Genomic DNA, 102,597 nt, shown 5'->3' with positions numbered 1-102,597 from the left:
ATACCAAGACAATGGTTTTACAGGTATAGAAACCCTTCATCAATATTAATACTGTTATTACTAATGCTGTGTATGATAATAGTTATTTGCTCTATCATTAATAAGGGGTCCTCTAATGTATTATGTATAATGACATTCCCGATCCTCTAATGTATTATGTATAATGACATTCCCGAAAAATATCGAATTTTCTTCCAAAAGGAAATCATGTCTAGATATTCCAAACAATAAAGTCACACACAACAAATAAATTATTATACTTTTCCAACTTCGTCTCTTATCGTGAACCTATGATGCTAACATTCAACATGTAAAAGTTCGTCTTGGAGTAAGTTTAATGTTTCATTCAATAGTACCAGTTGTTAAGGATAGGGTATATATATTTCATTAATATATCATATGAATCTGTTAATGCATTCTAAAGAAAGGTCTTCACAGAAAAGTTATATCAGTCATGAAAGCGATGTCGCTACAATTGACCCATTGGAAACGCTGTATATCAACATCAGATTTTGCTTCGATAAATGTTAATGGCGGTGTTCTCGTAAGTCTAGCTTGACAGTCTTTGAATGTGGAAAAGTACTTGGCATTTGAGAAATTGATCTATTTCAAAATACGGAAGCATTTTATGCTACCTCTTATAATTTATAACTAATTTGTTTTTAACTTTTATTTCTAATTTCTTATAACTATTTTGTTCTAGCATTTTTTTTTTTTTTTTTTACAAAACTTGGAACATGTAACGACGCTGAAATATCTTGTTTTCAGATTTGTTAATGACTTCTGTACCCACTACGGACATGAGCTATTATTTAAATTCTACTTCAGGTAAACGAGGTTCCCTTACTACATGTACTAGAAATACAATTTGTCTATACTGAACTTTGACCTCTTTCTGACCGATGGAATGCTTTGACAGGTATGACCTACTTAAGGATAGTACAAACGTCAGGTAGGATTATCTGCTGAAGCACTTAAAATTTACCCACACTTTAAATATTTTGCGTACCTAGTAAATCCTTTCGTTTATCTTCGACAAGGTCAACAGAGATTGACAACAACAACAACTATATTACAATTCTTATTGTATGTTTTTTCTTGATTTTCTTGGAATTCAATCCCATTGCCTACTTTTTTGTCAACAAAACAGTTTGCAATAGAACACGGAGAATATTTTCAGGTGAATTTACCTAACATGGATATGCATTGTATTAATATGACGACAACTTAATATTTTCCGGTAATACGGAAAGTTCTAATCGCGTGCCGCAGGCGTCATCTAAACAGAAAATATGTTTCCGTTAATGTAGGAGTTGCTTCCCCTACACTAAGGTAATGGTAATGAAGACGAAGAAATTATTAATTCTATAGCTGCATTATTTCCCGTCGGGTATACAATCAGTTACAACTAAATGAGTTGCTTTACAAAATATCAAAACTTCAAAATGTATTAATACCAAAACGTCATCTTATACGTTCAACATAATCATCTGAATACAACTGATATCAACATAGGCCGTGATTTAAAACCTGCTTCCTGTATCTCAGAATTTCCAGAAATGATGGGTGACATAGGGACTTCATAAAGTACTAACCCTTCCGAATCACAGTCTCGCAAAGCATTTTTCAGCAGTTTCGTAACGTATCATCTGTTTTTTCCCTTGCTAGTCTTTTGGAAATGCTTTGAGTTTGGACTTATAGTCTTTGTTTACAGGAATGTCATGTTTTCATATAATTGTTGACAGTGATGGTGATTTGCGTGCAAAAATTCGGTCGTTTATGTTGCTAAATGATGCATTGAGACTCGCACCATAGACGGACAACATAGTACTACATGAAATTGATAAGATACAGATGTTTTACATTTGTCTTATAATAATTAACCTAACACAGAATAAACTTTTTGGCCTTGATGATATGCTATGTCTAAGTGAAGTAATTTGGTGATAGGATTGTAACAGCACTGTGTAGTAATCTAGCTGAATGATTCAAAATACTTTTATACATTTGATAGTGTTACTTTGATCTTTAACGCGGATACTTCACTACTTAATTAAGTTCACAACTGAATTATCCTTCAATGTTTGTGAATGCCCATAGTAATTTTGTTGAATATTCATTATGTGACCTTGACATTAGTCCTTCGCTTCTTATGTCGAGACGGGCAGCTAGAGCAGAGCACGGTCAGTGACCACTAGGAGAATAATTGTACCTAGTTTGACCGTTCGGACATGCCTTTTGCCGGTTATCTGACGTCAGAGATTCACCAGAGGGCGCCACTATAGCCAACGATAAGTGAGGGGTTTTCAGCTGCCGGATCAGTCATTGCACCTCCGAGGATGCGTGTTCTCTACCCAACACGGACTGGAATAAGAGTCTATATATATGCATTTATTTCTGAAACGGAGTGGCACTTGATCGATGGTCACAATGGTCACTGAAGCGGTCAAGAGTTTGGAGAGGACAATAGAAGACATGGATATGCACATGTAATCAAAAGAAGCAATCTAGATGTCCCACATAATCCGCTCTTGTATGTGGAGGTCGATACGTGTCCAGGGCAATGATTGATTACATTAGATTAATTAAGAGTTGGTAGTCTCTTAAACGTATCAACGAGTCTCGATTCCACTTATATTTCGTAACTAGAAACCGGGTTTACTAGCCATAGTAATGCTTTCTTTTCCATTGATAGAATATGCTTTGGTTTCCATATTATGATGGCTAATTACGGCCGTCTCGTGTTGTTGTGGTGTCGACTTATCATGTTGTTGTCGTGGTCTTGTCGCTTTGTCGCGTTCAGAAACTACGACAACCCGAGATTTAATAGATAAAATGCCGTCTTTTTTTTCAAACCGCAAAAAGACGATAACATAAAATTTTACTGCGACAACCCGAGATTCCGTACGCGCTAATTAGCGTGCTCAAAATGTCGTGTTGTTGCCTTGTCGCGAGTTCAAAACGTAACAATACATTTTATCCACTAATTTTAGGGTTGTCGCTAAAAAGCAACCAGGCGCCAACAAGACAAGTCGAAAACAAGACAACACGAGATGGCCTTAATCAGTCACTATGCCATAACTATCGTATCGTATCGAATAAACTAGGCATAACTTGTTAAAGTGCATTGTGACAAGGAGGCAATAATGTATGCGTGTATGTACACTACGTGACAAGGATAATGGTGAACGTGTATATTGTACGTGTGTACACTGTCCACGTGTCAGTGCACATATCTGTAGCAACGTTAGTTCTTATAGATAATTTTATAGAAAAAAAGATCTGTTAATATGTGATATCAAAAATTAATATTCATTAAAAATTCAATGTCAAACAAGCATTGTTATCAGTTTAATTAACAATGATTCATCTGTTTCAAAGGGATATCAACGACGGTGACGTTGACACACACATTAGCACCAGTTAATACATCACACGCAATTTCCTTAGCCTTGAAAGTTGATATCTTCATAGACAAAACAAACTGCATGATGTATGTGTCTGTTTTGCTGTCGTATCAGGAGTGATGTGCACAATAAATGGTTCCGAAAACAAAATCCATCAGTCTGAGAGATGACGGCGGTATCCGAACTACCGAAATTGAAAACAAACTTTGGTGTGATTATTTCATGGTTACTTCCGGTTGTCATGGATAACCAATCGGGAACTTCCCTGGTTGTGGCGGAGTTCCGAATGAATCTTTAATATGAGGTAGTCAGTGCATTATGTGCCATTACACCGGAAGTGTAGGTTCATGTGAATACACGAAAGTAACGAGCACGTGGTAATTTGAGACTTCCGTTGGATAATAAGCGTTCGAAACCTTATAGATACTTGCATGGTGCTCTGGTAAATCTTCGGTAAGAAGAAGCAAATGGATTCTGCAAAAAAAAAAAAAAAAAAAATAAGTAGACTTGAATCCCGTGTGTAATAAACAAACGTAATTTAAGAAAGAAGACAATTTATTTTATCTTTCTTTTTTTATATTTTAGTTCAGGCCTGAGTCTCTAATTCAAGTGACAAGACAAAAATAAAATGTACAAGCCATAGAATCCGTTGCGCTGTCGAAGTGTCTATCAAATAAATGCTAATCTCGACCAATCGTCTACTGATAATTTAAGTATATACTTATCAATGTATACGAATCATAACTTATTTAGATGACAAAATCAGAAAAATAGACAAGAGGTCCAACTCGGAGCCATGTAACGTTTCAGGACAATATCCACGACAATAGTGTACAAAGGTTGGGTCAATATTTGCCCCCACTTCAATTTCTTTAATTATTTTTCACATTTTGTAGAGGCATGAAAATGAACCATAACCACATAAATGATTAGTCATTATAACTTCTGATAGTCGTAGTGGTCCTCCTTGCATAACACCAATTTGAGATAAGATAAGATGAGATGAGATAAGATAAGATAAGATAGAACAAGATAAAAGAAGATAAGATGAGATGAGATAAGATGAGATGAGATAAGATAAGATGAGATAAGATAAGACGAGATAAGATAAGATTATTATGGACGCAGGTAAAGGAATTACCTTATCCAAGATATCGTCTATGGAATTGATCATTATTCATCAAAACTGTTTTCAAGTGATATGTTATCCGTATAATATGTATATATTTTGAAAAGTAGTTGAATGTATATTGTGTGACAAAGTTCCTCAATAAAAGTTAGAAACTACTGTTGCAACCAGTTCATATCGTAAGTTTAAAATCTTTAGACATCGCCAGAATTATCAAAGCGCACAACTTTCCTGTCCTAGGTTGGGCATCTAACACGGTTTCTACCACAACACGCTGTGTTATTCCACTCTCATGTCATTGTATAAATATGCCGACTGTTGGATACATATGTTATATTCCAATAGTGGAATATGACCTTCCGGTCTTTTGATTGGTCAAGAATTCGAACTTTGACTCAAGCTGCAATTGTTATCGACGTCATCAATAAGGAACGAAGTCACAACACCGGCAGTCACCTGTACACCTTATCTGCATACGCGAAATTAGACTTGGCCACGTTTCCCTTTGATTCAAGCCGATACCATTGTGGTAGTAACAGCTTACACGACTCGTGATTTTTGGATAGAGAATTTATTTCACACTCGTAAATTATTTTTTAAAAGTTACAAAAGACACGAGCTTTAACTAACTTTAAAAATAACTTACTCGAATGAAATAAATTCCATATCCAACAACCACTCGTTGTATAACCTCTATATATACAATTCCCTGTGTCCTCTCTTTCCCTTCATTTCAGCTTCCTCGCGTAGTTCCTTTTCTTTTTCTCTTTCGCATTTGCTAAGATCGTTTCATACCTTACCTGTATGACGGCGAATTTGTGGTGGTTCTTGATAATTTTAATCTTTTCGAAGATCATTTTCTTCGGAATGGTTTTATCAAAAGAAACAAGTATTTGCGACTCCTTCCGATGACATCGTTTGTCTCGGGTTTTTTCCCTAATCGGAGTTCCTTTCTAGGTACTTTTTCTTGGCTGCCATGGCCACCACAAATATCCAGCAAGTGTTTGAATACTCAAAAAGATATCAGATTATTTTCTTCCCTTCTTTTTCCTTCATTTCAGATATTATTTAATCTCTGGTCCGCGGAAGTTGTTCCGATTTAAAGTTTTTCTGAACTTCTTCTTCAACGATATTTCGAATTTCAGACCTTCAGAAGTTTTTGTTCAACCGCAACTCTACAGCGAAGACAGAATTACCTAGAGTCTAAATTTGAAAGATCCAGACACCCAATGCAGAAGAGATCATGACATCGCTTACATTCATTTGTTTTTGACGCGTCTTTGGAAAATATTTTACTGCGTTTCTGTTCCTCTGTCAAAACATCTTTGAATGATTCCTCTGAGCTCGTGTTGTGTTGTTTGGCTCCCGAATGTGAAGCTGATTTTGCTCTGGTTATTACGGCGCCCCCATGATTTCGTAAACTCCCGATGTTGCTTTTCGTTATATTTTACAGATTTTCCACTCCATGATATAATTGAGTATACTATCTCTAGATCAATTTCATACTAAATATGCCAACGTTTACCGCATACATTGGTAAATATTGATAAAAACTCCTTCTTGACTATGGAACTTTCTCGTATATGTCTGTATCCATGGCGTAACGTCACAATTAACCACAATTGAGTGAAGGGGTACCTAACACACTGATAAATAACTTTCACGGGCTAATGAAAATTTGAAAATAATCTTTTACAGTTTGCAGTGTATAAAAGTGTTGTTATTTTGATACCAAATATGTCATATCGACATATATGAAGTAAGTGTAGTGATACATTTAGTAAGAATAACACGCAAAATTCACAAAAATTAGAAATAAGTATAGTTGTAATCACATTCTTTATTTGATTTTTTTCTAAAATTGATTTTAAAAATATCAAAACCGGTAAATTACTTTTTTATCGTGTCTAACAAGTCCAATGCACAATTTCCCCCTGTTAAAAGTTTAAAAGTGAAGGACTAATGACATCACCTTGGCGCCCACTTTAAGACACCCATTTATGACTTGCATTAGGCGTCAGACAAGGCCATCATATTTTGCTATACCTGAATGTTTTGAGTTAGGTATATATATATCTACTTATGTAATATATCTTAATGTTTTATCTGATAAATAGGGAAAGACATAATGATAATTACATATCTATTATTTAAATAAAAGGAGAACTTTATTGACAATGTACACAAGTATATACATGTACGTGTATATGAACACTTACTCAACCTTAAGTAGTTACTGAGAGGACAGATTATTTTGAAGAATGCATTCTTGTGAGTTATTACAGCTGCATATCACAAACAATTATGTAAAAGTTAATGCAGTTGTTTTGTAATAAACAAATATAAAAAGCATGTCGGTATTTTAAACAGAATCAATAATACTAAAATATTCATGATTATTGGAAATTATGCATTGGACGTGTTTGACATTCTAAAAAGAATGCAATCTAATAATAAAAAAAAATCCTCAAATTAATTCTGTAGAAAATACATGTAAACGGAAAGTTTTTATTGAAGTAGAAAATATAGACTGTGATTACAACTATACTGGAGTTGACAATCCTGCATATATTTTTTATTTTGTGAAATTTTGCATGCTTTTTTTCTAATTAAATCTGTCACTATGCTTACGTTATGTCAATATGACAAATTTGGTATCAAAATAACAATGGATTTATACACTTTTAGCTATTCGAATTGATTTTTAAATCTACTTAAGTCTGCAAATTATTAACCATTTTGTTAGGGTACTCCCAACAATCACTCAACTTGACCTCAATAGAATCTAACATAGTAGCAAAGCTGATTTCCTGTTTCTCCGTAGGTAATAAATACAATGTACTTGTATAGTGTGTACCTAATGTGTACACGAGTGTACGAAAATAGAGTGGTCGGATGGTTCACTTGCCTTTCAATTTGACGGCCTTTGTTCGATTCCCCACCTCAATCGGCCGTGGCAAGGTATGGGGTCACCTGCCCGACCACGTGGGTTTTCTCCAAATACTCCGTTCTCCTCCCACAGTAACTTAAGATCCCTCGCATGCTTCCATCCGGGCCAACAAGAGTGATTGATACAAGTTGATATAACTTGTTTCGCAATTGTTGTTAAATAAATGTTTACATTTACAAAAACATGCTACCGAGTACAGGATTTTGTATTGGTTGAATTCGTTAACGTCCAGCCAAGGTCATTTAGGATACAGGGAAATATCACAGCCATATCCTTACTAAGGATTGGTTTTAATATATTGAAATGCTAATACGTCTGAGCATTCTACCGTCCCTGCAATTATTATATCAAATAAGAACGAAACGTTTCCAATAAATGTCTAGGCCAGTGCAAGGCCGTAAATAAAGTAGACAGAAATGATGACTCTGCGACAATAGGTCTTATTATATGTCAAACCGTGTCTCGTAGGCGCAGGAATGGTCTAGCCGGCAATAATCTCTCTCGGGGGAAAGGCCGGTCACGGTGGCAAACACTTCAACTGAAAAAAGACAAACAGTCTGATTTTATAACTGTTAATGGTATTTAGATGCACCAGTTTAAGATGATTAATCAAACGGAACAATGCAGTGAGGTATTCATCATTTATGGAGATAGTTTGTATTCGGAGAGAAGGTACATCGGCGTCTAGTCTGGTGGCCAGACAGATGTGCCACGCAGATTCCACTAAAATTGAAGCAGAATGCTTTTTATAATACACGAAAAAGATGTGCAAACTTAATATATTAATACTACACGTGCTGTCCTCGCCCGTGATATAGCATTTGGTTGTTTTGGACATCTTGCATAAACATCAACTATTGGTCGCGACTTACGAGGGTTCAACAAAATCAGGACATTGGATGCGACGTTTGGTCAGGGAATGGCGTGGCACAACCAATATAGGTGTCGTGTTTTACTTTAACAGACAAAGGGTTTACGGAAAACTAATCGAGGTGTCAATAACGGTCAGTATCGTCTGCTCGGTGACAGGTAATACATGGACGCCATTGCCTCACCAGGCACGGGTACTAGTATTTAGATGACCATTGTAGATATAGCAGACATTATCATGACAATATAAACATTTTATTAAGCGCGATTCAATTTGCATGATACTTACGCCGAAGAGCTTTACCTTCCAAGCATAATATCCAGTAATATTTCAAGTATAAGAGAAGCATATGCAGTAAAAATGAAAACAAGGCATACCACATTTTATCCATCTCTTATTAAACAAACCAGACATTTATCTACGCGAGCACATAGGCGACAATATGTACATGAGTATAAAATGTAAACTTTATTTATTTCACAATAATTGCGAGACAAGTTATATCAAGTTATGTTAATCGCACTTGCCGAATTGCAGCGCGTGAGGGGTCTTACTGTGGGAAAAAACGGAGTAACCGGGGAAAACCCACGTGGTCGGGCAGATGGTCACATACCTTTTTTTACGTCCGATCGGAAAATCGAGCCCCGGTCTCATAGGTGAACGGCAAGCGTGTTACCACTCTGCCACCCGACCACCAGAATTTCAGGAAATTTCCAGAAAGTGAGTGGTAAGGGATTTTGCCTTCCTTGAAGCACCTGCGAAAAGTATGCAACACAATTGCAGTAGCCTTTCCTGAAACCGGTTTCCGTAAGTCACAGTATGGGTAATTGGTACGCATAGCCAGGACTCCCTCTGCAATCGTAGAGATTGTGACGGCTGAAATAGGATGGAACTTTCCTGTTAATGCTAAAGGACTAATCCATTTAATGTCTTTTATGTATACATCAAAATTTTGTATTGTGACCTGTATCGCATCAGTAGACAATTTTGTGAAAAAATGCACTAATGCGACGTATTTTATTTTTAGAGTAAGCGTACAGGTATGCCACCGTGTCGTAGAACCTCTTAGTGTGTCAGATCTGCCAAAGGGCAAAGAATTATCATAGTCTTACCTAAAAGTAACAATAGAATGCAGTATATTCGTTACAGGCATATGTAGTAGTAATATATCAGTTACATTCAATGACTCAATTTTGTTAACCTTTTTCGTGTTCAGAGAGCTGAAGGAAGTGTACACATACGTCGTTTACTGCTTGGGCTGCCTCAATATGTTTTGGCAACAGCCTTCTACTGAAGGAACATGGATTTGCTGAAAAAGCTATAGTCCCGACTTTTTCTGAATAAGCTTTATCATATCGAAGTTCATCCAAGAATTCATGTCTTTCAGACAGGCTTCAAGACGACATTCTCAAATTGTATGCCAGTTGTTTTTTCTGGTTTCTGAGTTGTGTGTCATTTGACGTAATAATGATTCAGAAGGCTACTAACGCAATGAGAAGTATACAAACGTGGTTAAGAAAAGGATAAGTATTTTCATGTTCCTAGTACAGATCCCAGAAAAAGATCAAAGAAGCCTGAAGTAAGATGTGTAGTACTTTAGTGGTTTACCATGGTTTTTGACGTCGAATACAGCGGGCAGATCAAGCATAACAAGGACCTCTCAACAGTTGGTATCCATGGGGAAAGCTCGATAGAATTGGCATGTAGGAGGGCGATATCATTGTGTCTTTCTGTGCAAAAGGCTTTTGCATGTTTTCATTGGGATTGTTTGCATGAAGTTGAAGCTGTGATAAAGCATCCCCAAGGTCTGGGATAGGAGGAATTTGATACAAGACGTCCAAAGTAGTTAATTAACTCGGCTTTGTCCATGCCAGCTTTCTCCAACAGAGTTAATATCATAAGCCATCATAAACACTATGGAAGCATTGACTAAGCCAGTGACTTGTCAGTGATTGTGGTAATTTAGGGTAGCAGTGCTTTAAATACATTGATTAAGAAAATCTGCTGTAAACGGATGTTACGAAGTAATGGTTTCTTAATGTTAATGTTATGTTACAATACTAAGAATCCGCGATTAGGCCATCATATACATAATGCAGACTATGTCCCAAGATATAGTTTTTGCTGATTGCCATATTAAATATTTGTCTTTGTTAGATTTTCATGGGATCGTTACAGCGTACCGATCTTGTTGAGGAAAAAAAAGTTCCTCTCAACTACCCCGATAAGAAACAAATCCTTGAAAACTTAGTGTAATAACTGTATTATTGTGACTTTATAGAATTTAAGAGGTGGATATTTCTCTTTCTCTAAATGTCAACAGATACACAAACATTTAATATTTAGTTTCGCGCTATCACAGAAAACAGAAAACAGAGAAAACACGAAGACACTACAGAAATCTACAGGAAAATATTTCAAGGCCGTACGGAAATATATTCAAATATATTAAGATATATAGGTTATGTAATATTCTGGATCAGTCGCTGCCTGACACGGATCAGCATCGGGGTACTGATATGGCTATATCGATGTCCTCTTGTCGTACTTGCGGAGATGTGATGAGTTTGTTTTGTATTGAATACAAAGGCAAAAAATGTAAATTCTACAATAATGCATCCAAGAAAAAAAGTTTTCCATTTTTTCCCAAAAGCAAACTAATCAAGTAAGTTTTCGTGAGCGACATTTTGAAAATCTGAAAGAAATTTCTTATTAGAGGTACACAAAAAAATAGTCATCCGAATTAGAGCGTCATTCTATCAACCCCTACCTATATATAGTTAGAGCAAAATGTCCTCTCCTTTCGCTGCCTTTTAGGTAGGTAGGTAGGTAGGTAGGTAGGGCGTAATAATTGCACCTGCCCTCTTCAGAATACATTCTTTGTATATTATATTGTATACATTGAAAACTGTCATTGCCCGATTAGTGAGGCTACCAAATTTGGAATCTTGTCTTTTCTCTTGTTTTCAACTTTCTCCTGATGTCCTAACACTATATTTTGTCGTTGTTTGAGCGTTTCACTCCTGTAAGTGACACTATTAGTTTGGTTCTTGGCAGAGACATATTGCTCTCTAATCGACTGTAAAGATAGTGGTGAGGAATGGTTTGCTGTTAGATTGGTCATTTGGTTGTTTATAAACACGATACAAGGGAGATAACTAGCAATTTGCGTTGGTGTTGCAGTGATATTTGTGTATTATCATGTCATCATCAATACTAATAAAAACTCTCTAACTATACATTGAGCTGTTGTCCAATACCCATTTTATTAAATTTCAATAAGATCTTTGTGAAATAAAAGGGTTCGCCCTATTACTGTATAATTTGACCGGCTGGGGCATCATAATGTATTAGTATAGCCGCACTATAATGTTTCCATAGTTGACTCGATTATTCGTAGACACCGTCCTCTCATGACCTTATTGTATATGGTAAACAATGCCAAACCAGCCCCATCTGGCTGACATCTGTCACATTCACTAAAGGCGATAGTGATATTGAAACACAGATAGTTTGGTTGATGAAAGAGAATATTGATCGAATTAATACAATAAATGTTATCTATTAAAAAAAATAAGATAAAAAATTGAAGAGCTTACTAGTTCCGATATCCGAACTTTCATTATTCTCTCTTTTACAACTACGCTGTCTACAAGGGTTGTTTATATTGTACTAGTAGATACATATCGCCCTACACATATTCCTCCTGATAACGACCCGTCCTCATGTGACCTTTGCTGTTGTGAGGACGTTAAACCACTAACACAAAACAACCAACGCTCTGATTTACATTTAACATTTATTTCTATCGATCGCGATGTTTCTGACACCGAGCAAGGGCTATTTTAAAGCGGCTTTTAGGCTAATTGTGAAGTCATGATTCCAGGGTGATGAAAACTATTTCGATATCTAAATTAGATCAAACAAAGAAACAACATCTTCATCAATGTTCTTTCGATTTTATTATTTTTTGTTTATGTTTTTTGTTTTGTTTTAATTTGATGTGTTTGTGTTTTTTCGTTTTTTTCCCTTTTGAAATTTTGCTTTGTCTCCTTGCGTTTTTCATGGTTGACAAACCGAAAAGACGAATGTTATAAGGGTATTGAGTTTGACTTTCTTTTTATGCTTCCATGAACTGAGTATACTATAGATGTCTGGTTAAGAAAATCCTGCATTGTACATAATATGATAATGGATAACAATAAATTAATGTTACGGATGGTAGATCTTACCCCTCTGTGGTTAAGTTAGATACAATTAAATGATAATTATTTCGTCAATATTAGATGATTCATTAATTCAACTATATGTAACGATACCTGGACTATGTAATATACTGCTATCAATGTCTCAGTTTCGCCTACTCGCTGAGAAAAAATAATTTTCTGATCTTTCCTAGAGTACAGACAGTACTTTGTCCAATCATTCACAAACATCTTTCCCCTTTCACCCGTTCAAGATATTTCTGTCACCTATATTGTGATTTCTCTGTCAGCCCCTGGTTTAGGATTTCTCCGCCAATGAACCTCTATCGTGTGATTTATATGTCGATTAACCTCTGTGAGTGATTTTCCCCTCAATTTACCTCTTGTGGGTGATTTCTTTTCAATTTTTCAATAGTGAGTGATTTCTTTTTCAGTTAGCCTCTAGTGAGGTGAGTGATTTCTTTTTCAATTAACCTTTAGTTTGTAATTTCTGTATCAATTAACCTCTTTTGGGTGATTTCTTTTCAATGAACAACAAGCGATTGATTTCTTTTTTAATAAACCTATTGTGTGATTTTTGTGATAATCTCTAATGTATGATTTCTACGTCAACCTCTAAGCTATGAAAGACTGCTTGTGTTATTTGAGTTATATTAATATTGCAATGACGTAACGCCGATAATTCAATCGTGCAACGTCTATATTGCGTTGCATTTATGGGACATCATGTTTAAAAATGGATAATGGGATGAGTCCAAAAAAAAAAATAATAATAAAAAAAAAAAATAAAAAAATAAAAAAAAAATAAGAAGAATAATATTCACCCCTCCGAGTTAGACAAGGTGAGCAAACCCCATGGTTAAGGCTCTTACGCCGTCACATGCACAATAGTTAGTAGGCATCATGTTAGACATCAAAATTGTATATTTAGAAGAAAAAAATCTTGATGATTTCTTGGTGTTGTCATGAAGCTGATAATCATTTTAACAACTGGATCAAAGTATGAAAGGAGAGAAATAATCTCCCCCCTTGAGGAAGTTGCAATGAAACTGCAATCCTTCGGGTCGATATTTGATAATATAACCATGTAGATCCTCGGGTTAGACAACGGCGATTATCATCTGACTACACTATTTACTCATCGCTGATTGGTCTAAACAGTCTTCACAGGTCAAAATTAGATACAATATAAACATGCAATGACTAAAATTTGTACGAGAGGTTAATATTTAAATTCAAAACCCCACCGTGAGCATCGCAGGTTAATAACTTAATCCAAAAAACCCGCTGTAAATTATTGACCAATCAGACGTCAGTAAAAATTAACTCCGTACATTAAATATAGCAGGCAACTCGGTCGCTTCAGTCATGATATGCGTAAACAAAACGGAAAAAACGCATTTTGGAAATGTTTCCGAGGAGGAAGTAGCGAGAATCTTGAACGTAAATAATGCAAAACATTAATGTAGGAGAACCATGGAAACGTCATGTACTGTCCCGTGCTTCTAAATGGAGGAAAATGACAATGAAACCGTCTTCCTTCAAATGAATGTTGACGAACAACTTTTGCTTTAAAGCAAGTAAAATATCATTGTATAATACAGCAGTTATCAACCTCTTTTCATGTGAATACGGAGATTTATCAGCCTTCGAAAGAAATATCACTTTCTCAGGTTGATAAATCCTTTTAGGGAGATCATACAGCTGTTTCGTCTTCCTATAACCTGTGAGTAATGTCAGGAACATCATACAACTGTTTCGTCCTATGTAGGACAGTCAGTGATGCTAGGGACATCATATAGCTGTTTCGTCCTTCTAGGACAGTCAGTGATGCTAGGGACATCATATAGCTGTTTCGTCCTTCTAGGACAGTCAGTGATGCTAGGGACATCATACAGCTGTTTCGTCCTTCTAAGACAGTCATTGATGCTAAGGGCCTAAGTGAATGTAGGAGGCGACCCAATCCGAAACAGATCAAACAATATTTCGAAATTTCAAAATCTGGATGGGAGGGGCTGAAGACTTATAATGTCAATAAATTCCAGAAGAATCTCCCTCAAGGATTTATATCTCATTGTCTCAACCTGAGCGGGGTCCTGTTCGTCTGATGTATATCTACGAGGGATGAGCTCGCGTTTATCTAGATAAATAGAATGCAAATCGATTATAATTGAAATAATATTATCATCTGAATGCGTTTGCAAGTCATTAAAAGTACATTTCTTGTTCAAAATCAAGATTCCCAATAGAATTTAGCGATATGTGTTTAAGTGCTCTGTATCAAAATTATGTAGAAAACTGCACTGTACAGTATAACTATAACTATACAGGTCGTCTTATCCTGATTGTCGGGCGTGAGTTATCATGACAGCATCTTGATTTGTTTTCAATAAAATATTGATATTAGCCTAATATCATGTACAAGGATAAAGCAACATATTGTTTCTCATACCGATTCCAATGTTGAATTTTTTTGAATTATATAATGATATTAAACTTCGTATTTCATATAGAGATAAAACAGTACCGCTTCAGAGAAAACGAGGGATCAGATTACAATACTTCACTAATAATAACATGTCTCATTGTTTACCAGAAGTCGACATTAAGTGTTATTACACATTTGATAAAAATATGAGAATTCCATTAGATAGTTGAGGTCACGTGGTGGGATTTCTTTCGTAGGAAGTGTGACGTTATAGACGGTAGTATGGTCAACGACAGCACTATAGTGAGAGTCGCCTGGATATTGTTGACTTCCAGGGAAAACATTTTTACTTCTTCATACACTTAGAAGATTGATATTGTACGGAATTTAACAATTGTATTAAAACCTTTTCACAATAAAACTTATCACTTGCATTTAATTCAATTTATTTGAAATGATAAATACCATTTTTTAAAGATAAATAACAAATTTATTGATAGATTTTCATCTCTCCATGCGGCCATGTAATCAAATATATCTAACACTTACGAAATATATGGATTAGATTCTAATGTTTGAGACATTACCTTCGTTAGCGGAATACAAATACTTCGTCCTGTACGATATAAGATAAATAATATTCCATTAAAATAAGCGCAGTTCCCAGGAATACACAGTGTACTAAGTAGCGAAGATTTGTGTAAAATAGCTACCATAGAGTTGTATGTAAGTGAGTTTAAGCAGTCTCTCTGAGAAAAGCAGTTTTTTCTGTCAATGATATGCACCAAAATCACCGAAATTTGAACGATAGTAACATTTATTAAGCATCTGCACTACGGATTTCCATATTGGACAGTTGAGTCCGCTGCAGCAAGTTCTGTAACGAACCTTGTATCATGAGCAATGTTGTACTTGCTCACTATTTATTATGAACATCACAATACAATAAGTTTTATCACCATTTGTTCACAGTACACAGCATTCTCTCCGATTTATTTCCACCATATAGGAATCATATTATTGACATTGTAACCCCTGTGGGGAGAACATAGATATTGTTAGAAATTTTCGTGGATACGAAGTTCATCAGATATATGGATTGTTTTGTGTCCTCGCTAGACTATCGTTTAGAAGTTTGGAAAAGATACCAAGCTTGACGATTCCGAATACACTCCCTTCCTGTCGTGAAAAAGAAGCCGAAATAGACCCTAGTATTTATGTCTTGCCTGATCTATACACACACATATTTGATCAAACACTTATTCAGGAATCCATTCAGGAGATTTTTATTTTGAGTTCTGTTCTGATGTTTATTTCTTTTTCTATAGCTCACATATCAGTTTCTGTAATCCGCGTCGACGCCCCGCCATAGCCGCCACCATTTGTGAGGAACGTATGCCGATGGAAACTGCCAGGCTTCTTTTCTGGGCCACAACATGCAGTTATTCGGAACGTGTTGACGAATTCGTGTCTGAAATGCCTTGCTGTGAGCAAGTAGATGAAGATGTTGCAAGAATATTGCGACAGACCGATGGTGTCGATAATGGTTTTAGCCGTGTACCAGGAGAAGTAGTCCCTCCACTGGGAATCGCTGCCCATTTCGTACACCGGAATATCATATGATCCTTCCGGAACACTGAACTGTAACGCAAACAAAATAGCCACCGGAAGTGTAGTAAAAATTCTATAAAAAGATATGCACAGTAGCGTCACTGTAGAGGGCCTTATTCTTGAGCGTCGTGACAACGATCGCGCGGAAAGGGAATCATTTTCGTAATGACCCAAAGTAGATTCTCTACGCAGTTCCGATGCTTTTGCTGCAACTCTGAGAACAAAAAGATTAAGAAAGAACGTGGCAATAGGTACTACACAGAATAGAAGTACGTCCGTGATCCACGTCCAATATTCAAAGAATTTCGTCTGTGACCCGCCGCACGCAGAATCTTTGTACACCCAGCCATGAGCTTGTGGTAGTGACAGACCAAACGCAAATATTGCAATAGCAAAAATTTCTTTGGGTGCACGCTGATGCCGAGAAAATCGTTCGCTTTTAAATGGTTTGACTATAGATACGAATCTTTCTGTTGTAAATCCAAACACGAGTAATGGACTCATGTACTGTGCGAACATATAAAAGACGAAGAAAGTTGGGCACCATATGGGCACGTCGATAGTGGGAAGCCCCCATGTAAAATGGAGGTAACGTTGGATGTAGAGGAACAGTAGTAGTAGGTCAGTGGATGCCAGCACAGTCAGGTACAATGCAGAAGTATTGATGTGCTTCATCCGTCGATGTGACCAAATTTTCATTGTGATAATATTTCCCACAAACCCAATGACCAGCCACATAGGCGTGACGTAACGATCCAGGAAAGAGGCTAGCGGAGTGTTGATGACACTTATACACAGAAACCAGTTCCAGCTAGGGCTCGTGAAGTTGTCTGTCCTAGGACACGGACCTTTAAGCCATTCCGGCGTGGCGTTCTCATGGTAAGTGTACTCCGGCGTCTCCGCCATGCTTGTGTTCATCATTTCTACCAACCTCATAGCACTTGACACATCATGGAATGGGAACCTGGAAAATATTAAAAATATCATTAGTATATGTGTATTAAGCATTTAAAAACCCACGAAGTCCAGTTAGTTTCAGATAGGTCTAGATCTTATCATGTTACAATTGGTATTATACTGTTGCTGCAGAAGCAGTATGCAAAAAACACAGAACACGGTATCGAACGCGAGGTGCAATGCCTTTTGCTGTTAACATGTGAAATACACTCCAGAATGTATTTAGATAATTAAAATCCCATATCAAGTTACGCTATTTCGTAGGAGAACGCATGTTACAGGGATATATAATAACGATTTGCGATATTAAGCAATTTAGTACCTATAGGAAACGAAGAGTTGTTAACGGAATTAATCGTGAAATCACTCATAACAATGACCTGGGTAAACAGCTTATCACATCATGTAATTCAACTAAGATAGGATTGTCGAGAGCGTATAGGTACAACTACACTCACTATTGTGCAGCACATCACTGGTTACGTGGAGATTGGATATACAGTAGTATAGTATATAATATACATATATATATATATATTCATTGTACATCTAATGAAATGTCTGGTAAACAATGAAAACACTAAAGCTGACATTTAAGCATCTAAATCGGGGGTGGTTGCCCTTCTCGAGATGAGTTTTGACTCCCACAATGGAATATATGATGGGATGGGCGATCAGAAAGGACAGCTAGAGCGGCTCCGCATGGGGGTCTCAAATATCACGCGTGCTCATCTGTGACGTTATCATGTTCTATAATACTATTCTTCGAATGTCATCCTGAAGTCAGAATCAGCCAACCATAACATAGGCTACAATTCTCTTATATATCGGTATTGGCATTATAAGCTTTGATATGCAAATCTTTATATAGAAACATCCCCGCAATAACTATTACTAACAATGATAAGGGTTGCGGACACAACATACATCACCAGGGACCGTATGTTTTTATGTATAGAATAGGTTTCCACTCAAATCAATCTAGTTATCTACGGTTACGCCAAGATGTATTATGCTGGCTGTTTGAGCTGTGTCCACACAATAATGCCACATGACGAATTTTGGTCAGACAACGGAATGTGGACCATTATGAATATATTCATCTTTAGAAATCCGGAAAGAGACTTAGGGAGTTATCAGGCTCTAACTTACTGCAGTGATATCTAGCAAACCGTCGCCACTTCACACTCGACAGACACTAAAGTCTGTTTGTCGGGAAAGTTTCCTTTACAAATCGAAACAGTTTACTATGTGGTGTTACAACATAATTGTAACAACAGTATTATTTTTCGTTGGGTATTTCAGTCAATCACATCAGCCATACTTTACATCCTTAAACGAGTTTTGCTTTACTCCTGACTGAAGTTCTGATAATTGACAAACGCAACGCGTCAATTGTAAAAGCAGGATCTAAATTGTTTCTAAACGATCATCTATATAGGAAAATAATGCTGAATTTTAAAAACGAACAAATATTCTCGTGCAAAACTAGTCATGCAATATACAAAATGTTTATCTTCTGAAATCATGAATAATATGCTATATATGCCAATATTTTCTTCTGTATAGTTACGTTGTGGTAATATGTTTTAGCGAACAAGTATAACTTACACAAATAATCAAAGCACCTTATAAATGATTATTCAGGTATGCTGTGTCTATAGCACACAACAGTATATTTATTTTGCACAATATATGTGATACACATGAGCTAGCTGAATGTATTTTTTGCATATTTTGTCGTAATTTGCAAGTAACTTAACAAATTCAATGTCAACAGCATGGGTCATAATTAGCCATGATGCAATCTAACAATTGATCAAGATATTTATGTTAAAAATTTATTATAGTATCTTCTAAAACTTCCCTGAAATTACTGTTTAGATGACCCCGAATTGTGTCTTTCCCAGCGAAAAATGTAAAACGTTTTTCAACCAGTTGTGTGTATCATATAAAGACCAATAATATTATGAAGCTAAAACGAAACATTCCTTCTTCGGTCCATCACCTCAAGCGGATATTGGACATACTAAAATATCAATGTCATCAGCTAAACAATAAATCTAAACAAACGTTATATTTCTACTTGTAATTAATTAAAGAAGATGCTTAGGTGTGTAGTATTAATTCTTGACCTTGACATTGATCTTAAAATATTCAGTTATTACACATGTCCGTTTTAACAGGCTTTGTGTCTTTACGTGGTGTGATATTTATTTCCATTGTTAGATATACTGTTGCTGTATCGTGGACTTTAATACAATATATCACACGTTTAATACCTATTTTATCGACATACAATCTGGCCAATAAATCAACAGATATTCCGTGGAAAACCAATAATTCAGTTAGAGTAAATAAGTTACGAAAACTCCCGGAGATATATCAATACCTTGTAGGCTGTCAATATTATTCCTTTTATCTACCGGACACAAACGCATAGGAACCTTAATCAAAACATACTCCGATTTCAAACAAAACAAGCGTATTGACTATTTCTAGAGCAATACATGTGCCATACCGGCTCACACTAAAATGCTAAAAGTGACCTTGACCTTGACCTTGACCCAAAAACCCTGCAACTTAAACATGTCCCGGAAATTATGACCTTTCATCATTGTTTGAAGTTTAATAGAACTCCCACAATGAATGAAGCGCCTAGAGCACTGACAATCTTTAGTGTACATACAATGTACATACGTACATTCGGACAAGACGGATGTAGAAGAAACGTATGGACTCCACGGTTTCACCGGTAGGGAATAATAGCTAACCGATAAGCGAATTGGGGTTAAAGAATCAACGAGATAAGGAATGCTTAATAAACCAACATAATTTTCCTGTACCTCAGTAAATCATATAGTTCGATACATTGGAGAAATTATAACATAAATTAAATAAAACACGAGGAAAGCAATTGCACAGTTAAGCAGTGCACCATACTCACTACGTAGATCGCGGAGAACTGAGATAGAACGTGTTCCCTTTATCGCTTCAAGCAAGCGAGAACGTCAGCAGATATATCACCAATACTATGTAAATAATACCCTGTCGATAGCTGTGTTAGAACTCGTGGCTTTGACAATGTCTGGCCACGAATGTTATAAGGATGGGTGTGTCAATGAAAACAGCTAAAACTAAGAGGCGTTGGAAGAAATCAATCACTCTTGACAAATCTAGAAAGTTGGTGATGTTTTTCCTGAGCTGCAATTACTGGATATTTGTGTTATGATCCTGAGGTTGGGAAACATTGAAATAAATCATTTCCGTTTTTTCTTTTGTCTTCGATTGAATTGAAACTTAAAGTCATTCAGCATTTTTATTTTAATGCTGATGTTCACAGACCTTTCATTTTCTACATTTATACAAAACACTAACGTTCAGTTAACACCTTTAAAGCATTGCAAAAGGCTTAGGTGTTGATATATTTTAGTGGAGTTTAAATACAATAAACTGTACCTGTGACATTTTTCACTTGTTCATGTCATTTTCTCGTGTTTAACCAATCAAAATACAGAATACAGAACTAACGAACAAACAAACCAGTCAGTAGGCTGGGAACGTTTTCGAGAAAAACGCTCTACGTATTTATTACATTTTCTTTTTTTTATGCATTTTGATCTTTATTAATTGAATGTTTCACTTTTAATATCTTAATAGTTCGTGTTAACATGTCCCCAGTGTTGACGCTTTGGTCCGTCTTATGGTAGGATCGAAACATTGATATATTCTTTTACACTTTTAGACAGCAATGATCCGCCACGACCAGACAAAGATGATAGAGCAATCATGTTGACAAAATAGCAATATGAATCACTTAATGTATTCATGCCATCATTTCATCATACAGCGAATGAGCTCGGCTCATAAATTGTACATAAAAGGCATTGTTAATATAACGATTCACGTAAGTGAAAGGTGTGTATTTACGTGGTTATCAATGCAAGAGTTTTAAGATATGCAAGTCACGAGTTTACATCTCGATAAATATAATCAGCCTACCGGAGTGTGCAGCTGGAAATTGTTATGAGGAGTAAAGAGATATCACTCTACAGAATGCTGGCACATCCCACTGCACAGCGTACTGAAACACCCAACTTCACAGAGTGCTGAAACACTCCACTTCACAGAGTGCTGAAACACCCCACTATACAGAGTGTTGAAACACCCAACTTCACAGAGTGCTGAAACACTCCACTTCACAGAGTGCTGAAACACCCCACTATACAGAGTGTTGAAACACTTAACTTCACAGAGTGCTTAAACATCCCACTGCACAGCGTGTTGAAACACTCCACTATACAGAGTGCTGAAACACTCCACTATACGAATTGCTGAAACGCCCCACTTCACAGAGTGTTCTACTTTACAGAGTATTGAAACACTCCGCTATACAGCGTATTTAAACACCCCACTATACAGCGTATTCAAACACTCCACTTCACAGTGTTGAAACACTCCACTATACAGAGTATTGAAACACTCCACTTCACAGAGTATTGAAACACTCCGCTATACAGAGTGTTGAAACACCCCACTAAACAGAGTATTGAAACACTCCACTTCACAGTGTTGAAACACTCCACTAAACAGAGTATTGAAACAATCCACTTCACAGTGTTGAAACACTCCACTGTACAGAGTATTGAAACACTTCACTATACAGAGTGTTGAAACTTTTCACCTCACAGAGGGCTGAAACATCCCACTTTACACAATGCTTAAACAACCCCAATTCACAGATGATTAATAGTAATAATACAACACATCCTGTATAAATTTACAGATAGGCTTCCACAACACACATTATTCTAGGTGTATATTGTACATGTATAATAAGATTTACATATCGTTGTTTTCAGAACCATACTTACCGGAAAAAAAGAGTTGTCATTTTAGTACCTTATCAGAATATTGCAATCTTGTTAAGAAATGGATGTTTGACTGCGTCTACTCAAAAAAATGTACGTTAATGGTAATGCAAAAGCAAGTCGACCTTTTCTAAATTAACATAGTTTAACGGCCTTCACTAACATCAATGAAAATTAATCAGCTTTCGATACATTATGAAGCGAGTGCAGCTAAAGTATTGTAATTACATGTGGAATCTATTGCATGAAACTTTAAACTTCATGCCCAAATTTTTGCAACAGAAATAAAATCAAATTATCATAAAAACCTTCATTAATTAAGTTACAACATTAAATTAGATTAATATTAAATAATTTATCGAAGATGTATTGGTCATCCTCTGAACATGCTGTTTCTTGTTAATCTAAAACATCATATTTCCTTGTCCTGGTGACGAAGTCTTGCCAAATATACACAACAGTGCTTTTACATACAAGTCCAATATGCGTACAAGGGACACGAACCGATGATCTATCCCAAAATCTGTCAGGATTTTCTATATATGTGGTCAAGTCGACCAGTGAGCTGCGAATGAGTGACGCGACTTCTATTTGAATTGGTAGTACGATTGATTGATAGTCGACTTGGTACTCCATTCGTATATTTACGACAGATTGTGTTTTAGAATTGGAGCTGATTTTTTTTTAAAACAAAACTTTCTGTCTAAGTAAAGCACAATATTTTAGATGCATCTTTTTACAATTAGTGTGGTTTCATTTTCATTAAAAAAAAACATTGGGTGCCTCTAATGATGGTTTTATCGACATGTTGATGTTTAACGGACTTCTGATGATCAGATGTAACACTGCAATTATTTTGACATTCAACAGTTGCAATATAAACGTTATCACAAGAATACAACCGATACAAATAAGTGTCGAACATCGACAAACATATTTAACGGAACCTTTTGTCAAGGCCACATTATCTATTCAGTTGATACAAATACCACTTAAGTATAATCACGTGAAACTAAACAACAATTAAGCAACGTAAGGTAGGCATTGTTCCTATGCCTCTCTCTCTTGTTTATGTCATGCATGGGTCTGAGGCTAATGGCGTTAGTAATAAAACATCCGTCACTAACTCATATCTCGAAGCGTTTAAGGCGACTACTGTTCTGTCATAACCAATTTATTGAACGCTTTATGGAACACAGTACACTTAAAGAGCATTTAAAACACTTACATAGCAGCTTGGGTGCATCACGCAATGACAACTCGCCGTTAACTCTACAATGGCCGGAAATGTTTGTCGCGTAACTAAACCCACGGGTGAATCGACGACAATTCACGGCATTCTCATTAGCAGATCGTGACGACATTCTATGTCTTTCAGAGATTCCCGTCTGCTGACCACATATGTCTCCATCAACAATTTAATATTTTTTTTCATCTAACGGTTGCATTGCTGTTACATCATAACAAATTAATTGCTAACGAGAAAAAGCTTTTATCGTCAATGAAGCGAATATAGAGAAACGCCATCTCAAATGGAAGTTATCTTTTTTTAATTTCTTCTTTTCACAATGAACGGGCACGACGTCCCCATGCTCAGACTTTCTGACAAACAAACCGGTTGTTTTTACTGCTAGATCATTCTCTAGCTCTTGATCATGAGCAATTCGAACAAAAGAATCGACTATCTAGTAATCTATTTCTTTAATTAATTTTCACAGTTGTATATCAGGCTAGCTGGTTTGAAGTAATTGTTTTTGCTGCCCGGTTAACCATACAAGTTGTGAACACTGCGTGCCAGAAGATTAGTAGTTCGCGAATAGAGTGAAAGTATAGGCTATACTCTCAGATCTCGAGATTATGAAAACCTCACAACCTCCCCGAAACACCATGCCACATAATCCTTTCCTAGTTTCAATTAACCAATACCCTCAATATCAGGTGGCTATTCTTTTTCAATCATGGAATTGCAATACTGTACCTCCATAGTGCAATGGTGACTTACCATATACAGTTAAACCAGCCTTAATGACCACCCGAATTAAGCGACTCCCTCTCATATCTGACCATATTTCCCCCTCCCAAGGTTATTTACTATACTAGTTACATGAACCTGGATTTAGCGACCAACTGTCATATATGACATTTGCATTGCCTTCATTGGAAGGTCACATATGACTATGCTTGTTTTATCAATAGTTTAATTAATAGAAGGGAATTGTTTTCTAATATAAAATAATATCTTACGTTGAATATCAACTGTGATACAAAATATGACTACAAAACTCATATAATAACATTTGTACACTTTAATTAAAACTATAGCCGCACAGTGTGCGTTGGTTAGGTGCTACTCCTGTTGAATCCGAATGTGCCAGGTTATTATCGGTCCAGTGACGGTTCCGTGGCTTACCACGACCCAATCGACCACCTCATCAAAGAGACAATCACCGTAGATTATGACGGATAATTAAATGACTTTCTATCAATATGCTGTTCATTGCAAGAAACTGTCGGAGACATATCTCTGTTGAACTAGGCAAACATTTTGTAGAATTATTAACGCCAATGTAATTTGATTCGGTTTCCCAAGAATCCATTATCATCCAGTAATACATCCCAATAAGAAAGAGCAATGCTGTATAACCCTAAGTTATTATTCAGATCTTAATGAAGCTTGATGGCCGCCACCGTCATTGGTGGCACTAGACTCGTGTACCAGCTAGCGATCGGCCATGAGGTAAATATAACGCGAACTAACCATTACACGCAATAACATTGGGAATACTTACTAGATCCAACTGTTATATTGTAGGCCTTCCCTGTCTTACTGACCAAAGTGATCATCCCATTAGAGCCGCGTCTCCTTATCATCGCAGAAGACAATTTACACTACTTAATATTCTTTATCTTTATTTTTAACCCTGTTGTATATATTTGTCCTTGTTCCAACGCCATTATGCTTTTTCCCTATATCACCGCCATGTTGTACTTATGCTATGGTTCGCCCTTATGCCAATGCCACGCTGTACTTATGCTATGGTTCGCCCTTATGCCAATGCCACGCTGTACTTATGCTATGGTTCGCCCTTATGCTAATGCCACGCTGTACTTATGCTATGGTTCGCCCTTATGCCAATGCCACGCTGTACTTATGCTATGGTTCGCCCTTACGCCAATACCACACTGTACACATTATATGCTTTACTTATGCTTTGATTCGGCCTTGTGTCAAAGCCATGCAGTACTTATGCTTTAATTCGTCCTTATGCCAATGCCATGCTGTAATTATACTTTGGGTAGTCCTGATGCCAATACGATGCGGATTTATGCTACGTTTCGTCCTTATGTCATTATCATACCTTGTACGAGTACTATGTTTTCAACAAACATGATGTTTATTGTTTAAACGCTAATATACTCTTTAGTCGCTGTATGTATATTAAATGTGTGTTTTTAAGCGTTGCGTGCATTTTAATTGCGTGTGATACATTTTGACTGCATTCACTCAGACTTTGCCCTACTTTGTCACTGGGAGATGTAGCTGTGGTAGTGGGTTTATTTTGTAGTACTTTGTTATGTCACATTGTACAGTATGTCATGTTTAGCTCTGTATATTTTGTTGTTATGAGTTGAAACTGTTCTTCACCTATGTAAGCACGGGTAATTATGTAAGTGACCTGATTTTTCTTCCCTAGTTAGGTATTCAACACGCTACGAACATGTGAGAAGGGCTAAATCTGTATTATCTGAGTAACACAGCTACTTGTTATAATTAATATCAATGAACTTTTAATCCGATGAGCGTCTCTGATTTCCAATGTGATTGGTCCTAGAGGGATTAATTTGGTGATCAGCCTGGATCGAACATAGCTGCATATGTACTTAAACGACCCTTGACCGCCTAACTGTGACAGCTAAGGCCATCAATACATTGCAGAGGCCAAAAGTAACGAGGAATAAGCCTTAGGGTAGTATTAAGTAGTTCTTTTACGACAATTGCTCAGTCGAAACATTGCTGTAACCAATCAAACTGACCTCAAGGCTAAATCGCCTTATTTCTCCCGGTTTTAATAAACACCTACGACCCATTGGTATGCGTGATTGGTAAGACGCGATTTGTATTTGAACAAAAGCGAACCTCTTAGACAACTCTCCCTTCTAACAAGTAATTATAGCTTTTCCTCGATTCAAATTACTCACTCTCTTATACAAGCACTATTTAAGGCGCGATTTTGGTGACCCAGATGTTAAAATAATTGAAAATGATTGTCAGAATAGCGTTGCCCTTAGGATAATGTATACTCGCCAATGTAATGGGCCGTCATCCTGAACCCTTGTCGTGATAATATTGCCTAGCCAGAAATATATTGTGTATGTGCCAGGAACCTCGTATTATTGGTCTTCGTTGACAATGTGTTTATATTAATAAATATTTGAATAACCATTTTGCTAAAAGAAAATAAACCAAATTTCGTCTTGTTAATAAATTTTGATAAGAGGAATGCATTTTCGGTCAACTTTTCGATTTCCACATAAATCTACCCAATAGCTGGTAATGCTAGCGGGAAATTTCAATTTTTAGGTAAGAATTCCGATTTCGTTATTATGTAGGTATTCTGTGTTGTTTCCGGCTTTGGTAACCGCGAAATACTAGTCCCACGGAATTTACCAATTATGCAGTATTCTTAATTTTTATCTTTCCTGTATGTTGTATGATCAAAGCGTCATCAGTTTTGGCCATTTTTTTATTTCAGTATTTTCTCCTTGGCGCTCAGTATTTTTAGAAGTAACGACTGGTTCGCCCGTTGTCAGTATAATGTGACTTGTGGGACGTCCTGCTGGGTGTCTTTGGCAGTATGCTTTAGTATTGACATCAGATTCGTGCTATCACAAAGAAGCAAACACATAAATACCTCAGCCTCCCAAAACACATTCGCCACACGCATGTCCCTCGCACTTAGGGAAGTCCTGATTTAAATCACCCTAGCTGTTGATAAAACGTTAAACAATTAAAAATCAAACCAATCAATCCTTCTAGATTTTTGCATTTTTTTTTCGGTCAAGTCCTAGACTCATGAAACAGTTGTATAATTTCAAATTCGACTAATACTGTAACAACTTTAATGCCCTGTGCGTCATTTGTTCAATGATTTCATCCATAAGGTTTGAAGTATCATTGAGAATAATGATCTAGCTGGGTGGTTATTTTGGTGCAGGGACGTTTAGCTGGATGGTTAGCTTATATCGGTATTGGAATGGCATAGGCTACGTTGGTGGGACATTATATCTCCGCTACGAATATTCGGACATTGCCGGATGGAAGGAGCCCTTTCATAGACACATGATCCTAAAGATTTTTTCCACGCTCTCTGTCTGCATTCTCAACGAACGTGGACTAGATGATATTCGTAAGATTTATGTAAGCGGCCTGTGTGCGTTATACAGCTACAACCTGTCGAACATGCCAAGCTCACTCCCACTACAGGTGGTGATATCTGCCCTATCATAACAATCTTTGGCTTCAACACGAGACAACAAGGTGTGTTGGGAGCGCAGAGAGCTCTTGTCTATATTAGATATGGACAGTGCCATGTAACACGCATTTGTGATGAAAATTAAACACTTTGATTAACTTGACTTCCCCAATGTTATCACGTACATTCCTGGTTATTTTTAGGAGCACTCCCATACTTTCGCGATTTTTATACATTATTTCAAAAGCTTGTATAGTATAGAGTTATAAGATACTGAAAAAAATAACTCCATCAATCAGCTTATCTGAGGCGATGTGCACGTTTCAGAAATATTGTCTGGTAACGCTGATTTTCTATAAATCGTTGTAAGATGATATTACACAAGATATTCAGATTTACCATTATAGATCAATACAATATATACAACACACATCAACTGTTACGTAACGCTGAAAGTAATCAACGCATTTGAAAATAATTTCATGTTATTTGATCCAGAAATAAACAGCACTGCTATACAATCAAAAACATATGTCCTCGAAGCATTAAAACCAAATTTGGTACCCCTTGCGCGGTAAATGTATCTTTTAATCATATTTTGTTTTCAAGAACAGATCAGTATACAATTATTCCAATAATATCAACATGTTTCCATTCTGGTCCTTTTCATTTCAAAATCATATCCTGTTTTCTATGTCCAACAGTCTATTAATATGATTCTCGGCTTTATAATATCACCGATTGTTACTGGTAATGATCTTATCGTAAATGCCACGATATTTGACTTCCGACCAGACATTTGCCTATAGATATTTTCCATGTGTTCATGAGTACCATATTTATTTTTATAATTTGTCCTCACTTCCAATAGACTATTTCCAATATTACATATCGGTAAATTATCCGGAATGGTAGTCTACTGACAATGGTATATACGAATCGTTCTTTACGCCCCAAATGTTATATTAACACTGTATGATTAATGGAATCGTTACCATATAGACGATCTAGTCGATGGATTAATGAATCCCTAGATTGTGTAGTCGGTACAATAATCATTATCCTGATGACTGACCATGAGATTTCACGACTTCATGATTCATAGAAAACCCTCATAGACTGTATCATATGAAATAGCCACGATGCTGCTATACGCTCTTAAGGCCGATTTTCTGCTGTCCTGTTTTGTTATTTGCACAGCTGATTGTCAGAAGAATATGGAAACATATATTGATTAGTTGAACTTTAATTAACTAGTTTTATTCACGCGAATGTATTTTGATCATCTTGATTGCTACTGCTAACATTCCGGTCGTTTAAATATTTTCAAAGAGACGGAATTTAATTACTCATTAAGCGGTCAGTCTTTATCTGGGTCATGATATAAAGACGGTATAAGTGCCTCGATACCTAGAAAGATCAATGAGTCCGTCCTCATTACAGATGTCCCAGTAGGACTAGATGATCAGGTATAGATATTCGTGCTATTTAAACACACTAATCAATATTCGGTTACTAATTAATATACAGTCTACGTACATGTAGTACTGTTAATGCACTGTCATCAGACATGGAAATGTTACTTACAGTGTTAAATTATCAATTTACACGGGCGCCTCATATAACACCACATGTGTATGTTGGGAATATATACTGCAAACGAACTACATTTGACATGCCAAAATTTTAGCGCAAACCCTAATTAAAACAGATCATCAGAATGATGAATTAAGGCACCAGCATTGATTGCCATAGAAACGAATGTAGCTAAACAACATAGTGAAATAATAATCTAACAGAAGCAAAAAAAAAAAAATAAAAAAAACAAAAAAAATAAATAAATAAAAATAAAATATAGCATAAAGCTAAGGCTTTCACTTATTTACATGTAGCGTTTCGTAAACAGAGCGCTGTCCTGATACGTCACTCTCATCCACGTGTCTATATTACAAACATCAACCAAGGTGAACAGTGTTTGTGAAAACCCATAAAAATATCTTTGTAAAACATCATTTCGTTCGGTATAAGCTGATGTATTGCTATATCGTAAATCTATTTTACTATTGATGTAAAAACATCAACGTTAACAGGTGTATGCAATATACAGTTCTTGTCGCTATGAACAGCTACGTGATTTGGTTACTTAAACTATAAAATTTAATATTAAAATGTTCCTGTATAGAGTAGACCAAGGACAATTCTATATGTTGTTTTGATAGAGTAATCTGGAAATATTTGATTGTACGGTATATTTAATCAGTGATTTTAATTGCATGTTAAAAGTTCTTAATTGTATGGTGTCTGCCAAGGCAACGTGATAAAGCCATTCATTAATTGTCTCGCGACTCAGTTCGTTATAACGCTGCTCCCTGTTGGCATTGACAGTAAGAGGATATCTTTCAGGAAACAGCGAATATGTTCCTTATATCTTCCTACTCATGAGAAACCCGCGGGGAAATGACGCGCAATTTAACTAGTATACTGTATAGCATAACATACATGTACCAAGATGTAATTTTTACGTGAAATAAATAATAAAAAAAAAAAGGTAAACTTTATATTTATTTTACAACAATTCCGGAACAAGTTATATTAACTTATATCAATCACTTGTGGGCGGTGATCGAAGCTCGCGAGAGGTCTTTGTGTGGCAGGAGACTGAAGTTACTGGAGAAAACCCACGTGTTCGTACTAGATTCCACGCCATTTCACGTGCAGTCGGAGAATCGAACCCCAGCCGCCATGGTGAAAGGCAAGTGTGCTACCATTATTTCACCGACCACTATAAAAAATGTTTGCCTAGATAAAGAGGGATGGTCACCAAATATTTTTCGCCATCAATTGTATTGGGTGATTTCCACTGCTTGTAAAAGTACCGGGCTATCACAAGGATACTTAACAAAAACACACATACGCACTTATCACACGCATTCAAATCGCACACACGGGAGGCCGTCCTTAAATGACCTTAGCTGTTGAAAGGACTAACAAAAAAAAACCAAAAAAAAACCCAAACCAAACCACTGCTTGTATGATAATGATATGTTTACTTCATATTATCATTACACCTTCTAAACATAGATATAATGTAATCAACAGGATCACACGATGTACTGTATACATAAGACTATGGCCGTGGTAGCGACTCAAAAACAATTTATGCAAGCGAAGGTACGGCATTAGCAATATAAGCAATCAAAGACAAATGCTTTAGGAGAGGGAGTTTCTTTTAAACATCCCAACTACAGAAAGGAGTAAATCATGCATATCGACCAGCTCTTTTTTATTGGATTTACATATGTAATTAGTATTACGGCGACATCGAAACTATTAAGGTTGCGCAACACCTTTGACTTTGTAGAATTTAGAAACTTTTAGAGTTGATCATAATCTATGATATTTGATATAAGAGCACCTAGCAGAGTCAATTTTGTCACGGAGACAAATCTAAATCTAGAATATAATATGCGACAAGGCTTTACCTGCATGCATTTCCTTTATGTGAAACATATTTTTAATTACCTGAATGAATGATTACATTGTTTACGCAATATGATAAAATGCAGACTTATTGTGATATATACGACTTGTAATTCATCATCTTACACGGATGTTTAAATACAAAAGACTTAAAATTTCGTGAAGGTAAACTTAATATTAAGATTGTCCTGTATAGAGTAGACCAAGGACAATTTTATATGTTGTTTTGATAGAGTAATCTAGAAATATTTGGGTAGCACACCACAGTAAGACAGCCTGGCCATGGGCAATTGTTTTGTTAAGCAAATAACTCCTGTATTATGATATGTATAAAAAATGAAAAAATAAATGTACACTATAATTGGTATATCCAGTATGAAGTAGTACATACAGGCTTCACATTTATTAAAACAAAAATCAATAAATTGGTTCCGGATTTTAAATATCCGGATTTTCCGAACGTGTGTTTACACAGGAAATTTAGTTTCGCCTACAGCGCAAAATGGAAGCCCACAGAAAAGGTAAGATAGCGGAAAAACTTAATTTACAACATATGTCCAAACAAGATTAATTCTGTCTTTGGGATAGAGATATTTAATTTTAAATAGGTTTCAGAAAAAATATTGTGTAGAGAATTGTGCCATTTTGGGTCAAATATCATAATATTTTGCAATTTTTGAGAATTTTTTAAGCTGTTACCATGGTATTCACAGCTCTAAAAATCACAGAAAATATCAGTTTACTTATCCTTCAGAGCTCTATTAAAATTGCAAATGTTGTACAGATTTCAAATATATATACTTTATTAGAGGTTATATGTAAGGTTAACTGGCAATGTTTACATATCTAATTGTATGGTGTCTGCCAAGGCAATGTGATAAAGCCATTCACTAATTGTTTCGCGATCCCGTTCGTAATAGCACTGTCTCCTGTTAGCATTGACAGTAAGAGGATATCTTTCAGGAAACAGCGAATCTGTTCCTTACATCTCCCTACTCATGAGAAACCCGCAGGGAAATGACGCGCGGTGTAACTAGTATACTGTATAGCATAACATACATGTACCAAGATGTAATTTTTACGCGAAATAAATTTTAAAAAAAGGTAAACTTTATTTATTTTACAACAATTCCGGAACAAGTTATATTAACTTATATCAATCACGTGTGGGCGGTGATCGAAGCTCGCGAGAGGTCTTTGTGTGGCAGGAGACCGAAGTCACTGGAGAAAACCCACGTGTTCGTACTAGATTCCACGCCATTTCACGTGCAGTCGGAGAATCGAACCTCGGCCGCCTAGGTGAAAGGCAAATGTGTTACCACTGTACCACCGACCACTCTAAAAAATGTTTGCCTAGATAAAGAGGGATGGTCACCAAATATTTTTCGCCATCAATTGTATTGGGTGATTTCCACTGCTTATAAAAGTACCGGGCTATCACAAGGATACTTAACAAAAACATACCGCAGCCTCCAAAAACACACATACGCACTTACCACACGCATGCAAATCGCACACACGGGAAGCCGTCCTTAGATGACCTTAGCTGTTGAAAGGACTTAAAAAAAAACCAACAAACAAACCAAACCAAACCACTGCTTGTATGATAATCATTACACCTTCTAAACTGCCCTGCAGGTAGGGCGTAAGAATTGTACCTGCTGCCCCCATTGCATGATCGTAAGAAGTGACTAAACTTGGGATCTTATCTTTTCTCTTCTTTCTTAACAACTTTTTTCTTCCTAATGTCTCCCTTGACAATTCCTCACTTTTGGCCTTTAGTTGAGCGTGCGACCCTGTGAGGAAGGCTTTGGGTTCTGTCCCCTGGCCGAGACATACCAGAGTCTTTAAAAATGGTAGTTGCTACTCCTGCTTAGCGCTCAACATATTTGGAGTGGAACGACTGGTTCGCCTGTTGTCAGTATAATGTGACCGGGTGGGGTGTGCTGCTGGGTGTCTTCGGCAGTATGCTTCAGTGAAGTAGCATTATAAATCGGCATGGGTCCGGCCTATCACAAGGAGACTAAACACGAACATACCATAGCCTCCCACAACACACATACGCACTCGCCACACGCATGCACGTCGCAAGCACGGGAGGCCGTCCTTAAATGACCTTAGCTGTTAATAGGACGTTAAACAAAATAAACCAAACCAAACTAAACCAAACACCTTCTAAACACAGATATAATGTAATCACCAGTATAACACGATGTACTTTATACACTAGACCACGGCCTGGTTAGCGACACAAAGACAAGTCTATGCACGGGAAGATACCGCGTTAGCAATATAGTAATCAAAGACAAATGCTTTCGGAGAGTTTCTTTTAAACATCCCAGTTACAGAAAGGAGTAAATCATGCATGTCCACCAGCTCTTTTTATTAGATTTACATATGTAATTAGTCTTATGGCAACATCTCAACCATTAGGGTTGCGTAACACATTTGACTATGTAGAATTTAGAAACTTTCAGAGTTTAGCATAATCTAGAATATTGGATATAAGAACACCCAGCTTAGTCATTTTGTCACGGAGACATAAATGAAAATGCTAAATCTAGAATATAATATGCGACAATCCTTTACCTGCATGTATTTCCTTCAGGTGAAACATATTTTTAATTACCTGAATGAATGATTACATTGTTTACGCAATATAATAAAATGCAGACTTATTGTGATATATACGACTAGTAATTCATTATGTTACACGGATGTTGAAATACAAAAGACTTACAATTTCGTGAAGGTAAACTTATATCATATGAAATGTTGATAACACACGGAATGTCGTACTGGTCAATGTAATTAATTTCATTGTAGGGAAATGTGATTTCTATTATATATTTCTCTCTAGAAGTTTAATTAGTTTGTTTAATGTTAAGACAGTACTACACATCAGCACTGTAAGAGATTATCCCCGATGTCATAAAATTATGTAACGTGACATCGACCCCGCAAGTCAATATAATAATTATCGAGATAAGCATGCATTTGAAAGCACTAAACTGAATAGACGGGAAAAGATAAAGTTTTTTTTATGTGTATCCAGTATCATCGTTAGGTTTACGAACATACTTATTTTCTTTATTTCAGCATTAGTACTTGGAACAAGTTCATCGTCATGCAATATAGTCTAAATGTGATTTATCGAGATAAACATGAATTGAAAATTAAATAGACAGGAAATGATAAAGCGTTTTGTATATTTATCCATTATCATCTTGAAGTTTACGAACATATATATTTTCTATGCGACTTAGTATAAGTACTTGGAAAAGGTTCATCTGCATGAAATAGACATGTGTCATGAAGTGCATTGCGCACATACAAGATGCACCGCACATATGACGTATCTTCATAGCACGTGATTGCAATCATAAAGTCATCTTAATTAGCAAAGTTGTTCTTAATAAGTACACCAAAACTGGTGATTATCATCAAATAAAATCATGATAATATTTCTTTCAAAATTGTTTTCAGACGTGTGTGTTTCTTAGCGAGAGAGTCAGTTATGTATTGCAGACATTTTTTTCCAGGAAATTAAAAAGCAAATATGATATTTAATGAAACATTGCGATCTAATTAAGACGTACCTGATGCTGGATCGGTCTGAACCTCAATCAGAAGTCCGCGATACTAGTCAATACAGATCCGATCCCGGATGTAACACAAGTTACGCTAGTCCTTGTTGCCGTAAATGCTAACTGTGTTACCAGTATCTTCGTGTTACAGTGAGCTGTGACCAGCATATGATCGGTACATTGATCACAACGTAACATATACGTATAGCATTTAGACACGCACTAACGAGCGTCTACCTACTTAATAACATGTTCATAGTAGTGGGTATTTTAATTCAATAACCAGGTCTGGAAGAATGTGTTTTGATGAAGTGTATAAGATTTTATCTCTGCAGGTATGTGCAAAAACATGTTGCACTTTCAGGATAAAGATGCGTGTAAGCTTAATGTATATTTTCTATTTCGGTACCAATACCTGTCTTAATTATTTTTGTTAATTTATTCCAACAATTAATAGGTAGTTTCTCGTAACATAACATAGAAAAAAACAGCCAGTGAAAGCAATGCTCCAATGCGTAATGAATTATAGAAGTTGTTTATTTTTTTTTTAATTTTACCCCTTAATAAGTTTATTGCGAGGCAGGGTCTCCATAATGTAGCTGGTGGCTACTTCATTGAACAACATACGGAATGCCTGTGGCATGTCATTCGGAGCAATTAGCCAAAATCAATAAAAGGGATTGCGACACACCTCAAATCGGTTATTGCATTGTCTGAGGTTCCATTGTGATGGCTTTTGTGTCTCCTAACTGCAGAGAAGACAACAAAATATAATGTATTACATTTTTACCAGTGAAATATCAAAAATTATTCATTCTATAAAGTGATATTTTTCACTAGTGAAGAATATCATATTTTTCACTAGTGAAAAATATCACTTTTACCAAAAAAATTGACCAATCAGAAAGCCCGACATATATGTCAGCACCTGAACAGAGGGAACTACTTTTTTGTATGCAAACTTTCGCTGTAGGCCTAGTTAGCATGCGGGGTAGGTTTTTCGTTGTAATAAACAGAATATCTAACAGTGTCTTCAGTAATACCAAATATATTTCACTCGTGTGGCTAATATTTTGATATATCAATCAAAATATTAGCCCACTCGTGAAATATATTTGGTATTACTGAAGACACTGTTAGATATCCTCTATATAGCTATCAGAAAATGTTCCAATAATGCTGATGGCTGTACTACATTGTAGGCGTTGCGGAAGGGAAATATTTACTTTAACAACATATGGAACACATTAAAAACGAACCCAAAGGAAGAAAAGAAACAAACGGCAGAGTTCAAATTAATTTTTTAACTGTAAAAGTGTTTATCGTTTCCATTGAGACAGTATATCTATTCCATATGTCTATTTGGTCATAAACATTGCCTCACGACAGAGTGTAAACTGATTTGAATGAATTTCTTTCAATTTTAAAAGAGAAGTATATATGTTCCAACACACTTGAATACTTATAACGATATATTTTCAAAAATCAATATTAAAGTTTGAAGAGATTTATATTGAGTGGGAAATAATAAAGGAAAAACAATGACGGCTGTTCGTGTATGAAAGACCGTTAACGCTTGTCAAGGATTTTTGTATCAGTATGAGGTTTCCCAATACAAAGACATTTTTCGAAGCTGACAAAACACAGTGTGAACACATTGAGAGCTACACAGATATTTCATTTTTACAGTTGACAGGGAATTTATTAATTTACAAAATAATATAAATTGAAACTGACAAATTTTTATTAAACTAATATACTTTTTATATAGCATATCAATTTAGCGTTGATAGATTGTCTGAGATATTGACAGGGCGTATAAGCTTCTGACTAGACAAGATCGTACATGGAGGCGGGACCCTAAACAGTGACAACATACCATATCCATTATTGACCAGAACCCAGGCAATATCTGGTTTGTAATGAATGGTGCTGAAGGGAAATATATTGCTAGTCTCGGCGATGTGATACAAACTCATTGTTTACTATCATACTATCAAAGCAGATAAATAGTTCACTCTCGTGCAAATACTTTATTGTATGCACTAAAGTATGAATACCACAGCCAGGCCTCACGACACATTATTGTAGGCTACATATAACATACCCCAACGGAATGGAACAATATTGAATTTTGTGGGGGATGGATTATAAAGTGATATTTGATGTAAATGATATATGGCAGTGGATTTAATTTATCAAATTTACCCTACCAAATGTAATTCCAGAATGCACTTCAGGTTCTTTTACATCACCATATGTAAAATTATACATTTTCTGCTTGAAATTACGCTGGAACTATATTGCGAGGTTTACAGTTTTCTGTAATTCATCTTGAGGATTGCTGAAGTGAACGTCTAGTAGAATGATGGAAAGGCAAAAACAATCGTCTAACCGACATCTCAATAAATCATAATATATATCATCTACTAATTGAATTTCATGAATGACCAACAAAAAGGTCAGTTCAAGCCTTTTAAAATTATGTAAATTTCCGCACGCTATGAAATTCAGGAATCTAAAAAAAACAAAAACCCCAAAAAACAACAACAACCAATAAATCACCAAAAAAAAACAATAAAAACCAAACTATTATAAAAACATCTTTCACTCTGATATATTATACTAAAAGAAACTCCATTTCAAATTTGAATGCAGCTAATTCACGCTATACGTCTCAACCACATCACTTACATTCTGATTTAGGTAAAATAATTGACTCTCTTTCCTGCTGAACTATTTATTTCAATGTTCACTGCAATTGTATATTGAAAAAAAGAGAGGAAGAAATCGTGCTTAAAATCTTGAAAATCCTTGTCGTCAAACATGAAGCAATGGTTTTAGAGACCGATTTTTACGAATATAAATGATTTTGAGTTATATCCCATTAGACTGAAATATCGATTTATTTAATCTCAAACCCTATCATACTTTAAATAGGAATAGTTTTGTTGCTTTAAAATAAAACAAGAATGTTAAAAAAATACATATCGTCAAGGGAAACGTTGATTCAATAAGCTGGGTTGTCTATTCGACTGCCTTAAAATGATCCAGAAGATAACAGATTCGCTATTGTATTCCTGTCTTTTTAGCAAATGATCTGATTGAGTACATGAGGACAAACTTTATTTATATTTTTGTTATTGCTGAAGTGATATGAGGATTTATGCAAACGAAGGTTTATGGTATCAAACTGAACCGCTTTGTATTGAAAGCAAAACCAGAGATAATGGTTTCACACCAGACAGTCCATCATTAGTATCGGAGCGGATAATGGCAACATTGCACGCTTTATTCACCAAAGCAGGAAGTATATCGCTTGGAGATCTACAGTCGGTATTTAGTGCACGGTTTCATTCAACTACTCCTTGGCAACATACCATACGGTACATGACAAAAAGCGACACCCAAAGTACAAAGAAATGTTAACTCAAAATCGACGAAACACCACAACATAGGTTTCAATGATATACTTTTGAAGTACAAGATTTCTAAGACCAGGCGTTTTGGAACGTTAAGCGTCGTCTGTTTCATCGTACTGCAATACATCTATCTCAAATCTGCGTGAAGAAATATGAGAAACTGAGTGATGAAAACGACCCCAAAGCAATCATACCAATAGACTGAATGCCTATTATTTCGACGGACTTGATGAAAAATTTAATTACATACAATTGCACATATAGAGACAAAAACATCCTATATATTCAGTAAACTACCTAGAGGTCACACGTACAACTCCGTACAAAATGTACCTCGTAAATAGACAAATCAACTGTATGTAATGTACTGTAGGTCACAATGCATCAGTAGAATGCATCGGACCTTCATTCTGAGTGTATACTAGGTTTGTTTATAGATATCTGCACTAGTTACAAGTACGCGAAGGATATTCAAAAAACAGGATTCACTCAATTATTTGTCGAGTAGCGTCCATGATATTATACTGCAATTTAACTGCTTTAAATTTGTTTCTGGGTGGGCTTGTAGTGCACATATGGCCAATTGCATTTTACCTACTACAAAGCTTACGTCACGCCAATGTTTATGTCTAGCTCTCTAACGCGTGTGATGATTGGCCAATTGAACAGGCCTTATTAGCATTCAGGTGTAAATGAATTCACCTGTCATCATGGCCGTGTTACACACGGATAAATTCACTGAAAGCATAGTATACAAACCTGACATAATATTTTATTATAACTATACGGATGCTGCCTTTGAAATAAATCATATACATTTTATATAATACCAGTTGTTTATTATAATGCATTGTATTTGAATATACAGTTGAAAATTAATGACGCGGCATTGACATGCTGACAAAGGGACAGATGTATGCAAATCGAAAATATGTCAAAGTGACATGCAAGATGAATGCTTGTTATTAAAGTCGTAGGAAAACTGTAGCGTCATTTGGTTAAAGCAATAAATTCGCTTCAGTTTTTGTAGCAGATGGTTAATCTAATTTTGATATTGCAATAACGTCGCAAAAAGGTCGATGTATGTACAACGCAAATGCCTTTTGATGCTGGGAATGTCATAAAAATATATTTGATAATAAATCATATTTGACGGAACACCATTCCCCTTTTTAACTTCATTGTCTTCCTTCCCTATACATGATAACATTTTCAGAACCCATCCGTCGTAAGAAACAGTAGTGTTCTTTCCATCTATATAATTTAATATAAATGTGGGTCGCTAAAAACAAAGAAATTTAAATATGCATCTTTTGCACTCTAAATTTTGTTAAAGCCAAACACAGGATCTAATTAAATCACTTGTAAATTATAGTTTTGATCTTTACTCGGAAACAATAACAGCAGACTTGACTTAACCGACACGATTTTTTTCTTTAAACATGGAAATTAATTTAAGTTTTTATGTTTTCTAAACAATGTGAAGGTCTTTTCCCCGAATATTTACGATAACATGAAATACTGGTCTTTATCTTATCATTGATAATGCTTATAAGCATGTATTGATGTAGACAGCATGCTTCATCAATTTCCCAATTAAGTCTGTAATATTGAGGACCATGCCATAATCCATGTTTACATGTACATTATTTCAAAGTAGATAGGAAGACGTAATGTCTTTGTTATGTATCTTCATGGTTTATTTTAACGTTATATACTCCAACAATTGACATGAGGAGTATGCATACCAATAGACATTTCCAAGATCTATAAGGGACCTAGAACTTAAAAAAAGGCTTCAACGTCTTCCTGTGAAATTTGAACTTCTCGACCAAGGGACAATGCGTATGGTCTTTACGTTAAGAGAATGACAAATCAATATCGCACAATGACATTTAATATATTTGCAATATGCTCATGGTGTCAAATGTAACGCGACGCGTTAGTAATTGCATTCGGAAGGCAGACATGTTACTATAAAGAATGGAAGGTCATAGTAGAAAAACCGAAAAACAGCCAAGACACAGAATCAATTGCAAAATGTGTAGTCTGAATTGATACATACACAACAGCATCAACAATGTCATTCAAAATACATGGACGGGTAGCGATAGGAAACCGAGAAGTCAGGGAAATTATAACAAGTGCAACAACGTGTGCTTAGTCAGTATCAATAACAAAGGAAACACAGCAAGGTACCAGGAAGTCAGAAAATAAAAGGAGCGCTATAATTTAAGTGCTATATAGAGAGAGCACAACATCAATAACTGTATAACCTGCAGAAAAACGCAACAGAGAAGAGTACAGCACGAACCAAGAATACACGAAATAGCAATCAATACAACAGGAAATGAACATGAACAAAAGCAAAGTGGTCGGCAATGACAGAATTTGAAACCGAATAGTGTATATTATTTCAATGACCTCATGCTTTTTATTGAATGGTGTACTAGCAAACTATAAATATAGATACATTGATATGCTCAGTACCTAATGGTATATGTTACTGTTCATTAACACTAGTCACTAAATTGCTTTATTGAGAAATTATCCCAGCGTTTAGGCCACATCATATTGAAATGTGAGAAATTAATCGTAATTTATAGTTTTTTCTGTAGGTCTGGCTTGATAAGTCACCACTCAAATTGATAAACCATGTACATTTTTATCAGTAATTGGCGGCTCGTTATCGAGAATATATCTTTACCGGCAAATCGACAATGTAAAATTATACTACACAGATATCTCTATAAAATACTCAGAAACGAATCATCTACTATGTTCAGATTTCGAGACAAAGTCCTTTCAACATGCATGCATGAAATGCTTTAAAAATATCATTGGTAATAAGTTGCAATTGTAGTATTCCAACATACATGTGCAATGCTTTGATGTGATGTCGATATGGCAATATACGCCACAGCACATTGGCTGTGTATTACGGTGTGTGCTTTAAAACAGAAGAAATCAAATCATTTCCGCTATAACATAGAGTACATTTACATCAACGGGGACATCAGACTAGTGGACTCTGTGGCTTGGAAAGAAATTACAACTTCCAATATCATGTTATTACCCGGTTATGTGTAATCGAATGTGGCGTATCGTGAAACGTTGGAAAAGAAATAATTGTGTTAAAGAAGACACTATATCGGCTATTCTGATATAGGCCTTGGTTTATGGGTCATCCTAATTAGGTCAGAGAGTGCTCTGTGTAGACTGGAGGCGGTCTAGCGAAACTTAGACAGTACAAATAGATCAGTGATCATGAATAATTTCCGTTGACGAGTTGATAGGCCTGGGTATTTGAATTTCTAGCACCCCATTGCTTTAACGTCAAACGGTTATTTGAATAATGCAAATCGAAATGTATAAATAGATATATAGGTCAATCAAGTAAAACGACAAAGAGAGTAAGTTAAATAAACAATAAGAGAGTTACCAATATGGTGCTGTTAGAGGTAATCATATTCACGGAAGGAGGGGGGGAGGGGGGGCGACAATGACATTCATGATACGGAAATGTTCATCAATATCGACTAGACATGATGATGTAGCAGCCATTATCTGATGATATACGCAAGCAGTTGCAAGTAACATACTATCGAGGTCGCAGAAAGACATCTCGAGATTCAACGAAGATAGTGACGACCGGGTTATTAGAAGGGCGAACGAATCTGTCGCTTCATTATATCATGTAGTCATCTGCAGAAAATCTATATCAGGATGTATCGTGGTAAAGATTTCGTAAATCATGACCGGGTTGTGAGACGGGCGGGTAAACATGTCGCCTCATTACATCATCTAGTCACCTGCAGCAGATCTATATCAGGATGTATCATGGTAAAGATTTCGTAAATCATAACCAGATTAGGTTTTAATGGGGACAATAAATATATATTCTACTTAAAAATATGTCTGAAACAACGCATGTGCAGTATAGCAGGTTATCTAACACAACCAATGAATATGTTTCATAACGCATGTGCAAGATTTGTTTCCTTATATCAATTTATGATAATTCCAGTTTTTATTACTTAACTACTATTTTGATTTTATTTAAAAATAAGTATTTCAAGGGTTGCCGGATATATTTCAAACATACTGTCTAAAACTGATATCACATCAACAACAGTTGACGTCAGAAGGCCTTGATGGTTACTAAGCGTATCAGTTAAACATGCCACACCTCCTCTGACTTACGGATATACCTTCAATTGTATAGCTCTAGACAGACGGAATGGCACCGGTAATATCTACCATCAAATGAAATAATATCATGTTTTCAGTTACTGTCACGATAAAACAATCTCAAAACAATTGGAATCTAATTTCAATATCGAAATTGGGGATGTGAATATGTATCATAACCCAAAGGTTCAAACCTCTGGTACATGCAACGTGTATTTGATTTCAACGTCGTTACACAAAGATGAACGGGAAGACCTTTTATAAACTTGATATTCAAAAAAGAATAAAAGATTTCATGCGATGCCTGTATTAGAAATAAATATGACGCTTTTAATGTATCGATCATAGTATGTCATATTTTGTTTATTTACAAGTATATATATATTGATCAGGTGATTGTGAAGCGCAATATTGCATCCTTACAATTGCGTTGGATATGTAAACAACCAGCACATAATGAAAGAAAATGTGTTTATTTTAAATAGTCACGATCTTGATTAGTATCTATGTCAAAAAAATTAAAAAAAGATATAATTATATGTATAATGACCATCATTTTATTTCTTAAGATATTACTGCAATTGATAGCCCCAATGCACATTAATTCATGCGAACGTGTTTCAATTACATATGCATTTAAGATGAGGTTGCATGATTAGGCGACGGCGGTAAATTCGTGTTAAATAAGAAATATTTCTAGATCAATATCATGGTTACTTATTATAGGTACTTACGTATGACATGTCGGTGTGATGACACTGTAAATAGTACAAGTGAACAATGCATGCATACCTTTTATATCAGAACTGTCGCAAGGACGTAAAAACAAACTGAACCAAAATCACTGGATGCATTTGGTGTCACGTGATATAGTCACCGCGCCTTTATTGATACCGGTATCAGTGGGACGCTTTGCGATCCTTTTCAGGTAATACTCAGTTTAAGCAGTGGTCATTTCCACAATTGAACTAACCTGTTAACATACGACATACGACATTCAGATTTTGAATGTTCAGCCGCTGAACATTCAAAATTTGAATGGCGTATGTCGTATGTCGAGCCGCTGAACATTCAAAATCAAAATCTGAATGTCGTATGTCGTATGTTCAGCGGCTGAACATTCAAAATCTGAATGCCGTATGTCGTATGTTGAGCCGCTGAACATTCAAAAGTTACCTCGTTGGCTGGTACAAACACAAGATATGAAGTTTTGAATGTCGTATGTCGTATGTTCAGCGGCTGAACATTCAAAATTTGAATGGCGTATGTCGTATGTCGAGCCGCTGAACATTCAAAATCAAAATCTGAATGTCGTATGTCGTATGTTCAGCGGCTGAACATTCAAAATCTGAATGCCGTATGTCGTATGTTGAGCCGCTGAACATTCAAAAGTTACCTCGTTGGCTGGTACAAACACAAGATATGAAGTTTTGAATGTCGTATGTCGTATGTTCAGCGGCTGAACATTCAAAATCTGATAATTGTTTGTAATTATTTCGCGTCTTGTCAATATAATAACCTTATTGTGAAGAGTGTATACCTGTCTGGGGAAGAGTTAACCATTTCCGCAGATACACGGCAAGATTTCCAAGATTATATATATAAAATATGTAAATTCCTACCAGATTATTAATTGCAAATAAAATCTCTTCATCCCTTTATGTTTACTGATTAAAGACCTTGATTGCTTTAAGGAAACACAATAACAAGATTATTATCATTTTTGCGCTGGATTTGCTTGTAGTTTGCAACTCCAAATTGGCGGATTACTCGCCTGGCCTTGATTCAAAGTTCTTTAAACTTGATTTCCATCAAGCATTAACATCAGCGTGGCTGATGCATATTTTGGTTCTAATCATTTTCATCGGTTTAATGTCAAGATGGCTAACATTTATCAGCACTTTATATGCTTCCTGATCACATGCAAATTCTTTAAAGTGCGTTAGCCTTATGTTAAAAAATAAAATAAAATCGGGCACATACTCCGTGTTCCGAAAATATGTGATATTACAGCAAATCAACTGAGTATATATTTCACATAGTAACACAAATGACGAAGGGGGACATTATTATGACGTGCCCTGTCTTGGCAGCGAATCAGCCTTGATACTGCTGAGGACATCCAAGTTCTTACAAAAAAAAAAATTTCAATGCCACGATACCCTGACATGATCATAATGACAAGGTGTCTATTAGATTTTATTACATAATACGTTTGATTTTCCTTAACTATACGCATCAGCTATATTTCGAACTATTGTACAGGTAAAACGACTATTGCATGTTCACGTGAGAACTATTTAACACCTGTGACGTTTTCTAATTTTGCCACGTGCAAACTATTGAACACCTGTGACGTTTCGGAATATAGTCCTAGGTGTCTGTGCAATAGTCCAGAATACTTGACTCTCGGTACTGGTAATCGACCGATGTTCTATTGCACTCGGCCTTCGATGACCAGTACCTCGCGTCAAATATTCTGGACTATTGCACACCCATGATATATTTGTTAAATATGAACACTCAGATCGCAATGTATATGTATACATAGATGCGAATCGTACATATATTACACTTATATTGCAATTAATTCTGTACATACATAGTGATTGAATGGATTTTTTTTTTCATTTCTATTGCGGCTATGAATAACAGTAGCTATTTACATATCCCCTGGCGCGTGTTAGCGCACTTCGTAAGATATGAAGATAGCTACTGCAATTCATAGCCAAAATAAAAAAAAAATCATTCAATTCATATATTTACATCAATGTGATTTGAAATAAAAACATAAAGAACAGAGAAATATTTAAATGTTCAACTGCTGATAGCTGTATACGAAAAGAATAATCAAACAGCCGGTGATTCCGCCAACGAACTATGTCATCGTGTTTAACTTGGCCATCCGCAGTTTCCAGCCGTACTTTCTTTCTTCTTTTTATTCCAAACAAAAATACATCAAATAACATCAAATACAACAGTTCCTGCTAAATTAAATTTCTTTTATGTGAATTTATCGCAAAGAAAACAATTTCCGGAAATGAAACCGGGACTATTTTTCTGGCGTATTAATATTTAACTGATGTATTGTGTGGAAAATCAGCACGTGAAACGATGCTTTCGTACTGTATTTGTTTTCGTGTTTTAATGGTAAAATGTTTGTTTCACTTGGTATGTCCATATATATATACACATATGAGGAAAATATAAAATGGCTAACAGTTTTCATTAATATCCAGATTAAGTCCATGATACCGAGGACCGTGCTATACTTAGCTTTTATATCGAAACTATTTCAAACTAGATGTGAAGATATATTATCTTTATAACATATGTTTTACATGGTAATTTGGTTTAATTTTAACGTCGTATACTTCATCGATGATTCATGTCCATGGTTATTTCCAAGGTCCTTAAAGGGCCTTGGTTTTGAAAAGTATTCAAAGTTATCTTGTAGAATTCGAACTTTTCGACCAAGGAACAATGCATACGGTCTATACAACAAAGTATCAGAAATATCAATATCACAAAAGGACATATATTTGCAACATGCACTTAGATATCAATTTACCGCGACGCGCGAGTAATTGCCTTGGGTAAGTAGCAATGTAACTATAAAGAATGAAAAGTCATAGTAGAAAAATCGGAACGGCCATGTTCATCAAAATATCATCCAAGACACAGAATTAATAGCAAAACGAGTAGTCTGAATTGATACATACACGACGATATCAACTGATCTGACCTAACGTGAAATGAAGTAGAAACATAAAAAAAAGTATCATTCAAAATAAATAGTGGGACTGCGATATCAGAGAACCAAAATGTCAGAAAATGTATACCAATTCCACAAAGATTTTAGCATCATATTCTCATTATTTGTCATATCTGCTATCTAACTTACATGTTGGTTAAACAGTAACATCGTTCCTACGTGGTTAGTCTGATTAAATAGCTGAACCGTTATAGATTACGGGCAACATGAAGATGGTTTTGTCTCAATTGGCCTATAATCGGCACAGGTCAAGTAGGTTATCAAAATGTCAAATCTCTAATTCCTAGTTTGATTGAAACCTCTTTTGAAGCTAAGACATACTTTGGGGTTTCAGCTACTTGCGTCAGAGCAAATGACGATCTGATGTATAGGAATTGTCAACAAGGCTGGATAGCAACTGGTTTTAGACGGTTGATGTTCATTTGGTAGACAGTGTGTCGTGGACATTCACTTAATCGTCAAACTACAACATAAGTATTTAATGAACATCACGCGTATACGGGATATTCTCGTTTTATTACTTTAGCTATACCAAAAACTAAAACCCAAATATGCTGATCAGTCACAAAACATTTAACATCATATAAGCGATAATACGAAATTGGTATCCTTTACGTGTTTAATATGCATGTTTTCCTACACAATAAGGATTTCATCATCATGAATTTGTTTCTTTCCTCGGTACTTCAAAAGACAAAAATACGTTTTCGTAGATATGAGACAACACGTCAAATATGCTTGTGCGTCGTTAGCCCCGACGTCTGTAACCATTTAAATGTATCCCGAATGGAAGAGTCTTTCTTTACGTTCGCAGTAAGTATCAACACAAATCACTCATAGCACTATGAAAGATTTACTCCTCAGCCAACCCATGTATCACATAGGTGTTGACCGAGCGTATACACGTCGGGTATCGGATAAAAACGAAGATGATTTTTTACGACATAACTTAATGGATGAGTTTGATGTCTGCTTCTGGATTTATATATACAATTTTATAACACTTTTAGCCTTTATCTTATGTAGCGCTATCGTCTTTGTGTAGAACTTAAATTTGATACTGTGTCGTTAAAAGTTATAGGAATAATACTGGTACACGCACTTAAGAAACCGATGTACATGAAGCCATATTTTCCAGGAAAGAGTCGTATTTAAATATTCATAGGACAGTTTAATTTGGTAAGACGATACGCCGTATTTTGCCATATTGGTCGTAAATTAGGGCACATTCATTGTGTCTTCATGGATATAAACATCTTTGCAATTTTATAGAAAGGGAAACAAATCTGGTCCGTGATCAAATTACGGTTCTTGTCTTAATTAAAACATGATCCCAAAAGCGCTTCTATACGGTATGAATATGTGATTCATGTAACTAGCCAACCTCGTTCTACCTGGTAAAATATGTAAAATTAATCAATACGACCTTACTCGGGAACACTGACTTAAGATAGTATTACAAAACACACGAACTAATACAAGTTCTTACTACTGAATAACAACTATTTGATTTTCTATTTGCGAATAGAGTGTTGTATAATTGTAAATATAAATCTGCAATGACTCCCTCTCACGTTGTAAATATGCAGACCCCATAGGCCCTGGAGGTATACCACACCGGAAGTAACCTTTCGTTTCGTGTATGTCGCGATGGACTAGTAAGTTATTATGGATAGGCGGCGTGTTTCATTAACAGACTTAAAAATACACATTACATTTATTTATATCTGTTATTACTGGGGATATTTACCATTGTACACTTTGTCCGGGATATTCGAAAGCACGTGCGAACGTACAACATACACGCTCTAGCTGTAAGTACAGTTATGGCCTTTTCATGCTTTTCTGCCATGTTCTGCTTAGCGGGTACACGGTGGTAGTTATGGTGTCTAACATCTAACATAGACTTGTCGCCACCTCGTTAGGAGTGACAACACGTATCCGACAAATACGCCAACAGCTGTATATCAAAATGATGATTGTTAGAGACACGAAGAAACCATGTAATGAACAATGATCACTGTCTGTCAGTTGTTGAAAGTTTTTTCTGGTGCATGCATACACAATGGTCGCTTTGGAAGGGATTCGCGGATATGCGCTGTCAATGATGTGCCTATTATGTTGTAAATGCATTGCCTCGCGAAACCCTACACAAAGTCAAATGTCCCCAAATAGCGAACCTAGCTAATTGGATGTGAACAGACCTTCCATATTCGGTGTATCAATTGAATTCGCGAACATGCAATGGTTTTGTTTTGTTTGGTAAGTTGGGCTCGACGTATTCTTGCCTTGAAGGTCTTTGACATTGAAATCTACCAACAATACAATAATTGTATTACACATGCATAATAGAATACTGCATCAATTTTAATGTAATGACATGCTGACGACTAAATGGCGTAATGCCAATAACTTCGTTATCTGACGACAAATTATTCCTATGTTAGAAATAGTCTGGCAATATTTCTTTACATTTTCTATCAAGTGTCAATTGCTGTTCAAAGAAAAATCACAATAAACTCTTAGACCTTTCAGTAAATTTCTTGGACTCTTGAAATCATGTTAAATTTGATCAACTGACAAACCAAAGACAGTGTCAGTTTATACTCCAAAATTGAATCAATATTCAAATGAATCGTAACAGGTCGGCTTTATTGATGGTGAATATTGCTTATCTGGTACCAGTAAAGATATCAGAGGGGAGCACTTTAAGATAATCATGTATCAAAATTTGATGTAAGCACAAGATCAGGCATGTCTACGTAACTCTCTACATTAAGAAGGAAATAAAGAAGATGTGTTTGTCGGCTATATCATAGTAACATAAGGGTTATCTATACTAACAATATCGAACAGCATGTGAACTTTGTCAGCAAGCTGAACATGCGATGTACGCAAACATCAGTAATGAATACCAAAGTAATTACATCCGGGCTCTAACAAATCGTCCATTTTCCTAACTGCTGCTTCTTTGTCAATAAAGTCATGACTCCAGAATCGAGCCTATCACTGATATCGGGGAAGAAAACGATCAGTAGGCTATTAGTCGACACTCTATACAGTAAAGGGGTTATCAGAAGTTCGTGTTGTTAATTACAATTCTCATCAGCACAGTTCCTGCCAGTATTTTGATAGAAATATAATAATAACAATCTTTTTCCTCATTGTGCTTCTTTGTTGTCAATATAGGCTATTATAATTACAAGTTGAACGCTACAATGTAATGTATTATAATTAGTTCAATGTACATTGTAGGTGAACTGTCTTGCAAGTCATGAACAATACATTGGGAAACTGTGTATCTATATTTTAATTATCTAGTTTTAATTCACCAAAACCAAACATAACATGATGGCTAATAAAATGTATTTATCAATATACATATGACCTAACAATTAAAACTGCTTTGCTTTAGTTTAGATTAATACGAACAAATTCATTGAAGTAATTTATAGAAGTGGTTTTATCGAAAGCATTTTAATTTTACTTAGAAATGTCAGTCTTGAATTTTTAGGAGCAATTTCAACTTCATCAGATAGTTCTCCCAAAGCAGAAGCCTTCAGGAGACTGTTAACATGATTAAAAATTCGGACGAAAATAATATCATTGACAAGTATCAAAACTGTGAAACATTTTTTCTGTTAACTCAAATAAATGGAGTATTGAACAATAACAGTAAAGTATCTGAGTTTTGCGGCGTTACAGGATGAGATTGGATTTAATTATCTTATTTCATGTAGTGTCAGTATGAATGGAAAAGGCATTGGATGATTTGATTAAAGTCAATTTAAATCCAGAAAATTTGAGTAATATGTGAGAGTGTTGTGTACTCTTCATAGTCATAAAACTTCCTCCTGTTATTTGATAAGGAAACTCTTTCTTCTTTATTATTTTACTGTTTTCTGAAACGACCTTTCAACAAGGTTTAAGATTGTATTTAATATAACGTTAAAGAGAAATTCGTCTAACATGCCTGTAAACTGCAATACCGGCGGGAGTACATAGGAATGTTCCTGTTAACTACACTACCGGCGGGAGTACATAGTAATGTTCCTGTTAACTACACTACCGGCGGGAGTACATAGTAATGTTCCTGTCAACCACACTACCGCCGGGAGTACATAGTAATGTTCCTGTCAACTAGACTACCGGCGGGGATACACTGTAATGTTCCAGCCAACTACACTACCGGCGGTAGAACATTTTACTCTTCTTGCAACTATACTACCGGCGGGAGCACAATTTAAAGTTCCTGTCAACCACACTTCCGGCGGGAGAATGCTGCAATGTTCCTGTTAACTACACTACCGGCGGGAGTTCACTGCAATGTTCCTGTCAACAACACTACCGGCGGGATATCTCTTACAAGCTGTAGACAACCGTAGGTCTTACGTTCGATTGGAAATCTTTTATTTTGGAGATAACACTTTATGAGTGTTTCAAATCGAATTAATTATACATGACAATGATGTTTTCGTTAAGTTGACGAAATTAGCTTATTTAAGACGAAAATGTTATTCTCGACAACATAATTCCATAACGTAGTATCTCTACATTATGTGTGTGTTCTTGTAAACCGTCTTGGACATTAAATACAATGTAACAACTTGTGTTAGCGTACGTGTGTGAGACTGAGGAGAGTATGCCGTGACATGATCGCAAAACCACCAAACTGACAACCCAGGGTGGTATAGGCCTGCGGGACGTCAGAACAAAAAACAACTTCTGCTGGTTAACATGCCCGCTATAGATGAGGACGCAATCCGCAGTGGCAATAGTCATTCGAAACATTGGCAGGAACAAGTGAGGTTCGGGGAAACAGATGTCAAAACGAAGGTCGTGCATACCAGGGATAACAAATTACTGCATAACTAGTTATAATTATAAGTTACTTAATCACTTCAGAGAAGTAGCGGTAAAAATATTTAGACTTACAGTATTGTTACTGATCCGCTGTTTTCAAATACATATGTCACTTTTTACCTTAAAATCCCCATTAGCAAGCCAGTTATACCTATTATTGAAAGGCGTCTAGGTGCATCATATCCATCTTCCTGTTGTCTGTCTGAACATTCTTATTATAGTTTGGCCTTAGGTTTCACCAAAACATATAGGCCTTGAACGAATTTGATAACAGATTTAACATATTTTTGCAATATACCACTAGTAAGATTTTGGACGCACATTGTATATGTTGAAATAGAATTGATTGTGAACAAGAATCAAGGGGTATTTAGGTCATTCTTTTGGGACATGTGTCAAATGTATCATGTCTTCGAGTGATGTTATACAACTGTTGCGGAACTCTTTACGGTCCTATATGACCTAACTATTGTCTCAGCACTCCAGTGACACGTGCTTGGCATCATCATAGACCCATCTATCAGGAATGTACACTGCCTAGTTAACTGTAAAACGAACCTACCATAGGCCTGCAATTACGAGTTGTGGAATAAATATCTCCTAGCCTGACAACTTAATGATTCCAACAATACAAAAACACCCCTCGGAACTGACGTCTGTTCGCTGCTGGTACATCAGCCGTGTTTATGCTAAGGCTTTTCAATAGTTTACGGCCGACATCACTGCTGCCGTCGGTCCGTGAACTCGAATGTATTTAAAAAGTCAATAAGCGTAGATAATGACAGTCTTTTAAATGACTCTATCCATTCTTTAACAGCTCTTTTTACATATAAGTATATGTCTAGCGATTAATTATGAATAACGTATTAAGTAGTTTCGCGGGATGGACGTTGAATGGACTTCGAAGGCCGATTGTTTCGCTTCGTTTACTCTGTCTCACATGACTTACATGTATTTTGCAATATCGTGTTTGCTTCTATACGGTGAAGGCTGTAGATCGAGTGGAGAAGATAAGGCGTTAAACACTTGTATCTGCAACGGTTACACACACTATCGCATTGCTCTAGAGTAACACTGTCGATAATTTTCGGACTGGAAGTCACCCAAAGCTAGGATAGTTAACGCCATATGAAATAAGCCGAAAAAGACATAGCTCTAGAGATGATTAGTCTGCATGACATAGCTAAATCGGCCACACGCGCACTCAACATAAAACCACAATTTAAACGAAACGAGAGTATTAACAGTAATGGGAAGTCCATGCTTTCTACAAAGTCCAAATAGTATGCCACACATCGCCCTGTGCTAACATGAGTGACAGCCTTCGAGTGATTGGCATTGAGGTCACCCTGACGAATTGTAAATGGTCAGTATGTTTACCAATATCTACGCCATGGGTTCAACACAATATTGTTTGCTATCTCTATGTATGTACAAGTGAAATAAACCTACGTGAAATATGAACTGTTTTCTTTTAGTGCAGTCCGATACACAAGCTACAATTATGACATTTCATTTAAATTGGTGTTCGTGCCATCGAGAACGATCCGTCGGGAGTTATGACATTGTGTCGGTATTGCAGCGTTCGTAAACATGTATTAATCTAACGTGTGTTGGTTGTAAGACTTTTTTATTGATTAAAAACTGTGGTTTGTGAAAATTTTGATATTGAAAACAATATTTTCCTTTTATATTTTTTCATTTGATCACTAACGCTGCATGTTACTCCACAAATGACATTAACGCAAAACTACAAATTGTAAAAAAAAAACCAAGGAGCAAAATTTATTAAAAAAAAACGCGAGAACCCATCATTGATAGCATCATTAATTGAGAAACATGGAAAAACGTATAAAAATTATGATTACTTACCTGAGAGTAGGGGTGTATTGTAATGCTCAGTTATTCGCGCGAACAGCACGTGTACACAGTGTTCGTCGGGGATCAACTTTGCAACACGTGAGTAAGGCACATGTACAACACGATCGACAGTAACCTGAAAAATAAGGAACGACCTTTTAATCCACCAAAGGGAAGATGAACTGTTCAGCGCAGTTACATAGTGATCAAATTGGTAAGAAGGTGACGCATTCAAAATAAAATTCACTGCAAATTATGATACAAAATGTCGTCAAAGAGATGTTCTACATTCCTACGGGAATGGTGAATATCATATAATGCATTACTACTGTACAGGACCAAAATCTGTATAAGCAGATATAATATGTTATGGGAAGGTGTTACATGACGGATGTCTACCACAAATCAAGCATGATCTACTGATACTTAATTACCAAATTCATCTCATCTATCAGGAAAATAAGTTTAGCTATATGAACATTTTATTACGTACATTTATCAAACGTATGATTAATACCACGGAAATGTCAATCAAAGTTGAAGATATACCGCACTTTTGCGAAACATCTGCCCATCCTATTCAAATTTAGTTACTAAAATCCACTGGTATTATGTAACGGTCCCTTTTAATGAAACATCATACTGGTATTATATACCGATATATATGGACACACACTGTAAAGATTGTATTCCGCACTACATTCCGTGGAAACCATCCAAGTTATTGATAGATAATGTATAATCTGATATGAATATAATGTTCCATTCCACGACAGATTTTATCTTGAGCAATAGTAAGATGTAACAAAATCACGTTAATTGGACCGCACATGCTACAGAATAACAGAAAATGTTGTTCTACTAATGGTAGCCAGTATGTCATATTTCTGTGATGTTCAGGAAACTCATCAGTGCCTAGTAAATCAATTTATCAGCTTCGCCGTCTTATCTCTTTGATATTAAAAGCTCATGTTGTGATCACAAATCTAAATCGGTGGTTTATGTTGCATTCGTTAGACCAGAAATGGTGTTTGCATGATATATTTGAAATAACTAACACGAACGTCATAGATATATATCATAATCCCCTTACAAATGCTTGATACAAACGTTATGACGTTAATTTCACGACCATACGTTCTCCTTAAAGCAATAGGTCATTTGACATACGGTCGAATTTATTGCACGATATCGTTACCCGCCATACTGTATTTGTTTTGCGACAATGGGAATACAATATGATAAGTTTGTAAGAAAGTGCAGAGCATGTCGTAAGCTTCAAAACATTGTTGATGAAAATGCGATATTTGATCCGTGAGTTGCATAGTCAAAATAGCTTGCGGGTCAAAACAGGACGAAACATCTGTGTGGCACACATTATATTTTTTACTGTACAAGTTACAATATCTATATCAAAATTCATATGTTAAGTAGCTATGTATTTGTCTATCGCTGGTACAATATTTTAATATGCCGCTAAGTTATTGAACAGAATAGCTCTCCGACAACGTTATACATCATTAGAAAGTATGTATTGTTTTGATTTTGTCTTATCCTTCCTGTGTGATCAGTACAACATCCGTGTAGATTTGGCAAAAACAGATTGTCTTATTTTCTATTTATCAAAAAGTATTACATCCCATCACCAAAACTGCATCTTACACTTCGTGTTTTCTCAATTACACATGCATAATGCATATTTAATACAAAGAAGAAAAAACGCAAATCATTTGATAATCTCGAGGGTTCTTGCAGTATTTAACGATATAATTCAAATGTAATTGGGGTTGTTTATGATTTTATTGTAAAACCTCTGTTGACTCATTGTAGCACTCCCGTTTATGTTCCCCTGCGACTTGAAAGTTGAGATCGAACAGACAAACAACCACATATGTAGGCTATAAAAGTCACACATTGTAAACGTTTGATTTACCAATGATCATCTTCTCTTTTTACTATCAATACAAACTCCTCAGAGACCCGGACTCAAATTGGTACTACTTTTGCAATGGCTTATGAACGCACCTCAAGTGTCAACTATCGCCATTGAATAGTTCCAGAGGGAGAACCTGGTATATAACAATGTTAACATCCTACTATACGAATTTATGACCTCGAGTAAAGCCGACTTTTGTTGGTCTGGAGGGCATAATTCATCGCTTTGTTTTGTGCGAGATTATTGACGTTCGAAAATTGACCAATCGATTCGAAACTCCCACATCATCCCGTTTTAGAGAAGAATACTGGTATATGTCGACAAAGATAGATAATACTAGTAAAAGTTAGAGGCCATTTGTAATCTGATTAAGTCAACTAAGCTTTCAGTGATATGCAATAGAACAATAAGGTTATAACAATAATTGTTTAAATGGACACACATTGTAACAAAACCGACCCGCTCTACAAAAAGACAAATTTAACCCTGAGCTATTCCACTAAGTCGCATGGCAGATATTATTCGATTATTAGGACGTCGCTTCTGCCACGTAAACAATCGTGTATCGATTTATACCAATACTAAATATAAGTCATCGTGAAACAATTAAGATAAAGGGTAACGAACTACAATGATATTGTTTCCTACATCATCTAGATATTATATCATGGGGACCATTCGGAATGATTTAAGCGATTTTGACCATTTCAAACTGTATTTATATTTTTTAATTGTGACTAAATGTCTACAAGGTGAATAATTTAAGATGTATTTAAACCATATACTTAAGAAACAACAAAAGAACATAGTTTTTAAAACAGGAGCAAAGTAGGAAGAAAATAGAAAGATATCCTTGAATAAGGTTGTTTAAAATATAACCACGCACGAATAAAATCTCAACTTTATACATCAGTTATTAAATAAACTGTTTTATATCTTGTGCCAATCTCTCTCGAATGCAGACGCCGAGGGATGGTATTCAGGGCAGAAACCTGAGTAATCGGATAGTAGTCGGAGAAAACTCAGCTGATCGGGCAGGTGACAACATACGAGAGCGGAAGACGAGAGCAATATCCTTTACACACCCGTCAATATGTGTTGACGAAAAAAGCTCTTTAATGTCATAAACAGCATCTGACATGTAATTCGTTGTCAAATACAGACAATACAATATAAACTCTCTTGGCGACAAAGCCAGTATTATTATTATTATTGAGAATCGATTATTTCACGCATGTAATCATTGTGTGATATATAAGTGTTTTGTTTATAAGATTAAGTGCTTTAATATCTATGTTTTATAATCTTATTGATGTTGCTACATCGCTACGTAATACACATGGACAAATCCTGTAAATAGATTCTGTTATTTATAATCATATTTAGTTGCGTTGATCAATTCACTGTCATAATTGAATGATGTTTTTGGTTATAACATTTGTCCCGAGGTTGTACATCAGTATAACTCATTGGCAGCGTTGATGACCCACGGTGACCTAGATTCAATTAGTAATGACAATATTCCATAATTAGCGATTACTTGGGGAAGCAATTTGTATGAGAACTACTGGAACGGATTGATATATTTCCTCCGGTCCGTATGAATTCGTCATCAGCCTGGAGTCAATCACTTTTCAGATCCGCATCCAATAAGGCTATTTACTTAGACCTTGACAATCTGCAACCACGCATATTGGCCATAGTAATATTACTTTCGTGTATGTCTCCAATAGGATAAGGTATGAATGACAATATATTTCCTGCATCGTTTGACACAAGGCTGTTTTCTATGTCTCATGAGTTATATAGTCCGTTTACAATCTTCCAGCAGACTGTCATACCAATTAAAAAAGTTGTGCTATTTCCCAAAGAGCTTATCAGAACAAGTGAAAAAGACATTGCAAGTTCCTCCAATTTCACCTTTAAGTATATTGACGGCGTTTTGTGTCTTAAAACTTTAACGACTATGTCGATATACCCTGTGAAACACAACAGACTCCCCAATATCAGTCGTTTACCTACATATTTACCTCAACCTAACAATTAGAGAAAACTTACAACTTGAGTGGATCATCAACGTCAAAGTACCATTTGTAAACTTTCCATTTCTAATTAGTAACAACAAGGTTCTCCATGTCTTCAGCGTTTAAATGTCCTGGTTGATTCTAAATATAATTTTCTGTTTCCATTATAACGATTTCTCACTGAAGATGATGCAATTTAAACCGGATTTGACATAGATTTACAGAACTAGCATCATCAATGAAACAGAAAATGTTCACCCTGCCTTTAATTCGTATCAATTTACCGTTTTATCGATGTGTTAAAACTACGGTTTTGTTATTATTTTGGCCTTCTCTGTTGCTTTAATCACTTGCGTTCTTTTATAAAATAATTATTTTCATTTGCAAATCTGACGCTAATGTGGAAACTGAAACACAAATCCCGTTTGATATCTTGTATGTTAGGTTCCCCATATACAGAATGGACAAAAAATTCATCTCACTAATGCACTTTCTCTTGATACATTGTATATCAAAGCTTCGTTATAGTTGCTATATATAGCCATATAGTCATCCTCCTTACAATATTGTTTACCTGATATAGATATCAAACATATCACGTATCCTTTGTAATCAAGGAAAGCCTTTGATCACGCAACTCAAGGATCATCGGAGATTATGTTGAACCCTAAACCGACAAATCAATCTGAATCTACTGTTAATGTTTTGATATATACATTGTCTTTGACAGCTGCTTTCGTTCTGCATTTTCCTTTGTTGTTTTGCTGTCCATTTGACCCCCCCCCCCCCCCCCCACTCCTCTCAGTGACCATGACCTATACAGGGACGTCAAACGTCAATAACAACAACAGAACAAAGATCATCTTAGGTATCTACAGCTTCTTTCAGAAGTCATCATTTGGGGGTCTACTTTGGAAAAGAAAAGACATGCACTTCTGAAGCAGAAACGCCAGAGCGAGCATTAAAGTCTCACTCATCTAACACTACCGCTATTACCGATAATTAAGTCAATGTATGTGAATCCCCCTCACTTTCAGTTCAATTACCTATGCATAACCAGTTTGTTGGTAGGTTTTTTTTTTATACCTAGTTTGTTTGAATGATTTGTACTGATTAATTATAAGTTTGATATGTGTCCGTAGTTTTGATTCGTTTGAAATAAATCAGGATAAAAATATCTGCAGAGTGTAAACCCCCTACTGACGAATTCATTACATTTATTTTATGTTTTCGTTTTTTTCTCAAGTCAGTACTCTTATGTCACAGAGTTTAAAATATTAGGATAGTGTCGCTTGCAAGCGGGTGGCACCAGTTATCAAAGCTTCTCTTGACAGTTTAGCTTTTTGCGTTATTAACAGGTCTGTTGCCTTCAACAGAATCTGGAGGACTATTTGTAAGAAGTTTTGAACTGAAGTCGGGCCAGTTTGGTTAAATTAAGCGGGTAACGTGCCGGGGTTGCCGCTGAGACGGCTTTATTTGCTAATGTGGGTGTCTTTCTTTTAAATCTGCTGGCTCGACACGGATATTGTCTTTAATTTCCGGGAAGGGTTTTGGTATTTCATCGCAATCAGGCAGAATTATCTCCTAGAGGAAATCTCTATCAATAATGCCAACGGCACACTTTTTAGATAGAATCGCCACATTCATGTCCTTGGTATGTATTCCGTTACACTTAAAACATACCAGTTCCACTAAAAGTAAAGTACATTATTTAATTTTCCCTCCAGCGACTAAATCGTTATTTTTTTATTTTTTTTTTTTACAAGAAACGATTTTGTGGTACAAAGATTATGTTTGACTACACTTCCATTAGTCAACTATGTTTTTTATTCCACTGATGTCTGTAATGGCAAATAGCTGCTAATATCTTTTCACAGGAACGTTATCAACTACTTAGCTATAAAAAAATACTTCAGTGTATGTAATAAAAATGTACCGAACCAACCAAGTACTCTACACCGTTTATTTATCTACATCGTATAAAAAGGTGTCACTTTGAATACCAGACCAGAAACTGCAGTGCTGATTGGTCAATATTAAGTGAAATTTTAACACGTGAATGCATACCATTTTTAAGAATAGATTGACGTTGGCATACGCTTTTTGGGGTTCGTCTAATCACACAGTTCTATATTCAGATAATAAAAGTCAATACATAACTTCAATAAAAAAAATACTAATTTTTGAATGTTTATTTTTTTTTTCATATGCCATACATATAAGACCAGTGCTATATCAAAATCTGATATTAAAATATTTTCTATGGAATACCTGTAAACCCGTTAGACGTTTAGTGCGAGAGACATGCTGTGAATACACGAGTTTGCTCAAGAACAGATTCGAAATTTAAAGAGAAAATTTAGGAAAACAATACAAAATGGTTTTAATAAGTAGATATTTGCATGACAATGCCACGATGTAAACTACATTGTAGTTAGAAAGAGGAATGTAATGTAAGGGGCCGCGGTGGCCGGGTGGTTAAGGTGTACCGACACTTTATCACTAGCCCTCCACCTCTGGGTTGCGAGTTCGAAACCTACGTGGGGCAGTTGCCCGGTACTGACCGTTGGCCGGTGGTTTTTCTCCGGGCACTCCAAAACCTGGCACGTCCTTAAATGACCCTGGCTGTTAATAGGACGTTAAACAAAAACAAACCAAACCGAAAAAGGAATGTAATGTACAGCCATCCCGTGGCCGTAAGGTAGTTATGCTCGCCGTCATGTGAACGGTGGCGGTTCATGTTCACAATGACTGCAGTATCTAAGTCATCACGTCCTTGGTTATATTAACGTTAGAGGACAAGCCGAATTGTAGTGTACGTATGATAACAAAATATATACATGGATTTATGGAATACGCGCAATATTATCTTGAACTGCAAAGTTTGGTCATTTATAGCAATTGAAATACAAAATCAAGGAATAACAATGGTTAGATAAAGCTCATTGAAGGTTTACAGTAAGCTAACTGTACTTTTATGTGTAATTGACTAAACAACAACAACAACAACAACAACAACAACAAAGAATCCTCTATTGGCTTGACAATAATACTGTATGAAAACAATTAATTCATTGCTAATCGAAATGTTCATACAACGACTTTATTCAATTGTTCTAAATTCAAGTATTCTCCTTTCGCGCATTCATTTGCATAACAACATATGCGAGGTGATGTAAGGGACCACTTACACACACCACAGGAGATATCAATAGATAATTCGGCGGGGCTGCTTAATATTCCAGAGTATGGCCTACCTATATACCTAGACATACCCCCACGCTACTGTGTTGTTTTCGCTCGTGTGTTATCGGTACCATAATGCGAATAACGTACCGCAGTTAATTACAACAGTTGTTTAGTGCAATCTGACATAACCTAACGGGTCACTCATCCTATACTGATACATTGTGACACAGCTATGTCAATAAGGGAGAGCACTGATTTCCTTTCAATACAAACATCTCATAACGTATATACGTGTCAGAATAACTGCCACGGGAGTAAGGTTTATTCCTAGTATTTCAGCGCCCCCACTTCGCTGGGAGTGTGTGGTCTCCCGGTATTCCATCAACCAGATGCATATCAGTGGAAATATTTCGCTGTATATTGGAATATATTATATGAGGATTTGCCTAATGGCCCAGACATCTAATATATTCTACGGAGTTCGTTTCCTCTGTGGACGTTGCTGGCAATCATTCCACTAGCGATAAGTTCATGTGAACCGCTATCATCATAATACGAGGAGTAATTTTCTCATCGTTACTTTACCTACGATGGCCCAAATTAATTCTCGATTATAGTACATATGATGTTTTGGCTCCCCTGTTGATGGTGTTCCGCTTTACATGCAACGCAATGCTTAAAGGAACTCTCAAACGCAAGAGACCAAACTCTCTAACAGCAGTGATAACAAATCCTAGAACATATATATATATATATATATATATACAACATAAACATACTCTGAGAGACCAACTGAAGCAGGATGACAAATAGCATCACAAATTAAGTGAAAAAATCACTAAGTGTCAGCGTTTAAGACGACATACTATGACACGTGAATAAGTGAGTGATTGCGTGAAGCAGTTTCCACAGCACGCGACTTTAACTGAAGTTGTCATGGTTCTATGACAACAGCAAGTTGATCAGATGTATCCCGCAGAACTTGAAATCAAGGATACTAGACTCTTCAACACCAGCCGATCCTTACTTACAACGTTACAAGCAGGGGCAACTTTCAACTAAGCTGAATGATAAGCGTGATATTTTCAATTTGTATTTGGTCCACCTTCATGCGTGCATTGGCACAGCAATAATGAAAAATGAAAGGATGTACTTTTTGTAAGATGAAAATAACAAGATAGGAAAAATATTGCACTCAGCGTTACAGATACAGAGTGAAGAAGTAATTGAACCGAATCGAGTAATACTTGGCCCGTCTTCAGATTCCAGAATTAGATCTGGATGTAGTGTTAAGTGCTTAATAAAGTAGAAATGAATTCCTGTCTAATGATTATTTCGTTAATATTGAGCAGAGACGCTTAGGTACATTTAATAGGGATGTTCGTGGTATAATGCGCTGTATCATCCTTTTGTTCAGATATAACAATATAGGTTTAAATAATAATTATTATAGTACATTTACTTGTGTCTGACATAAGACCAGTGGGAACTTTGGGTCTTTAGTCATTTAGACTTATTTCAAGTTCATATTTCATTAGACTATTAATAGCATGTTTCAGTTTAATAAATAACTTATTTTAATCGCCTATAGTATTCCAAAATCTCTAGGCGAAAAAAAAATTGCTGTATTATTTGGCATTCACATGGTGTTAAATTATTGAACTATTCATATGTTTTATTTGATGTTATGTTGTACATGTTCATTGCTGGAATATATAAATACATCGTTTGTTGAATTTATTTTTATTAATAATAACCTTGAGTTTTATATACCGCTGTGTCACAGCACCATAACAGTCTCAAATCAGTTCATAAATTATTATCATTGGTAATTGGACTTTTAGCAACTAGCCAATGTCTTTCCAAACTCCCTGCTGAGAATGCAGCTGGAGCTGCCATTTCGGCCCTAACGGCTTACACACGACATTTCTTGTACTGCCCTAACACGTAATAATTTACAGTTTATACAATTTATAATTTGAGTCGACTGATACACAACGGAGAAAGGTATCTTGTTCAAATATACCATACAACGCCGGTGCCGGGACTCGAACTAGCGACCCTTCGGTAACGCAGCTCTGCGTCCTAACGCTAGTAGTGTATCCAATGAGGCATGTGAAATGGGCGGCCTAATTATTTATAGGTAATTATTGAAAGTTGAAATGACAATCTCCTACGTGCAATCATTAACAATAACAAATTTCACTAATACAAGTGTGGCGATGAATCGCTGCAGCACATAGTTGGCGACATTAAAAAACCTAAGCATTCATTCAGTTAGAAAGAATTTTCCTAACTTTATAAGTGATATTTTCGTAAAAAGAAGAACAAAAAAAGGTTACGAAAACGGTATTAAAATACCCAATTAGCAATGTGACAAAAATAATCATAAATAAGCCTGTTGTGATCTTGAGCGTATGGTCGTGTTTTACAGAACACTGGAAAATATCATAGGCGCCTTGGATGTTAATAATGCAAAGTGATAATTTACTTTTACTTTCGAGCTCTAATTAACTCAAGTCTTTAACATTGTTAAATGCCGGGATGACCTTAAACAGCTGCAACGATGCATATACAATATATTGACACACTTAATAATCAGTTAGAGCTAAGGTCGGTTTGTTAAATATTGAACTCCCTTAAATACTGTAACACAACTTTAGCCTACCAAGAATCATTTAATTCTAGATACCCTGTGAAATGTTTATTTTATCACACAAAAATGGATAGCAAATAGTCTTTGAAATACAGAAAATACAGAACTTCTGAAATAAAAATGAATATGATAGTCTTAACTACATACAAAGATCGTAACTATAGTATACAATTTTTTTTTTTAAATATTTTTCATTCAGTGAACAAATTGTACCTACCTTTGGCTCGCTTAGAGCTTCCCAATCCGACCAAATGTTTTTCTTCTTGATCACTGATATTATCAATTCATCTGGCGTTTAACAATAGTGAAACAGGAAAATATTTCTAGATACGATTAGATATTTCCGCAAAGATTAATGACTTCCATACAAAAATGGAGTCTTAACATCAGTCGTTTTTCCGTGAACACTTCAAAGCACTTCCGAAGACAGAGCTGAAACTTTGGTAACTTTTCATACACATCTCTTCCGTAACGGCACTAAGCAAACCCTAGCTATTGTTAAACATTACTAAGTCTGTAACAGTTGTCTGTAATGCGCCCTCGTGGACCTCTAGCACACCGCTGTACGGACACTTGCTGTCGTAACTAGGCCTAGCGAGGACCGCGATTATAAACACCCAGCTATACGTCGGGAGAGGCGGCGGATCAATGAGGGTAGGCTGTCGATCAATACTGGGTAATATCGGAAGAAATCATATCCTTAAAATACGACATTTGACTGTGAACAAATTGAAAATCACATCGTTCTGACATTTTGAAATACATATATTTCTCTAGAGATTCCACGAAAATGCGTCGTGTACTTGTTTTTGGATAGATACCGAATCATGTTTTTCTTATCATTCGATGATGTCTCGCAAGATACATTACGTATAATACAAATATAGTAGGAATGATGCTTCTTCATAAATGTTTTAATCTTGTAAATTTTAAAAAGAGGGTGGAGGAATATTTCTGTGCTTCCCTCACCTCGGTGGCAATATGACGTGTTAACAACTATCAACAAATAACGCCTATCAAATAATAATTCATAAATCTGATCAGTTAGGGGGTTAGACACACTGAAACCACAGTATAACGCTCCTTCTTTGTTTCATCCGTCATTTCTATTGCTAGTAACGTATTTTTTCATCCACCATTTTTTTTCTGGAGGATATTTTGATTTTAAATGTCATTCAATATATTGACAAATTCCACTAATAGTATTGGTAAATATGCGCCTTGGTGTATAGCGAGGTTTTACTGACTATACTACAGTTAAACAGTTACTATAGGATACTTACAATGACAGTGATTTTTTCTGTATTTTATTCCAGTTCATTGCGTCTGAAAATGCCCACTCAGGTCACAGGCATATACAATTTTGTTTGGATTACACTACACTGTGATTGAAGTATCTATCTGTCTGTCTGTCTGTCTCATATTGTATTTATATGATAAATTAAACACTTTCCTACTTATCACTTTAATATCACTCCTCGCATGCGTGAACAGCGTACTATAGTTATCTGACCAGATGTACCAAATTGGAATGATAACTTACGAATTTTAAGTTGTACAGGGACGTTTACAAAGTAGCACAATGTGGTGAGAGTTCTAACACGGTAGATTGTAGTAAATGATATAACGGACTGGTCAGTGGGCTTGACCAGTACAATCTGAAGGACATCTTAAAAGGCCCAGGGGCGGCGCACTTATCAGAACACCATCAGTGAAGATTTTGATATATTTGTCAAACTGTGTTACAACTATAATAACATAGGTCATGTTAACCGAAGTTGCTGAAGCATGACGATACATATAAACAATAATATATTTTAAAATATTTCAATATTATGGATATATAGTGTTATCAGCTTTGATATTTAAGTGTTGAAGTGTAAAATACGTTCCATAATAGAGCTACATGAGTTGCGGATTCTTAAAGAAATCAGATCCCCTATTGGTACAGAAAACTGTTCTTTACTTTCGTTAACGAAATATTCCCATGTTTCACTTTAAACGCTTTGATTTATTTATTTTATTTTGATTTATTTTGGCATGGAATGCAAGTTCTTTTCATTTCACTGATCTGTCAATTTTGCGAATCGATTTTTCATTTATTAAACAGTTGATATATTCATATGATTTTAATGTGACGATTGTGTTTCGTAACGATGTTATTTAGAAGCAACTCATTCTCATGATCCCATCCTAATGCCATTAATTGTCCAGGCCTAAACACTCCCATTGTCACCATCACGTCATCCGCCTTGAACCTGGTTGACAAGACAAATATATATCTGCCGTACACCGACCCTAAATCCTCAACTATGACCTTAAAGGCTGTCAAAAGATGTTAGGAACCCACATGGCTGGCATCGAATTATCACGAATCCTGCTCCTATTGACAGGTATGGTATCAACTTCGACTTAATCAATGTCGTTTCCATACAGTGTTATCCCGTTAGGAAACTGCGACTTTAGTTTCATGAAATTAGAGCCATGATGCCTGGTTATCCCATAGCAATTTACCCTTGTCAGAATATCTTGAGATCCATATTGACAGATTCAACTCTCTTCCACTACACAAATGATGCTCTTACGGTATTAAACAAGAAATGTTTGAGACTTCAAATGCATCAATTCAGTTGGCTTTTCCTGGATTTGTTCATTAATTACTTTATTTGAAACAAAAATATTAAAAATTAAAATTCGCATATTATAACATAGCATGAACAACCAACGCGGCGTGGTAATTTGGAAATATAAACGCTCGCTTTGCAGCATAGTCGAAATCAGCGATATACTATATATTCGTGTAAGTTTCAAAATAGCTAATAAATGTTATTGCTGGCCAGTCAGAGATCACGATTTAAAAGTAACGAGACTTTTTATTTAATTATAACTGGACGTATTGAGGACATATGTCCTTTCCCTTAGTGCGTTGTAGGTACAACGGCCGTTCTTCTTTTGACTGTATTCTACAGATAGCCAACGAAATTGCCTAACCAGCATGTGTTCTCTCTAGTGTTGCATGGCTGTGGATCGCCTACAGAGAACTACCTATTGTACATCTGTCAAACTAATTATACTGAGGACTTTACATATTCATATAGAAAGAATGATTTGACAGTAACACGATCTGAAGATGCCAATGCCTCAGTTTCTCATAATCACTGAATCACACCCTTATTGATGATTAATGTAGTCTCATTAAGCATCAGTTCGCTGACTTTCACATCAGTCCTGTTTCCTGATAAACGGACTTCTAGAGAGTTGAATGCAATTTTAGTGCCGCTGTCCTAGATGGCTGTTTCTTGCAGAAATGTGCTGTCGAAATTACCTTGAATAACGTGCATTATTGTAAATATTCATAGACACATGTACATGTAACTACTCAACGGTGTATTGCTTAAATGCAACACTCATCATAGCCATTGTTTCTAATTCGTCGGAAAGAAGACTTCTCGCTTGATATTTAAATTAAACGTCGCTGTGTATAAAAACAGCAATAAATCCGCCGATTTGATATTTGAGACCGTTTATATACAATATATATACACACACACATATATATATATTGTAAGTGAAAATCATGGTTAACCTTAAAAACAAGTCTCTTGTGTATACAACTTATCTAACACGTGTATAGAGACATTGTATCTACGGAATATTAATCCTATTCTTTGGATAATATCATAGATTTGCAAAAAACAAAAGCAGCAATATTATATGAAAAACAACTTTTACAGTTCCCCGTTCACTTATTCACTTCCTGTATAGCAGTGAGGGTTTATAAATATAATTTTTGATAAGGATGATAGCTACATTATACAATTCATCAATTGCAAGATATTACCAAACGTGTTGCCACCTTATAATTTGACCTATGCATTGTATGTAGGCGTGGTTGACTGCCATGCACTTCACCATCTAAATCTATAACAAACAAATCATGTATTATTTCCAAGCTAACAATCAGTTGATCAATAGTACCAAAACCAAATCCTATCTACTCGAGAGGCTACCGGCTAGGTTGAAGGATATGACGGGAGTTAGGGTGACAAATCAAGGATACTTGATTTTCCTTGCAAGACGTGGACATTGATGGCCGTATATAGCAATGACTAATTTCTGCCTTCACAGGCGTCTTCAGGAGGGCTGTTAAAGGAGAAAGGTCTGGCTGAAAAGTCTGGGTATTTGTTGTTCCTTATGTTTATATATATATTTAAAATGAAATATAAGGCACATGCTTGTTGAAATATTGTAAAATTTACTTTTCTCAAATACATAGGAATATAGCAATTGTCTGAAATTGTTGAACTCAGTGATATATTATACATTCGTGCAAGTTTCAAAATAGCCGATAAATGTTATTGCTGGCAATCAGAGATCATGATTAAAAAGTAACGAGACTTGTTTTTTTGTTTTACTTCAAACTGGACGTTCTGAGGACATATGTCCTATTCCTTAGTGCGTTGTAGGTACAACGACCGTTCTTCTTTTGACTGTATTATACAGACAGCCAACGCAATGACCTAACCAGCATGTGTTCTCTCTAGTGCTGCATGGCTGTGGATCGCCTACAGAGACATACCTATTGTATATCTGTCAAACTAATTGTACTGAAGACTTTATATATTCATTTGTGGAAAGAATGAGCTGACAGACACACGATCTAAAGATGTCAATACGCAGTTCTCATAATCACTGAATCACACCCTTTTTGATGATTAATTTTGTCTCATTAAGCATCAGTTCGCTTTTACATCAGTTTTCTGATAAACAGACTTCTACAATGTTGTATACAGTTTTAGTGCTGCTGTCCTGAATTGCTTTTTTTTTTTTTTTTTTTTTGCAGAAATATGTTCTCAAATTAACTTGAATAACGTGAATTATTGTAAATATTCCTACAAGAACTTATAACTACTCAACGGTGTTTTGATGAAATGCAACATCATTAATCGCCATTGTTCCTAACTCGCTGGAAAAAAAGCAACAAATCTGCCGAGTTGATATTTTGAGACCGTTTATATACAATATACAGCTTGTATATACAGACAGACATATATATATATTGTAAGTAATTTAAGAATTCATTGTTGACCTTGAAAACTAGTCTCTCGTGCATACATCTTATCAAACACATGTATATAGACATTGTATCTACGGCATATTAGTACTTTTTCCTGAAAAATCGTACATTTGCAAAAATATAAGTAGTTATATTATATGAAAAAAACATAACAGTTCCCAGAACACTAATTTACTTCCTGTATAGCAGTGTGCGTTCATAAATCAGTTTTGAGAATGATTATAGCGTAACTCTATAATTCTTTAATAGCAAGATATTACCAAACGTGTTACCGCTTCGTATTTTGACTCATGTATGGCATTGAGGCATGGTAGTCTACTATGCACATCACCATCTAAATCTACCAGAAATCTTGTATTATTTTCAAGCTAACAATCCGTATATCAGTACCGACTCCTATATTTTAGAACTTCCCTGTCAATCTGATAACAGTTGGGTTGTTACCTGAGCGACAGGTTTAAATATCTAGCTGACGAATTCGTCCAATTTAACAATTAATTACGTAGTTCGTTTCAATCTACTGGAGAGGAGATGAAGAGGCTACCGACTAGGTTGAAGGATATGACAGGAGCTATGATGACAAGTCAAGGATTTCTTTGCACGGCGTGGTTATTGATGGTCGTATATTGCAATGTCATTTTTTTGTCCTTGAGCATTGACGGTATAGACACTGTACGGCTACATCACTTACATAATAGTGTACTAGGTGAGATTTAGCATGTAAACAAACCCTATTCCCTGTACAAATTCACCCTCCTCGCAGAAAAGAGTGTAAATTGCTTTGTGCAAAAAATAATCTTTTGTTAATTTAATTTTGCAATCAGTTGAGGAAGATCGCACACGGAAACTGGAAAATGGATTACCCTCATTGTTTTATTAGATTTGTTATTAGGGTATGATTAATTACAAAATGCAATCTGTTCAGAATTCATCGTTTAGTCCTGACATTAAATCAGAGTGTTAAATGTTCGCTGTCCGATAATGGAAATCACCAATTAATCTCTGGTAACACATTGTAAGCTATATGTAAATGCCTTTTGTATTAATTTGTAAAAGTCCTCTACAAAGAGTAATGTAGGTTTTAAACTCTTCAATCTGTTGATGATGTTGTCCTTTTATGTTGTGTTAACACACACAAACATATAATAAAGTGTTAACACACACGGAGATATAATACAATATTTATATTTTCACTTAATTCAGACTCAATGAACCTACCACAGCTAACTCAAGTCATTTTTCAAAGAACTATATCAAGTCCGGCGTAGGAATACATTTGTCGAGCTTGGACTCTAGTTCTTAATTTGTTTTCAAAAGTGATCATCTTTATATGAAATGTATTCCATTAAAAATAATATTTGTTTTAATTCGTTATTAAGTTTGTTCACGAAAGAAATCCTGAAAGTAATAACCATATGTAGACGAAGATATAATACAGTGTTAACACACACGAAGATACCATACAGTGTTAATACATACGGAGATATAAAACAGTGTTAACACACACGACGATATAATACAGTGTTAATACACACGAAGATATAATACAGTGTTAATACACACGAAGATATAATACAGTGTTGACCCACACGAAGATATAATACAGTGTTTATACACACGAAGATATAATACAATGTTAATACACATGAAGACATAATACAGTGTTAACATACACTAAGATATAATACCGTGTTAACATACACTAAGATATAATACAGTGTTAACATACACGAAGATCTAATACAGTGTTAATACACACGAAGATATAACACAGTGTTAACACACACGAAGATATAATACAGTGTTAATACACACGAAGATATACATGTAATACAGTGTTAATACACACGAAGATAAAATACAGTGTTAATACACACGAAGATATTAATACAGTGTTTACACACACGAAGATATAATACAGTGGTAACACATACGCAGATATAATACAGTGTTAATACACACGAAGATATAATACAGTGTTGACCCACACGAAGATATAATAGAGTGTTAATACACACGAAGATATAATACAGTGTTAATACACACGAAGATATATTACAGTGTTAACACACACGAAGATATAATACAGTGTTAATACACACGAAGATATAATAGTGTTGACCCACACGAAGATATAATACAGTGTTAACACACACGAAGATATAATACAGTGTTAATACACACGAAGATATAATACAGTGTTAATACACACGACGATATAATACAGTGTTAATACACACGAAGATATAATACAGTGTTGACCCACACGAAGATATAATACAGTGTTGACCCACACGAAGATATAATACAGTGTTAACACACACGAAGATATAATAAGTGTTAACACACGAGAAGGCATACTTCACAAACGAAAATATAACACAGTGTTAATACACTAGAAACTATACCACTATGTTGACAGACAATGTGACATATACCACAGTGTTAACAAATTAGGAGAAATATGCCACTATATTGACAATATACCCCAGTATTGACAGACAAGAAATGATATCACAGCGTAAATTTTACAAAGAATGCAAAATATACCACAGTGTTTACAGCCAATTGGAAATATACCACAATATTACTTGGCAACGGATAATTACACCTAGTTTTAACATACCACAGAAAATACCATAGCAATACCATACGAATTAAATAAACGCATTCAAACTTGATAGTGAAGTGATGCATAAAGCAAAATACGTAAAAAAAATGATAAAAAGGCCTCGGGCGACGTGTGTTGAAGTCTCTCAGATAGGGCCATGCATGTTGTTTTTTGTTGTTGTTTTTTGTTGTTGTTTTTTAATAAAGGCATTATTAAGTGCTGATACATTTTACTTATTTTTAGAATTTGATTTACTCAGGAGATTCGAAATTATTAAAGTGATATCATTAAATAAGCTCAGAGAAACACGAATGTCCTTTTTGGATGTCGAGTTTTATCTTACAGAAATATCTTGAGATAAAATTAGCTATACAAGATATGAACAGAATAATCTCCGAATGGTGATATATTTTGAATATCTGTCGGAATTAGAGCCCCGTGATTGTATCTGTTTATATCGATACAGTTGTTTTATATCTATAGAGCGATAATTATATCTATATCAATTTAGTTTTATAGGTATAAACAAGATTGTCATAATCAACATTGGTTAATGCTATCTCCGTGCTACTTTGTTATAGAAAATGAAACTTAATTGATAAAATGTCCCTCAAAGACATCTTTTGAGTGAGACAAGGGTCCAATTTGTTATATTGTTTCCGTTAAAGTCATTAATGCGATTCAGACCAAGATATTGTCGCAAATGTCATGGTCTATCATGATGACATTTAATCTCTGTGATAATAGATACATTTTGTATGACGTCACGTAAACACTTTATCCGTCAAAATACAGAGTCAGCAAAACAACGTCCACCCACATCACTATAGCACCGGACACACTTCATCCTTACAGATATGTCGTGATTGGAAAACATGTCAGGCCAATTTGATTTGATTATATAGACGCTGAAAAGCATGCCATGCGACTACCGTTAATTTACGTCATCAATACTGTGATCCGGTGTGGAGTTTATCTGTTGTTATGGTAACGTTACGCGATGCGAAGTGTATTAACACTGATTTTTGATCAAATTGCAAGATTTTGCAATAATTGCTTTCATATATTAACATTAAGATATACTATTAACACAAATGACGTAAGCCACATTTACATATCAGGAAAAAACTGCTGCCAGATGAGTTATGGAACGAGACAAAATGACGATACCTTGGAGGTAGACACCAATATGACATCTTCCATACCGTTTATAAACAACCTCGATTAGGCAAACATATCTACATTCAAAATAGTTGAAAAATAAATCCGTCAAAATGTCATTTTTCTCAAAATACGACAGATCATGTATATCAAAGTTAAATCACAAGTTTGTAATAAACTTGCAGCTTCTTTGCAATAGACAGCCTGTAGCTTTCTGATGCCTTGGTACCTATCCAGGAATTTAATCGCCTTTTGACCTATAAATCATTACTTAGTCTGGAAAGTATTATTCCCAATAGTGGCGTACTCATCGACAACTGTAAGCCGGATTATTACAGCGACAGTTTGAGTGACAACACATGTCTATATACCGGGAACAGGATTGACGTTATTGGTGCCGCTGTAGACCTCATATCGTTAACACATCTAAAATATCTACACATCTTTGCTGCTGAAGATTTGAATCGGGTATATTAAAACTCTGTTTTCTAATAACTAGATATTAGAAATTCGGATAGCATTAGCTTCTGGGAATTATATTGATTTGGTTTGGTTTGTTTTTTAAGGCCATTTAAGGACGTGTCAGGTTTTCGAGGTGGAGGAAAGCCGGAGTACCCGGAGAAAAACCACCGGCCTACGGTCAGTACCTGGCAACTGCCCCCGTAGGTTTCGAACTCGCATCCCAGAGGTAGATGGCTAGTGGTAAGTGTCGGGACACCTTAACCACTCGGCCACCGCGGCCCAAATTAGATTAAAAAGCCAATATGAACTATATATATCGTATAAAAAGTCTGCTTGTACTCTGTATAAAGGTATTAAATGCGGGAAGATAAGTACAATATATTTCAAAAGGCAACTGTATCCATCGTCTTTTTGAGAAAAAAAAATGTTCTCTTGGTATGTTTTTACTTTGGAGATATTCACTTCTTTTTTAGTATCAATTTTAATGTTTCAGAAACTCAGTTATTTTAAGAAAAGGTAAAAATATGACTCATTGAATATAAAAATATCACCATCAATTCTGGTTTTTACAGTTAGAATTACTGATGTGTAAAGTCAAGATAAGACATTAATGAAAAGTTACCATTACACAAGTACAAAATGTATATGTACAATCCAAACATACACAAATACTGTACAATTGTGCACTCAAATGTACATATTTATGCCCCTTCCTGCTCTCTAACACGAAATTATCTGCACGTGTTTACTGCATTTTCTTATCGGAATTACAAACCATGTCAGCGCTGAAATTGAACGGTGTCTGATAGTGCAGTTTTACAATCACTTATATAAATCAGGACAATTAAACAAGAAAAGATAATTACATCATATAAAATATCTGATTGTCTAAGCAATATAACTCGCGTTCACTTAATTAGATAACATAAACGTTATTGTCAATGCTTACGTACCGTTGTGCCTAGTAAAATACCCTACAGCAAATCTGTGCGATGTTTCCAATCTGTGTCTCTTCCATCCTATTAACGTTTATCTGGATTTTCCGACATCGAACTGCTTATAATTTGAAGGAAACAAATTGGAAATTGTTTTAGTGATGTGTAATCAGCCAGCTAACTGTAAATAGATCGCAGTGATGATAAAAAGGCCTCGGGCGACGTGTGTTGAAGTATCTCAGATAGGGCCATGCCTGATGTCCGACGACACAGTTTGAAACTTTCAAATCTTACGATACAAACCCATCTGTCAGCCGAGAGTGTAATACGCAGTTAGAATAATGGAAAAAGAGCTCCGTCGTGGTACAAAGTGTAATAGGAGTGGAAAAATGCACGGCCAGACCGGGGTTTTTAGACCCGAAGACTTCACACAACTCACAACCCAGGTTCGGGTATCCCCTTGTCAAGTATTCACCTCACTTGAAACAAGGTTTGGTCACGGCACCAAATGTAATAGGAGTGGAAAAATGCACGGCCAGACCGGGGTTCGAGCCCGGGACCTCCGAACACTAGCCGGATGCTCTACCAATTGAGCTACCTAGTCGCCGATGATCGACCCAGTCCAGTTCCGCTACACAAAGAGACAAATATAAATTAGGTATTGTTTGGTATTTACTCCTCGCAACAGTCAGGATACTTTCGTCATTCGGTCACAATAATAGATTCGATAAATGTTATACAGTCTTCAGCGCTGAAACGAAGATCCATGTCGCTATATTGCTATCGCATTCTGAGAAAATATGCAGATGTTTATATTTTATCCCTCCCGCTCTCGTTATTTAATGTTTATACTAGTAAGCGTTCAAAATTCGTCTGTCAGTCATAGTAATATCATTAACTTTATTTGGCATATCTGGGGTTGCAACATTAACATGCCTTCCAGGACGGGGGCATTCTTAAGGCTGTGTCGGCCGCGCTTAAATTCCGCCATCCACCTTTTCACTGTAGCATATTTCCTTTGTGTTAACCATATCATTATGGATAGCATTAGGTGTTAAACCTTTATTTATGTCAAATTGGTTCACTGTTCTTTTATCGATTTTGTTAATTTTGCAAAAGCCGTTTGTCTTGTTTACTTTAGAGTGATACATTGCCGAAACAAACCAAATGAGACCAGTCCTTAGTAACACGGCCCTATATAGTCAGAAGAATAGTAGGACTTAAGAAGAACACCATTGGGTACCTCCTTCAATACGAGGCTCACAACATTTTAATAATCCCTTGTATTAATGACTCTTCTCATCACACTTAAAACATTCAAAATAAACGGGGCGTAACGAGAACCAACAGATAACCGGTGCAGCTATTGCATTAAAGCGACAATAATGTGAAAAACCATTAGGTGACAACGATATAAAACGTGATAATTCCCAAGTTTGTTACAAATCTAGTACTTTCTATTTATTGCTAAAATGAAAAGGGACTGACACAATTCGTGGTTGATTAAAAAATGTTAACAGAGCGTTCTTGATCTAATTCATATATTATCGATCGTAACCCTATCGGAAACCACTTGGGCCTTTCGTCATATCTTCGAACAAAAGCACGTGTTTTCCTTGCGATGGAAGTAAATGACCTCGTTATATGACGAACTATATGACTGGTTCGAGTTATTTTGGTAATAAATTGAGCATGATCATGCTTACAAGCAACAGCCGAAGTTAGCAATGTTTTAACCCCCCAAAAATGTAAAACAAACAGCTAAGTTGATGATGTAGGCTTATGTATTATGGATAATATCCAATGATTTCCCCCTGCCATTCTATGTGAATTAATTTTCTACATCGAGACACATCATCATCGAAATATCAAGTCGTTTCACAATGATAACTATGTCACGATTATCACAAGTTGAACGCCACAGGAAGAGCTTATAACTGGTCAAGACCGAGACGTTCACGGGTAACGTCCAGACGTCATGTCCGAATTACCAGACAGATAGATCTGCAGAACAAGAGATAGTTGGTTAGTGAAACAATAGATGAGTAGTAATCACACTTCCGGCCATTTGTTTCTATAAGACGCGGGAAGTCTTATTTCTTTAATCACGAATTTCCTCGTAGCACTCATTTCCTTCTTTAGTTTAACACGTTTCGTCTCGCTTTAATTTCCCCTTTAGATTCCCAAGTTTTCGGACCTTATCAATACGAGTCTAAGCAGGCTGAAAAAGCTCTGTAAAGCCGTTCGATATTTTACAATTTTGGCTCTTTGTTAGCTTGTTAACTTTAATTATTAACAAAGATCCAAAACTGTTTTATAACATTTCGGCATCAAAACTAGGGCACAAAATACTAAAGCTTTGATCAAACTCCCTTTAAACTGCATTTTAATATTCACCATATCGTCATAAAAACCGCATTGAAAAAAACCCATCGTATTGCACTCTCGAACAATTTTACGGTATATGTCCGTCAAATCTGATTGGCCGAAATTACGCGACGTCACAGAACATCCGTACGAGCGTGCAATACGATGTGTCATCACTGTCGCTTCGAAGCTAAACACGTGACCGAATGAAGACCAATCAGCACCTTGTACAAAACAGAAGATGTAAATTATGTTTTATTAATCCATTTTTGAATTCGTATTGAAACATTGAAATCACTAATTTATCATTCAAATGATCATTCTTATACTAGATTTAAGGCATGTGTGGTAGATGTCACCGAATCCTATTTTGAAGGGTATTATTCATTATAATTGTATTGATGTCATCAACTGCACTAAGTTTCTGTTCCGGTGATTTATTAATTATGCACTTAAATGAGGTTATGAACGGATATTGTTTTGCCTATATACATAATACAATACATAGATATGTGTGTTTGTTATTTCCTATTTTCCTTCCTGTTGTACGCCAACGCAAAAAAAAAAAAAAAAAAAAAAAAAATAACAACGGATGTTAATTAACTCATACTACTTACGAAAAAAGTAAATAAATAAAAAAAAAAACATTTATTTTTGCCTTAAATAGAAACAATAATGTAAGGAATAATAATAAACAGACGCTTAGTTTAAATCAAATGTGCTTCTTGGCATTTTGCAAAGATTCAAATTCATCGTTCATTACGCTTTTGATATCTTATTTGATGTTAATATGTAAGCTACTCTTTCATTATCAATCTAAAATGTTGAATTCCCTTTGTAGAATTTAGTTTTTACGGCTGTAGATATGAAGCAATAATAACGGCCATAGACGGAAATATGTCTTGCGTTCGATAATGGCAATACATAAATGCTCTCGTCGCTGTTGGAATAATGCATACAGTTACATCATATATGATGAAACAGTATGTTTTTGTTGAGCCCAATGTTGATAAGTATATAAAGGAATAAATAATTATGTCAATAATGATAGTTTGATATGCATCAACTAGTTCTATACTTGGCATTTTACGTTTGGAATGACCATTTGTACATAGTGTTTGTCTTCCACACTCATATAATCCAACATAAAGCCCGAACCGTCAACACAGGGTGCCTGATGGTGGCCGACTGCCGGCGTGGTGTTATACCAATAGTCACTACTATATATGTTATTGTACAATGATACATCTGAAAATATCACTTACTATTTTGTATAGAAAGACAGATTCGTTTTTAGATCAGAGTACAATTAATCAATTGATTTCTCCTGGGAAAACACATGTAGCCTCTGTACATCAAGGGACTTACTTATGTCCCTGGTACACCATCAAAAGACATGGTAATAGATTGATAATTTTTCATTGAAATAGATTGATGACTACGATTCAGATTGCAAGTGTTCTTAAGGTAACACCCTAATATTCGGAATACCCTTTAGTCCGAAGGCCCAATAGTCCGAAGGCCCGAAAGTCTGAAAATAGGTAAATATTTATACATATTGTACAGAAATGTTTATAAATAGTTTTATTAAGCATTACTCGTAATAGTTACTTAAATTGTCTCTTTTAAAATGTTGTGTGAAATGCTTCAAAGGAAACTTTCTTAGATAAAGATTTGGCACGAAAAACTCAATCCATTCCGGCATTTTATGAATTTCACGTCTGATTAAAATACAGATGTTCATTGCTTTATAATACATCTGATCGGACGTCAATCTTAACATTATCATGTTTTAGAGCCTGCTTCTGTAGCTCGACAACGCGACATTAACATCGCTCATTATTTCAACGAATCGCAAAAAAATTTGCCTTATAACCAGTCACCATCATCAAGATGGAAGTGTAAGGAACGACAACTCTGAGAAGAGAATGGATATTTCCAATCTAAGCGATGGAGGAAAATGTAGTTATTTTGCAATATATCAATATTATGAATATTATTTTTGTTATATGTACAATGTTCAATTGGAGGCAATTTTTCTTATCAGAAAACGCTGAAATTGCTCTGTCGAGTTTATTCAAAATGGCGCAATCTTGTGAAGCTTAACGTTGCAAGGACATGACGCCAAAGATCATACTATTGATCCCCGCGCTTTTAAGACACATTTTCATCTTTTCGTATATATATATATATTCTGTCAAACCCGTGATACACATGTAATAATCAATGGGAAACCATTCATACGTGTTTATAACAATTAATCAACGTTACAATAATACCTTTTTTTTGGACTATCGGAGTATTGGGCCATCGGACTATTGGGTCTTTGGACATAAGGACCTTCGGAATATAAGGCGGTCACCGTTCATAAAAGTGTTCAACACGATATATTTTTTGTAGAATGATATTACAAACATACAATAATCATATTTGAAGAAGTATCCTAAAAAAATACTGATTGTCATTATTTGAATGTTGTACAATTACCGTTATCTAATTTGCATTGGTATCATGTAACAAAGTAAAGCTTACCAAAACAAAACAAAGCCCTGTCAAATACATTTGACCTTAGCATTATGGCATGACCGACCTATGGCCGAACACATGAGAAAAGCCAGACTTGGTAACCGCTCAGACTGACCGAGAGTCACGTTGCCACAGGGAATGACTCTGGCGTATTGTTTGTAAAAGCACAACCCCAACTATTGAATCAAGCCGATTGCGGTGACCTATGCAGTAAATCGTTACGAATATTCACAGCCCTTTGTGCAAGACAGACATGAGGAACGGCATACATTGATTTATAAATGCTTGATTAAACATTGTATATTAATGCATATTACCATACACTGCCCTCCAAAAGTCCTTTTACAATTATTACGAAAAATAGAGCGAAGTCTTGATTACAAGTTGTTAGAACTTCTTAGGATGTTTTTGTTCATGCTTTCAAATGTTCATGTTCATTTTTCAACAGTGCATATCATTTGTTACAATGGAAATCCTCAAAATGCAACTTTCTGGAAATTTCCCTGTTTGTTTGATAAAAATTTCAAAAATGCATTTCTTACATTTTTTTTTACTGCTAATCAGTTAAACTATTACTTTCATTTGTGCCAGTAAAAACAAACCATATTTCTATTTACTTTTTAACATTATGGAAAATAAGACCCTCCATTCCCTCTTCCTGCAACTTTAATTTGCAATCGTCACTTACAAATGGACTATCTTACGGATATAACAACACTTTTTCTCAAAATTTGTTGGCTAGCCATTCGATTTAAAGGTTCCAACTGTAACAGAACTTTTGGAGGGCAGTGTATAATGCAGAGGTGCACGGGTGAAAGACAATATGAAAATTGTTATAAATGATTGTACGTGATTAAGTCAGAATACAAGTGCTTATAAATAAAAGTTATAGCTTTTAAACAATGATAAAGGTAATCTCTGTCTGTTCCGATGCAATACTTAAATTATTTCTAAGAAACGGGTATTCTTTAATCATGCAACCGTCGATGAGAATTGACGTTTTGATACCATTTGGAATTCATAAACTGTTAATTTTCTTACTAAGAGTATGGTTATCAAATACACATATTGTTTTTCTTCAAATATTTGAATTAAAAACAACAAAGAATACAGACATAATATCAAAACTATAATTCCAACTCAAAACCGATCAACTGATAAAGAACAAGCTGAATAAGACCAGGTTCTCCATAAGATTAAGCGTCTTCTGCTTCAGAGGACGCTTGACATACAAATCAATTTCAAATCCAGGTTAAGTCAAAATCTTAAAATAAGAAATTTTGATGAAGACAACAGAAACTAAGAAATTGGAATACGACAATAAATATTTACAGTCACTTTGTTAAACACTTATGTAGAGACTCATTCACATTTATAATTCAATGTATAATGCAGAAAGGAATCACGTGTCTCAATGGTATGCACTTATATACATCCATCACAATCAAAGCTCGTATAACAGCAAACCCACTGCTAGTATTTAGTGATGTCGATTGCAGGCTTGTTCTAGTGATTATAGTATAACGTCTAAGGGCCGAACATTTTATTTCCCGTGAAGGATTAACGATGATTTCTACCCCTTCTCCCCCCCCCCCAACACACACACAGCCAGCCAACAGCAACATTACCCCCCCCCCCCCCCCCCCCCCCCCCATACACACTAATCATATTGTAACGCTGTTACTAGATAACTGTTCATTTCCTCTGACATTCCTTTCTTCCTCTCTGTCCTTTGATGTCTTGTAAGTGTCTCCCCAGACTCACCATCCAGACTCGTCTTCGTATGAAAATGACATTAAAACCGAAAACGCAATCACCATACAGTTTGTTCATTTCAGATCATTCCCTTTGTAAGTGCGTCTATCATTCCAGCTTACATTTGTTGTTATTAAAAATATTTTCCGAGTTTATTATAGTTTTATTTCACTCTTTACTCCTTCCGTTCACCATTTCTAAGGGCCGCGGTGACCGAGTGGTTAAGGTGTTCTGACACTTTATCACTAACCCTCCACCTCTGGGTTGCGAGTTCGAAACCTACGTGGGGCAGTTGTCTGGTACTGACCGTAGGTCAACACATACTACCTTCTTCATATCCATCACAAACATGATGTCGTCCTTGGCTTTTTCGTAGCATTCACTTTCACCTTAATTGAGACTAAACTATTTCTCATTAGCTATAGTTGCTACAATAATCATGATGGTTTTATTTAGTTCAGCATCTTTATAAAAAAAATTAGTTTCCATAGATGCGTAGGTGTAACTGAACTCTTAAGAAACAGTGTTGCTGGTATGATTATCCAGAAACGTGAAATACTAAATGCTTCAACAATATGCATGACATAACTACTTACATGTAATACAAATTCATCTTATAATCAGATAATGCAATTTTTGCATCAGGCGGTATTATAACGTAAAATGCATTTGAATATATTTATCGAAGAGTAACAGTTGGTCCAAGAACTTAGCGTAGGCAACGAGGAGACAAACACCAACAGATGTCTTGTATAGCGGTGGACACATTGCTAAATTTGTGACTTATTGAAGAAAGGCTGTATGCGGATGTTCACGCTGTTTTCGAAACATAATCGGGACGGTCTGTCAACGGCAGGGGTTGATTATAAGAGAGAACCATAACTTGTTATTGTGAAAACAACATGACCTCAATTTGGTTATCAAAGGACTGACTGGGGCGAATCGATTGCCTGTTACACATTTATCCCGGTGGACAGAAACTTGCCAAAACAGTCTTATATGTGACGGACAGAATGGTAACCAGTCGTCAGCTTTGACAACAAATCAATTCAACTCACAAATAAATAAATCGCTGTCGGTCAGCTCGCCTGTCCCTGTTTTTTTTATAGATACCATTAGCTGCTTATCCTCCACCTATGATGCCCTACAGCCCCACTGATATCCTTAATTACACCAAGCTTTATCTTCTCATTGATATAGAACCAATCATGGAATATACATATGACCTCAATCATGGAGGTAACGTCATCACTGTGAGGGACTATATGAGGTACATGACGTCACGCTGAATCATTATCTGTCACTTCCAAGGCTATTATTTAGAATATATATATGGAATGCACATTGTTTTTACTGACAAAGCAGTAAAGCAAATAAATATGCTTTAGTTGAATACACACTGCGAAAGCTATCCTGTGTTAATTTCTGATACACGACTATTGTTTAGAAATTGTTTTATCATTTGACAGTCCAATATCATTATTTCATGAAGCAAGGATTGTTTTCGTCAATGCGAAAAAAAAAATAGAAAAAAAAAGAAAGAAAAAAAAAAAAGAATTTAAGAAAATCAATAAACAACAACAACAACAACAACTAGGTAACATTTTTGAAAATATTGTGTAATTGACAATAGTCATATCTAATAATGAAATGGTCAAGCTACATATACTACTTACAACTTTAACTAAAAGGTACACTGAGGATATATATTATCATGAAACAATTTGCATCACGTATATAGTTTAATAACCGACCTCTTCACCGTTCGTCTACAGGGCATTTGTCTGGTCTGACCACCGGAAATAGGAATTCAAGAACTTCCGACGGGCGGTTTCACCGATCTAGAACACATAATATGACGAAAGCATTCTCCGGAATACGAGCAGCCCGCGATTATAGAAGCCAGTGCTAATTGTTAGGCCCATCAGCGCACTTGAGGGTGCGAGACATAAACACAACTATGTGGTATTTGATTGAGAGAGGCCGGAATCACACGTCTCATATAATACATCTAACATGATATTCTGCCATAGGCTTTAAAGGCGGTACAAAACGGTCGGCTGATCAGCAGGCAGCATTAGCATTTCAGAGGATTGAGGATCACATGGGGTTTGGAATGGCACTAATTCGGCTGACCAGAGACTTGACACACGTCATCCTCAACACATTATTTAGTTGGCTTGATGTGCCCTCATAAAACTTCATAAAAACATTCCTTGGGTTCTGTAATATCCATATTATTAAGCCAAGCATGACGTTGTTATTTCATTTCTTCATGTTTTCTTTTTTATGCTTTAATACCTTTATGTTACAGTTATGTAGTTGTGTTGCCTCCGAGACTTGTTTTTGAACTTATGTTTTCACATTAACGACCAATCAGCACTGATTCCTGTCATATATTCCGATGGAGTGTTGGTTTTCTGTGCTAGTTGAGGTTATAGTGATTCATGCGCTCACAACAATATATACGTTATATGCGTCGAGACAAAGTTATATACCGGTCTATATCGCTGTTTTGCCCCAAATGGACTAAACCACCAATGTGCTATTGCACAACTAAATCCGGTTCCTATGTTATTTTGTCGATGAAAAGAAGACATTTACATTGCCGGAGCTCAAAATATTATGGCCTGGTCATAAAATGAAAACGAAAAAACAAGACAAGGGAAACAATAAAGAATTGTCCTATGATAATATCTATACTGTTTTGGTCTCGATACTGGTATATAAGGATGCTAATTCTGTTGTGACTACTGATCTCATTTTGTGTTCATGGCATTTCTTGAATTCTACCTAGAATAATATGGCGAGGGATATCGAACAGCTTGATACATGTACGTATAATGCCCTGAGATTCCAGAGAGATTTCTTAAGAAACCACCGATTCGACAAAACTGAAGCGTGGATTATAATGCTTGGTCAGGATAAATAAGTCCTCATTAACTTTAATAATGATTCAAGTCCATGGTGTCTCCTACACCGACATAGATATGGAATAAACATAAAACTGCAAGAAATTCTCAATTATGCTGATATACAATGCACATTATCCTTACAAGTGCAAATATAGACGTTATTATCAAATCACAGTCGGTACCAATTGTTTGTTTCATTATTTCGGAAGAGCGTCTGAATCGCATTGTTAAAATGATGTATCCAATGGAGTCGCCAGAGTATACATTTACACAAAGATCGATCACAAGATGAAATCCGGAAAAAAATTACTCCAGGAAGCCTTCAAAACAACCCATCAATGACACAGCCCCAGACTTTGGAGACAGATCCGTATTATATTCATATTTCTAACTTACTGAAGCCTTAAGATACAATATCAAACGTCAGCGATATTCACATGCGAATAGTTTCCAATTTGTTCCCTACGAAAAAGATATTAATATCATTAGCGTCAAACATGCTTGAAATGTCTAGAATATTCTGGACGATTTTTTTTCTCACTTACCAAATTACTCTTTGATTATCGTGATCGTGTTTTTTATCTTTTAATTAAACATAACACGTTACATGTCTCCATTTCTGGCGCTCAATGTCTATCCTTCTGGTAAGTATCGATGAAAAAGATTTAAAGGCAATTTGCTTGCGTAGAAGGTATTATACTGCATAACCAATCATTTTAGCCTCATTGTGAACATATTATTACAAATTTATTTGGACTTGTGTGGCATAAATATGTATAAAGAGTATATCCTTTGTGTAAGGAGATGTGAATCATCCAGAATTATAAAAAAAAAAAGATAAAACCAATTTAAAAATATAGTATCACTAACTTTTAATCTTCAATGCTTTCTTCGAAAAAAAGATTAATTTTGTCGCCACGCGGTTTCACATTTGAACATCTACAAGAGCAAACCTATGTCTGGACACGACGAAACCTCCAGCATTTGTGTGAGATTAAACATACGTTGTAAATAACGTCCCTTACCAGACCAGTCCACACAACCTTGATATTAGTTTTCGAATGTTTCAATAAGACGTAGCAAATGCAATTTCACAACTTAAAATAGTGTCTATAGAATTTAAAATACACTTGGCGTTTAATTTATATCAGATCCAGTTTGAATAGACTCGAAATTCACTGACAGACAAACGGAACATTGAAATGCATCAACTCTGTCGTTGGTGTGATGGATTCTAAAGATTTTATCAGGGCGATTCCTGCAAATTGCATAAAAACAAAAACTTCATCTATTTTAGACACACATTGCTGTGATATATTGCAGTTGCTTTCAGTAACGAGATTTGTCACATTTCTGCACGTTTGTTTAGACACATTTCCCATCGTCAATGTGATATCCTATAACCCCAACTTAATAATTCCTATGTCTTCCGAGTACACATTTTGACGCTGTAAAATAGACTTTGACTATATGTCCACCCTATAATATAGGCTGTGATTGTGTGTCGACGCTGTAATATAGAATGTGACTATGTGTCGACGCTGTAATATAGCATGTGACTATGTGTCAACGCAGTAATATATAATGTGACTTTGTGTCGAAGCTGTAATATAGAATGTGACTATGTGTCGACGCTGTAATATGTAATGTGAGTATGTGTCGACGCTGTAATATATAATGTGTCTTTGTATCGACGCTGTAATATATAATGTGTCTTTGTGTCGACGCTGTAATATAGCATGTGACTATGTGTCGACGTAGTAATATATAATGTTACTTTGTGTCGACGCTGTAATATAGAATGTGACTATGTGTCGACGCTGTAATATGTAATGTGAGTATGTGTCGACGCTGTAATATATAATGTGTCTTTGTGTCGACGCTGTAATATATAATGTGTCTTTGTGTCGACGCTGTAATAAAGACTGTGACTTAAATAGTTACTATAACAGTTTTTGTTAAAGATGCAAATGAAGCAAAAAATGGCGCTATCACAGATCACTATTGTAGGCAAACAGTGGTGTTGCCCGACTGCATGTATCATGTTCTATCATTAGTCACCTCCTTTCACTTAACACAGCCAAGACCTATGTATTAACAGAATTTCAAGCAAGCTGTGTTAAACTGCAGCTGCAAGTTGTCATTGATAAACAAATGACACCATAACGTAGTCAGCCTTGTCGAAAACTGATGCAATACTCTTACTTTGTACATAACTGATTGTAAAATCTTGAAATCATCTCAAACGAAGTACACTGAAATTTTCTTGGGCATGCAAAGATCTCCTCATAAGCCTTCTTAAAGAGAATTAAACATAGAATATATGGCATATCTCTGTCTCAGGTCGGAAATAAACGAGAAGCTTAACAAATTAGTCCTCCAAATAGTTTTACCTTTACGTTGTTGGAGGTCTGTTTGTCTGTCTCGTTAACACAGAAAGCTTCACAGATGCTGATGGAAATGTATTACACAGCTTAATTTTACGATCTCCCAAACCGGTTTGGCATCATTTCTGTAACTGAACACTACCTATGTGTATAATGCTTAAAAGCTATCTTACCAATAATATTTTATATAGTTTTCAATGTCGGACAAATGTTATGAAGTAATTGTTTTGATGACGTATACATCAAAATTGAGATTTGATAAATTGAAAAATACTTTTCATCCATCATGTTCACTTGTGAGTGAAGTTCTCATTCCAAAGGATAATTTTTGGTGTGGACTTGTTACAAATGTCTTCCAAAAAACTGAGAAAAATCCTAAAATGTAGATAAGGGATAACCCTTTACGGCGCAAAACGAGTGAATTATAGGCTTTGTTGATAATTTACCATTTAACAAATTTCAATGTTTAATTGTACACTAATAGACTGAAAAACAAAAGTGCTTGAGATAGAGCGCAGGGTCAAAAGTCAAAATATAAGTCAGAATGGCCCATATTTGATACATGACTAATCAACTCACCTAGGTAAACTAGTATCCCAAGTAGGAAGGTCCAGTGACAAACTTTAGCGCGGAAGGTCGGACGAACAAACGCAATCATATAGTCCCTCCGGCTTCCGGTTGAGGATATCAATATACACGTCGTTAAACGACACTGATACATCACAATGCGATATCTAAGAAATACTGAACGAGAAATGTTCGAAGATTTCTCTTATTATCAATATCTCATATAGGCTACAACAGGATGAACAATTCCTAAAAACAAGATGCAATTTTCTATGGTTTCCGAAACGAATTTCTATAAATGCATTGTCCTTTTCCATACAAATATGTTTTTTTACTCGAATAATTATCACAGTTATAAATATTCACGTTAACAGACCCAAGAAATAAATTAATCGTGTGTTACGAGGTGTTGTATATAATATCACTGTTTGTCACATTAGAGTGTAATATAATTTGTCCATGGTCTACTACAAGAAGATATACAATGTTATTTACATCCATTGGTTTATTGCATTTGTCGACCTTGACGTCACTATAAAGGCTGTCTTCCTTAACACTAAACATAATTATATTTATCATGCATGTTGCGTGTAGTTAGGTACTTTCCTATAAAATAAAGCCCTGCTAGTTACGACTCCTACTACCGAAGCTTGATCATTGCGTGGGTGGTCGGGTGGCACAGTGGTAGCACACTTACCTTTCATCTAGGCGGCCGGGGCTCGATTCCCAGATCGGACGTGAAAAGGTAAGGGGCCACCTGACCGATCACGTGGGTTTTCTCTAGGTACTCCGATTTCATCCCACACTCAGATCCCTCACGCGCTTCTATATGGGCCAACAAGCGTGATTAATGTAAGTTAATATAACTTGTTTCACGACTGTTGTAAAATAAAGTCCACATTACATTACATTGTGTGGTGTATCTGACGCATGCGTTATGGGATGGTGGTTTGTTCGGTACATGGCCACCGATCATATTGTAGAGAGCTAACTATTTTGATCTACCTGCCTGTCGAGTAAGTTCACATTACCGTGACACGTGTAGGTGTAAATATATTTATAATTCAACAATGTATGAAACAGAGGCAAGAAGTACTCCGCCGTAGCCTGTCCCAAACCCGCGTTGAGAAATGAGGAGGGGAGCACCAACTGACAACATCTAACAGTCACCCCGGACTAATGTTCTAACCTAGAGTCGCGAGTAGAGGTTGTAACCTAAATCGAGACTTTAAACCTGCATCATCAACATCATCAGGCAAGAAGTACACGCCGATTGCTGTTCTCTACTGTATATACCCCTCTGATAAACAGGGCATTTAGACACAGGAAGCGAGAAATAGGACAAGGTCTCATTCTCTATCGTGTAATTGCTGCTAGAGAAATGTATGTACTTTGGGGTACGACACTGTCCCTGATATTCTAGACCATTTAACGCCGCGGGCCAGATGTACTTACATGTGATCTCGTCGATATCTAGTCAGATAGGAGGCAATGGAGTAGAATAAATCGATCATATCATTTATATGTTAAACAATGTTAAAATGTCGACATTCTAACAAATACTGCAAACATGAAGTCAAACGAATGATAGTTTTTGATAAAATGTGTATTTATTTATTCTCGAATTAAACATTATATAGGGTTAATATGACTGTAGCAGTTTTACAAAAAGTAAAATGAATGATAGCTTTGATAACATGTGTATTTATTTATGCTCGAATAAAACATTATATAGGGTTAATAAGACTGTAGCGGTTTTATATAAAGTAAAACGAATGATAGTTTTTGATAACATGCGTGTTTATTTATGCTCGAATAAAATGTTCTACCGGGTTAATATGATTTTAGTGGTTGATGTAGGTATTCATACTCATATAACAAGCAATGTATACTCTATATAACACATGGAATTGTTTAAGATTGACATTGCGGGAGGGCATCGGGAAATCATTCTAAATGCTTTATCATAAAAACTAGAAATAACTTACCGGACTAAATATCAATGAAAAATATATTAATTTTAGTTAAATCATATTTTTCATTTTAAGTTTTTCAGCATGACGCCTACATTATTATTTGATGGAGTAATGATATACAACAGATGTTAAACCGTTTGTATGTGGTGATATACAAATCGCTTGCCGAGGAGACTGATCTGTTTTCATTCTCACTTCAAAGACTGTAAAGCTACATTTGTAGAGCTTGTTTATCGCCAGAAGAGCTTGATGTAGGTTTTGAATGAATATTGATGGTTAAAGGAAGACCGAGGCATCGCCAAGAAACAGTCGAAGCTGATTGTTGTTTAATGACGCATAAGTCGTCGTTAATTTTAGGGAAAGTGACCTTTAATGTTAGAAGCCGGTGGTTTTTCACGGATAAAACTTTGTAGCTAGGGGATAAGTGGTTTGAATCACCAAGAATTGTTTAAAGGGGATTTTGGGGTAGTTTTAGTTAATATGAATAGAGATAGGGGCGTCCTTACATCAGATATATGTTTTAGACAGTGTCTTAGCAAGTGAAGTTATAACGTCATAAATCATAGATCCTGAACATACATACTGCATGTGAATAGTTAGAATGATGTAGCTATGCCATAAATTATATAAAGCCAAGATATAATGTATGTGAATAGATAGACTGATAAAGCTATGTCATATATCATAGAGCATGGATATAATCTATGTGAATAGATGGATGCATATAATTATATCATAAATCACCTATATATGCATACCGTATATATATTTAGCTACGTAATACATTATTAAAACGGACGACTTGTGTGATCAAATAGTCCAAAACTGTTACATTTGTAATTGTCATGCAGGATAGTTGTAACTTTTCAGCGTTATAAACCCACTAACCAGAACCCCCGTTCTCTTGCTAAACTCATGTACGTCAATCATGCTGGCATGCCCGCGAGCCATTAATACCTTTTTTATGTAAGGAACCACAGGTATACTAATTATACAAAATCCCCAATCTTCAGAAGGCTAATTCTTTTTAGGCAATTATTAAGATGGATATTCTCTTTTTACATTTTAAGCATATATCCTTGTAATAATTTCTTAAGCGTACGACATGTAATGGTTTCATGTATACACACAATTTGAGCTTTCTTACACTTAAAGTGTTAAGGTAATTATATTTGTTCTGTCTAGTCAGTCTTACTTAATTTAGAGAGGATAATGCGCTCGCATAATTGACTATGGCATTCTGATATATTCTACATTTTTGCAGGGTTGTGTATGTAGCGTATCACTGGGTGTAATATGCCAAAGACTGCATTAACCAACATTCACTGCCAAAGTTAAATAACTTATACAAAGTACCATATTGGTAGAAATCTCGAATGTATACTGTAATTCTGAATATCATTTTGGGGTGGGATTCGGTAATTGGGAGTGTGTCCGTTCATGCAAATGCGCGATCGGTGACGATTCGAGACTGTTAACAGGTCAGTTTACATATGGTGTTATTTAGCGTCATAAGAAAGCACTTGCATCTTTGCCAAAATTTTCTGACTCTTCTCATAGACCACATGATATGGTGTCAAAAAAATATAGCAGTTAAATATTTCAACCAGATAGTGTCCGCGAATGCATTCAACCTACAAACGAATCAAAAACAACTGAGTTAGTGCAGATGCATGCATTGAGGACCATCTCCTTGAAATTCTTTTAATCTAGATTTATTTGTGAAAATTCCCAACTACCAACATTTCAAAGCAAGAGTTCTGACAATTCATATCGCCAACAATTGATTGGGACGTTACAATATTATCGTCATTCAGGCTGATACATTTTTTTCACTTTGTGAGTATTAACCGATGATTGACATGACCCATAGTACATGTATTCCTTAATATTTCATTCACACCGTTAACCCCCGTTACGAAGGTGTTCTAAAATTCAGCCGTGACGTCGCGATGCTCCACGTGGACACTCTTGTGTCGGTCGGTTATGGACTCTTCCGTCTGTCTCATAAGCACGATTTAAATTGCGATTAAATATCACAACAACAAAAAATATCGACATATTAACGAAACTAGAATTAAGACTAAAAAACGATGAAGGCCTGACAAAACATCAAGAAACATGTACATTTGCTTGGATCGAGACTATTGGAAAGTAAAGGTCTGATAAGACCAGATGCTTCAAAAGAGTAAACGTCTTCTGTTTCATCGACGGCACTGGCGATATAAAGTTCAATTCCAGGTTAGTCACATTCTTATAATCCAAACTAGAGTGCTGACAACACTGACAACAAGCATCGAACACGGCTGACTTCATATCACATAAGGAAATAGAATATTTCCAAAGTATATCGTGATGTTGACTAGAAAAACTTCACCCTTGTTTTCATCAACCTGCATTTCCCAAGACCTTTTGTTCTTAATTGATCCGTCAGTAGTCAACATCTGTTACGAAACTTGTGGTAATGAGAAAAAGATTATCGAATATCGAATCAACTTGGACACAAGGGCACCATATGTAGATGATGTTACTATATGCAATTGACAAATTTACCACAGGGAAATTGAAATCATCACGTTCAAGATACAGCTTACTTAAGCTGTTTCTACTTGTTACGGTATAAGTAAAGATTGACTTGAGCGGCTGATGTTGGGTAGTATGCTGTGTCCATGAATATTATATAAAGTTATTTAGGGTATAACCAGTCGGCATGGAATAAGATTCCTCGTCATACCTGGTTGATTTTGAATATTGGTCGGGTTAAAGGCAGGATGTACTTTAAGTTTCCAGATTTGTATAGCTATACAAATTAATATTTGATACAAAATTCATAGTTTTAGAAGCTGTGTGTCCTTTAACTGATAATAATATTATTTATATATTCATAAATTCAAACGTAAAAAAAAAATAAGTGCTTGTTTGCATGCTGGCATCATCAGTAATACCTTTATCACACAATCGACCTGCTGTGCAGTGAATTCGGCCCTGTCATCATTTTGCATTAGTCATTGCTAGTTACACTGACTCCATTGTGACGTCATAATATGGACAATGACGTGACGTTATATACTATAAATGAAGCACTAAAATGGATGTCTCCGTTTGAATAAGCACTCCACGTTTTCTTAAATATGAGGTCATTTCAAATGAGATCATATGAAGTTTTAAAAAGTTCACAAAGTTCGCCAAAGCTTACAAAAATAGAAAATGTCCAAGACTTCTCTAATACAATCAAATTTGAAACGAAATCTCAATGCGGATCCTATACGTTTTCTCTTTATCTTGAGACATGACACGAGCAAATCAAAGACATGCGGGTTTGTCTTTTGATATAGTTCAGACGCATAGTGCAGCACTGACTAATAACAAGGCCGATGTATGTCAATAGGAAACTGACTAATTACAATGCTGATATCTGTCAATCACTACATATGGGCTCAACGCGAATCAGTGTTGACCAATATGCTAAAAAGCAATTTATCTCGCAGCCAATAGTGCTATGGTATAAAGTATTCAGATGCCAACTAGTATTCTTCGATTTGTGAAGTGAAACGTTCAGTGGTTTGACAGAATATAGGTACTTTGAGAGCAGATATCATCAAGAAAGTTGGTGCTGAGACGAGGTGGAACATGTTCGTCTCTGCATAGGTCATGAATAACCCATTTTGAAAAGCAATATGACTTCTTTGTTTGGGTGTTTAACTCTGTACAAACTTTATTATTATTTTATTGTCTATATTTCGTATCGACTTTAGAGTTACGATTTATCAATTTGAGTTTAAACATTCACTTTTCATTCGTGTGCAGTTATGATTACAGAATAAGTCTATGACTTAGAATTGCTTGGTAAGAATGTGTATTGACCTATCAATAGGTCTATAAAGCAATGCATGATATGTACCGATTGTATTGATAATCAAACCAACCGCTCTACCAAGAAAGGAAATGGTCTCTATTAACAATCTTCTCCCATCGAAACTTATGAATGACCAAGACATTAGCTTCTGTTAACGGGAAATGTTTTTACCGGTTATACATGTTCTGTACCGAACAACATTCATTACTTAATCACATCCGTCAGGATGTAAGCACGACGCATCTTCACGTGTACAATATGTTACAATGCGAATAATAAATGTTCATAATTTAGCGGTTGTTTTTCGAGCTGAAGTCATTCTGCTTAATTATGGTTGAGCTAATTGCAATAGCTTTATATTATTTTCTGCAGAAACTAATGTGGTTGCGCAAAAAAGCATTGCGGAAATCTGTATAAATTCACTTATGCGCTGAAATCTAGGGGCGCTAAAATAAGGCTATTTACAATAACTTCAAGTTGTACATTTACAGGTTTAAACATAATAAAGTACCATATGACAAAAAAAAATTAACTCGTAGAATCGGACTAAAATGAGATGCGATCTTTAATTACCTTACCGATTTCCGGCGAATAATGGATAATATAGTTATGTTTTGTGGTTAAAAAGAAATTTTGTAAACATATGAATAAATAAATAGATAAATAAATAGATAAACCGGTAAATAACCTACCTGATGAACTGTAATGGACAGGTTTATATGTTCTTCAAGGCGCTGATCCCGTTTTACCCGTATAGCTTGTCGAAGTTGAAGTTATTGGTGACTCCCTATACCTTAACGGTTTATATAAGATAAAATTCTTTAGGTGACGTCAATAAGGAAAAAAGCTCATTGTTAGGGCATCACGTAGGTGTCATCATTAGGCATATAATGATAGAGCGTAGAAGTTCATCATAGGGACAACACATCCATTGATTTCCTGATTATTGTAAACGCAGTTGAATATATCAGCTTTCATATCCATGAATCAATATTTTAGTCATGAAGGATAACGTTTCAAAATAGAATGTCCAACAGGTAACTGATATATGATAGGTATTTGAATTATAATCTTTACCTAGTCACTGTTACCTCATTATCCCCACTTGGTCACTGACGCATCTAAATTTTAATTATAATCCCCATCTAGTCACTGTTACCTTATATAGATTTGAATTATATTCCCCACCTGGTCACTGACAGCTCTAGTGAATTTGAATTATAATCCCCGCTTGGTCATCGACATTTCTAGTGAATTTGAATCATAATCCCCGCCATGTCACTGACAATTCTAGTAAATTTGAATTTAAATCCCCACCTAGCCAATGACAACCTATATGAATTTGAATTATAATCCCCACCTGGTCACTGACAACTCTAGGAATATATATATGACGTCATGAACGCAATATCAACTCCGTGTTTCTATAATGAGAAACATCAGGTAAATATCTCAAAATAAGCCCCCACGTGACCAAGTTTTAGCCAATGAGAATTGAGGAAAGACCTACCATATCTATCATAAAAAATGCATTTAAGGTACACTTGTTTTCGAATGGATATCTACATTGTAGCTGTTATAATTTTCTATGTTTTTAACATCAGTCTTCGCTGAATCAATGGGAATAGTCTATGTCGATACATTGCATATAAATAAAACACATGCGATTTTTTATTTGAAAGAGTTTGAATTTCATGATTATAGCGTCAGTTCATGCTACCAACTTCACGAGTTCTTATTCATTCTTCGTGTATAATACAAATGATTGTACTTGTAACCTTTCCTCCTTTTAAATGCATGCATTTTCTTGAAATCGTAGTTATGGTTATCGACAAACACACATATTACATATTGTATGACGCTTTCATCAAACTAATACCAAAGGTAACGGCTAGGCAAGTGAATTTAATGCAGTTTGAAATATAAGATATATGAAATTTAGTATTGAAAGTTGTGTCTTTCAATGGTACCAACTAATCTTTTAGGGTATCGAGTTTCTAAAGATAAAGTGTTTTGTTTTTCTAAACAAAGAGGATAATGAGTAGCATTCTCACAGAGATGTCAACAAGTGCTGTCAGAACTGTCGGAATATCTCCTTCCTAAAGGGTTCACAGTTAAGGAGGAAACACTGGTGTATGGGCCTTGTATGGATATCATACGTCTCTCATTACCAAATTCTAAACAGAATTGATTAAATTAATTACATTAACCAAGTCACTGTATCAAAGACATCCCAACTATGAAAAGTAAATACTTTTAAGACTCAGTGAATGAGATGCATTGCTCTTGATGAGCAGCGTTTTTATTTTTCCAAATGAAAGGAATTAAAAGAAATCTGAATTAGATAAATCAGAAATCAATTTGTTATTTAAACTGTAAAACATTTCGTAATGAAAATAAAAAATATGCCGGTCTGTTTAATGATATCTTCAATTCAATCATATGCTGGAATTAAGCATAAACTATCTTCGCATTCGTTTGAACTGTTTATATTTCAGAACAATCACTCCATAATCTATATAATAACTGTGTGTACATCATCTAAAAACCCGATAAGCATTTGACATCAAGCGTTTGGGATTTTGCTTATTAGCTCGCCTGGACGAAATGATAAGACCTTTCCATTGATAATACATCTGTAGACATGCTTACGTTGACTATGACCTTCGATCCTCTTTTCAAAAAAAAAATACTTTGACCACAGTATGACTTCTTTATTTGACAAGTGTGTAGTTTGTGACGGCAGCAACTTTTCACTAAAACTACACTTCCGAATCTACTGACTTTGGCTGTTATCTTGAACTAATTAAAAAAAATCTAATTTCGAATTCAACCGACTCAGCGAGCTATATTCCCTTTTGGCAACTCTGGTTCATATTTTTGTCCTGCATAAATTATCGACCTGATGTTAAGAGAAATGATATTACCAAAATATCTAAATTTCGCATTTCAATGCCACTTAAGATTCAAAATAAATTCATGAAGACTTGTGTCATTAAGCTGACAGTGCAAAGTTTTGAAGCTGAAATAGTTTTCTCTGTATCTTTACTATTGTATCAATAACATTGGCAGTGTTTTTAATTCAATTATATATAGTAACGCATATTACACCTTTGGGTATAAACGTGGAGATTCATTAACAGAAAAGTAAAGAATCACAGATGTCTGAGCCCTCCAGGTCAGTATCTAAGTTTCTCTAAATAACCATTATAGAGCTATAAATATGTAATCAACGTAACAATCGATTACAATTTATCGTATGATTACACAAACAATACCATCCAGTGTGGCATAAAGTTGCTGGACAATGCCTGCTAGGTACACAAGCTGTAAGGGAGTGAATTAGTCAAACAATGGAAGGGTAGAATTATTGTAATATTCGCATGGAAGATTCAGTAGGAGATAACTTAGAGTCAATATCGTCCAGAAAGTATATAATTCAATATATCCGCGTTATCATAGCTTTTAAAGACCCAGTTTAACGGATGATTATAATCCATGTCATTAGGTTCGAACCAGTTATGTTTAGCTGATACGTGAAAACTAACCCCTCATTTGTACGATGGTAATGTTAAAGGGGATACAAGGAGGATCGGGCGTGTTATAAATAGTGTCATAAGCGATGTAAAGAGAATTTGATGCTTGACTCTAAGATATGAATTGAAATAGGTACTGAGGAGGAGTTTGGGCGATTTAATAAAAGTGCTGTGATGGTTAAAGGAGATGATTGAACAAGTTGTTCATCGTTATTAGTTCAAGCTGTTGTGAACCCTTATTTCTTCAATATCATCAAAATAGCGAAAAACCTGGGAAATTTCCGTTAATACATCAGCAACAAGCTTAATGGGGGGGGGGGGGGGGGGGGGGGGGGATCTTAACCGTACGCCACAATATATATAATTGATTAAATGTATGTTGCATTTCGTAAGTATCACACTCCATTCTAGGATGTAGTTTCTCGATCCTTCGTTTTATACACTGTATAACGTGTTTAAGAAACAAAACAAATATGATAAAATTTACGTTATAGTTACGTGTCTATTGTAGTCTCTATATGTCTAGTGATTAAGTCAAGCCTGACTACTGAGAGGTGTAAGAGAAGTAATCTTAAACTGACATGAAGACAATGTGTATACTGAGCTCTGATCTATATACATGTATAACGCAAACATATTAAAACTGCCGTCAACCTCAGGGATATTATCTGTTAAATGGGCCCGTAAAGGTTAGTCAATAGGTAGATATGTTCTCAAACGTATATTTCTCAACATTAAATGCATCAAATAAAATATTATACTTAGCGCTGACGGTGAATATGCTACGAAGGTCGGATTTATCTATTCGAATTAAGAAAAGATAACATGTCAAATGATTTTTTCGCATGACAGACAGTAAAGGGTTGGTTTTATTAAGAAATTGATATTCCCCGCCAACGCAGTATTAATTAAATTCAGGAAAAAGTGTGTTTTGTTATTTTTATTGGTACTTGAGTAGTAATTTTTGTCAGAAGATGCATTGACGGTAATATAACTTGATACGCATGGGTACATCGGCATATTAACAAATTAAAAGGAATACATAAGGAAGTGATATGAAAGGTTTTTATTTACAGAATGACTGTAGCGTATAAATGTTGAAACTTACATGCTATTCATTGAGAAACTGATTTTGAATGGATAGCTATAAGACAAGACAAACATAACACACATATAAACAGGTTATTATCCGGACATGCCTCTGTCCACGTGCTGCCATGTCACATTAGACAGCATCGCGTCTATCCAGTGACAAATACTATAATATTTATAACGATAAGCTCAGATAGATGACGAAATACGATATTTTCATGTTTTATTTACTGCATACATTACAGATACTGTAAACGAGGAAAATTTACGTGAGGGGGGAATTACGCTAATTACGCGGATTCCCTTTGATCGCAAAAATGTCCCCCATGCGATATATTTACATATTAATTTGCGTAATTTCGAATTACAAACGAAGGCGGATCGATCGCGAAAATAACCCACACGCGTATAGTTTACTTCTCGAGATCGCGAAATTATCCCCCCGCGAAATTAACTATGTTTGCGGGATGGAACAACATTCCGATAAGGTATCAAAAGAATAACAAACAAAAGAAACAATTAAATAGACAATATCCTTGACTCGACTGATAATGGCGGATGTCACACAGCCCGAGGAGTATACTTACTAGTTATGGTTACTGCATTGAAGATATATAATTTATTTAGTCAATTATATTGTCTCTTTTGTCTCTGAGTGGCGTTTTTGTAACCAAAGTGGGGCAGTTGCAAGGTACTGACCGTAGGCCGGTGGTTTTTCTCCGGGTACTCCGGCTTTCCTTCACCTCCAAAACCTGACACGTCATTAAATGACCCTGGCTGTTAAAAGAACGTTAAACAAAAACAAACTCTTTTGTGGATGTTACTGGTGGTTCTGATCGTACATGTTTCAAAACACAGTGGTTTAAGACATATTTTCACCTTTACGATAGTATTTGATACAACTGTGTTAGATTGCGGTTCGGAATTCAGAATTCAGAGGGATCGGTATTTGGAAGGGTTTTATTACTTGAATAAAGAAGGATCGATTCTGTACATCGCCTTTATGAGCGATATCAAGATGTGACCGGTTTTAAGAAAAATCGGTTTTGGGAAGGGTCGGATTTGTGAAGGGTCGATTTTGTGAAGGGTCGGTTTTGGGAAGTTGCGCTGTTCACTGATAATACTATTGTCATCAGTTTATCCACTGGCGATCTGGAGAAGTTTTGTGTTCCTGAAATGGTATATTACTCACATAGGAACATTTAAACACACATTAAAGCTAGATTTGGTTATACTTAGCCTTTTCTATTTCTCAGGAGAAATCAAACAATTCTGTTTATCTCAATATACAAAATTCTCCAATTCCTATCTCGCTACCTCGAGTTCAAATCGATAAAAACAAACGTTTCACAAAGCAACACACTCACCTATCTAACGATCAGTGTTTTTCTCGTAACTAGGGACTTAGTGTTTCGTTATATAAACAGGTCATGGTCGAAAACCTTCCCCCGAGCTGTACTGTACTTCAAAAGACATCAGATTAATCATATCAAAACTAGGAAATGGAAGTACATCATATCCTGTCTTCGTGGCACTGAAACAAAGATATATCCCCGAAGATAGCCTGATGTACTTCAGTGCACTAAAACAAATTGAAATAACTTGTCAAATATCTAACTTCGTTTATGATAAGATTTAGTTCAGATAATGACGCAAATGTGTCATTGATAACTATAAACTTTTGGATGAGGTGCATGACATATAAGTTTTACCTAGTCAAAGACTTTATTATGCTTGGTGTAACGAGACTGAATCGGGCTGGACGCCGGTGGCCAAATAGCTCCAATGTTTAGAGCGTTCGTCTAGAGCTCGAAGGTCTCGTATTTTAGTCCCGGTCTCTGTATTTTTCATTTCTTTTTATATTTGACCCCCACCTAAATACCATCGGAGGTGGTATAGGGACTTTTGGTTCGAAGACTTTGTTGAAAGAGGAAGGAATGTTCTGGAACTTGACTTGGCTTAACCCCCTATGGCCAGGTAGCTCAACTGGTTGGAGCATATAATTATTTCAATGTATATTCTTAGTTATTCTGCGTGTGAATTCATCATCAATACTCTGAATGAATATCCATTCGAACAAAACGTATGTTTCGAAATTTACATGAATTCAGACTTCATTACCACAGATGCTCGTTAGACAGATAGCATCGTCGATGCATAATCTTACTGTATGACCCAAACCAGAAACATTCATGGTAGTAATAAAGGCCACATAGGATGGGTCATGTGTACAAACATTTAAATGCGCAAATGAAGGAGTTAGGGAACAAAACCTGGGGTGACAGGCTTGCAGTTTTTGTAAACAAGATAACTTAATCCAATGTTCAACTGACATGCTCTAATCACAATGAGTTCATATATCATTAATGGAAGTATTTTACAGTGGATCTGTATAATAAAACGAAAACTTTTTTTTTCTGAAAGACATTATCAGGAATGCTGTACACAATGATATTATCAGGAATGTTGAACACAAGGACATTGCCAGGATTGAATAGAACAGTGATACTATCAGAAGTAATGCAATTATGCATTTTACTGATGGCACAAGACGTGAGCTATCCATGATGGCGTTGATGAAATCACTTTTGGTAATTGTCAACTGTGACGCCGCAGTGTGGGAATCGTCGACCGAGTCACACAGGAACTTCTGTAAATCGTTCTTGAGGCCATTAGGTCAAGGAACATTCTAACAATTAGAAAATAGTAAAATTGGTAGATACAGAAACATGAATGCTGACTTAAATCACTATGATTTCCACTGAATTTTCCAGATCTTTCTTCCGTGAGCTACTGCGTACGTTCATGTAAGTGCACAAACATCTTCATTCTGATTTCTAGAAATTCAATGACATTTCCTGAAATCTAATTTTCGATCAACTGCAGTAATCGAACACGTGATTAAATAAAGACTTTCTCAATCTGATCTGTTCTCAAATAAATAAATAACTTTCTCAATCTGATCTGTTCTGAAATAAATAAATAAAGACATTCTAAATCTGATCTGTTCTGAAATAAATATATAAAGACATTCTGCTCTTTGCTGGAATTACCCTCAACCCACCCATTACAGAGGCAATATTTACAACATGTGTGGCATCTGTCACGATGCTGGGATATGGACTCGGCTACCAACATAGTTGACGTTAACGGTAATACACTTATGGAAATACCATCAAATAGAAACACATTGGGTATTACTCTAAGCGGAATTAATGTATGGCTTCCAGCAATTGCATTTGAAATATAAATCTTGGATATGCGTTTTGCATATAAATGGTAGACTGATGAGATACCACAACAAAAATGTCATTTCCTGTTGATGCCTTTCATGTAAAAAAAAAAAAAAAAAAAAAGTATACAATATTTACTTCAAGAAGAAGTGATTTCATAGGCTAGTACGGTCACCATGTTGCGTGGGAAATATTATGCACTGAATGATTGGGGGATTTCAGTTCGCAATAAAATGAATGAAAGTTAAATGGATTCTGCCGAAAGAACAAAACGAAACTCAATAACTGCTGAAATCAGTATATTAGGTATGCCTTATAAGCGATTCGTTCCAAACGATGACCCCAACAATGTTCCTATCAATAACACAAATAGCTCTTGAGACATTTCGATAAAGACTGATAAGTGCTGACGTTCCAGCCTTCGCGGTTTCTCGTAGTCTGCTTTCTGAAGAAAACAGTGCTTGGCATTAGAAAAAATAATATAATTGGGTCCGGAAAGTATCAGGTCATTGTCCATCTCTAATGCATCTGCGTCAATAAGGACAATGACATTTCCATGGAATATCTAATTTTAGATTTTAATTCGTAGATTTCGCTTAATGACTCGCCATGACGCATGAGCTTTATCTAAACACTTCCTTTTTATAAAAAAAAGCATCATCATTAGCATGTTCAAATGAGTTCCAACTCGTCATTGTTAATTGAAGGAGGTATAAGTCATTTATCAAAGTTCACAAAAATAACTCGAAAAGTAACGTTTTTATTCATTAGGGATGGGAGGAATGACACTATGAATTATGCTGTGATAACAACTTTGTATTAACTTTGGGAGCTGATTACGATTAATGAAACATATTAGAAGAAAAACGAAACAAAATCAATGAGGTCATACTACTTGGTCGTGAATGTATTCGTTTTTGTAAATGAAAATTAATTAGATATATTTTTTTAATCCGCATAATTTCGCGTTTATGTTAATATTTATATTTTCAAAATACAACAAATTTACAAAAACAAATAAAACCAAACAATGAAACTGTAATACATTTTGTTTTTCAATAGCACGTGTTGATTATCTGATGCAATTTTATGTTTGAAATCCTGCCGTGAACATAATGCTAAGACCTGAAATAAAATTATAACATCAGGTATACGTAGCCTCACATCAATATTGGCGACTACTTAAGAAATCAAATTTAAATAGGCATTGTCAGCCAAGTGTCACCCAAGGGGCAAAACTAAATGATGGTAAATTTTGACGGACCGTCAATATTCAAATCGTCAGTAACAGTGAATTTATAAAAAAAATCATGCTTTTATTTTTTATGATTATACTACTTTTTATTTACACGTAATGTAATAGATAGAGTGATAATTCTTTCTATAACCAGGATTTCTTTATCATACCTTTCTGAGGGGCTTATTGATCATTTTGGTTTGCGATATCTTTATATCATATAGTTTGCCAATTTTTGTTGTTTCTTTTTTTTAAAATGTATACTTTTTATTCCTTTATTTTGAGACATACAGTATATAATATGTACTAATTACATATATACCAACACTTTTCATAATTCATTGACTAGTTCAAGAATGGTTTGTATTTACAGACAGAATGTACATCTTTTATAATGTTTGTTCTGCACATATAGGGTACTCTTGGACTCGTACAATAATCATAGATGGCCTTTATCGGTTGACCACTGAGTATTGACCCCCCAGAACTGACCATCATGCGAACAGATAACACTAAAGGTCAGTAGGATAAGATGTCATTTGTTATTCATGGAAAGCCTGAAAACCCTGGTGTGGTTCTAATTCAAAAGAAATTAAGACCAGATTCGCCATAGCATTCTGGTGACAAGCTCGACACAGGCCTACAGAGGTCACACAGTTATCCCCCAGCATCAGTTAAATGACACGATGTGTTACTATATATAGCAAACAAGATGGCGCTTTTGATCCCCTTCGATAAAAAAGAATACGGTCAAATTATTGAAATTATAGGCGATGGGGTACTCCTATGGTATTTTGCCGAAAATGATCTTGTACAATGTATCTCATTCATCAAAAATGAATATAGGAAATCATCTACTATACATGTATATTAACATATAGCCAAATTATTGTGGCATTCATAGTAAAATACAAAAAGAGGTGAAAAAGCTACATCGTCACCTCACAAAATAAAGTCACGTTACCTTAAAAAACAAATGTCACGTCGCCTAACCAAAATAAAGATTACGTCGTCTCAATACAAATTGCACGTCACTTTACAAAATATATGTTACGTCACGTCACCAAGATTAATGTCAAGTCGCCTCACAAAATAAATGGCACGTCACTTTACAAAATAATTGTTATGTTCCCCCTCAAAGAAAGTCAAGCCACCTCTCAAACAAATGTCCTGTCACCCTACAAAACAAATGTCACGTCACCTCTCAAATGTCCTGTCACCCTACAAAACAAACGTCACGTAACCTCTCAAGTGTCCTGTCACCCTACAAAACAGATGTCACGTCACCTCTCAAATGTCCTGTCACCCTACAAAACAAATGTCACGTAACCTCTCAAATGTCCTGTCACCCTACAAAACAAACGTCACGTCACCTCTCAAATGTCCTGTCACCCTACAAAACAAATATCACGTTACCTCTCAAATGTCCTGTCACCCTACAAAACAAACGTCACGTTACCTCTTATAAGTCCTGTCACACTACAAAACAAATGTCAAGTAACCTCTCAAATGTCCTGTCACCCTACAAAACAAACGTCACGTCACCTCTCAAATGTCCTGTCACCCTACAAAACAAATGTCACGTAACCTCTCAAATGTCCTGTCACCCTACAAAACAATTGCCACGTCACCTCTCAAATGTCCTGTCACCCTACAAAACAATTGCCACGTCACCTCTCAAATGTCCTGTCACCCTACAAAACAATTGCCACGTCACCTCTCAAATGTCCTGTCACCCTACAAAACAATTGCCACGTCACCTCTCAAATGTCCTGTCACCCTACAAAACAAACGTCACGTCACCTCTCAAATGTCATGTCACCCTACAAAACAAATGTCACGTTACTTCTCAAATGTCCAGTCACCCTACAAAACAAACGTCACGTTACCTCTCAAATGTCCAATCACCCTACAAAACAAACGTCACGTTACCTCTCAAATGTCCTGTCACCCTACAAAACAAATGTCACGTCACCTCTCAAATGTCCTGTCACCCTACAAAACAAACGTCACGTTAC

General features: G+C 35.7%; 1 protein-coding gene across 3 annotated transcripts; it reads right to left on the bottom strand.

Moving 5' to 3' along the window:
* Positions 1 to 15,465: 15,465 nt before the first annotated feature.
* On the bottom strand, positions 15,466 to 63,180 carry LOC117334918. Of its 3 annotated transcripts, XM_033894764.1 has the most exons (3): positions 63,104 to 63,180; positions 53,094 to 53,217; positions 15,466 to 17,565 (listed from the first exon to the last, which is right to left on the bottom strand). In XM_033894764.1, exon 3 carries the CDS (start codon positions 17,535 to 17,537, stop codon positions 16,320 to 16,322), a length of 1,218 nt encoding a protein of 405 aa, XP_033750655.1. In that variant the 5' UTR covers positions 17,538 to 17,565; positions 53,094 to 53,217; positions 63,104 to 63,180; the 3' UTR covers positions 15,466 to 16,319. The 3 variants fall into 3 exon arrangements, with proteins under 3 accessions (XP_033750655.1, XP_033750656.1, XP_033750654.1); XM_033894765.1 differs by lacking the exon at positions 63,104 to 63,180 and having other exon boundaries at positions 53,094 to 53,233; XM_033894763.1 differs by lacking the exons at positions 53,094 to 53,217; positions 63,104 to 63,180 and adding an exon at positions 34,983 to 35,139.
* Between the last annotated feature and the right edge of the window lie 39,417 nt (positions 63,181 to 102,597).

This window comes from Pecten maximus, chromosome 9 (genome assembly GCF_902652985.1).
Source record: "Pecten maximus chromosome 9, xPecMax1.1, whole genome shotgun sequence".
Taxonomy (NCBI): domain Eukaryota; kingdom Metazoa; phylum Mollusca; class Bivalvia; order Pectinida; family Pectinidae; genus Pecten; species Pecten maximus.
The sequence above is the reverse complement of the archived record's forward strand: the minus strand, read 5'-3'. Positions and strand labels throughout refer to the sequence as shown.

Coding starts and splice junctions, on each gene's coding strand:
- LOC117334918 (XM_033894764.1), bottom strand. CDS start 17,537: ATGAGGTTGGTAGAAATGATGAACACAAGCATGGCGGAGACGCCGGAG.